Below are 129972 nucleotides of genomic sequence, written 5' to 3' on the forward strand. Positions count from 1 at the left end.
CAAGTAAATGGAAAGGTATTCTTCATTTTTATCTGCCTAATTTTGGCAAGGATGCTGAGAATGAGAGCCAAAGTGCTGTCAGTTTTAGCAGTGCTATTCTTGCACCAATGAGATTTTCTGGTGTGCTGCAAGAGATTCCACCAGGTGTGAATGTAATCATTCTTTGGTTCTTTGTCTGTTGTAAGTGAGCCCCTGCTCCTGCTCTTACCCCTGCTTAGGAACAATATTTACTTTGGAGAAGTAAGAACTGAGAACCCAAAATTTGTGTAAAAATTGGTACAGTTTTATTTTTAATGAACAGCCCTGCTACTGTGAAATGCAGTCCCGTATACAAATAACATGGAATTCATGGATAACAAGTTTCCTTTGAAATCTTTGATACAGAATTCCTCAAAGCCTGAAATGTTTGACATCAAAGTATATATTTTCTCCTATTTTTGAGATATTGTTCCAACCTTAGCTAAAAAGAGTGGAGAGCACAATTAAATTTTAAAGACTAAAATGTAAGAGTGTAGGAGTGAATTTGCAACATGTTTTTTTCTTTACCAAATGAAACTCTAAAATATTAATACATCCCATGCATTCCCTGTGTATTTTGAATTAGAGGGGGGAAATCTAGCTGTTTAAATTGTAATGTCAGCTCTTCCATGTTAGTTAGCACTATCTCCTGAAGCACTGCCCTCAAACCAGTTGGAGAACTGTTGTTGGAAGAAGTCAAACCAATCCATCAAGGCTGCAGAGACAGAGCCTTACAAGGAAAAATAATACTCAGACTTTTGCAGACCTCATTGAATTCCATCAGCAGATCATATATGTGATATGTGATTTTTTTTTTAATCTATATGCTACATAAATTCTTTCTATAATTTACCACCTCCCTTACAGTAGATGAAAAATATTGTTGTTCCATGTATGATCAGCAAACACTAATCAAAACCTACTTCCTAGAATAAAATAATCATACTTCTTTTAGCTAAATAAATTGGAGGGTTTTTCTAATTGTGAGTTGTGTTCTGTTTCTGTTGAACTCTTTCCTTCAGTATTGCCACAAATAAGGATGAAAGGAACCTCTAAACCATTCTTTAGGTTACCTGACTATTTTAAGTCAAATTTGTGAATCCAGAGAATTTCTCATAGGCCAAACTAACCCTGAGAAAATTAACCCTTTCTCATCAGGCAGAATAGTTCAGTTTTCATAGAGCTTTCCTGTTGATTCAAAACAGAAGAAAGCCACTGTTTCCCTTCCGGTTTTTAAGGAAATCCGAAGATATGACTTTCATGACAAAACTGTTCAAACACAGTCTTCTGGGTTAATTCTGCATAAATAGCAAGAATTTTATTCCTCTTGTCCCAGACTCATGTTTGTGCCTTAAAAAAGGGACTGCAACCTTGTGTGTTTCTCTTCAGTTGAGCCCTTTCCTGCAATAGGGGCAGCAGTTCCAGCAATTTGGAAAGTGCTGAGAAATATGAGAGTCTGGAAACAAAGCAATAGGAGTTCAGCTGGGCAACCCCAGTCAGAAACCATCTGGAATGTGGCAACATAGAGATGCAGGATAAGTTATGGATTTGGAAGAAGCTAAAGAAAATTAAATTAACTCAGAGCAAAGAAAAAGAGAACTCCTGTGCAAATTAAGATGCACATTCTCTGCTGCAGTTTTCTTTTTCTTTTGTTACCACTCAGACTCCTCTGATGATCAAGTACCTGTACAGTGAGGTTGGAGTTTGCACAAGATGGGCAAACAAATCTTGTCCTGAGCTGATGATGAAGGACATACATGAGGCTTGAATTTTGAACCGTGCACCTACCTACCTAAGTTAAATGCACTGATTTTTTTCAAGTATTAGAGTTCAGAATATTAGAATTGGCAAAGCTGGATAAACTGGTATGTCTGTATACACACATATCAAAGATTGCAAAGATGTCTTTGGAGTTTGGACACAGTTGATGCTGCAAATGCAGAGCAAGAGTTTGAACCCCAATGAGAGCACAAAGTGTCTCAGCATCTAAAATTAAGAGAGAAAACTACTAGAAGTTACGATAGAAAATAATAAACCAAGGCTCATTTAACCCTTTCACAGTCTGAGTTTGAATGCAAAGAACTTCAAGCAATAATTCCTAAAAGCATTTAAAGAGAGGTGGAGTTTATAGACCCATTTTGGAAGACACAAACTCAGTTAGACTGTAATGCCAGGAGTACACAGCAGCTTTCAGAAAAGCTGAAAGCTGCCTCATTTGAATGCCTTTCAATCTCATGACAGGAATACAGATGGAGGCACATTTCACTTGCAATAAAAAATTTTCACTACATTTCATGAAAATAGTGTTATTTGATGGCTGAGAGAGAGTTTGGCTCCAGGTGACTGCATAATCCACAATCTAAGTCTGCTAGGTCATATAATAACAATGGATACAGTTATGTGCTCTCATAGGTGAAGGATGATCTTCTCATTTACAGTGTAGCTAAATGAAACACAAACACTTGTGTTTGAGGGGAGTGTAGGAGGCATCACCCCCCATTTCTTGTCTATAGCAGCTTCATAACAAGGGGACACCAACCTCTGTGGTTTGAAACCTTCCAGAGAAGCCTTCCAAAAGCCAAAGACCATTTAAATAGTATTTGCTTAATTAGCCTGTCTGGATTTTTTAAAAGCACTTCAACCCTTTGTTAATTTGCTCATTTTCCATTCAATGAGACTTTTTCAGGACAAATAACTTAAGAAAATATTTTTGTTTTAAATTTGGATAATCTGTGTGGTGATGGTAGCCTGTAGTCCCAGTTCTGTGACCACTGGAGGGGAGGCTGAGCAGCTGCTGAATCAAACCTCCTGAGGCTACACAGGCTACTTAGGCTGCAGCCCTAAATTATCCTGAAAGGGCATTACACTCCTGACTCTCCACACAGCTCATGCCCTTGAGCTTCACAACACAGCATTCCCTTTTAATGTACACCAGCTGTGGTCGGCTCAGAGCAGAGCTCCCTCATGATGTACCCCACTCTGAACCACTACCTTTCATGCAGGGCAATTCCCTCATTCCCACTAAAGATGGTGCGAAATTCCCAGTGCTGCTCCTGAGACAAAACCTGTTGGCTTCCTGTGGTGAATCCACTGAGGCTGGATTCCACCACACTGTTTCAGTAGTGGGGCCTTCATGCACACAGAAATTTCACCAAGACATCCTAGTTCTTAATCACTTTTTCTGTAATTTCTGAAATGATAAAAAGTGGAATAACTTAAAATATAGTATTATTTGTAAGACAGCAAACATTTGTACATGCACTTTGCACATACTTGCACTGGGAGCTCTTCTGTCCAGATCTTATCCATACCCCCTACAGATCTTATACATACCCCCTACTGAGCATCTTGTCACAGATAAAAAGCAATTTACAAATTCAAATATTCTCAACCATATCTGTTTAGCATCATCAGACCAAGCACAGACAGTTTAACTATTCTCATGTACAGCCTGCTCAGTAATATAGATTCTGTAGACATGATCCTACCTTTCTCAGAGTCCCATGGATATACCTGTCCAGACTTTTCCATTCAATTTTTCAATAGCAGTCTAAGGCATAACCTATTTTTCCAAGAAAGATCCAGGAGAAAAAAATTAATCTGAAAACTGTATAGGAAACAAAATATTATTTTAAATACACAAGCTCAGTACCAATAATTTTTTTTAAATTAATGGATTATACTAACTTATCTGGTTTTATCCTGTGATTCTGTGATTCTTGGGGTTGTCCTGTGCAAGGCCAGGAGCTGGATTTTGATGATCCTTGTGGGGCACTTCCAGCTCAGGATATTCTATGATTCTTTGACTCCATGTTTAAAGAACTCAGCTTTCTTACAATATTGTGGGGTTTTTTTATTCATAAGTACTTTGGAACCTATCAGGTCAAAGTGTGTCTAATGCAGTGTCTTGTCTCTGATGGTGACCAATAAAAGACACCTAAAAACAATAAATATAAGAGGTGATATTTTATTAAAATAGTCCCTGCTTTTAGCTTTTTATGGTGCAGGAACTACCAGCCTCAACTCTCACTTGTGAATTTGCACTTTGTAGAGTTTCAAGGAGTCCACTGATTTATTGCCTAATATTTCAAATATCCTATTAAAGTTTGACATGTGAAAATACTATGCTGTGAAAAAAAGGTAGAGTACAGCATTACAACAAGGCTGCTTATCATCTCACAAGAGTATGGAGGAGTACACCAAGGCAAGGATGAGCAACCTCTTTCAAAGAGAGGAAAATATTGTAGAAGAGAGAATGGAGAGCTTCCACTCTTTGTCTATTAGTGTTACTTACTAACAAGAAAATTCAACACTAAGAAGGTATTTTGTGCTGAAGAATGCCAACAACATTCAACAAAATAGATTTATATCCGAAGCCAGCAGACTTCAGTAAGGAGACACTTGCATCCTCTCCAATTGCCTGCTCGCTGAATTCCCCCATAACCTTGTAGCCCACCTCAGCAGAAGCAATGGAAGTATCCACAGAGATATAAAGATTCTCCAATTTTCATGATACTGGTAGGTTAGCTAGAGGGAAAAGACTAAAATCAGCAACTCCAAGAAGAAAAGGCTTGAGTGTGAGTCCAAAATTCTCTGGTTTGGTTTACCAGCTGGCAAATCAGCCAGCTGGCCTGCTTGATGTCAGCACTGGCATGGGCTGCTTTTAGCCCAGCTGGTAGCTGCAGAATAGGAAGCTGATCCTATTGAGAGGAACAGGTATAGATGTGAGAGGGTAGTCTAGGAGAAGGAAGAATCTGAGGGTTTTAGGATGTTTGCCACATCTATTCTTCTGAAGGTGTGTGAGACAGTACCACACAGAATATTCCGAGCTGGAAGGGACCACAAGGACCACTGAGTCCAGCTCTTAAGTGAAGAACCCGTGACCTTGGCTTGGTTATGAGCACCATGCTCTGACCAATCTGTTGCAAGGTCTGTGGGTTCCACCCCTCATGCAATCACCCTGGGCTTTTTACAAACACACATGCTTTTACGATGAACAACGGCCCATTCAACTGTATTAAGTGCTTTTAAAAAAGCACAATCAGCTTTAAAAATGTTTCTAGGGAGAACCAACATTGTGCTGCATGCCAATCATTGATTCTACCTCTTAAAAATGGGAATGTTGTGGTGTACAATTTTGGGGAACAGCAACATGATATACTCAGCCAAGCCTTATATATGATCTCAGCTGCGGGGATTTCACCTTTGCCTCTGTGTGACAGAAAAATGTACCTTAAGTCCTTGTACTCAAATGCTATACCATTTTCCCCTAGTCTGCTGCAATAGATTTATTTATCTTTTCAGTGAATAGGAAACAGAAAGTTGTGAGAAGGACATCCAAAACTAATCAACACACAAGATTTCCTGTGCATTATCCTTGCAGAATGTGGGATTCTAACTCCACATGAAGCAGGATGACAATTGGTGAAAAGTTTTAGTCATGGAAAAGCCTGGACTGACCGGTCAATGTTGTTGCTAAATACAACTTAAATCTGTATGCTGCCTCATTTTTCAAAGTAGGATTTAAATGAACTTGAAAATTACCCCCACTGCCTGTAGGAATTCAGTTGCTTTGAAAGCTAATTTCAGTGATCAGCACTGTCTGAAACAAGCCTTTACTTGCACTGCTGCTTATTTCTGACTGTCAGTGTGCATACCAAGTGGTATCCATATAATGAAGGATCAGGTTAAAGGTTCTTCCTTTACTGAGACAGATTTCTTTCCATTAAATTATGGGTTATATGCTCTTTGTTGTAGTTGAAAATTACCACTTGATATAGAAAACTACCTTTTATTGTTCTGCTAATTGAAACTCAGGACATGAAGATAACAAAAAGACTGATTCTTTTCCCACCTGCTGTAAACTGTTACCGTTGAGAGTTCTTTTGATGGTTTTGGTTTGGTTTTTTTTAATTCTAGTTGTGCAGCAAACTTTATCAGTGGTTAATTTCAAGGCAAGGTACCAATAATTTGCCAGTTTCCTCTAATATTGCCTGTCTGATTTTGATTGCAATAATTAGAGCTTTATATGATACTGTCCACAACATTCAGTACAAAAACATCTTCACACAGACTGAATGCAACCCATGAACATGTTTGCTTGGTATCAATTACTCCACTGATCTCTACCTTCTACATTTTGAAGTACATTCTTGATTCATGCACTTCTGAGTTCTTATTGTTCCCAATCCGGTTGAGAATGCAAAGAAATAGATCTGTACTGATTCTCTACAAGTGATATTCATTGCATTTTGTTTTATCTCATACAGAAAATTCTGAAAGTTCCAAGGAGCCGAGGCTCTGTAGATGTCAGTTCCATAAAGATGCAATGCAGCCTTTTAATGCTGTGATTTGACCCCCATTTCAGCAATATTCTAAATAACAGCGGTACATGCTTGGTATACCAGTCCTCATGTCCACATCACAAACTTATTTACAGTCTGTCTCACACATCCATTAATGTGTGTCCAGACAGAGAAGTTATTCTCACCAGAGCTATGTTAATTTGCTTTACTAGTATTTGCTCAGATTGATGAGCATCTCAAAGGACCATCTGCCTTTATTTCATCTTGCCTCCTGTTTTAGTTGAGAATTTTGATTTCCTTGAGACAAATTGTAAGGCTGGGAAATAAAACAGGGGGAAAAACCAATTGGATGGTTAAAGCTAAAATAAATTTTTAAAAAAGTAAAAAATTTCTAGATGGTCTTTAGGGTCCCTTCCAACCCAAACCATTCTATGACTCTATGGTAAGTGCCCAGTGGTTGGCTGATAAGTTTTGAAATAGCATGCAGGGAAAGTGCTTCCCAGTGTACATATTAAAAAGTTAGCATTTTCATGATTTTTATCTGTATTCTAACGATTTTTCAAAATAATGAGAAATAAATCCGGGTTGACATCACCTGGAAACTCCTCTCTTTTAAAGCCTGCCCTAACAGCAAATCTTGGAGAGGGTATTTTTTTCTTATCGTGAGAGTTTCAATTTGAATTGTGCCATAGGCATTACTGGCTTTAGTGTGAAATAGTTCCTTTAAACAGGTATGATCCAAAGGGAAAAAGAATTCTTAGATGCTTACTTGTTGAATCTGGTTGATCAAATCAATTCTGGTATGCTAATGGCTCCAAAAGCTTTCATGTTACTTCTGTTACTTCAGAAATACTTGTACTAGTAATGATACTGCACACAAGCAACCATTTGCCATGATTGTATTTTATGGAAAAAGTGTTTCTGAATTCACGCAATATGATCAAAGTTTCTAGGCACTACCTGGTTAAAGAAATACTTTTTTGCTTTCCCCTAAGTTTCTAAGGGGAACTAAGTTTCTAAGATTATTTTTGCATGCTTAGGTAGAGGAGATAAGCACTGTAGTCTGTCATCACAACAGAAACTGGGACAGTGCCTGTATGACACAGATACCTTGCAGGAAGATCAGCTTAAGAGGCCGTTGTCACTTACCCTAAAATCACTTGGTGTGGCTTGTATAACTGCTGATGCAAGAGGGAGAAGAGATTCTTCTCTTTCCTTCATCTTTCCTTGAAATACAAAGACAATGGACGACTGAAAGTGAAAAAAAAAATGGCCAAGGACTCCATAGGTTCCAAAGGTCAGGTACGAATCTGAGACTGCTGTGGCAAAGCTGTCGGTCCTAGAGAACTTCAGCCATCTTTTCAGCCATCCACCGTGCTGAAAAATCCATAACGGTATGGATGTTTCAGCATGGTGGATGGCTGAAAAGAGACTGACATGGGAAAAGAGCCACATCAATGAATTGTTCTTCTGCATCTCTTTTTGTCCATCCATATACAGCAATCCTGAAATGGCTGGAGCATACCATCAATTCATCTCTTTGGAAGCCTGAGGAGTCTCATACAATCTCAACTGTTTTTTTGGGCTGCTGAGCTTCTGGCTCCATGTCTTTCCATCCACCTGCGTTATGGGAGACATGGTGTTTGAAAATCCACATCTTTGCAGGGTTTTCTGTTCTTTGGGTGGGAGCTTGTCCTTCCTGTGTGAAACTTCATTGGTAGGATGGGTGGGAATAGTGGCTTTGTTTGATTTGGTCAGGATACATGTGCCTGCATCCTTGCACCTTCCACATATTTCCTTAATCGAAAAAGGCTGTTATTTATTGGAAATGTGCATAAAATAGGTTTATACATATGCAATTAGAACAGGTTTGTCTCAGAAGTCTCTAATTACTATTATAATCAGTCAATAACTATTCTGCTGATGCATCGGAGTCAAAACTGGCTACAGAGTCAATGACTGATTTCAAGGAACAAGTTGAGAAAAAACCAGTTCACTGAAAGTGATATCAGGATATACTTGGACTTGAGCCACAGTGCTTTGGGTCTATAATAATATTGATTATGTATTTATTATTTTAACTTGTTTGAAGCACACAGAGCTGCTTTAGGTTTATGCTGATATAAACTTTCAAGTAGTTATCTTCACTGTCCAGGATACTTTAAAATCCTTCTTGGTCTAAATTGATACCATTCACATGAAAGATAACCTGAAAGAATACTCATGTACCTTTTACGCCATATACTTTTATTACAATGTTTCAATCACATCATTTGTTGTGCTACCATGTTGTGGTCAGACACACTTCGATGGATCACCTTTTCCTAATGCTGTGGGTTTTCCTATCCAAACTGCAGGCTTTCCCATTTCGTCGGCACTCTTGAGAGCGAGGAGCTGTCCTGTCGGCGGAGGCAGCTCCAGGCAGGCTGTCCAGCTGGGAACGGCCGGCTGGCCGGACACGCGTGGATGTGCGGCACAGGAATGCTGCTTTCGGTGCTGGCAGTGCCCCTGAGACACAGCGACTGTGGGGTCCCCGCTCAGGCGCACATCCATGACCCATCTTTCCCATCCTTTCTGTACACGCGCCCCCGACGGCAGCTGATAAATAGGGGCTGGATAAATAGGGGCTGGATAGGGCCGGCACCTCCCCCAAGACAGGCTGGGGGCGAGAGGACCCTCTTGGCTGCGGGGCGGTCGGGAGGCGGTGCCGAGCCGCCTCCGGGAGCCCCCCCGCGCCCTCCGCCGCGGCTCTCCCGGCGGCTGTCGCGGCTCGCCGCTGTGCCTGGGCAGGATCCGCCTGCTCCGCGGCCGGCGCTGGGGGAGGGAAGGGGGGCGAGGACGAGCGCCCGCCTCGCCTTTTCCGCCCCGGAGACGTCCCCCCATCCTGAGGCGGGGCTCCAATTTGCCTTCGCCGGTGCCTCTGCCCGGGACTCCCTTCGGCGAGCGGAGGGGGCCTGGGAGGGGGCGGCTGCTCGCCTTGGAGGAGCCCTGGGCGGGGAGGCGGGCTGGCCGCGGCTGCCGCTTGGCCTGGCCGGAGGCACCACGTCAGCTCCCCGCAGCCGCGGGGGCCGCGATGCGCGACCCCAAGTGACTGCAGCCCCGACCCCGGTGCCGGGGCAGAGGAACGATGGGGAGGCCGGCCCTCGGGGCGCAGCGCGGGCAACTCCTCTCACGCCCACCACGGCCCCCTCCCCCGCGAAGGGAGAAGCCGTCTGCTGAGCAGACGTGGCAAACAAGCCCGCCAGCTTTCCCTCAGCTGGGTGGGCGGGTGGCCGTCGGGAAGGGGAGCTGCCGGGAGTGCCCATCCTCCTTCCTGCGCCGGGAGAGTCCCGCTCAGCCGGCCGGGAGGCGGGCAGCGCTCGGAGCGCCGGCTGCGGGCGTCCCGGGCTCCCCTCGCACACACACGCACACACACACTGCCCGAGCGGCCGCGAAGCCGGGAGGGGAGACGGGCAGGGCTCTGCCCGCTCCCTGGACGGAGATGCTTCCCCGGGGAGAGCAAACAGCCGGGACGCGAACGGGCTGAGGGGCTGCCGGTGTCCCCGGCACTCGCTGTCCGCGGGGAAACGCCAGGGGCGCGGGACCCGAGTGATAGTGCTAGAGGGGTCGTGCTAGAGGGTCTGGGGATGGGGAGAACGTCGCCTTTTGCCTTTGGTTGCAGTGGGACTGCGGAAAGAGGCTGAGCTGCGATCCAGCCTCCTCCCGGCTGCCCCGGCCGCTTCCCCGCGGGCGGGAAGCGCCGCAGGCCCTGGACAGCTCCCGCTTTGAACGCCGTCGGGGCGCTGCCAGCCGGCTGCCCGGCCAGGCTCCCGGCCGCGCTCCCAGAAAAGCGGGGCGAGAGGGGCGTGGGACGGCTGAGGGGAATGAAAAAAAGAAAGAAAAGGAAAAAAAAAAAAGAGACGACGAGTCAGATTTTCCTTCCGAAAGCCTCAGTGTCCACGTCCTCAAAGCATGGAACCAATTTAGCGTCGCCGCCCCCCGGCCGCTGCCGCTGCCAAGGCTGCTGTGGAGGGCTGGGGACACGGGGCACGTGATGGCCTGGGCGGCGCCGGGACCCTCCTGCGGTATAAGTAGGGCGGACTGGGGCTGGGTTAATTTAGCGTCCCTGGCAGCAGGTTTCTGCTAAGGTTGGAGTTACTCCTCGAGACTGTATGCCTGCGTCCCACAGGCGATAGCTAACCAACCGACTCGGCACCACAAGGAGTCTGCATGTCTTGCAACTAGACATGCTCAGCTTTGTGGATACACGGATTTGGTTGCTGCTCGCAGTAACTTCATACCTAGCAACAGGCCAACGTAAGTGCTTTCCGCTTGTTTGTGGCAGGGGTGGTGGCAGGGGTGGCTGTCCGGCTCTGCGCTCTGTGCTTTGTCCCGACGCCCGCCCCACGCACGGCAGTCTGCGGGGAGTTGCTGCTTCCCAAACGATAGAGACCAGCTCAAAACTGCCACCTCCGTCCCAGATCAGACTCTAGATTCTTTCATTCCGCCAGAAAAAGATGGCAAATGGCCAAAGAGACCCCCTCTACGGGGAATAAAAAAAAAAAAAAGAAAGAAAAAAAAAAGAAAAAAAGAAAAAAAAATACAAGGGAGCACCTCCTCTCCAGACGAGCTCGTACCTAGATGAGGACACAAAGCCTCACCTCCGGCGAAGATGCTGCGAGGAGATACAGATGCGGGCTGGGAGGAGAGTGCTTGCGGCGAGCGGAAGCACCCAGAAGCTGCACTTTAGTGGGGCTTGAGGCGCTCTCCGCCGCGGCAGCGGCTCCGCGCGCGGGGCGCCCCCTGCGGGCCGCTCGGGGCCAGCGCGGCGGGCGGAGCTGCCGGGGGCTCCGGGGAGGGCCGCGCCCTCAGGGGCAGCAGGAGGGCGGCAGGGGAGGACGGAGCTTCGCTCCGCTCTGGTGCGAGAAGGGAGCGCGGCTCCCCGAGGGCGCAGTGCAGCTCTCAGCCTCTCTTTAGACGAGGATGTGTTGCCCCCTCACCGCAGTCAGCGAAGCGCGCACACACACACATACACACACGCACACCCCCCGCACGCTGAGATGGGAGGGAAACGCACCCCACCGCTGGCGCGGGGGCGAAGCGGAGCCTTCCTGCAGGGCAGCGCCCTGTGAAGGGCCCCCAGAGCCCCTGGCCACGTGGCTTTGACCCAGGGTTTGGCCGCGTTCCAGGGCGGAGGAGGGAGGGAGCTGCCGTGCGCAGCCCTCTCCTGGCGCTGGGAGCCCCGGGTGATGTCCCCCCGGGCTGATGTTTCCCCGGGGTGATGTCCCCCCGGGCTGATGTCCCCCGGGTCGCCCTCGCCGGGGCGGGGGACAGCGGCGGGGCCGTTCTGGACGGGTATTCTGAGGAGATTCCCCCAACCCCGGTGACGGGAGGCAGCTGCGCCTTCGCAAGGGAGAGAGAGGGAGCGGTTCTTGTGGGGGTCCCCGAACCGACCACCCCGCGCTTCCCGCAGGGAGTTTGGGTCGGCGCCGTTGTCACCATCACCTGCGGGCAGTAATGGCTTTAGTTCTGTGTTGAGTTAGCACAGGCTGTCTGTGTGTGCTGCCGCGGAATTCCAGGGATTTCAGCATTTCAGCACTGTTGCCTTTTTCTGGAGTGCACGAATCATCCGAATTTAGTGTGGTCGTGCACTGCCAAAGTGACACGTTGCGGAAAAGCATCCAACAACCTGTTAGTTAGTGGTAATGTTAAATTGCTGGCTCTCGAGTGTGATGTCAGACTAACTATGGTAAACTTAAGTCAAAATAGATTTTTAATTCCTTGAAATTATGAAAATCAGATTTATTTTTTTTTCTCCAACTAATGGGAAAAGCACATACTCACACTTAGCAGTGCATAACATTCAGAGATAGTTATTTGCAATTTGGTCTTTAATAGCTTCAAACAGTTACACAGTTTTACAGGAAAATGTGGAAATAGATGGAAATGGATGTTTGGCTAGAACCTTTCCCAGTAAAAAGTGGGATTGGGCCATTTATCTGAAAATTTCAGATTACTCCTACAATTTAGTATCTTCACATGTGTCAGTCTGCCTGGGTTTATTAATCTCTTGCATAAACACATATGTGGAAATACATAGGTGAGGGGGCTTTCAGTGGAGGTGTGTTGAAACATATTTAGAGCGGGTTTATAGTTGATATCTGCCTTTTTACTGTATCAGCCATATTACTTGTTTTGATTTAATTAGCAAGTTCATTTTGAATTTGAAATACATGGCAATTTCACCCTTGAGTCTTTCCAGTATAAGATAATCATCTTAACAGGAAGAAATTGCATTAGGAAAATGTTTATTGCATTAAGGAAATCAACTAAATTGCATTTCAAATTAAAAGCAGCAAATTTAATTTTGAATTGAAAGCAAGTTTAAAATTTAAAACTTGTAAAATATTTGAATCCCTGCTCTAATTATCTCTTGTTTTCTTTCCCTTCTCTTTGCAGATGTGAGTCAGGTCAGTATAAATTTTTTATCTAATATATAACACTCCAATTAACAGGCTAGGCTTCTCTTCTTGTGGCAGTATTTTTTCCTAACATTCATTCCCAAGATGGTAATGGAAAGTGGTGATTAAATCCTGAAGGCACTGCCTGGAAAGGTACCCACCCCAATTTCACAAGGGGGACGGCCTTTTCAAGAGACTGCCTTCATAGGTGTAGAGACCATGAGGAGAAAGTAACGGAGCAGTGCTCTTTGGACATTGCACCTGGCAGTTTGGATTGGAGGTGACTCTACTTTAAAGCCAGTTTTACAGTGTAAATTTCATTGCCCAGTAGGATTATGAAAGATCTCAGGTGTGACTCCTTTTTTTAATTCTAATATTTTAAAATAGCTATAATAGCTATAAGATTGTCAGTCTTCAACACAACATTTTAATATAGTTACATGCATCTTTGCTGTATATAGTATCCTAGCCTTCAAAGCAATTTTAAATCACAGGGCATAGTTAAATATATTGGACTGAGAATAACGTAAGAAAATGAGTCTAAGTTTATGCATTATTTTAGTTCAGAATACTGGCAGAAATTGTAACTTCTTTTTTTAATTCTCGTCCTTATTTTTTTCCAGGCACCTGCAGGGCGCAAGGTAAGCATTTTTATTTTTCTTGTGTGGAAATAAAAATGATATCAGGTAGTCTTTAGCAGATAAATATTTTGTTGAATATTGGATTATAGGAAAATTGGCTACTCTGCTTCTTTTCTGTGTTCTCTGAAAATAACAGTAGTGCTGCGATGAATAGGTAGGAAAAAAGGAGGAAATTATCAATGCAGCACTTTAACACCAGGGTAAATTCATGTATTGAATCAAAGGTGCTTCGCCTGCGAGCAGAACTAAGCCTACCAAGACCTAAATGGCATCAAAGTATCATTCTTATTTAAACAGAGTTCCTTTGTAAAGATTTACGTGGATTGAATAGTACAGCAATATCCATACAAGTCTAAAAGGCTAAATTGATTCCATCTTATTTCTAAAAGTCTTATTTAACTTATGTTAAATTAGAACTAATTATTCAGTAGAAACAAACCCCAATTTTGCAAGTACGTCTGTGCAGTGACACACACTTTTAATTCACATAACAAAGCAGTGGCTAATCTATTTCCAGTAGATTATTGTGGACAAAAATACACTGTCTGTGTAAAATAGCTGTTGGATCTGAATGTGCAGCCCTCTTTTCCTTTTTAATGTACACTAATTTTTCTTCATGTATCTCTTTCCCTGTATTGTCCTGGAAAATTTCCACAGTAACTCATTGAGTGTTATTTTCTTCTGGCAGGGCCCTAGAGGAGACAAAGGGCCACAGGGAGAAAGGGTAAGGAATTAGATTGACATTTACTTGTGATCTTTGAACGGTAGTTGTTGGAAGACTAGTAGGAAAAAAACTAAGTTTAAGCATTCTGTGAGATCAAATGATTGTACCGTTGAAGCTTGCACGTGCAATTTAATTAAAGAAAGAAACCAAGTTACATATGTACCAAATCCAGCCTAATTATGGTCATTGTGCCTGAGCAGATATGGTTGAGATCATAGGGCAGCATAGCTCTTCTAGTGAGGATTTGAAAAATGTTTTTCCAGCTGTTCACAGTGGAAATAACACATAGAAATGCAGAGGGAAAGGTTGACGTGTAATCTTTGAATAATACGGCATATGGGTAGGCTCTCTACATAAAACCTGAATAGACTAAACTGGTTTTGAAGATAATTATAATTCATTATCTGTGCCTCCAGTGATGTTTTGGAAAAGCTCTTTTCTTGGCAGCTGGGCATTTGTTATCTATTTTCTGCTAGTCAAAGAGGATGTTATACTGCTGAAGGCTCTACCGTAAAAGTAACCATTAATAAGGACACTTGAATAATTTAATTGTGATGTTCATTCATATTGCTCATATCTGCTTTTCTGGTTTGCTTCTGCATCATTGCTGCTTTTTCTAAAGTGGTATTCTGAACTTCACATACTTATCCGAGTTATGTGTAGTTATGTGTATTTTTTTCTATCATCTGAAAATGAAAATGCCATAGTACTGGTGAGGGAGCTCTTGAAGATTTCTGAGATCATAGTTTCCATTACATTTGTCAGCACACTATTAGGAAGACTATATCTGTGTGGTCAGCTGAATATTTGTTTTAGGCTGCCACTAACTAAATTTGTTTAATGGAATGATATGTTTTCTTTATCCTGAAGGCAATAAGCCTAATTCTGCTCCTTTAGAAATCCATTTATTATGGATTTCATTAATTACTGAACTGGGTCCAAAAAACTCAGCAAATTTAATATCTCACATCACTTGCCATGATGCCAAAACTTCACCAGCTTTATGTACAGAACATGAAAGAATGTAAGGACGAATGTTACTGGACTGAACTCAGGTAATTTCAACCTGTTGTAAAAGAAGCTGCGACAGTGGTAGCAGATGGATGGTATCAAAAATCTGTAGAAGAGCACTGCTGAACTTTAATTGGATTTGCAGTTATGCTAGTAAATTGTCTATACTGGTTAAAAAACTGGTGTTGGACTTACTCTGGATCCGTGTTTACTTATATCAGTAGAGCTGACCTTTTCTAATCCTCAGCGGGTCAAACTTTAGGCTCTCACTAACAGCATCTGCCAGGCTGTGTGGGTCCACATGGGTCACTTGGGGTTTGTAGGTCTAAAGTTTGTCGCCTAAGATGAAACTTTCCAATTTGGACATTATGCTTTGGTAGTGTAAATCCATTATTGCCCCTGTAAATCTTTTCAAATACAAAGCTCCAATACATATCTGATACCAGGTGTAGCAAGGTAACATAAAATCAGACTATATTTATTTTCTCAAGTTAAGCATGTTTTAAACTATTTATTGAAATGTATAGCACTGCTGTAGGGTGTGCTGTGGGTGCCTGGTTGTTAGTGAAGTTACCACATCAGAGATTTCTTCAGCCACTTCTAATTTTCACCATATAATTCTCCTTTTAACTATAGGGTCCACCAGGTCCACCAGGCAGAGATGGTGAAGATGGTCTACCAGGTCCTCCAGGGCCCCCTGGTCCTCCAGGTCTTGGCGGAGTAAGGCATCCAAACTTTCTATTACCAGAACTCCTAAGCTGTGCTTTGTAACCAAGATGAAATTTATATCTGCTGGAAAGCACTGTTGTTGAATTGAAGAGTGGAAGAAACATTTTCTTGCGAGCCATAAGAAATTGATGGCTCGGTTTCAATGAAACCTTCCTTGGGGTCTATATATTCCATGGAAAATTTGGATTCTGTATTCAACAGGGACTTAGGAAGAAGAGCAAATCAACCCTGTTATTTAGCATTAAACTTACACAGCAATAATGTGTATGGGTTAGGCATGGACTAAATGAAACTAGTACTGTTAAGTAGATGGGGAAAAGAAGCCTTTGTGGTTGGATTCAAGAGACAGCGACTGTATTGGAATAAGTAAAGAAGACAACTCCTTAAGCTCAAAATCAATTAAAAGTGCTATAGAATTTTAGAGTATTGCCCTTTAGAATTTTTTCTTTTTATCCGTATTCATCCTGCAGAACTGTAAATGGGCTGTGCATACACACTTTGTGCACTGGTGTCCATCGTGTACTCTCTGCAGAATGCTGAATTTAACTCTTTGCTTGACATTAGCTACATCGGGAGCATGAAGACATAGATAGTGTTGTACTGATCAAGTTTAGTAAGTCCTTTTGCATGGAAGAATACTCTTTTTTACTTCAATACTTTATTTTGCTAGTTGGAAATATCAAACTGCTTTCATTATTTGTTTGTTTGTTTTTACTTTGATATGCTAATGAAACAAGCAGGAAAAGGGGGTTTGATTGTGTTGTGGATAATCTTAGGGCTATACTTACTGAATTATATGCATGCTGCTTTAACAAACCTCATAGCAAGTATAACAAACCAGATGATATTTAGATACAGAAAGTTAATTTAAAATAGTTTTTAAAGTAAATTTTTTAGTGTTTTGATTTCAACCTTTTTATCTGCAGAACTTTGCTGCCCAATATGATCCATCTAAAGCAGCAGATTTTGGCCCAGGACCTATGGTAGGTATATGACATAGCACTTGATAACTCACATGAATAATGTGTTTAGGATTGTCCTTTAACTCTAATTCAGCTACATTAATGAAAAGCATAGTGTTAAAATTTGTGGTTTGATCATATATTGACTCAGACTGGAAACTGATCCTTTAATATAGGATGATATGTGTTTTCATATGTTTAAATATGATAAGTGTTTGATATGATGATAAGTGTTTTAAATAGTCTGAGGGCTTGAAATACGGTCTTGGATCTGTGTATTTATCTTGAATATAGCACTGCTGGGTCTTGTGCTTTAACCCTGTTTATTGACCACACTTACATGAGTCAATGAATCTCATGATCTGACGTTAGATAACACATGTACTTTGAGATAACATTACTTTACCCCTATTGAGACACAAGATTATGTTTTAGGGATGAGATTAACTGTAAAGCTGCTCTCTAAAGCAGACACAGGCCTAAAAAGTAACTCAGCATCTTGGCTCCAGTTGGTGATGATTTTTCCTCCATGGCTGTACACTTTTGATACCCTTGGATTGCACAGGTTTTTTTAGGAAATTGGCCTCTGCATTTGGTTCTCAACACCTGAATGTTAGTACTTGGTACTGTAAGGCTGTTCTGAGGAGGACTCTTTATAGCTCACTGTATACTATGTACAAATGGAATTTAAGGGGTCTATTGCCTCTTCATATGAATTTCTAACCCTTCCTTACATTAGCAAATATTTTCAGTATACATAGGTAGCAGAATATGGGTTAAATTCACCACACACTCTGATGTCACAGACAGTGCATCTGATGAGTGAGCAGCAGGATGAAGGATGACCAGGATTATTCTGGGTCAAGTGCTCAGCCTTCACTTCCAAAAACACTCTAATATTAAATGGACTTTTGGGAAAATACTTTGGCACCCATTTAGTTATGAAATATAGAAAATAGGAGTACCTGAGGATTTATCTGAGGTGTCACCATTTCTATATTCCAATTTTTGAGTTGGTTAGGTTCATTTGACAGAAACAGCAGTAGAATCTACCTATTGTGAGGAAGTTTTAAGTTTCACATACTTATTTCATAAATAATATGTGAAATTCAGGAAGGGGAAAGTAGTTCTAGAATATAATTTGAGAAGAAATTCACAGTGTTTATGCAGCACATATTATTCAGACTGTCTAGAAACCATTATTTTTTCTGCAATTACCGCATATTTTTTGTATCCACAACATAGCTTTATCTTCAATGAGTAAATGCCTGTAATTAATGAGCATTTATTCCTCTAAATAAAAGATTTTAGGTCTTATGGAAAAGCTACATAAACCACTGAAAATTGGCATATGATTTTAATGTTGTAATGAGAAAATCTAAAAGACTTTCTGAGAAAGCTTTAAAACAAATTTAAAACATAATTATATCTGTTGAAACTTCTCCTAAATCATTTGTTTGGACTATAGAAGTCCAAGTTAAAATTTCAGTTTGCAGTTGTTTGCTTGCTTGGTAAACCTTAAGATAACTGTTAAGAGAATGCACCAATCTATGGAAATTGCCATTTTAGAAGTGATTTTTCTCACCCTGTGTTTTCAAGATGTATGTAAATTGTAAATAATGCCAAGTCATATTAATGACTTATTTTGCAAGTGATATGAAAAGAATTTAATCAAAACCAATGAAATATTTAAATAGAAGTAGATAATTATTGGAAATAGATGCATACACAATATGTATAAGAGCCTTTCATGATGTGTTATGACCCTTATCTTTAAACATCCCTCACAGGAAGGGTAGAGGGAAGAATTCAAAAAGAATGAACCAGTTCACTTTCTAACAAGCCAGAATAGATTAAGAAGATGAATCATGGTGTTCACAGCCATAATGGTACATTTCTAATCATCCCACTGGCTTTTATGCTGGTTTGTTGCCATTAGATGTTTGCACTTGGACTGCCTGTGCAAATTCATGCCAACATCTTATCTTCCTCCCATTTCGTTTGAACATTGCACAATGGAAACTGTGATGCTAAACATATTTTAGGAATGCTGGGAATTGGTGTTATAGATGAGTTTATATAATTGTGATGTTTTTAAGAAGATCTTGCGATTTTTCTTCCCTAGGGTTTAATGGGACCCAGAGGCCCACCTGGAGCATCTGGACCCCCTGTGAGTACAGTCTTCTCTCTTCTACTGACATTGACATACCTGTAAAATTACAAATAACCTTGTTTGGAAACCAATAATATCTCCCTCATTTTCTAGGGTCCTCCTGGTTTCCAAGGTCTTCCTGGTGAGCCTGGTGAACCTGGTCAAACAGTAAGTACAGATCACACACAGACACTGCCAGCATTAGGAATAGCACACCAAAGTAGGCTTGTAATGCTTAGGCCCATTTCTCCTACCCGTATGCACTTCTCTGAATGGATACTCCTGCTTGATCCTGTTACAGAAACAGAGCTGAACTCAGATTCAGGCTCTCTCCACTTGGAGTCATAAAGTGCAAAGTCAATTAGGCTCCAACTGTACCCCAACTCGAGTCAGAAAACAGTGGGAAGACGTATATGAAGACTGATGCTTCTAGTAATTCTCAATTTATTTTTGACAGGGTCCCCAGGGTCCTCGTGGTCCCCCTGGTCCTCCAGGAAAGGCTGGTGAAGACGTAAGTGGTTATTAAAAGTTTCTCATCTCTTTTGTGGTGGTGATTCAACCCTAACAACCAGATAATTGTTAAGCTAAGCATTCTATTGGCCATATTTTTTACATTGTTACATAAATAACCCCCTGAAATAATTATTTTTTGGTACAAGAGATGCAGTATGCTGGAAATATACAGAAAATTGGATAACTTCCAAACCACTCCAAATACATTACTTAACTTCCTGAATGCAGGGAGAATAAAACTTAAAATTTAAGAATCTCCCTGTATTTATGAAAAAAGAGAAGCCTTGCCAGTGTATTTTCTTTTTTCTTAGTGGTTTGTGTTGCTGTTTTATAAAGTAAGTTTTCCTTCTTAGTGCATCTTTATTGCATTTTTTAGGGTCACCCTGGCAAACCTGGAAGACCTGGTGAGAGGGGTGTTGCTGGCCCTCAGGTATGTAGTGATCCGCTGGGTGCAGTACAAACCAGTTCACTAATCCATGCAACCTAACAACCTTTCTGAATTTCACCACATTAACAGTCTAGTAATATTGCTTATGTGGATTAATACAATTTCAGCCCTTGCCTGCAGGGATATCATATAGTTGTGTTTTTATTTTTTTCCCCTACCCCGTTCCCACTAAAGCTAGTAATGAGTAACAGAAGTGACGTAACGGTAACTGAAGTGTGAGGAGTTACACAGGAACAGGTAACCAGGCACCTTGGTATAGACAGTTAACAAAGCTGTGCTGTCACATGGTAATGCATGAAATTTCTGAGATTCAGAACTGGAAAAATCAGGTTGATTACTGTTAGTCTTGAAACAAGTCTGGTCCTGAGAGGCTAGGATCTGGATTCTTTACTTGAATGATAATGACCCAAATACACTTGTCAGTTTTCTTGGAAGACTTATTCATCATCTTTCCTTTTAACTGCAGTGTGTGATATGAGAGACAATCATTCATGCACTGTGTGTTTTTAGGGTGCTCGTGGTTTCCCTGGAACTCCTGGTCTGCCTGGCTTTAAGGGAATTAGAGTGAGTACATATATACTTTTCCCTCAATATTTAAGACTAACATTACTGCAGCATACTGAAAACCCCTGGAAATCCTTTGAAAGTGAAGAGTACATAAACCTCTTCAAAGTTTTTAATATTGCCTGATATAAAAAACTAATTATTTCTGAAAAATCAGAAATTTATATTAGGAAATAATTTTGTGTGGGAGGAAGATTTTATGTTATAAGACTAAGAATTTGCATAAAGCCATTTGAGAGAAAATATGTATCAATATTTCTTTTTCTACTCAATATAGGGACACAATGGTCTGGATGGTCAAAAGGGACAACCTGGTACTCCTGGCACCAAGGTAAAGACAAAATCTAAAAATGCAGGATGCATTTGTAGCTCTTCCTAGCAGAAGACGTGAAATCCCATCCAATCAGTCTTCCATGTTGCCATTAAACACTGCCCAGCTGCAGTAATCTAGAAGTGAGGGGATCCATGTAGAGTAAATATATGCACCTTGTCATGAGAAGACATTCCTGGGGCCTTAGTCTTGAGCCCTCAATCAAGCTGTAAGCAGGTTAGTGCTTTCAGTGAATAAAGGCTGGGCTCTTAAAGACTGGCTATTCAGCAGCACTTCATACTGATTTTGCTATCTCTGCTCTTCCTGGAATGTATTTTACCTTTGGGTAGGTTTTTTTTAAAGCATGCTATAATGAAAACATCTCATTTTTCTACAAAACTCTATTGTGTGAGACACATGATCAGTGTAAGGCTTCCTGCTAAAAATTTGTATACATGCAGTGCTTTTCTGAGTTAAGGCTATTTGATTCTCACTGTCTTTTTTCTTTTTTATCGTCTTCATATTACAGCACATTTGAACACTAGCCTTAAACAAACCCTTAATAAGATATTCTGAAATATAGTCTAGAAACATCTATGTTTCTAGTTTAGTCTAGAAACTAGTTTCTAGTCTAGTTATAGTCTAGAAACATCTATCTATCTAGTTTTTTTCTTCTCCCATTCTACCTCAGTGCCTAATATCAGTGTTCTTGAAAAATTCACTGTTGCATCATTGTGTTATAGGAAATCCTGACTCATTCACAGGGGATTTGTATTCACGGACTTTTAATTTAACTGTGAAAAATCATATAGTAATTCTCCATCTTGTTTGTTTCTAAGAGCTTAGCACCACTTGGTTATAGGGTTTTTAGTTGTAACATAACAATCTTCAATATCACTGCAAGTTATTAACCTTCAGAAAAAGTTTACATGACAAAGTCTGCCCAGTCATTGGAGATTTAAAGAAGATGAAGCACATAAGGACAGAGCAGTTACTAGAAAGAGTGCTAGAAAACACAGTATATTAAATCAAGGTTGTTCATTATATAACCATGCTGAAAGCAGGAATGAAGGCAAAAACTTGCTCTCCTTGTAGCAGTTAAGACTAGGTGCATTAAGGTATATTCAGGATACAAGCACTTGTATCCTGAATATACCTGAATGACAAATCTTGTCACTGTAGACCAGCCTAGACCTGTTGAGAATACAGTACTGAAGGGAGAGGAGCCAGGTATTAGTGGCTGTTACTCAAATAGTCAGTATTATTGGTCTTAATAATTATTGGTCTTAAGTTAAAAATACCTGAGGCAGATCCTTATTTTAAGCCATTTGAGAGGATTTTGTCAACTTACACTAAGGCAAAAGAAAACATCATTCTGCTTCTGCTCTAGCTAAAAAGCAGCTGCTGATTGATCTGGATTTGTAGTTGACTATCCAGATCCAATCTCTTAAATGTGTACTACAGAGTAAATGTCATCATAAAGAAAGGGGATGAAGAAAGCTGAGCAAGTGGCACAACTTTCTCTGGCCCTCCTCTTCTAAAAGAATTCCATCTGGCTGGATGGAATATGTTATATATGTGTTCCAGTACATGCAGGGACAATTGCAGTCTCTGCACCCTCAGGACTTGGTGTGCTATTGTGTGATGCAGAAACATGGACAGTGCTGTGTTATAAAATGCTACAGAAGATGCAGAAAGTGGGTTCCAGTAGCTGAAAGTCTCTCTGATAGTGTTGTACTATCTGTCCAAAACATCCTTTAAGTAACTCGAGCCTCCGAACTTTCTTCTTCATAGGGAGAGCCTGGTGCCCCTGGTGAAAATGGTACCCCAGGACAACCTGTAAGTATTCACTGCTGCTGTGGGAAAGTATAATCTGATAGATTTAGTTCAGCCAGCATTTTCTTCAATATTTGTCATTATTTACATTCCAGATACCCAGATACTCTAATGTAATAGTAATATGACTTAGCAGAGGGAAAGATCCCTATATATCTATGTTCAATGAAAAGATATAAATGAGTTAATTTAATTTTTCTTTCAAGGGTGCTCGTGGTCTCCCTGGTGAGAGAGGAAGAGTAGGTGCCCCTGGACCAGCTGTAAGTGGCTTCCCATCTGTCTGTCATCATGTACCAGCCACTTACTGTGGCTTCCTCTGATATTCAGTTCTCTTTTCAAGCTATTAATCGTGTTCTTTCCTCGCAGGGTGCTCGTGGAAGTGATGGCAGTGCTGGCCCCACTGGACCTGCTGTAAGTTTCAGTCTTGCTTTTTGGCAGCCTGGCTCCATTAGCCTTTGTGCTTCTTTTCCTGTTTTTAGAGGATTTCTTGGGCTTTTAAGAAGTTGATTGTGTTGATGTTTTTAGCATAGTTCTTTGTTGCTTATCAGAACATCACAAAGAGAATTAGTGAAACATAAATCCTTTGCAGATGGTATCATGAGAGCCGCAGGATTTATATTAAACACATCCATATCAAAGGAACCAAATATTCTCTTGTTTGCACTGGTGATTTCATGAGGTTTTTCAGCACATCTCACTGGGAAATACCCAGTGCACAGAATTCTCATTTCCAACAGTCCAACAGAATAATTCCTATCCAGAAGTTAAAGAGACTTTCTACTTTTTAACAGATGCATTCCATGCATGTGTTACAGGTGGCTGTATATACATCTGTAAATATATATACACAATATATTATTGTGTATATATAATATATAATATATATAATATATATATAATATTATATATATTATATATAATATATATAATATATAGACAATATATTATATTATTATATACATCTGTAAATTATATATGCACAACAGGACATGGCTTTGCACCTGCAGACACTAACCTTTTTCATTCACCACTAATACCTGAGTTGTGAGCTATTGTGAAAGGCCAGCAAGATCCAACTCTCCTGATCTGACTGTAACTGTTCTAATAAGAGCTAATCCCATGCAGATTTGTCTGTTTAAAGGAGTTAGTGTTTCCAGAATTTACCCCTCACGTCATTAAACCTCATTTATCTCAGACACATAAATATGAGTACAAGGATATAGTTTTGAAACTGTAAAACAAATCTGGAATACATCAGAACAATAGTAATAATAGTAAATGGGTTTTTTCTTCCTACCTTCAAAAATTGAGTCTGTGATGAAGCTGTACTTGGTTCTATTTTGCCAAAGTTGATTTTAATGCCCCTTGTCACTTCAAACACCTGTTGTGTTTTAACAGACTAGAATGTGAGCATGGCTGTGAATATCTCTTATGTTCTCCCATGAGGAGTATTTAAAAAATATGCTATTGGGTAGTTAAACTGCAGGCAAATAAAAATCTTACAGCTAAGATTTGATGTAGTAGAACCAAAACATTTTAGCTGAAGACATTTTGAATTAAATCAGTTGAGTTGCTATAGGAAAAATGTTCTGAAGCTGCCAATTGCATAGGTTGTTATTCACAATAGGCACAGTGTTGCATCATGTCCCAGGCTGAAGTTATTTTTCACATACTTAGGTTATGATACCTTAAATATTCTGCAAAGCAGTTATTAACACTCATTTTTTTAAACTGAAACAGAAAAAAATGTTTTATCCTTCTTTCCACTTGAAATTTAAAAGGTAAATAAGTTATTGCAATGAAAATTCTGGAAGTTTATACTTTCAAACATATCCTAAAGGGAATTTGGCCTTTTTTTTGCTTATACAAAACTAGTGACAATTCCAGGTACCCCCTTTATAACAGAGTAGGTTATAGAATGTCTGAAGCCAATTCCTCTTTGTCATAGCAGCTGACATGTTTTTATTACCTTGGATTTGTGAGGCAGTGTCATTATAAATATTTCTAATTGAAAGATATTAGCTTGCAAAAAAATATGTATCAATTCCCAATATGAGTTGGATTTTTTAATTAATAATTGAAGAGAAACTATCCCTTTTTATTTGTATGAATTAAAAAAATTAAGGCTATGAATCCATCAGTGTATCTTCTCTTGTAATGTCTGGTACGTTGAACTTGGTCCCAATGTAATTATAAATCTTACAGCAATAGGTAAACATGGTAGAATCAGTCATCTTGCCTTGCAGATGCTTGCCTCTGCTCATCCTCTGTTCTTTCTCAGGTGTTTGGCCTCAAGGCAAGGTTTTACCAATTCTTGCTTAATTTGCACTGCAAATGTTGTTTAAGCATTCACCTGGCTCTTAACTGTTTGTAGTGAACCAAATCTAACAGTTTGGAACTGCAAAAGGCAACTAGTGTGCTGAGGGGGTAATGTGTGAAATAAGTAAATGTGCATTTTTAAAATCTGGTTACTTCAACAAGCAAGATGTTTCTGTTGTCACTGAATACCTCTACACAACTGTTTCCCTTTCACTTCCCAGGGCCCTATTGGTGCTGCTGGTCCTCCAGGCTTCCCAGGTGCTCCTGGTGCTAAGGTATGAACATCTGCTTCTACTGGTACATTTGATAGTGAAGATGAAATGTGCTAACCAGAGTTTCTAGGCAGCAGAAAAACCCCATCCTCTATGAATTAAGAGTGCTTTCTTATTAGTTACTCCAGGGATTCATCCTCATCCTGATCTGTATTTGGAGAACATCAGATATGAATGCTCATTTAAAGTCAGCACTTCAGAGCTGTAGATTGTAGCTGGGCAGGTTCAGGAAAACAGAACCCTTTTACTGCATCTTAATTGGTGCACTTATATACTCTTTCCAAGGGTGACATGAATCGTAATAAATAAGTGAGGCAGCAGTTAAATCACTTTACAAAAATAGTGGAGGACAAAGAAGCTGCATTTGAGTATTGGGCTACTTCCGAGTCCTTGAAATTACAGTAGAGAACTTGCATTAAATTTTTTCAGATTTAGGGTGGTACCATTTTGCTCTTGCAGACTATAATTTAAATTATTCACTTTATTGCTCAAAACTTAGCATTTTTTACCTGGGTAAGAGCCTCAATGTTTTGAGTGACCAAGGAAGGACAGAGCATTTGAGGAAAGAGTATTGCATATATTTCATTTACAAATTGTGCTGACCATTTGTCACAAAATCCATGTCATTCTGTGTATCTGACAAAACTTAATCCACTTTTAGAAGAAGAAAAGTATTGTTTTCTAAACCCTTTAATTTTAACTGCAGGGAAGATGAGAAAAAACTGAGATCCCATTCTGGTTGTTCTTTTCAAAAGGCAACACTTGAAAACCATTAAGTCTTCTGTATGCAGATGTAAGGGAGGTTATAGCGTGTAGTTTCAAGAGAAGACTGCCTACATATCCAGGGTGAACTCTGACTGAGCTGCTGAGGAGAACTTGTTATTATATTCAGGTTCTTGTAGTAAACTTAGGGAATACAACCTTCTGGAAATAAAAGCATGAACCTTTTTTTTTTGTCATTTACTCCATTGTGAGCACTATCATATGCACTCTGATCAGGCATAATTTTTCATCTATGCAAATGGCATCTGGTAATGGCCAATAGATAATGGCCAATTAGGTCTTGTCTAGTGTGGCAGGCCAGCTCTGGAGGCACATGGATGCAAATGAGACTGGAATTCTAATTCTGATTTTTTTAGTCAACCTTCTGGGTAAGCATCTGCTTTTCCTGTCTTAGCCATTACCTTAGATGGAGCCTAAATAGACATCCCAACTTGAGTGCCTTTAAAATCCATTAAAAGCTCTCAGCTGCTTGGTTTCCTGGTCTCTGAAGTGGGAATACACAAATATGATTATTTTCGTGCCAGGCTGATACAGGATTGCTTCACTCTTGCCATAAGACTGTGTACCCTGATAGAGGGTTCTGTCCTTCTCTCCAACAGGGTGAAATTGGACCTGCTGGTAATGTTGGTCCTAGTGGTCCTGCTGGCCCAAGAGGAGAGATTGGTCTTCCTGGTTCTAGTGGTCCTGTTGGCCCTCCAGTGAGTAACTTGCCATTCTCTATCTATGAGATGTGTGCACTTTTGGTTCTGAATTAACCAGTATTGTTACCTTTCTTGACAGGGCAACCCCGGTGCTAATGGTCTTCCAGGGGCTAAAGGTGCAGCTGTAAGTACAACTACACTCACTCGTGCTTCCTGTGAAAAACCCCAACTCAGTTAATGCAGCAGAAAAGACAATGGGTTCACAATACCTTTTTCTCCCTCTGTTGGACAGGGTCTTCCTGGGGTTGCTGGTGCTCCTGGTCTGCCTGGTCCCCGTGGTATTCTTGGTCCTCCTGGCCCTGCTGGTCCTAGTGGTGCTAGAGGACTTGTTGTAAGTGACCTCCTGTATTGCATGTATTTGAAAACTGGACACAGTGTCCACAGTTGTGAAAGATCTCTGGATACATTTTTGTTATAGTGCACACACTTTTTCTTGATGCACTACAATTAACATTGTATTCAATTTCTGTGTCTCATTACTTGCTTTAGATGCTGAGACTGAAAAGGTTCACTTTGCACTCCCTATGAGTGCAAGGAGTAGTTGGACTCAGTGATCCTTGTGGGTCCCTTCCAATGCAGAGTATTGTGTGACTGTGAAGCTCTGTCCATGTTGATAGCACTGAGAGAGATGTGGCAGCAATCTCCCAACTAGGCCCTCGGTGGGTATCCTCAGTAGAGGAACCAGCCCTAAATGTGTCATTGTTCTGTAATGTCATTTCTAAGCACCATTAAGATGTTTGGTTTTGTGCCTTTTAAGTCAAAAATACAGTCATGCTCATTGGCCATTTTCACAATAGAGGGAGGCATGCCATTAGGTGATTAAAAATTTTTTTGATTCATGAGTAAGCTCTCAGGGTAGAGGAAGGATTTTTGGAATGACGCCCAATTCTGTAATCTCTTTTTGTTTCGGACTCTAGGGTGAACCAGGCCCCGCTGGTGCCAAGGGAGAAAGTGGTATGAAGGGTGAACCTGTAAGTATGGCAAAATGTGAAGGCTTTTTCAATCAAAAGCCTGATAATATCTGAAACACAGTGTCTGATATCTTCTTTTTCCCTGTTTGTTCGAAATAGGGTGCTGCTGGACCTGCTGGCCCTCCTGGCCCTAGTGGTGAGGAAGGCAAGAGAGGCAGCCCTGGTGAACCTGGCTCTGCTGGTCCCCCAGGCCCCGCTGGTCTGAGGGTAGGTTTTCTTTTCATGTTCCAGACTTAGAAGCAAAAAGGAAAGTGGAAATAAAGTGGAAATCAATCTAGAGTCCCACAGGCAAATTAAATAATTATGAGTAATTAAATTGACATTAATGCTGCTAAGCAGTGGTAATTTTCAGTTCTGAACCTTTTGATTAGTTGGGACCAAACCCATTTTTGCTTTACATTAATGCTTGTTTACTCTCTTATCCCTGAAGTATTTAGAGATGGCTTTGATGTATCCACTGTGTAATATTTAGTGAATTATCTTTTGAATATTCTTAAAAGTTTGTGATGGGATTTAACTGCTTAAAACCAGTAATGGGCTCACACATAATGGAGGGTAAAAGCTTTCAATTCAGTGTCTTCAAGGATGCCTAGTAAACTTTTCTTTGGGTGAGAAAGCCACTCCATGAACTTCAGGAAGCATGTAGCTTCATGAAGGAAGAGAATTCACAGGAAAGTAAGAAAAATGGCAGCGCTTCCCCCAGATTTTTTTTTTCAGAGATAAAGAATTCAGAGTCAGTAACTCTCTACAGGGAATGTGGAACTGTGTGGGGCAGGTTGTGGGATCCTAGCTGCTGGCAAGAGCCACTATTAGTTACAATGAACACTGAAAATTATACAGATTAGAATTTAAAGAAATCTACAGGAGGTGAGAGGGATTTCTTTCACAATACCTATTTACACTGAGGCGTGTGTGCTTAAAGCTGCACTTACCTCAAATTCAGCAGACCTGCTTGGAAGGCTGAAATCTAGTAGGCACTATACGCCTCACAGGAACAGATTTATTTCTTTCCCTTTCTTGATTGGTTGTAGGGTGTACCTGGATCTCGTGGGCTCCCTGGAGCTGATGGCAGAGCTGGTGTCATGGTAAGCCTTTGTCTGGGTCACTGTTTTTGAACCACCTTTTATATACAGATGTGCAATGCTTTTTGCTACCTCTGCATAATTTTATTTCTTTCTTTTCATAGGGACCTGCTGGTAACCGTGGTGCTAGTGGTCCTGTTGGTGCTAAGGGTCCTAATGGTGATGCTGGCCGTCCTGGTGAGCCTGGTCTTATGGGTCCAAGAGTAAGTTCGAACTCTGTGGATTAAGTTTGAACTACATAGGAAGAAAATTACTCACAATTAATGGACACAATTATTCAGAAATCCAACTGCAAAAATTCAGCATGTGTTAATCACAGTTAGGGCACTTCCACTACTCAACTGGAAAAAGCCCATTAGGAATGATTAAGAAGCATCAAAATGTTTATTGAAATTAGTTACTTTTGTTAGGGTAGTATTTGATGGCCTTGGGATGGAGCACTGTCCTCTTGTACTAGATACTGCATTGACTTCTGTAAGGGGTTTCCACTTGTGATTATTTCCAGAATGTGATCATTACGGTCACAATTAAGGTGTGAGTGTTCTCTTTAGTGAACTCAAAGGAAAGTAGATCCTACTAAAATAATGTGAAATGGCTGATCTCAATTATTTCTTTTTTATTTTGCAAACGACTTCACTGAAAACAGCCATTTACTTTTAGTGGTGTAGGCTGCAGCCAGATTATGATCATCTCATTACGTTTTTACTCCTTATTCTTTCTCTTCCTACCCTACCCCGAAGGGAAAGTTTGCAATGCACACACAAGTATTAGGTATCTGCAAACATTGAAACACACTATCCTCCAAAGCAGACCCTGAATTAGTTTCTCTGAGTAAAACAGGTACTTCCCTACACTGATTTTTAACTGGCATGGGAGCCCACACCACCAAATTAACAGTCAGTGCGCTTCAGGTGGAAATGTGATAGCACCTACTATTCTGTTTAGACAGTGTACATTGATATCTTGGCACCTCTGTGTGTGCATGCATGCATGTAGAAAAAATGGTGGTTCATGTGTTGGGTGAGTAGGTTTCCTTCTAAAATCATGAAACTTTTCCTTTCTCAGGGTCTCCCAGGTCAGCCTGGAAGCCCAGGCCCTGCTGGCAAGGAAGGTCCTGTTGTAAGTACCTTGCTTTTTATTCTGTTCCCCCGTTGGATGGGAAAGAATGAAGTACAATAGTATAAAGCAGATATCTCAGCATTGAGCTCTAACTCAACTGTGTAAATCCAGCAAGATTTTCTGTTGTATTACCCAGAAGATCAGTGTGAAGATTTCCATTCATTTCTGTGGGTCTCAGATTAGGCCTATGTCCTGGAAGGGGAAGAAGGAATACAGAGTTCTACAAAAAGGAGGAAAAGGGAGGGATGCATGCGCATGTGATGTATCAATGATGGTGAAAAGTTCAATGACATTTGCTCCTTGTCAGTACATACTTCTCCTAAAGCTGAACTCTAATTAAATTACCTCAGCCATTTAATAGTATGATTTCTTTTTCTAGGGTTTCCCTGGAGCAGATGGTAGAGTTGGGCCAATTGGTCCAGCTGGTAACAGAGGTGAGCCTGGCAACATTGGATTCCCTGGACCGAAAGGTCCCACTGTAAGTACAGTACAGAACCTTTCTATTACTATGAAAGTATTTCCAGACTAATCTGTAGGGTCCCAACTCTGTCATTAATCTAACACATCTCCCTGTATCCTGCTCATCACATGGCATCCGCTTACATTCAAGAGTTCCGTTTCAAATTATTTTCCAGTTATCTAAAATATTATTAAAGAAATGAAAAAGCAGTTTAATTAGCTTAGGGATATTTTGAAGTTGAAGTGATTAGAATAATATATGTCTATTTTATGATTTCAGCATGTCCATTTTATAATTTCTGTAAATTGACATCTGTAAAAGTTCTTTCAAGTTTGGCCATTCAACCAGTTCCAGAGTACTGTTATTTATGGACCACTATCTAAAGCTCACTCAATTTACAAGAAAAGCTACCAGTGACTTCACTGGAGTTCTTTACATGTCCCACAGAGGCCACAGATAACAATCATGTCCTGGACTTGGGGGTTGCTGTACATACACACAAATGTATTGCATAGGATACTACGTGGAGTGCCATGAATTACAATCTCAAAACACAAAGGCAGTGAGTTTTCAAAATATATTTTTGAGCCAAGTGATCCAAAAAGACAGATGGAGCTTGTGTGTGTTTTAATTGGGGTTAAAGAACTATTACAGTAAATCTTCTGGCAGTAAGAGTGTAAGTTTCTGCTTAGTAGTTTAAACTGAATCTAATATGAAGTGTTGGTTAACTTTTATATCTTTTTCTTTCAACTTCAGGGTGAACCTGGCAAACCTGGTGAAAAAGGCAATGTTGGTCTTGCTGGCCCACGGGTACGTGGATATATTTTCTTTATCACCTTACAGAGAGGAAAAAAAAAGATTTTCGAAACCTCTGTAATAAGATAGCATTGGCTTGTGCAAGTATGACTAGATGATGAAATTAGAAAAGCCCTTGGGAATGGATTGTTTTTCGCTTCTTGTCAGTGGGGGCTAATTCTTAACGGATAAATGAAAACTCCCCTTCTTGGGTATTAGCTGGGTAATTAATCATAGGCTATTATCCTATAAAGATGAAAAAATAGCACTCCTTGTCCTTAGTTCTTGGAGCACAGGGTATGGTTTATAATTCATCCTGTAAATTTACAACTTTTTACTCTTAGTTGAAACTTACTAATTCTTCCATTTAAGGGACCGAACAAACAGTCTTTTGTGGGAAAAATTTTATCAGCAAGGTTTATATATTCTGTAATTCCCAAAGAAGTTTTCTTAAGTATGAATGTGCTGCAATAACTAAAACAATTATGAGAATTTAAAATTTTCAAGCATCTCTGTTACCTCTGGCTGTGAAGTTTTTGCAAGTAAATGGTTAAGTTCAAAATACAGAATCAGAGGTGCTTTTTTTCGGCACATAATCATTTAGAGAATTTACTCATATCAAATTAAAACTTTGATAACAGCTTTCTACTTGAACATATACAGGGTGCTCCTGGTCCAGAGGGAAACAATGGTGCTCAAGGTCCTCCTGGAGTCACTGTAAGTAACAGCTTCCACCCAAATCCCATTTTTGATTTACTTTTCATTAATGGGACTTCCCATTTTAAAATCCACTTCCCTGTATTTCATCTTCCAAGTTAATAACTTGCTTTTCATTCCACCCAGGGCAACCAAGGTGGAAAGGGTGAAACAGGTCCTGCTGGCCCTCCTGGCTTCCAGGTAAGTAACTGTGTGCTCTGTTCAATCTTGTCCATGGTTCCCAAAGCGTGAAGAGCTTCTGCCTTAACTATATTTGTATTCTTGTTTCTTTGCACTCAGGGTCTGCCAGGTCCCTCGGGTCCTGCTGGAGAGGCTGGTAAACCAGGCGAGAGGGTGAGTGGCAGACGCAGCATTCTGTGGGGAGGGCAGGCATTGCATGAGGGCTGTGTTTGCAATGGCACACGTGGTGGAGCAAGAGCCTGTTGAATCTATTTGCCAAAACAAAGCAATCAGGGTAACACGCAAACTCTAATTTGCAAAAGTCCCTTTTGCCCTGGAACTTGCATCATACTTCCTTTTTAAAAGTCTTGGTATGAAACAGAGTGAAGATAGTCCTTTGCTCTTAAGGCCTTAAGTAGCAATAAACTATGCTTCTTCCCCTGAAAGAAACAGTATATGAAGATATTTTACTTCACATTTCTTTAAGAATCTTCAAGGTTCAGTCTAACCTGCACTACTCCATTAATGTTTTTGCACCTCAGCTGATTTCGGGGAATGTACAAGGGCATCCAACTGAGGTGGTTCAGTTGCAATTCATGCTCTAGCTGCTGCACAGTTAGTGTGGGATGGACTCTGCAAATTGTGCATCCTTTGTGTCATAATCACCTTTAACATTTATAGCTATATCTGTGTCCCTGTAAAAGAGTTTACATTGCATATACCTAAAAAAGAGTGTGTAATTTTATAACTAACTCTTCAGATGAAAAAATATTATCTAGTGTCTACCTTGAGATACTGTGCAGCTGGAGGAAAAGGGCTTATTTCCATGTATGTAATAGATTGTCTGAAAATTTGTCTGAAACTTTTCAATATGCTGCTGCAATTTGAGAATTTTCATTTGTTGCTAAAAAACAAAGCACAATTTAAGCAAGTAAAATAAACTTTACCTCTATATTTACTCCCTTCTAGGGTCTTCATGGTGAATTTGGTGTCCCTGGTCCTGCTGGCCCAAGAGTGAGTAACTCATTTGAAATCTGGTACTGACTGTCTTAATAATGTGTTCTGTAATAATAGTAACTATGTACATTTCCATGTTCCTCAAGGCAAAAAGCTCTTCTCTGTTACAGAATAGTGTATTGCAGCAGACTCCCAGGAATGAAGGATGATATTCTCTGTTCTTCGCCAGTGTCAGGGTATTTGAGTTAGGGTTAACACAGTTGCCAGTCCTAGTAAACTTCTGTATAAGAAGTATGAATATTACCCAAATAATGATATTCTGTATTAACCTTACAGTGAGACTGTGGATGATAAAGGACTGATCCTGCAGTGTTACACTGAGGCCTGATGAATATGACATTTTTCATCTTCAGTGCCTGTGCACAGACCTTCTTAGCCTGACCATTTCAGTTTTACTATCCATGCTAGGCAGCTCCTACCTCCCCAGTACTGTCTTTGAATAAATAGTAGACTCAATTCAGAAACCAGAATAGTCATTAGAAGGTATTGCCTCCCACTGCCCTTTAATTCTGAACTGTCAATAAACATCCTCAAAGAGCTTTGTGTGGATGCCTTTGCATGGCAGTAAGATCCCGTTTATGCAGAGCAAGATGTAGTTTATAAAGGGCTCAATTAAGTATTTACTTTCCAAATCCGCCTTCAAAGAGATTGATATTTAATCTACTTCTGTTGCTTCTTCTTTTCTTGTGACTTGCAGATTAAATGTATCCAGTGACAAATATTCCCAGTCACTCTTAAAAGTTACTCCAGTCAGTTTAAACAGCACTTTTGCCCCAATGGCTTAGTGCCCTGAGTCTGTATCAAAAACCACATGTGCTCTAAACTCTCATTTTGCCATTGCATCCAAGCCAAGTTCCCTTTGTCATAGCAGTAGCAGGTATTTTCCTCTGCTCTAGCTTGCCCTAAGCATCACAAATCGAGCCCTCAGTGTATTTCATCCAGTATTCCAAATTAGGTCTTACTGATGCTTTATACACAAAACTAACACTACCCCACTGCTTGTTCCAGATCACATTTTCCTTTTACATGTCCATGTCCTATTGTTGTCTATTACCTTTCCCTTTCAGTAATTTTCACCACTGAAACCTCCACTTACAGCAGAATTTACAGTTTTGGTGCCTAAATAAATGGCCTGGTACTTGCACTCTTGAATTTTATCTCTGCTGTGACAGCCATCTAGCAGATTGTTCACTTCTTCCTGTGTTGTCTGCCAATCCTTCTTTCCATTGACAAATGCTTCCACCTATGTGATATCTGCATATTTCTTCTTTTTCTGCTTCTCTGTACATAACAAAATATATGAAAAAAAATTAATTTAGGAACATCTCTACAATATAAATTTATCTGTTGCATCATTGGTGCTTTCTACTGGTGTGCTATCTCCCCTTAAGTCAGTTCTTTAACCATATTATAGTTTTTATACAAATTCCATATTCTCCAGTATAACTAAAAACTCCATTATACCTTATCAGATTATTCACTGATGTCCAGCTTGATCACACTGAGATAATTTGAGATATCTTTAGTAAAACCAGTGTTTCTATCTTTTATACATCTGTTGTGCATTTAAGTTGAGTTTCTGGCTACTCCCACATCTCCAGATCTATGATGCAGAATTTAACCTTACACTTGTTATAATGTACAGGTCACATTAGTAGGCTTTAGGTGTTGTTACCTTTACTCTTCTGTCACCAGGCATTTGCCACTGTTAAAATAATTGTTTGCCAATTACTATCCCTTTAATTTCACTAGATTCCATTATTTGTCCTAAAACAGAATCTCCATTTGACAGTAGAATGCCAGACACTGTTAACAGAAAAAGCACAGTAGCCAAAACCCATGTTCAAGAAGTATTAATACTTTAGTTGTCAGCTGTTGTCATGATGCAAGACTTCATTACTTCATTTTGATATTTTTGTGTCAAAAGCTAGAGCCAGTTCCTATGACTAATTTAGTTGATAGCTGCACAATTCTAATTAAAGGTTTGTTCAGATAAAAAATGTGCCATGCTGTCATTGCTCCCAGCCAGTGCTTTCAGCTAGAGAACAATTCACGGAAGCACTCAGATCAGACTGTCTCCTGTAGGGTGAGCGTGGTCCTCCTGGCGAGAGCGGTGCTGTTGGTCCTGCTGGTCCCATTGGAAGCCGTGGTCCCTCTGGCCCACCAGGCCCCGATGGTAACAAGGTATGCCTTTTCCAGCTGCCATTGCCTTACTGTCGAATTCCTGATCAACGCAGTCCAAAACCTCTCTCCAAGTGGTGAAGTTCCATCCCAGCTAGTCCACACTAACATTAAATGGGTTTATGTTTAGTAATATAGATTATGGGAGAGGAAGTCAGTTTAAATACAGGTTGTCAGCTGGGGATGCTGTTATTCTGTTTGGAGATAGCATGAATTTTGGTCAGAATCTCAGATCCTGACTTCTGTTTATACCCACACCTATGTGTACACAGGAAGCTCTTGTCTCTAGTTAGCAATATTTTCCCCCAAATATTAGGGCAATAATAAATTATTATCTAGCAAATGATGATGTTGGCTTGATGCTAAGTGAATCTGGGTGTTTTAGTTTTCTACATTTCCATGGCTAGTCTTTCTACATAAGTTTAGTTTGGAAAATGGACCTAAAACCTCAGGAGACCACAGAATCACATCTAGCATCTTCACTAGCTGGAAAAATAAAACATGTACAATAGCTCAAGACAAAAATGTTACTACTTACACTGTTTACAACCAAGTAGAATGGTGGACAGAATAGTAATGATGATTTTGTTCCAAATTGTGTGAGTGACTTGACCCTCACGTATATGTCATTGCTGCTAGGGTGAGCCTGGCAATGTTGGTGCTGCTGGTGCTCCTGGTCCTGCTGGCCCTGGGGGAATCCCAGGAGAGAGAGGTGTTGCTGGTGTTCCAGGAGGCAAGGGTGAAAAGGTAAGATGGACAACTGGCTTGCTATTGCATGCACAGGCTTGAGATGTCTAAATTTCATTAAGTTGGAAAAACCTGCAGGTTACCCCAATGTGACTTTTATTTACTGTGAAACTATATTACTCAATGGTCAGCAAGTAGAGGTTTTGTTGGTCTAACGGACTGACTGTCTTTTCCAAGGTGCTATTCTAAAAATATTTTAAAAATCTATGTATTGATATGTAGCTCAATAAAGAACACTAGGCTGTATTAGGAAAAAAAAAAAAAAAGATAGAATGGAGTGCTGATCTGGTTTCTTGATTCTAATGATGGTCTGAAAATAACTTTCTGTTATATGAAACATGTGGCATTTCATGTGTCCGCCCATATGACATCATTTTAATAGCTGTTTTCTTGCTTCATATAGAAGGTATAACATGAATACCTAGGAGAATGCCTGATGTCTAAGTAATGCACAGATACTCAGCCAACACCTCAAGACTTCTTTCATACAAACTGTTGTGTTCACTTCCAATACAATTTTTCCCACTGTGTGTTCCAGGGTGCCCCAGGTCTGAGAGGTGATATGGGCGCAACAGGAAGAGATGGTGCTCGTGTAAGTATCTTGTGATTCTACTTGACTTTACCTTGCTACACCTCAGAACTTAAATAACTGAGAAGAATGTTCAGAACTCACATTTCCCACTGTATCTGCTCATTTTTGATACAAATCAATGTAATTTTGTTGCCCCTTGTCCAAGGATGATTGAATTCAGGAGGAGAGAGAGAGAAAAGTGATCACCTCTCATGCATCCAAGCAGAGAAATTTTATGAGCAGAGTGTTTCACAGACATTGCACAGCTGTTCTGTGTGATAGTGAACTTTAATTTCATGGGCTCAACCCAGGCAGCTAATTTTAAAGGCAGCCGGCAAAGTTACACAAAATGATCCCTAAATTTTAGATTTCAGATGTCTTTCTTAGGATTCATACTTTGGGAAGAAAAATAACAGAATAGGTTTTGTTTTATAAAATCATGTATCCTTTATATTGAGAACATCTGAAAGAAAGTTAGTTACACACCTTTCTCCAGGGGGAAGGAGAAAGCTTATTTAAAAGGGTTCGTCCTACTTACATTTTGTTTGAAACAATGTCCTGTCTCTTGTCCTATAGGGTCTGCCTGGTGCTATTGGTGCTCCTGGCCCTGCTGGTGGTGCTGGTGAACGGGTAAGTCTACTTTTTGAATGAAAAAATGCCTGGTTGGTACAGTTTACTCACACATGAATATTAAAGATGAGTTCTATAAAAACCAATTCCATCTTTCTAGTTTGCACCAGTTCTTTAAGTTTTTCGGATTCAGGAAGCAAGGGCTTTTGGGACTATTCAGTGGAGCTTGCCATAGGACCCCAAACCTTTTTCTAAAAGGGCAGGGAAGGGGATGCACATCTCCATGGCAGTGAGTTATATCTGGAGAGGATTCTGATTCAGCTGTGGGCTGAATTTTTCCCAGCTGAGGTTAAACTCCACAATCCCACTCACACTGTGAGAGGAGATTTTGATGCAATGATGAATAACCGCACCTTACCTCAAAATGATACTTTATGGTGTCTGAGAATCATTAGATATTATTAATACAGGGTGGATCAAAAACCCAGAAACATTTTCAGTAACACCCTCTGTACTGGAGATCCAAAGAGACTCACTATATGTATCTGTACCACAGGAGCATTCCTGTTCTGGCTGCACTTAGGCCATTTCCCAGTGTCAAAGTGTTTTGCCTATCTTTTAGGGAGAAGGAGGTCCTGCTGGTCCTGCTGGCCCTGCTGGTGCCCGTGGTATCCCTGTAAGTTGTAATTTCTACAATTATTCCTGTGTCAAAGACATGATATTCAGAAAACTGCTCTTTTAAAGATCATTCTAACCAGTCGTCTCTTCTTTGTCCTCTCTCTAGGGTGAACGTGGAGAGCCCGGTCCTGTAGGTCCCAGTGGATTTGCTGGACCCCCTGTGAGTTTTGTTTGCACTTTCCTCATATTGATGCCATAACCTTCCTCTATTTCCTCTGCAAGGTTTTCAGTTCCTCATTTTGTCTGTTTTTCTGCCCCCAGGGTGCAGCTGGTCAGCCTGGTGCTAAAGGCGAGCGTGGGCCCAAAGGACCTAAGGGTGAAACTGGACCAACAGGTGCCATTGGCCCAATCGGTGCTTCTGGACCACCAGTAAGTGAACTGTGTCTTTGTGAAATGCATCGTTCTCAACTGTGCCATGCAAGCAATGCATTAGCCTGAAAGCCTTGAATTCTGAAAAGGTAATGAAAGAAAGAAGCAAAACTTCAAGCTAGGCTGTGAGAAAAGTTAGCCTGCTGATTTTCACATATTATGTAAATTTTATCAATCTATTTACGTGGGCTCAGATCGTGAGTCTGGAACTGAAATGAAGAGACAATAATAACTAATTTTCTACTTGCTCTGAAGATCAGCAAAATCACTGTATCTTGGACCATTCAGGGGGTGATTGTGGGTAAGTTTTGAGCTGAGGACATTGACACTTTTCTCTCAAAGATGGGATGAGCTGTCACAGTCTGATTTTCAGACTCAGTCATCCAGAAGCATGTGTGTAAATTTGTCTGTGCACCCATTTGCACATAGGATTTTCATGTGCTGACACCTTTGTAGCCCAAAGTTTTATACTGCCTCACATGCATATTACTGGGGAACTGGTTGAAATGATGCAGAAAGTCAGACCCATGTACTTCATATATCACAAAGTGTTGCAGGATAGCATGGCTTGGGTTACTTATTGTATGGTTTTAATACCAGTACCAGGCTCTTGCACTAAGTGGCTGTATCAGTCACACAGTGCAAGCAGAAAATTTGATGATTTTGCCCTGCTTTCACATTCTGACTTCCAGATTTGTTTAGATGCATGTAACATTTGCAAGGAAATTAATATGAGTCGTAAATGCCTTATGCAACTTTTCTCGGGCCTTATGATACTGATTTAAAATGGGTGTGAGAATTTATTATTGTCAGGATAGGCAGCATGGTTTTGGGCCCAGTCCTCCTGCTGGTGTAAAAATCACCCTTAGCTTTTGTAATAGCGAGACTGAGACCTTATTCTGAATAGGGAGCATTAATTGTCTTTGCTTGATCCATCTTTCTTTTTCAATCCTTCCTACTTAGGGTCCCGCTGGTGCTGCTGGTCCTGCTGGCCCTCGTGGTGATGCTGGTCCTCCTGTAAGTCTTCAGGCTTTTGGTACTGGCATTGTTGCTTTTCATAAAGTTATTGTTTCCTTTAAACCTAATCTTCATTTTCAAATTTATTTTTAGGGCATGACTGGTTTCCCTGGTGCTGCTGGAAGAGTTGGTCCTCCTGGCCCTGCTGTAAGTAACTAATGAAGGAATGTAATGGGAGATATGTCAGAAGCTGCTTTGCTTAGGGGTAATCTTAACTTTTGTGATATGAATGGTAGTTGCACTGGAATAACCTCAGATCCTTATAGAACTGGATGAGAAAAAAAATCTAATTGTTCAGACTCCCAGAGTACAACCTATGCATTTAATTTGTGAGTTTTTATAATACCTCAAGCATCCCTATGCCCTTTGAAGTACCCAGCCATTTCCAAAGATCAGTGTGTATTTGCTTTTGTTCAAATCAATGGCTATGCAATTACTCATGATGGAGTGGAATAAGAAGGTCGTGTCCAAACTGCACAAGAATGTTAAGGTTATTATATGTCTTCATTTTCTAAAGTACCTGCAGTTCTAGTCCCATTCTTGAGCAGGGCAAATTCACTCTGTTTTGGAATGTCAATCTTCTTTATTTTTCAGCAAGAAATTCTCATTCTAGATTGACATTTGTAGTCTTTTCTTTTCAAAGGTATTTTCAACCTTTACCAAAATGTATTTCTTCTCTTAGATGCTCTAGATTTAAAGAAATTTTAAATCCTGTTATCCAAAGCAAATAATCCTCTTGAATTGGAAGATACTGGGGTTTTTTTTTTCTCATGGATTTTATAGTTGCAATTAATGTCTCCAACAAGTGACAGGTCTATATTTTCCCACCAAATTTTGCCACTTTCACCTGCCCAGAGTTAAAAAAAAAAAAAAAAAGCAGTCAAATAATTGTACTGCTTCCAGCTCTCCACTGCTAACAAAGCAATAGAAGTTGCTGCTTTGGAGCAGCTGATGACCTGTTTAGTGCAAGGGAATATTTTTTCACATGGACTTAAAATGAAATTTTATCTCCAGGTCTGTATTGTAATGGTATCGTATTCATACTCAATCCTAGGGCATCACTGGTCCCCCTGGTCCTCCTGGCCCAGCTGGCAAAGATGGTCCTCGAGGTCTCCGTGGTGATGTTGGACCAGTTGGCCGCACTGGTGAACAAGGTATTGCTGGCCCACCTGGTTTTGCTGGTGAGAAAGGTCCATCTGGAGAGGCTGGTGCTGCTGTAAGTTACTGAGTATCACATCTCATTAAAAATGTTTCTCTTCATGTGAATGTTATGGCTTCTGAGATACTTTTGGTGTTTGTGAAGGGCTTTTCTACTTCATCCACAAATTTAGCAAACCCTTTAAGTAGAAGTTCCACTGAGACACAAGAAATTGTTCATAGGCATGCTTGACAAACATGCCATAAAAAGTGAACCTGATCCCTGGATTAGGGTTTTCTTTCTCTTTTTCTCTTGTGGTGAGTTGTATCTTTCTCTAACTACAGAAAAAAATTGATATTTAGTCTGAGAAAAGGAAGCACATCTTCTGCTCTGAAATTGATCCTCATGGGTAGAAAAAGAAGGAACCTGTGGATGTCCATTTAGAACAATCTCATTTCATAGCTGCACCAGAAACTTTGATTTGTGGGGATCTCAAGGTTAACGTTGTCTGCCCAGAGGTTGATGTAGAATTATGCAAATAAATTAATTACTTTTGAGTATCTTCAAGCTTTCATGTCCAGAATTACTGTCTTTTTTTAAAAGTCATACATGTTTCTGTCTTATTGAAGTAAGCACTTGCGTGAAATACCACAATTGTTACTCAAAAAAAATTATAGAAATTTCTTCTGGGATCTGCAAAAATTGTAACCGAGAATGCAATTTTCATTTATCAATTTATCATTTTCAGATGTGTATGTTACATTTATTTTTGTCTATTAATATAAATATTATTCTCTTCATGTCATAGGGTCCTCCTGGTGCCCCAGGTCCTCAGGGTATTCTTGGTGCTCCTGGTATCCTTGGTCTGCCTGGCTCTCGGGGAGAACGTGGTCTTCCAGGCATCTCTGGAGCAACAGTGAGTATATTATTAGTTAACTGCTTTAAACAGATAACATGTAATAAAAAAAGAGAACCCACACACACTTGAGGTCCTGTCTTATGGGAAGCCAGGGAGATGCAGATTATGCTGTTTCTGTGGCTGTTAGAGGATATGGACTTACCAGACATAGATCAATGGAAGAAATTATGGCTTATTGAGGACAAACCAAAATTATCTGCAAGTGAGCAAATTTTTCTGAATGTCAGAAATATTAAGAGGTTTCTAGTAGTAACATTTAGAATGAAGATAACATTTGATATAGATAGTTTTGTTTCTTGTGGCCTGATTCTTTTTTCCTTCCCAAACTCATTGCAGAGAAATGTTGCTCTTAGATAAAGAGTTCTGTAAGACTGGTTTGTGTTGTATTATAATGTCACATTTTGTTACAACTGTTCCTGTATTAGGGTGAACCTGGTCCCCTGGGTGTTTCTGGTCCTCCTGGTGCCCGTGGTCCCTCTGGTCCTGTGGGTTCTCCAGGTCCAAATGGTGCTCCTGGTGAAGCTGGACGTGATGTAAGCTGTCTTTTATCCTCTTCAGGTTGCTTTTTCTTTATTCTGATCCAAATACAAATACTTGGAAAAAGTGGATAGAACTGGAGACTGTTCTGTTAGCAAAATTGTGCAATGTCTTCAGAGAAAATTATATCAGGATTTTTATAGACATGGATTCCTGTGCCCAGCTTGGTGACAGAGTTTTTAAAGCACAAGTTGTGTGTGAAATACATCCTGAAGTCCCTCTCAGAATCTTTTCACTTTTTACTTAAATGCCAAGAAAGATGGAGTGGGGAACATTCATATCTTTCATGAAAGTATAAAAGCTTCAGTCTTATCAGGGAAGCTTATTTGATAACCTGAAGCATAGTTAATATGTTGTTTATTCAAATCTTGCAGAGACTTTGCAGAATTTCAAAGAGAACAGAGAATAGTAATTTAAAAAAAACTGAACTTTGTTTCATTGGAATTTTCTGAAGGAAAATGTTTTTTTTTGGACACAGCCTAAGTGCTGAAGTGAAATTAATATTCACAAAGGAAACCATTTAACCTTCTGAAGTATCACAGCAAAGTAATTTAGTTGTGGCTATTGTTTAGGTTCTTTTCCCTCCACTGGCATTTTTCATCTAAAAAGAAAGTCTCAGTTTTAAAGGAGTGAAAGCTAGTGAAGACTACTATTGTCTTAGCCTTTTCATTTTGAGAAATGTTGCAAAGCCCAGTAATTTTTTTCTTTACTGAACTTTTAAAACCTAAAATATTTGAAGACCATTTTAGTTTTCTGAGAACGTTAGTATATTTAGGGTGCTTGAGAATGGCATGTATGAGGAAGAGGTTTTTCTCTTTAGGATTTATACTGTCCTATCTCAGTATCTTCTTATACTCACTGTAAGCAATTAGGCTGAGACACAGTTCTGTGTGAGATGAAAGGTGATGGAATTTAGTAATTTTTTTCATGATATTTTAATAGGGCAATCCTGGAAATGATGGTCCTCCAGGCCGTGATGGTGCTCCTGGTTTCAAGGTAACTTGTTTCTTTTTCTTTTATTTCATTGTCATGAAAGAAATATTCCAATATGTGTAAGTCAGTAATAACACAATGTGTCTCCTGTTGCATTCCTTTGTTGCCAGGGTGAGCGTGGTGCTCCTGGTAATCCTGGTCCCAGTGGTGCTCTGGGTGCTCCTGGTCCTCATGGCCAAGTTGGTCCTTCTGGAAAGCCTGGAAACCGTGGTGAACCTGTAAGTCAATGAGATGATGATATACCTTAACTTTCTAGATTAATGTCTAAGAGGACTAAGACCTGTCTATCATATATACAAAGTATGTCCCACCTCTACAATGTATAGATAAATACTTAACTTTCTCCAGAGATGTGTTGACCATGGAACCCTCATTAGAACAACATACAGCAGTGATATTTATTCTCTATTCTTGTTTCAGGGCCCTGCTGGTGCTGTTGGTCCTGCTGGTGCTTTTGGTCCAAGAGGTCTTGCTGTAAGTCTGATTTTTAAATACATTACCACATTGATGCAAGAAGAGAAAATATGCTTTATCAATAAAGACTCATAATTGTGATCAAGGGGCCCAAACAATAATGCTTAAGGACATGAAAATATTTAGGAACTTAAAATCTCAGCATTCTCTTTTGTGGGATCAATCCTGAAGCTTTTAGGATTTGCACTCTTCCTGGGTGTGTTAAGGGGATGTTCATTATATACATTGGGATATGACTTAATGTAGAATATTTACACTTAATTGTTGCTTTGACAGGAGTATGTTGTTGAAGCCTTCTAATTAATTCCTTTAACACATATGTCCCTTCCTAGGGCCCACAAGGTCCACGTGGTGAGAAAGGTCTGCCTGGTGATAAGGGGCCTAGAGGTCTGCCTGGCTTAAAGGGACACAATGGATTGCAGGGTCTTCCTGGTCTTGCTGTAAGTAAATTATTTTCAGGGTTTTGAATATAATGAGAAAAAAAAAACAAAAAAAAACAACAAAAAAAAAAAAAAGTCACACTAGCAAGGAATTACTTATGCACAATACAGTATGTTAATACCACTTACTCCACTCTGCAGCAACTTTCACATGAAGAGTCATAAATAGTCTCTTTAGCATTCAATAGTTTTCGTACAAAATTGAAGATTGTGGTGTTGGCATTAAAAGTGTGACTACCATTAATTTCCTTGAAGCTCAATTGCATTTGGCTAACAAACTATTAAAAAAGCTTCTGCCTTTGTTTTAGTATTATTTCTTATTTTGGCCAGAAATGGTACAGCTTTTATCTCAGAAAAGTTGAAGTAATCTGTGAATTTTCTTCCCTTTAAATTTGGGTTTCAACTTTAGGAATTCTGACTTTTCTTTTAAAGCCTTCTCTGAAGATCAGAAGAAACAATATAAAGAATTTTACCCTCACTCCTCTCTTCCCAAAACAAGCGTTTTATACCCTAACTCCACTAATAAATGTCATTAGCCCTAGATTCCCATTCTCTGAACCCAAATACACATTACATACATTTCCTTCTTGAATCAAGCAAACACAATTATGTTCCACTGCTCTTTTTTTGATGACTGTGAATCTTTCCCAATAGGGCCAACATGGTGACCAAGGTCCTCCTGGTAACATTGGCCCTGCTGGCCCAAGGGTAGGTGAATTTCAGAATACATTCAAATAACTCCCCTTCTCTTTGTGCAATATGTATGTATGCTCCCATCCATATGAATCCCTATTTGTAGCAATTTTACTGTCATTTAAACTGTTCAAATTTCCTTTTAGGGTCCACCTGGTCCTTCTGGTCCTCCTGGTAAAGATGGTCGCAATGGTCTCCCTGGACCTATTGGCCCTGCTGGTGTTCGTGGCTCTCATGGTAGCCAAGGTCCTGCTGTGAGTATAACCTTTTTTTTTTGTTGATTTAACACATTTATGTTATACTGTAAACCTAGTAATTACATCACTTCAGAAGCCTAATAATGCACATGGTTTTGTTTCTTAAAAAAGATACGTAATATTAGGGAAATGTTTAATAGACCTGAACTAAAAGGTTGTCTTCACTTCTTATGGCCAGAGTGCAAATGCACAAAGGAGATGTGCTAGTCCTGCACTGTGCATCTTCCACTGCTTCAACCCATAGCAGTCACCACCGGGCAAGTCCATGTGTGCTGCCTCCAATTAGAGCTGAGGGTGCCAGGAATTAACTAGGAGTATGCATGTGTGGAAGCATTTCATTAAAAGCACCATATCTCTAACAGAATGCTTTTTTTCTTCTGCTTTTGAAAAACTTCAGGGTCCTCCTGGCCCTCCTGGTCCCCCTGGCCCCCCTGGTCCCAATGGTGGTGGATATGAAGTTGGCTTTGATGCAGAATACTACCGGGCTGATCAGCCTTCTCTCAGACCCAAGGATTATGAAGTTGATGCCACTCTGAAAACACTGAACAACCAAATTGAGACCCTGCTGACCCCAGAAGGCTCCAAAAAGAACCCAGCTCGCACCTGCCGTGACCTCAGACTCAGCCACCCAGAATGGAGCAGCGGTATGTTAGTGCCAGATGTTTGCCCTTTCTGGCTCAGGGAGCACTTCCAGGGCATTAGCTTTCTTCAGTGAAAAGTATCCTTGGCCAGGTGGCAAAAATACAAAATGACCAATGAAGAAGTTTTCTTCTGCCTTCACTGAAAATAGATACAGTCACATCCTGAAAAGCTCTTTGTAGATATTGTTGCACATTATTGCAATAATTTTCCAAAACAACACAAAAATATTTAACCCCTGCTTTTAAATACAGTTTCTTATACATTAACAATCCAAAATATCTGTATCCCACTTATCACCTTAATACTGCACCTAGCTATGATATTTATGGCCTTAGTTCCTATATCACACAAGTGAATATGAACTGCAGGCAAAGTTTATGCTGAGTGAACCATGATTTACATTTCTTCCCTCAATGGCAGGTTTCTACTGGATTGACCCTAACCAAGGCTGCACTGCAGATGCCATTAGAGCATACTGTGACTTTTCCACTGGTGAGACTTGCATCTATGCCAACCCTGACAACATTCCTGCTAAGAACTGGTATATCAGCAAGAATCCCAAGGACAAGAAGCAGCACATATGGTTTGGTGAAACTATCAATGGTGGCAGCCAGGTAAGTGATGTATGGCAAGGTGATTGTTTCCTACAGCACTGTCTGAAGAGTTCTCAATTCATTGACTCTCAGAAGCAAGCAGATAAATTAAGCTCTTAGGGGAGAAATATGAAAAAGCCAGCTACCTTTTATCTCAAGGGCATAGAGCTCTGATTCTGATTTAGATCAGTTTGTTAAAAGTACTTCTCAGTATTGTTCTAACTTTTCTTGATGTCTGCAAATGATCAATTCAGCCTGACTAATGGTTATTGCTAAGGGAAGCCTGGACTGGAATATGGTCCAGGCATATGAAGACAGTCCAGAAAATGTCTGAAAAATTAGGAAAAACATCAATCTTTTTAATTGATATTTTTATACAACACTATTCCTGGAAAGATATTTATATTACACATCACAGATACTGAGTGCATGCCACCATAACATTCAGAATTGTTGGTGTAAGTGAATACAAGAACTACTGTTCGCATGTTAGACACTGTCCCAGCAAATTGCAAGTACATTACTTTTATACAGCTAAGGAGATTTAATTACCTAATTCTTAAATGAAATGGAGTTGATATTGTGATGAAGTGTCTAAGATGATATGTAATCACATTGTGTCAGAACAGTCTAGGGTCCTGTCTCTTAGAGGGGCAAAAATAAGATGCTGTAAAAAGAATATAAGACTGAAGAAAACATTTGTACTATCCACAGACACTAGTGTATTAAAAAAAGTTTCAAAGCTCTATCAAAAAAGGTTTCACAGTTTCTTTGAGACAGGCATTGTTTGTGTGTAGCTGAGGGACCAGTAGATTGTCTTCCTTAAATTTACCTGATCTTGTCTCTGAATCCATATAAACTGCTTCCACCATACCTTGGAACAGAACTCTACAGTTCAACTACATCCCCTTGTTTCTGGTTGTCAGTCTACCTCCTACTACTTTTATTTTGTGCTCTTTAGCTCTGGAGTGGCAATAGAAAAGTGATCGCAGAGTTGTGATTCTTTTTTTTTTTTTTAAACTCCTAGCTGTCACAGTTTAAGCTCAGATAGAAATTAGGCATCATTGCCACTTGCTCAACTCCTTCTCTCTTCCCCCGATACACCCTAGTAGAAGGGGGAGGAGAATCAAAGTAAAACTGGCATGTTGAGATAAAAACAGTTTAATATTTGAAAATAAAATATAGTAAAAATGGTAAATAATAATGATAATAAAAAGGAAAACAATAGGTGGTGCAAAATGTCATTGCTAGCCACCTGCTGACTGGTGCCAGACACCCCTGCTTCCAGAACCCAGATTGGCTGCCCTTTTGGGTTACTTTGTCCCAGTTTATATATTGGGCATTATTTAAATGGTGTTGAATATCCCTTTGGTCAGCCCAGGTCACTGTCCAGCTATGCTCCCTGCCAGTTTCTTTTGCACACTTCCTCACTGGCAGAGCTTAAGGCACAAAAAAAAAAAAAACAAAAAACCAAAAAACAAACAAAAACCCAACAACAACAACAAAAAAAACCCAAAAAAAACCCCAAAAAAAGATCCTTAACTTAGCAAAAATCTGAAACATCAGTGTGTTTTCAACACCATTCTCATTCCAAATCCAAAACACAGCACTGTATCAGCAACTGAGAAGAAATTAAGTCTACCCTACCTGAAACCAGGACAGCAGAGCAGCTATCACTCATTTTCATTGCGAATATCCTCCTTTCCCCCACAATACAACTGACCGGGTTCCTCTCTGTTTTTCAGTTTGAATACAATAGTGAAGGAGTGACCTCAAAGGATATGGCCACCCAACTCGCCTTCATGCGTCTGCTGGCCAACCATGCCTCCCAGAACATCACCTACCACTGCAAGAACAGCATTGCTTACATGGATGCAGAAACTGGCAACCTTAAGAAGGCTGTTGTGCTGCAGGGATCCAACGACGTTGAGCTGCGAGCTGAAGGCAACAGCAGATTCACTTTCAGTGTTCTCGAGGATGGCTGCTCTGTAAGTAACACAGAAAACAAGGTCATGGTGACTGCCCAGGCCTAAGCATGTGATTAGGGACAGAGTTGTGCATTAATTCAGAATTAGATTATTGGTCAAACCAGCAAAATTTTGCCTGGTGTTGTAGTGTAAAGATACATACTACAAACCCAGCCATGGCAGATCCTTAACAAGTGGGAAGGAAGAGGTTGCACAAAAATCCTACCATGTAGGCCATGTGGCCAAAAAAAGAGTTTTCAGAGGGACCAGATCCAAATTCTGTGTAAACAGAAGATTGATAAGAAAACAGTGCACATGCTATAGAAGGGGCAGGATCTTTAAGTCCTGAAACAATCAGGCAGAGTTCTCTTAGAATCTAACATAATTTGGAATATTATGGTAGCTTGCATACAGCATCACATCAGACTACAGAAGATTCAAGTACATATTTTCCCTGTATTGGAGATCTAAATAGTTGGATGTGGGTATCTGACTTGCAAACAATAAAAGCAAAATTACTATGAAATTATTTCAGGAATTATCCATTCAGGTGAAACAATTCTTAATACTGTGAACAATGCAATAACAGTTGCAATGAATCTTCTCTTACAGAGAAAGAACAACGAATGGGGCAAAACAATCATTGAATACAGAACAAATAAGCCATCCCGCTTGCCCATCCTTGACATTGCACCTTTGGATATTGGCGGCGCTGACCAAGAATTCGGTTTGGACATTGGCCCAGTCTGTTTTAAATGAATGAACTAAAATTAACTTAAAGCCTCTCCCAAATTATTCTCTTGTCATTTCTTTTAATAATGAAAGCTGACTCCTTCCATTTCTTCTGTTCATCTACTTGCTTAAACTCTGGGCGAAAGAGAAGGAGAAGAATTGATTGGAGCATTGTGCAATGAAATTTAATACAGCCCCAAATGGACTTGGAAGTCTTTCAAGATTTAACACCTTGTTTTGGAAAATGTCAACCTTTGTAAAGAAAAAAAAAACAAAATAAAAAGTCATGAAAGTTTGCACCACTTGTGGCCTTTGAATATCTTCCACAGAGGAAGTTTAAATCCATGACTTCCAAAGGTTTAAACTACCTCATACACTAAATCAAGGGTGATCCACATCTTTTGTAGGAACTTCTCCATATGGTCTGAGGTACTTTCAGTTCCACTCAAAATACAGTGGTGCTAATTGCATAATTACAGAGTATCTTTCCAATACTTGAACTTTGATGGTGCTAGTAGCATTTAAAATATTGCTTCTCTGTTTCTTTGAAGTCTGTCTCAAAACTTTGGATGTCCTGTCTCACCCACAGCTTAAGCATGTGGATAATTTTTCTTCCTCTTTGTCTTCTTCCTCCAAAATCAGGTGTTCCCACTTTCAAATTTCATTTCAATCTTCTACTATGGGTAAAAAAAAGGTCATCATTTCTCAAAAAAAAAAGAAAGAAAATGTATTTTGTATATGTGAGATGTTTAAATAAATTGTGAAAAAAATGAAATAAAGCATGTCCAGTGTTCCAAAGGAAACTATTTAATGAATTACTTGCTTAGACACATTGGAGATTCTCAGAGCAAGATTTTGCACATTGCTATAAAACATTTTGTTAAAGCCTCAAAAGGTTGCCTACAACTCTCTTAAGGGTGTGATTGTCTATTTGACTCTTCATTTCAACACTAACTTTTGAGATGTTCTCAAGAAACTCACTCAGTAACTCTGTGCCTCATAGTATGAGAAGTTCAGAAGCAGAAATAATTCCATCCTTTTTTCCAACTACTAAGTAGGATTAATGGCTGCAAGAAGGACCATCATCTCACTTAAAGATGGAAGGAAAATGAAGCTTCCCTCTTTCACTTGAGGACAGAAAGCTCCTGGCTGTTGATAAAGCTGTGCTGGCTGATGCTGTGCTGTAATCAGCAGAACCATGCCTATGCACTTTAGAAAGGAGGTGCAGAAGTCTATGCCAAGAATCTCAAATTTAGTTGTTTTCTCAGGAAGGTTAGTGTTCAGTTGTGTATGGGACACTGAACCATATGCTTTTGCTAACCTTAATAATTTACTGTCACACAAACCACAACGAGAAGCAAAGATTTCTTCTTTGAGACCTTTTCGAAGACTGCTGAAAACCCTAAGTGAACTGCAATTCCAACAGCCATGTTTTTGTAGTTGGGAAAGTGCTTGAGAGAACCCACAGATGACCATGAAGACAACAGCAAAAGATGTAAGGCAAGAGGTGAGATGGCCAGACAGAACCCCCAAAGAGTTGCATGAAGAAAATACCTAGAATAAAGTCCCTGTAACCTGAAGAAAGCACCACTCCAAAGATTAGCAGCTGAGAGTCTGAAGGCAGACTGTAAATGGTGCAAGGGGGAATAAGCACTAAAATCTGTTTCTAAGATTCTTTTTTTTTTTTTTGTTCCTGCTTGCAATGAACTGATTAAGGAAAAAAGGGCAAATATCAAAACATGATCTTGGGTGCAGCTATGTGGCTGCAGTTGTGTGCTGAATTAGTAAAAATGGGAATTTCCATTATGAAATATAACCCATTTTTTTCTTCAATGAGTAAAACATACTGTAGGTAAATACCTGCATTTACTCATTGGACCATGATGATTCTTAAAATATTATTATTATTATTATTATTATAAGCTTTTTTTTTTACCATTTCAAAATAAGTTTGTTGTTGTAAAAACAGTAATTCAGTATTTGAAAACAGTAAAGACTTTCTTTCTTTGTATAGATTAACTATGAGGACAGAAAAGCTAAAATTTTCATCCCTCAGATTATGCAATTCCCTAGAAGGATTGCAAAGGTTATTGCCAGGATAGGGAGGTGGACCTTTGTTTCTTGGGCAGAAAAAAAACCCCAAAGCTAAAGGCGCGCTTGAGTTTAGAAAGGAAACTACACCTAGCAAACACTGTCTCTTTTTGTTGTCTTCTGATTCCTCCTTTGCTTTCTGTGGTGTATTCCATGGCATGTCCTTGAACACCTTCTTTCTATCAGCTCACTGATTACATCGAAATTATGTGTTTTCAGATCTTTGCTTGAAAAGCAGCCTCATTTGGCAAAAAAAAAAAAAAAAAAGCGTTTACCTCACAAATTCCAGCCTCATTAGCACTGGAAAAATATTCCGTCTGCCTTGCAGGTTTTCAGCTTATCAGAACTTATTGCGTGATCAAGTATTTTGCTTATGCTACATACAGTATTGAAGAAACTGTCTTTTCAAGATCATAGCTGCAAATAAGAGATAAAGGACAGACAGGGCAGAGATCCTTTATATTGTCTAGTTTCGGGAATATGAGATGTTGAATAAATTTCTGGTAAAGTGATCTTAATTATTTTTCAGAATACTCTGCCTCTCTATAAACATTATCTTTGGAGAATTTCATTGTGAGCAGCAATACTTCTAGAGCATTAGCATAAATTAGCTAAAACTATAGATTAATGTTTACATTTGTAACAAGAAAGAATCTTGGAAGGAAAGGAAAACAGCTGGAGTAACTAAGTGAAAGGCAAAGTTTGCAGCAAGCCCTGGCTGAGCCAGAACAGAATTGCTGGGGAAGCTCTGTAGAGCTGGGTAGGGAGAGAATTGACGTGTAGCGCTCGGTTGTGACACAACTGTGCAAACCAAAGTACTGCAGCATTCAGACCATTTTCCTCCCTGGAATCCGTGGGACTGATGATCCTCACCTGTGCGATCAATAAATATGTTCTATCAGCTTCTCTTACACCATGCCCTCAGGAGATGGACAGAGATTAAAAGGCTCTTGTCAGTATGTGCTTCAAATTGTATCTAAGCTGTCTTCTGATGTCTCCAGTGCAAATACTCCTTTTTGCATCCATGCAGTTTCCTGTTACAGCAGGCTCAGCTGGCAGCACATTGGGCTCTCTGTAGCATGTGCTTTTGCATTAATATGGCCTAAGTAAGTAAAAACTAGAGGCAAGGAGAACACCATCAACGGGACCAACATTGAGCAAAAAGAAACTCAAACCATGCAGCACAATTCTAGAAGGGGCAGTTGTAACTGCACAGCCCTGTAGGGAGTAACACTAGCCACTGCCAATTATCTTCAGTATCTGAGTTTATCAGTCTAAAATATGAATACTGTGCTACAGACAAATATCCTTTAATACAGGTGAGTGACAAAACAACATTAACAGACAACATATCTACACTTCCACCAGTCAGGTTTAAGTTGAAGCTTTTGATGTGACTTTTGATTTGTTTTCTTGTAGAGGTTTCAGACAGGATTTCCTAGAATCTGCCTTCCTACCACCCTCATGATGCAGAGTTTTACAGTATTAGAGTCATGTATCCAATTCCAGTGAAATATTAGCAAGCTTAAATAAAGCTATTAGACATGTAAAGAGAAGTAACCCCTAATTAATTTAGCTTTAATCATGCTTCATTCTGAGCTCATTAGAAATCCACTATTTTTCTATAGGGCTCCCCCATGAATCTCAGATGCATAGTGAATGCAATCTACAGTGCATAAACAGAGAAATTACTGCATGTCTATATTCTAAGGCTGGAATACATTTGTCCTTTCCTGGAAAACATGTGGTTGGATATTACATGTGCTAAATTTCCTGCACATGAATCCATGCTTATATATACACTCCAACAATTCAGGAAATGTCTCATTAAGGCAAATATAGCTATCAAAACAAACAAATAGATAATTTGAATATTATTTTGAACACAAGCATTTGAAATACATAAAATAAATTACAATAATTATTATCAATATCTTAATATGTTCAAGCTACAGAAATTGGACCTTCAGGTGAAATGAAACTTTTCCCAAATGCCAATTCTGAAGACACAGTCTAACAGCAGAGCAGTTCTCCAGCATTTTCATAGGCGTTGTGCACCACCTACTGCCTCACATACTTATTACCAGCCCCTGGAGACTGATTTTTTAGGGCTTTTATTCCCAAATTCGCTGTCATTCACACAATCTCAAAATATCCTGAGTTTGAAGAGATCTACAAGGACCACCCTAGTCCAACTTTTACATAAGTGGTCCATAGAGGTATCAAACCCACAACCATGGAGTTATCGGCACCGTGCTCTAAGCAACTGAACTAACCTCAGAGTTGTTGCTGTCGAAATCTTCTATGCCAAGACTATCCTACAGGCTATTTCTTCAAAACACCAGCATCAGAACGCACCCTAAATATGCACTAACATACGAGAAGAACACTCATCCAAGCAGGAAAGCTCTTGGAGCAAACTGCAGGCTTACTCAGGGCACACAAAAGAAAAGGACAATAATTAAATTTACTCTTTTAGTTGTTAGGTTCTGTCAATCTGAAATTATCTTCTCTATACAGCAGTATAAAGGACAGAGTTTTTTCTTCATGAAAACCTGAAACTCTGACATTTAGGACAGCATGGCTCCTAAGAATATAAATTTTAAATTCATTATTTGATATGATCTGGATCTAGTGAGTTGAAAACCAACTGGAATTTGTATTCCATTTCCAAGGTGCTTTGCATGTACCAGGAAAACAGGTCTGTGGAAAGAGAGCTCTGTGAGAGAAGGGTAAGCTCATAGAAATAATAAAATAGAATTATATAATCATTGACTTTTATAGGATGAGAGTTGACCTGAAAGTTCATCTAGTCTTGACCACTCCTGGCAGGGCTTCCTCCCACTACCAGATTGCTCAAGTCTTTATCCAACTTGGCTTTGAACATGGCCAGAGTTGGGTTCCTAAGCATCATGTTCTAGTGTCAACTACCCTCAGAGTAAAAAATGTCTTCCTAATATCTAACCTAAATTCTCCCTCTTTCAATTTATACCTATTACTCCTTGTCCTATCACTACAGCTCCTGAAAAAGAGTCCACGAGAAAGCTGCTGAAGGATAATTTGGCTCCAGTGGCTTCACTGCATATGGATTTGTTCTGCTTTTGGGCTCTAGAGAAAGTCATACACTGTTAGTTAAACCTTTCAGTTTAAGACTTTTTAAAGCATGAGAAAAAACAATACATTAAAGAATTAGATCTACTTGCCAGTCCTATGAGCAATTATTAAAATGTGCTATGCACAGGAGATTTAAAGCTAGGGGCAAAATACAACAGCTCTCCTGTAGATTCCAACTCACCAGTTACACAAAATTGCTGGAAATGGCACAACTATTCAGTTACCTATTAATTCCTAAATGACAAATCTTTGCTAAGCCTGAGGTGCACAGTAGCCCATGTTGATATTTTGTATATATGTGTTTACATTTCAACATCATAAAATAGCACAGATCCTTTACAGCTCACAAACAACACAACACAGCGCCATGCAGACAAACAAATATGACAGAATTGAGAACATTGCAATATTTGGCTAAAATGAAACTATTTCTATGCAATTTCATTTTTAAATAATGATGCATGGAAATATTTTAGTCTGTTAATCCATTGCTTCATACTTCAGCAAACAATGGTTTCAGTGAACCTGAGGCTATACAGAGAATTCCAAATTTCTAAAATTTCACTGAATGGCTAGGTTTGGAAGGGACCTTAACATCATCTGGTTCCAACCCCCTGCCACGGCAGAGGAAAAGCAAAAATGCGTCCCTGGGTGGGCTCGAACCACCAACCTTTCGGTTAACAGCCGAACGCGCTCACCGATTGCGCCACAGAGACTCCCTTGGCTCTGGAATCTTCATTAGAAAAAATAATTTCCCAACCCAAAATAAATTTATGTTCCTAAAACCATTGATTTCAAGTAGCAGGGATTTAGTTCAGAGATGCTAAAAGAGAGCATGGTCATCACGTGGCATCTGTATTGCTGGCAGCCAGAAGGAAAGGCTTACAACGCTGCACAAACACAGCAAAGCTTGCACTGTGGCTGTGCAGGCTTCCAAAGGCTGCCCTATAAATAGAAAGTATTCTGATGTTTGAGAAGGCACAACTGGGAGCACAAGGGAGAACCCTGAAAAAGGAAACAATATGAAACAGTGTTAATGAAAAGAGAATAACTCAATTTGAAAGCAACTAACAGTGACTGCCATTTTTCCTCAACCAGGAGTCAAGAAAAGAGGAGGGGGGAAATAGAAAAAATTTACAACTGCACACCAAAAAAGTCATCCAAACCAAACATTCTCAACCCATTACTTTGATGAATACAAAGCTTTGAGGAAAAAATTGCAAACAGCTGAAAGAAAAATAATTTGTATTAGTGAGCTGAGCTGTGTCCCAGCACCTTTCTCAGGACTGTGTAGCTGCACAGCAATGACACACCCCATGATGCAGAAAGGTGTGGCCCCTTGGCTGTTCTTAATTAAAGGGGACAGATTACTTAAATATTTGTTATCTGCCCATTTCCCTTCCCTGTCTTCATCTGATCCATCTTTGTTTCAGACCCACAGAAGCCTGAAATGAAAACAGTATTAAGCCTCATGTTATAGAACAGCAGATGCATTTATCTCTTAGTGATAAAGCTAAATATGGCCTTTGTACATGTGATTTCATAATTACTTCACTTAATATCAGTCTGATTTTAGTACAGACTATTGAGAAATCATTTTTATAACTGTTATAAAATTAGAAATCTATAAAAGCAGTAATTGCTGATAGAATTTCCAGGACCTTAAAAGTTTGAGAGCATACTTGTTTCAGCATTTGGCTACAAATTCAGTACTGAGGCTACACTGGTTGATTGAACAAGTTCACTGAGAAAAAGACTTCTTATAATTTGTACTCCCTCTTCATTAACACAATCAACTATTTGCAATAGGTGGCTACTATGCATACACATGCCGCATGGAAACTTGATTCTTAGGGAAAAATTAATTATCATTATGAGGCTGAAAACCCAGCAATTAAAATGTCTGATGCCATAATTTGGCAAGTACCCAAAAGCTGCCCCAGCAAAAGCTGTATAACTGAAAATACCACACTGCCCAGGAATCCATTGGAAACATAGCTTTGTTTCTGGAATAACAATTTGACCAGAGCAATCTGGCAATGCTGCACCATTTAAATTAAGAAGTGATATGGTTTGGGGTATGGCAGATCCTACTAATTTATTAGTCAACACTTAACCTGTTAGTTAATGTAGGGAATATTCTATTTACTATATAACAAACAGAATGTTCCTTATGAACATGTCATCATTTCCCTTACAAAACTTCAAGATTAGAGATAAGTGATAATGTTTTTTCTAGCTCTGGTGCTTATATTCCTTGCTATATAGACTTGCAAAAAATTAATTATACTCTTATACACAAACTCAGAGGGGAAAATATCACATCAGAATGCCCTACTATTTCTCTGAGAATACTTAAATGTCAGTTCTCTGTTATATCTGACTTTATACTACAGTAGCCACTTCATCTTCTTACATGCTCCCAGTCCTTGTGATTACACTGTGCCTTTGCCTGAGGACAGTAGCTCCTACTCAAGAAGCTACACATGGCTGTAATACTGAAAACAGGAAAAAAGGACATCTCCTGCCAACTCAGTTTATCAGCAAACTCGTATGTGCATGCCAGGTTTCACCCATGGCACAAAGTTCTCCTTCCATTTATGCTGAGCCTGCCAAGAAAGGTCAGGAAGCATTAAAAGAAGAATTACCTCATCTAAATTATATCTGTCTAAATGACATCTGTCCAATTTACATTTATTTTCTAAATTGAACAGAAAGTCACCATTCTTCATGGTAAGTCATTCACCTAATTCTCACTTACAAGTAAATTACCACCTTACTTGCTCTCTCAATTCTGCAGAGGGAGGGTAACTAGTTTAAAATAAATTGGTTCTCTATGAGTGAGTGGAATTAGGTGGGATGAACCCCTTCATTCCTGACTTATTAGATTGATTCATAGAGGAAATAGAGCAGCCAAAAACCACATGACAGTGGTTTAACTACACTAATGACAGTGTCAGTCATTACTGACCATAGAAAACACCACAGTCTCTTATGAAAATAATTAAACCAGTTAACTCAAGGCTATTCCTGTAGAAAAAAAACATATTTGAAATTCTTCCAGAGGCATTCTACTTTTAATATTCATGCACATTATCCCACGTGCACATCAGTGTCATATCTCCTCTGCCTCTCAAAGGAAACACTTTTCTCTTCTCTGGGTCTTCTCTCTGCTGCTCTAAGTGTTCCTCTCCCACTGATGGCCCTTGATGCTTCCAGCAGAGCAAGCAGAAAGCCAAGAAGAAGCTGCAGCATTTGCAAACCAAAAGCCGGGGTTTGACTGATCAGAAGGACTAGCAGCCTTCTGGTTTGCTTTCAGCACACTAAATTGATCAGCAGACAGGAAAATAAAGAAGGTACACAATTTACAAAGCTGCTTCTAGATATTAATAGTTCATGTCTGGAGTTGGTTTTATCGGGTACTTTGCAATCCTTAATTAGCCTTTTCTATCAAGCCTTTTATATATAGTGGTTTTGGTGTGAATTACTTAGGTACATGCCATGATGCCAAATTCAATTAGCTTGTGAAAAACAAGGAGGAACATGTTAGAAGAGAGATCATATGCATGCAAACCACTTCCTAAGTCACAGCACGTCAGCTGAAAGCTTCTGACTGAATGAAGGGGATCTCAGCTATCAAACTCGAAACAATGCCTCCAAAGAAGCATGGAAGCAAAAGCAGATGTCTTGCTCACACCCATATAAATATTTAATATACATAGAGGGATTATCTTAATCTTAATTAAGATACTCAACCTGCAACAGTATCAGCATCAGCATCGGTCCTAAAATAACACAGTTGAAATCTACGCATGGAGTTTTCAGGAGTTATTAAAGATCAGTGTTAGGTCTTCATGGCAAGTGAGGAATGCCCAGGGACTTGCAGCAGCAGGCAGCAGATCTGAAAGAGCCCTCCAAAGGCTGCAGGACAGATTTACTCTTTCTAAGGGTTGTAATTTTCTGAGATATATGTAAACAGAAGTATGGTTGTTTTGATAGCATTTTAATTCCTGCTGTGTTTTAGAGAAAGAAGATGATTTAGTTGAAAATCCCTGAAATTCTCCGGAGACAGCCTTGTTGTGGAGACTTGAATTTATTTTTTGATTTTGAGAATAAAATAATAAATTAAATTTCCCTACTTAAGAATTGTACCCACTCTAACTGAGAAGCTATGTCAACATCCCAGGAGCTCTGGGAGAACCCCATGCTTTCTGCATCTACACTGCTTATAGTAACAGCAGCAATCTGGGTAAGTTTTGAGGAGCTGCACTCATGGTCATAAATGGACCTTGCAGACTTGTCCCATAGCCCTCAAACTTAACATATTAACATTGCAGAATGAGACAGGCTGAAGTAAATATGTTTTGGTTGGATGAAAAGTCTCACCTGTTCATAAGCAAATGTTATATAAACAGATGAAGAAGAGTACCTGTCGTCCTCAACGACTGCAGGAAAGATGTATTTCATAAGACCATAAAGAATCATTAATGAGCAACAATGCAAAAAGCTACAAAATATTCTAGCTAGAGAATACATTTGAAAGTGTTTAAGTTGCTTCTTAAAGTGTAAAATGAATATGAAATTAAGACAAAGAAACTGAAGCACTTGCAGGAATATTTTAACAATTTAAACAAACTTTAACAATAAAGTTTGTTCACAGTAAGAAAGCTTTGAAAATTCCCGGCTTTTTGAATGAGGCATGAGAAAAAAATAATTCATCAATAAGAATTTTTCATTCATGGAGTAAAAGAATCCCTACTACAACCAGAAATGGGGGGTTGCTTTGTCCGGATTTTTGTTGTTGTCATTGCTTTAGTTTGGTTTTGATGGGGTTTTTCTGGAAAAGCATAACCAAGTAACTATCCATGTGTATACTTGGTACCATTTTCCTCTCTCTTTTGCTGAGAGAATAAACCCGAGCACTTTAAAATAGTGAAGTGTTTTTATTATTTAAAAAGAATACTGAAAAAGTGAATGAATCAACAGACAGACTCGAATAGAAAAGAAGTACAGTCCATACATGTTGGCAGACAGTTAAGACATTGGTTGGATAGAAATGATATATACATTGAATATATAGTAACAGCACACATCAGATTAATACTTAGAACTTAACATCAGAATAATACTTAGAACTCAAATTTTGTACGTACATTACATTATGTGACTATATACTGCACACATTTCCTAAGATTTATATTTGTTTATACAGTTTATATATGATTACTTTATTTTGTGGAAATATCTTTCCTGTGACAGCCTGCCCTGCTCTGGGCCTGCAGGGTTTGGTGGCAGCTTCCCAGCCCCACCACTGATGAGGGACTGGATTCGGAGCCCAGATTTCCTGCCCAACTCAGGTAGCTGCTTGTGGAGGAGCAGAATTTCCCTTTCGTAAATCTTAGCAAGGTTTGATTTCAGCAGTCATTTCATGCATCCCCCAAACCCAGGTAAATCTGTAGGGGTTGGCCTCTTCTCCCAGGCAAATAGCCATAGGATGAGAGGACACAGTCTTAAGATGCACCCAAGTAGATTTAGGTTCAATATTGGGAAGAATTTCTTCAGAGAAAAGGTGATTATGGGCTGTCCGGGAGGTGGTGGAGTCACCATCCCTGGAGTGTCTGTGTGTCTTTCCTTAAACTCAGTGTCATGGTCCAGTTGACATGGTGGTGCTCGGTCACAGGTTGGACTCGATGATCCCAGAGGTCTTTTCCAACCTAACTGATTCTATGAGTCTGTGAGTCAGCTTGCTTGTACAGTTACCCGCGTTCAGGGGGAGTGAGGGTCTCCCAGCCTGAAATGGCCATTTCGCTGTCAACAGAAGAGTGACAAGTGTTTAAAAATCGCATTATTTGGAACGAAGCCCTCCCTGTCCAGTGCCCGATACGTGCCCCGATACCGTGTGCGGCACAGACCCTCGCCCAGCTCCTCATTCACGGAGCACAGTGCCCAGGAGGTCTCCGCCTCGCCGCCGCCCCCTCAGCTGCGGGGCTCGGGCCGAGCGCGGTGCGATCCCGTGGAATCCACCGGGAGTCACCGCATCCTCACGGCGCTGCGGGGCGGGGAGGCGAACGCTGGGGCCACCCGCTGGCGGCCGAGGGGAAGCGGCGGCACCTCGAGAGGGGCGCCGGCCCCGCCCCGTAGGCCGGGGGGCGTGGGGCTGCTCTCGGCCGCGGCGGCGGGGACGGCGGCAGCGGCAGCGGCGGGGTCCGCGTTGGCCGCCGGCGGGGACCCAGTGCTGCCCCGCCGCGCCCGCCCGCCCCATCGCACGCTGTTGTCATGGAGGAGCCAAGATGGCGGCGCTGGCCTACACCGGGGGCAAGCGGGAGATCAACTACTACTTCAGCGTGAGGAGCGCCAAGGCGCTGGCGCTGGGCGCCGTCCTGCTCCTCACCGCCTGCCACGCCGCCTCCCGCCGCTACCGAGGTGAGGGGGCGGCCGCGGGCGCTCCGCGGGGGGCCGCGGCAGCCGGGCAGGGGAGGCGGAGCCCCGGCGGAGCTCGGGAACCGCGGCCGTGCGGGGAGGGCGGAGGGTCCCTCCGCCCGCGGCAGCCGCGGCGGGCCGGGGCGGTCTGGAACGTGGCGCGGCGGGTCGCTGGCTGCCGAGGGACGCGACCCTGGGGGACAGCGGGGACCCGGCCCTTGGGGCCCTGCGGGCCCGGCCTGGGGGTCGCCGCAGGCCCCGCCGGCCGGGCGAGGCCCCGCGGAGTGAGGGGGGCGAGCGAGGCTGGCGGGGCTGTGGCTATGCGGTGTTTGCACTGAGAGCTCGCCGCAGCTCCGGGGGCCCGGCCTGCGGCAGGTGAAGCTGCAGGGGTAGAGGGTGACTTCTTCCCTGTCACTTGTTTCCGTACGGCATGATTAATGGCCAATTACCTGGCAATTAGTGGTTAAAGTCTTAATTGGTACGAGATCTGGTATATATCGTTTCACTCTTTGAACCGTCGCCTCAAACATAACGAAACCGGCCGCTTTGGTGGATGAAGCGCAGTACCGAGCTGCTCGGCTTCACGTGTTGTCGGTGGCCGTGGACCAGCTCAGGGCACCGAGCGAGCTTGTGTCACTGTGGCCGTGACCGGCTGCGCACGGGCGCGCCTCGCTTACGGGGCGCCGGGAGCTCGGCTCCTTCCTCCTCCCTGGGCTTGTTTTGGCCCTGAAGCAGAGAAATTTGCATGATCCGTAAATGCAAATGCAGCCGCTGAGGGATATATTTACTTGTTTCTGTGTCACGCTGAAAAATGTGGTATGTTTTTGTGGGTAAATGAAAAAGTTGATCTGTAGGGAGATGACCGCGGCTCCGTTTGTTGTAGCACAACTGGTGTCGTGTTCTAACACTTGGCTGCCAGCATTCATGGGAGACAAGGCTGAGCGAGGCAGCTCATTGTGGAAATGGAAAAAAAAGTAGGGATCTTTATGTTTACAATTCCCTAGATTCACCCTCTAGCTGGCATGCCGGTAAGTCTGATAAACTGACTGGTATTAAATTGGGAGACTTGGAAGCATTTACTGAATTCTAGAGTAGATCAAGCATGAGGTAATTGAACTTGCCTGTTGTGGAGTGTTCCTTTAGGCACAAAAGAGTCACAAAACTAGACAGAAGGATGGTGGCAAATTTTTAAAGAAGGATTGCAAGACTAAGCAAATGGGGACTGACATATCAAGCAGGTTACAAGGAAAATAAAATGTGCATAATTGCAGTATATTCTGTGAGAGTTAACAAAGGGGTTTGGTCTTAGATTGCAAAATGGTGATAATCTGCTGGCCTTTGTGTAAATTTATATAGTCAGTATGAATTGTTACAAAACTTTCAAGTTTTTTCACCTAAGGCTTTTAGTTTCTTGAAGCAATTAAAGGGTAAGGGAAAGGTTTTCCCATAAGTTGTTTAAAGGTAGGAGGACATGGAGTCATAGTGAAAACAGACTTACCAATTTAGGCTTCTATGAACATAAAATGTAGAAAAGAGAAGTTTAGAAAAGGAAGGTGTAAAAATTACAGCAGATGAATTTTTAGGATAGATAGAAGCAGAGGTGCTTTAATCGAAGAGCAAACCTGCAGTGATATCAAACAGTTGAAGTTCAGCAAATGCCACAATGCTTTTGACTTGTAATGAAAAAATCAGAGGTTTTCACTGATAGTGCACAGCTAAAGCTCACTGGCACCTCACTTATTCTTAGTGGTGTAGATCACCCACTCTTAGGAGGTATGATAGAACTTGGAAAGTGTGTACAGAAGAGCAACATAAATGGCAGAAGAATAAAACAGCTTCTCTATGACAAATAATAAACTAAAATTCTGTAGCCTGGACAGAAACCTAGTAACTTCCTAATGTTCTCCAATATCAGGAATTATTGGGGGAAGGTAAATTGATTTTTACTTGATTGCACCAAAAGTATCAGCATTTGATTTTTACTTGCCATGACACCAAAAGTATCAGCTGCCAAATGATATTAGGTAATATATTTTAAATGATTGCAAGAAAGCACTTTCTTATACATGTAAGACATTTTACATCAAGATTTTTATATCAAAATATCCCAAAAAGGGTTATTATGATTTCCAGAGGGTGTTTGAGGTAGGGCTGCAAACAGGTTCAAAGTAGCCAGGCTGTGAAAGCTGTGTAAGTGATTGCTGTGTTTGTTGTGCTTTTATACTTCCCCTTTTGTCTGATTGTCATGACATGGAAAGGTTTTAGCTAATTTTGGCCACAGCCATGCAAGTACGTGTTATAGATAGGGGCAGCCCAGTGTACTTCCAGTCAAACTTGCCTGTATAAAATTTACTTGTATGGAAAAATGCTGAACTGGGATTGTGGAAGGTCAGATTTATGTTCAGGAAGACTGTTGTATTTAGGGGTCATGTACATTTTTTACAAAAGAATGTGAATAAAGACAAGGTGCAGGCTGTCTTTAATTTGTGATGAGTTAAGTGGGTTGGATGTTTACATATTATCCAGTGAAGTTAATGCTTTGTGGTTTTCAGTTGTTATATTTCAAAGATACAGTCCTAAACCTTTTTGGAAATAAGAATTTATTTAAAATTTTGCATTCTTAAAATCAACAGTAGTAGACTCTGTTTAAAACTACATTTTTTACTTTGAATAATAGAGAACAGTTGAATTTCCAGCTCTTTGAGAGTGTGTATTTTAGAGAAAGCTTTGTTAAACTTAGTCTGCTCTGGTGCTGAATGAAGACTTTGAGATTTCACAATTTCAATTGAATAACAATAATTTTGAGGAGTGATAAATTAGAATAATGAACATTTAAAAATTCATACAAATTATACACTTTGTATAACTGTGATGTTGTGTATCTAAGTGAGCATAAAATGTGTTGGAAGGATAATTTACACAAAGAGAGTTTAAAAAGAATGGTCTGTGTTTTGTGTATACAATGGCACTTGGAATTCTTTTTCTTGGGTTTTGGGTTGGTTTTTTTGGTTGGGTTTTTTGTTGTTTGTTTGATTTTTTTCTTTAAAGATCTCATTGATGGTTAAGAAGAAGTTGTGGTGTATTAAAATGAGCATAGTTCTTTGGCTGCTATTTCACCTGCTAAATCCAGAGCTGATCATTTCTGGAGGCATTGTCTGGTTTGTAACCTCCTCTTTACTTTCTTGACTGCTGTTTCAGTTTTGTTTTATTCCCCTGCTTCATCCTCTCCCCATATTTTCTACAGTTATGTTTGGAGGAAGGAAGGAAGATACCAAACTTCAGTAATAGCCTGAATGAGTTCCAGGAGCTTTCTAATACTGCTCAGGGCAGCAGTAAGATAGTCAGTACCTGGAGTTGAGAAAGGAGGCATAACCCTTTGACATGCAATATTTTGAGGAGTGATAAATACACTTGTTTGAAGTGTATGTTTGAAGTGTATACAGTGTGTGATGTTTGGAATGTTCCTTCAGTAAATGTACTGTAGGATGAAGGATTGATCTATTTATTTGATTAATTATTGTGGTGGGAGAGCGATGGAGTACAGAGGTACTGAGCTTGGGTCATGACTTATATAAGGACATCCTCCAGTCTTGAAAACTTGATTGAGAAACAAGTGATAGAGGTCTACAAATCATGACAGACAAAAATCCAAACCGCCTTGTCCCATTGAAGAACCAGGGAGTGCCCCACGTAAATCTAGTAGAACCCATATTTCAAATAAAGGCAGATGATTCTTCAAGCATCAGCTCTGGATATAGAAAACTCTGGAAGGATTCTGTGGCTGCTAAGAAATTGAAGACTGCATGTCCATTTCAGTAAACCCTTGGAATCAACGTAGTTGGGAGAATATTAGGCAATAATATAATGTTTATTCGCCCTCTCCTTATTTATCTCTGAGCATCTGCATTTTGCCCCTGTTGAAGATGGAATACTAGGCTAGACTGACTACTGGTCTGAAAATGAATAACTGTCCTGGTTTCTTACACACCTTTCTCAGCAAGTTAATGTATGTCAGAGCGAGTCTGATTAGTGGTGGGTATTCTTTTACAAAGCTCACTCCTACATCACTTTGATACATCTCCTAGTTGTTGTCATCTGCAAAGTGGAGGACTTCATATCAGTAATAATGCTAAACCACCTCATTATCAAACTCATGTTGCTTTTGATTAGATAGGTTTTTTTTAATTATTCCTGACAGTTTCATTTTTTATGCAACTTACTTGGAATTATAGTTTGCATGAGTTGGCAAGTTTGAGAATCAGGTAAATTGTGTTGCTTGAAAACCAAAGTGTGAGTTGAGGTTAATGAAGTGAAGGTTTCAGAGATAGTGTTAGGGATGGGCAGTGGTACATTGTTTCTGCCCAAGCTAGAACAAGTCCCTGCCACTTCATTCACAACCATTTCCCTGTTTGTCAGTGCTCGGAAATGCCAAGTATGACAAAAATGTTGGAGAGCAGCTTCCCTTGCAGTGAATGGGTTCCGTTGTGTTCAGTTATAAAGCAGCAGAATCTGACATGGAGTTGGGAAGATAACAGTCACTGATTTCCTAACTTAGATATTTGAAATTTAACATGACCTGAAACATCAGCACCTGTAAAGTGATTAATCTTAATTAGCATAAAGCTTATTGACTGGAAGAGATAAGTGCAGTTCAGAATCATCAGGAAATTGATGTGTAAATGTTTGGTTGGGTTTTTTTTTTGTGTGTGTGTATTAACCCATATCACCTGTTCTAAGGTGACCACATGACCATATGTCTTGCAAACCTTGTGATGAGTTTTGTGTTCTATACATGATGCTGTACATGGTGATTCTGTGTAGAAGTTTACTTTATTCAACAGTTGTATTTTTAATTTCATATTAGTGTATTTGGGATAGTAGAGTGGATTGGCATATCTTAAAGGAAATGCCATTCTAAGTCACAACATCTTTTTGACAGCAGAAGTGGGATCACTAACATTTTGTGGCTGGGGGTGGGATTTACAGAACAAGTATTGTATAATGAGTGAGAAGGCAAGTTGCAGAAGCTTGTGCATGATGTATTTACAATCAGTTATATTTGTTTACTGCTGTTGATTATTTCAATTTCTGTTTTTCAGATGTTGTCAAATTATTTTTTGTAATGGCAACAGGGCTATGTTTTATATTTCATGTGTCTGAATTCTAATCTTAATATAACATTTCAAAGGTGGTGATACATGTGAGTATCTTCTGTCCAGTGGGAGATTTCTTGGAGAAAAAGTATGGCAGCCTCACAGTTGTATGATGCATAAGTATAAAAATAGGTAAGGAAACTCATGTCTTCTGTTCATCTGTAAATAAGTGTCATTGTTTGACTGCAGCTGTAGTAATTGCTGTAATTGTAGTAATAGTGTAATCTATTGTTCACTTTATATCTGATTCTCTAGGCTTTCAAAAATGTACATTTATGAGAAAGAAGTCTTTTCCAAGGACTTTACCTGTGTCTACAGTGTTTACCATAGTTGTATTTCTGTATAAAAATACAAATAAATGTTGGTGATGGAGGTACTGGCACAAATTATGGAGAGCCCAATGAGGCTGCATATGTCACTCTCAGATTGCTGACCTTACGTGTCAAATTGCAAGTAAAAATATCCCAAATAAAATTATCTGTGACTTTTTTCACTTCCTAGTAACTCTTTTTTTTTTTTTTTTGGAATTAGGCTGTATATTACCCTTTTGAAACAACTGTATTTGTAGCACACATAATAGGAAAACCTGCTTAGTTTTTGCCTAATCACATTAGCAGGAGAGTTCATTTTCAATTCAATGCAAATTGCAATAAATTGTATATTAATTCAGCTTGTTAAAAAAAATTATCATGTCTTAGAGCTGGATATAATGTTTAGAATTATCTATATATTTTGAGAATACCTCTTTCTAAGGTATGTATTTTCTGTAATGTTGCTGTTTTGTTTTACAGTGAAGCAAAAAATTGCCTCATAGACAAACATGTTGTGTTTATAGGAGATTCTAGAATTCGACAGCTGTTCTATTCATTCATAAAACTGATAAATCCTCAAGTCAAAGAAGAGGGAATTAAGGTGAGATAGCTTGTTTTGGTGATTGATTTTTTTTGTTTCTTTCTTCCCAATTTACCTCATAACTCTTGTCTGAACTTCAAAAAAATCAAATTATACTGTTTGCTGGCCTCGCCATATGAAAGGAGAAACACAGAAAGGTCTTTTGGAGAAGAACAAGATTAGACCAAAATAATTGTTTGGGTACACATGAGATAATTGCAAATCTGAGAAGAGAGCTGGAAGCTCAAGAGAGCTTGCAGCAGCCTGGGAATAAATTAATGAAGCTGACCTGTCCCATAGCAATTTATGCTTCATATTTGGTTTCTTGATGAGAAAATGATTGCTCCTTTGTGTGTTTTTAAATAGTAGTAATTCATGCCTTCTAATTTGTCATTTAAAATGTCAGTTAAATTGCTGATCTAATCTGTTCATAAAAATCCTTGGGGCAATGACAGATTTCCAGGTCTAACTTGAAGCTGAAACTAAAAATATCTTCAGATCTTACCTTCTTTTTGATCACTGATGAAAAGCTGTCTGAATTTTATAACATTAAGTATGTTAACTGCAACGAAGTGGAAGGAGGAAGAAAGGATTTAGGTGTATCGTTTGTTTAACAAAATGCTGATTTCTTTTGCTCTGTGATACTTCTTGGGCACAATGTCTTCATAAAAGTATGTACATATGTGATGGAAAAGACACCTTTCAACAATTCATCAGATTTGTCAATTATTTAGTAATTCTGTCACTTCCACCTGTCAGAACAAAATGTTTGATTGATCCAAGAACTCTGGTTTTCCTAGTCAATTGGTTAGGTCACTCCTGCTGCCCAAAAGTAATGGTGAGATGATAGAGTGCTGTAATGGATTTTGAGTTGAGAGTATTTTTTGTCAAGTATTATTGAAATTAAGATCTCAGTTTGAAGAAGAGAAGTACACTTGTTCTGGTGGACCAGGACCAAAATTAGTACTGTATTTTGTAATTTTAAATGAGTATTGTGTACACATATCTGACGCTTTCCTTTCTGGTTTCTTACAGTTTTCACTAAGAAAATTTAATAATGCATTCTAAATTTTATTTCTGCCTGAGATTATTTTCTTTTATTCTTTAATTAAAACTGTGTTGGTTGTTTCGTGTAAAGGAGATGGGCAGATAAAAAGGAAGGCTGGAAAAAGGCAGTGTAGGAAAAGAAAGGAGAAGTCATAAGTTTTACTTATGTTGGGAAGCTAAATTTAGGAAAACATTTGATACCTTTGTAACAGAGTGAGCAGAAAGCATTTCAGACTTTGTTGGCTAGATTGCTTCCAGGAAAAATAACTGTTTATTTTAGTAGCTTGTTTTATCAAGAAAGCAACGTAAATATTTTGCATGAGAACACTGACAAGTTTATACAAGAAAGATCCTTTCCACTGAAGATAAATATTGGGTGAGAGCAAGTTAGTATGGGTATGTAAATATTTTGTTTTCATTCTGAAAGTTTCTCTTACTTTGTCTTTATTGTTTTGGGGGTTTTTGACAGCATGGAAATATCCCATTTGAAGATAAATCTGCTTCAATTAAAGTGGTAAGTTTTTATCTAGTCTTAAATTGCAAACCATAATCGTGTTATTATTTCATAAAATGTAATTTAAAATGCCATCAGAGCTGAAAAGTTAAAAGACATTCTTTATAAATATTCCTCAGATGTTTTACAGTGCATCTTAACATACTGTATTTTAAGAGAATTTGGCATGGAGTACTTGTATTGTGGCTTAGTTTTGGGCATAAGCTCTGGAACTGTGTGTAATTTTTGTCAGGTCTTACAATTTGGCCTTTCCAAGCGTAACTTTTGCCAGGAAATTTACTCTTTTCATGCTGTAAAAATATATATCTGGATCTCCTTGGAATGGTAATTGTAATTGCCATTGAGTTTTCTATGCTGTCCCAACAAGTATTCCTTCCACTGTTTTTGCATGGAGAAATAAGCACAATTTTGATTATAATGTGGATATTAAAAAAAAAAGAAAACAAAGTTCTTGCAGCTAGTTTTTCTGAAGGACTCTGTTCTCCTCTGCCCTGGCAATGGAGATGCTGTCATCAATAGCTTTCTTTGCTTCTCATGACAGCTGTCAGCAGTGCTGGCATTGTGCTAGTCATGTATTTATTTATGCCCTGAAGAAAACTCATTCTGTATTCACCAAAACCAAAGAAGCAGTGTGTTTCCTGAGTTGTCTGAATATGGGTTTTCAGTACTTGTTTGTGTACATGGTTAAGATTTAGGGTACAGAATAACATTTTAGGGTGGTAAGCCCATGGCAATTTAAGCATGTGTTGACCTTCTCTGTTGGCCTTCACAGAATGTTCCTGTGTTTGTGCTGTAGCTAGCACTGGTAAGCTGTGGAGTGGGTTGTTTCAGGAGTCAATTCGGCCAAAAAGTTACTTTTTAGGATTCCTTTTCAGTCAGGTCTGATGGGGTTCATCATGTGGTTATCTGAGTGCTGGAAAAGATGGGACAGAACACAGGGCAGGAGGAAAGCATGATTTGCATTGGGCTAGCCTGAAAAGGTCACATCTTCAAAACTCTTTAACCACAAAGATTTGAGATGGCAGGTCTGGGCTTTTCAGAGATGTCTGATAGTTAATATATTCCCAGTCTGCTGCTTCCTTGTTTTGATGCAGTGTTGCTCTTCGACATTATTGGCATGGTAGCTGAATTTCCATGTTCAGACTGGCTGTGACCCAATAATCCAAATGTGGAAAATACTTGGCCATCAAAAGAGAAAATTACTGGGAACAAGCGGCGAGTTTAATTTTGCCCTTTCTAGTCATCACAGTAACTCTTCTGTCCTTCAGCCACTGTAGAGGCCTGCATGATTGTTCACAGGTTCCAATAATAATGAATATAGCCAAATAATGAATTGACAGTCCTCAAGTGAACTACCAAAATGTAACAGTCCAGAGGAGTGGAAGATAGAGATTTCCTCTGCTGATAGTGTTTCAGCACTCTGTTACAAAGTTTCCTCACAATAGTTTCTGCATGTGTAGTCCCTGCCATTTCCCTTCAATGTGTATTTTTAGACTATTCAATAGTGCTGTCCTGAGGAGTGACTGAATGCTGGTAAGTCGTGGCTTTCCCTGAGAGACATAAAAGCACTAGCCTAGACTGTCTTTTCAGATGAAAGCTGAGCACTGCTCCTGGCATCTAAAAGAATTGTTAGGTTTTCATTTTGTTTGAAAATTATGATTTCATGCTATCAGTTATTTTAAACTTTGAAACAAAACAAAACAAAAATCCACTGGTAAGACTGTGGAAAACTGAGCAAAAAGCAAGTTCTAATAAGTTATAGATGTGACCTTATGTGGATTTATCCCTGATGGCAGTAGAAACCCAAGGACATCTCATTTGGAAAACATTAAAAAAATACCTTCTTGGTGAAATTCTGACTCCTGAACTACAAGTAAAAATTTATTTTTTTATGAAGGAAAAGTTTTGTAGATTTGTTGGCTTCGTCTCCTCTTTTTTTTCTTTGCTTTCTGTTTTCCATGCTGGAGTAAGATATCAGGCTTTTCATGCTAATTAAAAGGAAGTTACACTCTGAGCCAAACGTTTTTTCTTTAGAATTGAATTGATGGCAATTAATTTGGTTTTTTGCATTTTTTTGGTTTTAGTCTACTGATTGTCTCTTTTAAGCTTGCAGAGTAACTCTGCCTTTTTTTTACAGGATTTTCTGTGGTATCCAGAAGTTAATGGGTCTATGAAGCAACGTATCAAATCTTGGACTGAGGTTTGTTTTATGAGATCTATAATTTGACTTCAGAGTGGTGAAAGGGGAACATTTACTGCTTTATGTGTATCTGGGTATCTCCTGGTCTTCCAAGGATGATATCACTTGGACCTTAAAAACTCCTAAGCAAACTAGAAAACCCTACTTCATAGGAGCAAGTTAATTAATTTTATTAAGAGCTAAAAGAATTTCAGTCTGGTTTGGCATTTTACTTCGTCTGTGGCTGCAATGATTCCACTTTAATGTGACCAAATATTCTGATCCTTATGGGTCCATTTCAACTTGAGATATTCTATGATTTTGTATATATGTTAATTTGAGCATTTCAGAGTGAAGGGCAAAGGTAATTTGCAAAGTCAAGTATTCTTTGATTTTATTTGTTTTCAATATCTCCCTCAATTACCACGCTAATTATTTTATGTGTTTCAGTTGTGTTGCAGGCTGTCATGTTATTCTGTATGTAACTCTGATGACAAGTAATACATTTACAGATTGGCAGCTAATTTTTTCTTGTTTCTTCCTTTGTTGAACTTTCAATAGCCTGGAGTTATTTAATAGTAGCTCACAGTGATTATTTTGCTATCCTGTTGATCATTCTTGCACAACACTTTCTATCAGGATAGCTGAAGTTATTATTTGGTTTTCTTTCTCTGTGGTTTCTACGAAAATTGAGAGCTGCTGGTTTTCCTTGCGGTGCTGGGATAAAACTGGTACTGAGGTGCTTAGGATTGTTTGTTTCCTTGTGCTCTTTTGTTCGAGTACACTGGCCCTTGTCTTTGTCCTACACAGAAATGTCACACGCCTCTGGGGTGACAATGGTCAATGCAACAGCTTTAACAGATGTTTGGCAATGCTGAGACTGAGATAAAAAGTTCAATAGTGTGATCTAAGGTTTACTTGACCTCAGGAGAAGACGTTTAAATAGCTTTTAAAGAGAGCTTATGCTGCTCAGTTGATCAGGATTATAGGTGTTTATTGATACTTCATGCTTTTGTAGATTCTATTATATGAATTCTATTATGTATCTTGCATATATCAGGTGTATGTTCTCTGCAATATATCTGCAATCTACTCTTTTGTAGCCATTAGCTGATGGGCAAGTGAGTTACAGTTAATGAAGATACGAGTCTTAATATAATTAAGGAATATTTTAAAACTAATTCCTTTTTTTTGTTTGTTTCTTAGGGTTCTGTGGCAAAACCTCATATAATTGTAGTAGGAGCTGCCACGGTAAGTTATATATATATAGGGGATTTTATTGAAGGAGGAAGCTCTTGTAGGATAACTTTTAATGTTCTCAAGTTGGTTACATGATCAAGTTGTTAAACACAGTTTAGAGTAAAATATCTATTCTCAGTGAATTTGCTGGTAAAAAAAGTAGTTTTAAAATACCAGGTATGCTTTATAATACCTGTGTGATGTACAGTACTTGCTTTTTGTCAGCAATACTGGTTAATAACCATTAATTTGCTTTAACCTAGCTAATAAAATGGATTTAGTTAAAAGCAGATTATTCATTTTAAAAGTTAAAGTATTTGCATACTAACTGATTTTTAGTAACACCTTTTTCAGTCACAAAATTCTGCCTTTGAACATGGTCCAATTTGGGATGGTCTCTTTCATCACATATATTTTTTTAATATATGTATATATATACACATAGGTAAAAATCATAATTTTACATGGATAATTCAACAACTAAAGAGGTTTGAGTTCTTGAATCTTGTTGCACTGGAAGATTCCACCACTGATATGCATTGCAGCATTACAGAAAACAGGACTGACAAGTACCAGAAGAGGCGTCCTGACCCATCAGTTTGCCACCAGGCAGGATATTTCTACCTATGTTGCACTTGGCAAGAGTCAACCAATTCTTTAAAACTTCCAGGGATGGAATTCAGCAGGCCCCCTTAATTAGTCTGTTCTAGTAACAAAGTTGAATCAAACAAACGCTCATCTCATTATTTCCACATTTAATGTCCCTTACTTCCAAATATTTGGGAATTGGAATTTGGAAAGAATTAGCTAATTTATTTTCATAGGAGCTCAAATGTAAAGGTGGGAAAATGTGTTGCATTTAAAACAAAATCCTTCAAAAACAGTTTGTTTTAGAGACAGTTGAGGCACTCTACCAATCTGGAAACTTGTGGGCATGTCCATCTAAGGACAAACTCCCTCACTTTTAAGAGGAGGTCATGTGTGTATGTAGCCCTCCACACATTTCCTGAGGCATCAAAAATTCTCCTTTTCCTTAAGGTGAACCCCTAAGTTCCCTTCCTCTGTAGGATCCACATAAATATTTGAGCTTTAGGAATTGTAGTAAGCCTAGAATATAATTTCTCAGTCTGAGACTGTGGCATTTATTACTAGTATGAGTCATAGTATTACATATAGAAAATGCCATTATATATGGATAATGTTCTGGCATGCAGAAGGTAAGGTTGCAAAACTGCAGGACACTTAGCTAAATAATTCCCTTCACTTGTATGTATACATTAGCCCTAGCTTGTTGCCTTTTGTGGACAGCAGGAGATAGAAACTAACAATATGCAGGGGAGACTCTGCTCTTTTTAACACTAGTATATTTATACAAAACATTTACTGTGATACCTAGAGTTGAACAAAGATAAACATCTTCTATTTTAAGGGGCTTCCAAAAAAGTAAAAGCTTCAAATATCAGACATATCAGCAACCTCTCCATAGCTGACACTGGTGTGGTAACCTGCCACTAGATTAAACTGGTGTGTGCTCTTGGACTTTACCTTATAGGTAAATTTTGAAATTTACCTATATCTTTACCTTAGCTCTTGGGTTGGTCATGCTACTTCAGCCTGGACATGTCTGTCTTAAGATGGCAACTGCATAACAGTTTATAAATAGAAGTCCTATAAGCTGGAGGAGCTCCAGCTCATACAAAAGTCAGTTGCTTTCTTATTTTGGGAAAAGGAGCTTCTCTGAGAATGTCACTACCATGCTCTGCTTCTTAATTCCTCACTTCCTGTTGTATGGAACATGCATTTAACTCTCCGTTAAATACTGTTGGTGTTTCAAATTAAGTATTTAGCTGCTGGGAGAAACTGCTTCTTTTTTCCAGTGTGAGTTCTCAGAGCAGCTGTATGTTATTTGGCTTCACAAAGTATTCATTTATATTGAATAATATTTTCAGAAAGTGCATTAATCAGAGTACTTGTCTTACGATGAAATTTTTATGGGGCTATTTAGAGATAAACAGGGTTTGCTACATTTAGGCTAATTGTTATGGTTTTGTTTTTTTTAGTTTTTACGAGGTCAGTAGAGATACAGTAACACTTTAAAAAAAAGCTGCCTCCATTTTACATACAGTGTGGGAAATAATTTTCAAAAGTTAGGAGGAATTAGTGAGTGGCTGTAGCATTCTCCCAGGGATTTCCTATAGAAGATTAAGCCAGGAATTAAAATGCCTCTTGTTTGGTTTTTGGGGTTTTTCCCCTTTGTGGATATCTGCAAAACAGAAGGAAATAATGGAACTTGATACCACCATCAAGTTTTGTTTACATGCATCTCCTGCTGTAGTCAGTCTAGAGGGGAATTGATTGAACTGGCCAAGATTTTTCGATAACAAGAGTGGCTTTGCTGCTTCATTGTTCAATAAAGCCAGGAGACTTTGAATTAAAACATCTTGTGTCATTTAATTTATGAAAAGTCAAATATACACATAAGTTGAATGTTATTTGGATGATGTGATTGAATGTAGTTATCTGTCTGGACAGCTGCTTGGTCCAAAAGAGTTTTTTTTAGGACTTTTGAATAGAAAACTGAAGAAATCTAGCTGTATTGACATAATGAGAAATAGCTACAAATGGAGCAAGGGAATCAATTAATTAAGAGTCCTCAGACACGCATGTTCTGAATTTATTTCTTTTTTTCTCCAGTGGTCTATCAAGATTCACAATGGCAGCAACGAAGCTCTTGCACAATATAAAATCAATATCACTTCAATTGCACCTCTTTTGGAAAAATTAGCAATAAGTAGTGATGTTTACTGGGTCTTACAAGGTAAAGTAACGAACAGTAGGTAACAATTTTAAACCTCACTCTCTGTTGAATCATTATGTTGTAGGATATGGAAAACTTAATCCGTACTGCTTACTTGCAGATTGAAAAAGGTGTTGGTTGAGCTTCAGTTTCTCCTTTCTTGCAATTGTAACTAAGCTGATACCTAAATAGCTGCTACTACTGATAGAGATTCAAGGCTCTAGCAGGAAAAGCTTTTTCCTTATGAACTCTTAATTCTTTGTTAGCTTACTCTCAGACTCAACATTGCCAGGTCTATCCTCCCTGTGCTATGCTCCATACAGAGGTACTGGGACTCAAGAGCACAGGTGCATGTAACAGCAGTATTCCTGTGGTTTTTGTTCAACTGAATTTTCAGTTTATATTAAAAATAGAAGAAGTTGAACAAGTGCATCCTCTGTGTGTGTCCAGAATGAATAGACACGCTCTTGAGAATATAGAAAATTTAAGTCCCTAGAATGAAACTTGTTTCTCTACACTGTGATGAGAAATCATGGCTCACAATGAGTTAGTGAGATTTTTATTATGGCACCAAGCTTTCATTGTTTTGCTTTTCTTCAGTAAAATGAAAATATTTCCCTGAAACCGAGCAATGAGCTCATAGGTAGAATGTTCTTCTGGTTTCTCTGCCACAGGACACACCATTTTAGATTGTCATCTCCTTAGTTACAAACATAGGCAGATTCTGAGCCTGTTAGCAATATACCCAGCTGTACAAGGGTCACATCCAAGTTCCTATCAAAGATGGTTCTAGAGGTAAATCTGAATCAAGAAATCCATCTCCCAGACCTTTCAAAACCATGTTTATTTAAACCAGAAGTAAATCAATCTGCATCTCACAGAGTGTATCACAGCAGGAGCTTTTCACAGGAGCTTAAAGACATCTGGATGACCTTTTGGTCTAGAACCCCATATCACTTTCTTTTAAGCTTTACATAATTTCGGAATCTTGTAGGCAATTATGTGGACCTTTTTTCTGTAAAACTGAGATTCTGCCATAAGTTAAACTGAAATCAACAGGAGCAAATGGAATGTGTTTATGACCTATGAGAGGTGAGGAACTGTTTTTTTTCCACACAACAAAAGAGAGTTTGAGAAAGTTTGGTTGTTTTTTTTTCATATGTCTATTCTGCTGCCTGTCTTCTGCCATTTTTTCTTTGGAGTCTTTTCTTGGGTGATTCCATTGCTGAGAAAAAGCATAAGCAGCTCTGCACTTTGACATTATCTGCTTTTCCTGGGTTCAGAGAAATTAAACAAGAATTCATGTTTGGCCAGAGCTTTCTAACCTACAAACTACACATGCATTAATAGGGAATGGTGATAAGAACATTCAGCAATAAACAGCTCTGGTAACTGTAACAGTCATTTATTCCTTGTTGTACATTTTTTCTGTACAATTAAACAATTGTGACCTCCTAAATGAAAGTAGCCTGTGCGACTTGAGCTAAGGAAACTTGTTGATAAGTATAAGATTGATGTGTTCATCCTTTGTCCTTTGAAATTCAGATCCTGTTTATGAAGATATGCTGAGTGAAAGTCGGAAAATGATCACTAATGAGAAAATAGATGCTTATAATGAAGCAGCTCTTCGTATTCTGAACAGCAGCTCCCGAAATTCCAAAGCCAAAGTTAAAGTGTTCAGTGTATCAAAATTGATAGCACAAGAAACTATCATGAAGTCTGCAGATGGCCTGCATCTCCCTGAATCAAGCAGAGATACAGTAAGTGTTTTTAACACTGGTCAACATTAAAAGTATTAATAGTAAAACAAGATCTGAAGTGAATGTTCTGAAACTGCAAACAGTATGCATGTAATGAGGACTGCATTCATCGGGGAATTTTGTTCAGAAAATTCCAGTGGGTGGGAGTGCAGTCAGTTTTATGGCATTTAAATAACATAATTGCAAACACATTAGTGCATAACTATTTTTAAATAGCTGTTAATCCACTAGATCTTTTAGATCCTGAGTGCAAACTTCATGCTTTCATGTGTATGAATGAGTTAAGGTGGTGATGACCTGTAAAGCAGTGCTGAGAAGTAAGTCTTAAATTTCCCCCTATGTGCCCAGAAAATTTGGTTTGGTAAGGAGCATGAAGCTAACAAACACACAGTATAGAGCTCCCTGGTTGTATGGAGTACCTCTGACTTTATTTCTTCTCTTTTACTAACCAGTATGTATATGACTGCAGTGAGCCCCTGTGAGTCTGCCCTTTTTGTGAAAGAGCTCTTCCATTATGTCACTTTTGGTTCCATTCCTTTGCAGGTTTAAGTTGCTTTAAAGTATTGGATGAACTAAATGTCATCTTACCACATGTTTCAGTCTCACTGTCATGTTTTAGAGACTTGCATTACTGTGCCTCTTTAGAACCCAAGTTTGTGAGCTGTTTCTCATTTACAGAAATAATGCAGCCAGTAGAGAGAACCCTCCTGTTCTAAGATTAGCCATTTTTGCTTACCTCTAGAAGTTCAAGTATTTTTTGTTTGGAAGAAGTGTTTTGACTGGACTGTTAGATGCAACTGGGTATATGGTGGGACTGGAAGATTTTATTTTTGTAATGATAAGGGAGAATTGCATGTCTGATGTCAGCGCATGATGCAGAAGAAAATTTCTTTTGATGGAAATGTTAACTTTCTTATTAGAAATTAATTACCAAAACTGCTTATTTTTTTTACAGAATGCAATGATTCTTATGAATGTCTACTGCAATAAAATAATGAAGCCCATTGATGGCTCTTGCTGCCAGCCTCAGCCTCCTCTCACTCTGATACAGAAGATAGCTTTCTGTTTCTTTACTTTGTCCATTTTTGGATATTTAATTATCAGCTTAATTCATCGGAATAATTATCGGAAGAACAAATCGTGCACTGATTTGGAAAGTGGAGAGGAGAAGAAACCTGCCATCAGCACACCTAATGTTTCTACTTTAGAGATGCTCTTACACTGCTTTTGCAAACTTGGTCTAATCATGACCTATTTTTATCTGTGTGACAGAGCAAATCTTTTCATGAAGGAAAATAAATTTTACACACATTCATCTTTCTTCATACCAATCGTCTATATCTTGGTTTTGGGGGTATTTTATACTGAAAATACCAAAGAGGTAATAATCACCTTGACATCCCGCTTAAAATATTGTTTCCCAATTTGTGTGTAAAATAACCAATTTCTAAGTATTCAAGGTTAATTTTTCAAAGTCAGTATAACTCACCTGCAAAAAATGCTGTCTCAAGCAGTATAATGTTTGCATAGAATTAGATGCAAAGGCTTTTTGAAGCCATATGGATGTCACCACTTCAGTCATTCTCGCTCTTTCAAACTGGCATTGATCAGAGCTCAGAAAAGAGAATTTAAATCATGTTAAATCTCTGCCCACTAGACAAGACTTTTACAGTTTTTAAATTGAGAGAGACCCATTTACCCATAAAGTGGTTTATTGTTTGAACTTTTTCTCCTCATTTTGTAGATGTTCCTTGTTCTTTTTGGAATAGCAACACTCTTGTTTTGTTTTGCATTAGACTAAAGTCTTAAATAGAGAACAGACTGATGAATGGAAGGGCTGGATGCAACTTGTTATTTTGATTTATCATATCTCTGGAGCAAGCACTGTAAGTGATTTGAATTTCTTTTGCTTTTAGGGGGAATGCCATTTGGGTATGGTATTTCAAAAAAATTAGTGTAAATGGGCATTAGAACTAAATGGAATAAATAAATAATGCCATTGTTTCTGTAGTTTTAAACATGGCATTAGCACAGTTAGTTTTTCTCTCTCTTAGTGCAGATTTGACTGATAAAAACATTATATACGTTATTTGACCAGTAAAAAAAGTGTTTCCTCTGTGTAGAATATTACATTAATGTATTTTGAATTGCTAGCAACTTGAAACTGTTGAAGGTGAGCTTTCAAAGAGCTCTTCTTAAGCCTCTCATAGCTAGTAATAGAATATGGCAAGTGTAGAGCAATAAATAGAAACAATTGATTTTAACATCAGATGTTAGGACACCAAAAAAGCTTAGTAAGAAACAGGGCAATGTATCAAAGTGTTTCTTTCCTTAGTTAAATCTGATTTACTGCCATGCAGAAATAGCTTAAAAGAGAGGGAACAAAAGGAAAGCCAAAAATATTTACATGGACATTTATAAAACATAATTTATTTTTCTCAACAGTTTTTGCCTGTGTACATGCACATTCGAGTTCTGGTTGCTGCGTATCTGTTTCAAACAGGTTATGGGCACTTCTCATATTTTTGGATAAAAGGTGACTTTGGTGTACACAGAGTGTGTCAGGTAAGAATATTGGCCTACTATTTTTATAAATAAATTTGTCAGATAATATATCCATACTCTCTAAATAGTGTGATATCAAATCACTTAACCCAGGTTTAAAGAATAAAAATGGCTGTTGTGTCTATGTAATCTGTTTAATTGGTAGTGTTTATCTAATACAAACTCAAACCATATAAATAATACTTACAATGTAAAAAATGCAAGTATGTACACTCTGAAATTACAAGACAAGTATTTTCTAATAAATAGCAATGGAGATTCCATTTGCAGCAATTTACTGTATATAGCAATATGTCAGTAATGAGCTGGGTGGGCTTCCAAAGACAGTGTATTGGAGCCTACATTTATTAATAAAGAAAAATAATTTTCACACCATAACAACAGTGGACAACATACCTGGTTTTGTGGCTTTCCTCCTAGGTTTTGCAGCATATGCTGTAGTACTTTGATTTTTTTCTAATGCATATCTTTTATTGCTATTGGGTTGTACATTGTCCTGTAACTCAGGTCATTGTGCTTATTAAATGTACTTTTACAGCCTGGTGATGGCATTACTCTGGCTTTAAATGAGCTAGCCTAGGTAGCTTTTGGGGGTGAAAAAAGAGAGACATTGACAGCATCCAGCAACTACAGCACTTGGTCCCCAGCCTGGGAAATAGTCAGGTAGGGTCAACCTTATTTTCATCACAATCTCTACCCAAGCAGGTCAGGGTAGGACAGGTCCAGAACCTCATAATCAGCCTGCAGTTCTACATTGCCCTGCTGATGTTCCCTGTGCTACTTTATCCGTGTTTCGATGTAAAGCAGATAGATATTTTTGTACAGTGCTAAAGGAGCATGTCCTCATCTTTCTCACCTTTGCCTCCTGGTTTACGTATCCTCTGTCTTCTCTCCTCTGACACCCCCCAGGTTTTATTTCGTCTCAATTTCTTGGTTGTGGTACTGTGCATAGTGATGGACCGACCTTACCAATTCTACTATTTTGTGCCATTAGTCACTGTCTGGTTTATGATCATTTATGCCACCTTAGCTGTATGGCCTCAGATTGTCCAGAAGAAAGCAAATGGTAAGATTTCTTTTTTTCTTTCTGCTATAAAACATGTATGTTATTACAATGGTAATCATACAGAAATGGCATCATTAGTAGATCTCAGTCTCTTTGTTAGTCAAAATATGCTAAACAGCTGCTCACAGAAATACAGTTTGTCATAGGTGTATTAGGTCAGTTGAAAAATATAACACCTGATGACTAAACTCTGCCTCTGCCTCTGGTTACAGGTTTTTAATAGGTTTTGATCATCAGGAATGTGTTTTACAAGAATTGTAATTTTACTGAATGGAAATGAAAACCACAGGTTGCACTGTCTGTGCTTGCTGGGGCTGGGGCAGTGTCCATCGTGCGCTCAGGGTGCAGTGTGAACAGGAAGTCTTTAGACTTTCTCATTCTGTGTTGCCAAGGTGTCTGTCTAGCTTGAGCACCAATTCTGCTTTAGCTGGCCAAATAAGAACATGGGGCTTGTATCCTAGTGTCTTAGATTAAGTGAGCTATCAGGAGTATGTCTTATGGTACAAATATTTTAAATAAAAATTGAAGTGAAATCCCAGTTTATGTGTTGCAGTTCATTAAAAAGTTGTAAAGCATGTGGTAAATGCTTATTATTTAATTTGCCTAAATTAGAACTAAAACCTTAAGAGCCTTAAATCCTCATTGCCTATTGATGGAGGAATATCCTCATTTTATAGCCTGAAGATATGACCATGAAATATACCAAATATATACCACGAACAGATGCTGCAAAAATACACTTAAAGAATAGTTTTACAAGCTATCTCAAAGGCAAATATCTTCCTTTTTTTTTTCTCTCCATACAAAGGCACTTCTCTTCTGGAAACAGAGAATTGTAGTGTGAAAATAGAAAATCATTCAATGATAACTTTCAGTTGTTTATGATCCTGTTTACAGCTGCCAATTTATATGGTAGGAGGGGGGAGATGATCTCCATTGCAATGCTGAGGTTTGGGTAGAGCTTAGTATCAGTTGACAGCTTTGAGGAGTAGTTTCTCAGGCTTGTTTCAACAGGATAGTTGTCCTTAATGACCTGCAGTTGAACTTTGGAGTAAAACTGGTATCTCAAAGTTTAATAATATTTACTCATTTCACATGACAAAAGGCAGGCATTTTTATGTATATATTTATTTGCATTCACCTAGAATGAGGACTGCTTGTGCAGAGTTTGGGAAAGTAGAGGTTTTAAAACAGTGTTTCTGTTTGAACACCTAAATTCTTTTCTTTATGTATGTTGTCCCTGTCTTAGAAATGAGGCTTAGTTTAGGCTTAATAGCTTTTTAGTTGCTGTGAATGTTTATTTTAATGGCTTAAAGGAAAATTTAAATGTAGATAGTGACAAAATATTGCTGGCAATATTTAAACATTTATTTATGAAGGGATCTATTACAAAGCATAGCTACACTAAATAATTGGCAGTTATTACTTAATATGTCCTGGGGTTTGCTGTTGAAAAATTAATGACAGTATAATGATTAATTTATTTCTTCCTCAGGGAACTGCCTGTGGCACTTTGGTTTACTGCTGAAACTGATTTGCTTACTGACATGTATATATTTTCTGTCATATTCTCAGGTTTGTAAATCCTCCCTATATTTATCCACATGACCTCAGAGTATATTATTATCTGTCTCTACTTTTTGATGTGCCCATAACTTGTATATTTGCTCCAGTATCATAAATACAGAAGAAAAAAAACCTGAACCTTTTTATTTCTTCTCATATTTGAATTGGTTTGGGTGCTGGAAAAACTCACAACTGTGTGTCTTACTCATTGGTTTGTTATGTTTGACATATTTTCAAAGTACTACTGTGAATGTAGTAAATACAAGGGCCTATGCTTTGGGTTTGGGGTGGGGTTTTTTTAGTGTGCTTAGAGTTACTGGGTTTTGCCAGCGAATTGGGATGCATGTGGTGATGACGAAGTTCTGTGTCCCTTAGAGACCTAGTGTTGGCTTTGATGCCACATCTAAAGATTGGTTCTCAGGCTAAATTAGTGACTCCCTGCATGCTGTTAGTACAGCTGACAGAAGTCAGGGCAGAGTTTGTCTTTCCAGGATCCTGCAGGGGGGTTGTGTGGTTTTAATCCCTCACTGGTTTTCAGCCTGTTGAACTGTAGTCTTGGAGTGCATATTCCTTATCACAACCTCTGAGTGGATCTCTCCCTGTGAGGAGCAGTACAAAATGGAAGGTGTGCAAATACCTTAAAGAGAGGCAAAACTCAAACTCTCTCTCATGTGAAGAAGTTTTTTTCTTAAATAAAGGTAGAATAATATTAAACATGTTATTGATTTAAATTTAGTAAATACAGTTGACATCAGTGTTAATGCTTTTTCCATGTTTGTCTTTTACAGGGTGCATTTGAGAAGATATTTTCATTTTGGCCATTGTCCAAGTGTTTTGAACTAAATGGGAATGTCTATGAATGGTGGTTTAGGTGGAAGCTGGATCGCTACGTATGTAACATTTGCATAAATTTTTACTTGTCTTTTAAATGTATGTTTTAATTTGTGGGAAGAGGGAGGATTGTTTTCCTTCCCTCCAGAAAAAACAGGAGTTTGCCCCAGTGTTTAATAAAAGTCTAAGCTGCACCCACTTTAGTTCTGCAAATGTCTATCAAAGCCTTGCTTAAAATATGGAGGTTGATTTATTTGCTTCTGGATTTAAAAAAATGAAATATCAAGTATCCTAGATCTGTCTTTTCATAAAAATTTGACTGAAAATTTAACACCTGTAGCACTTCAGGCTGTTGGAAGTCAAGGAAAATTACTCTGGTAGCTTTCTTAATAATACTTTTTGGAAGTTGTATCAGTTAAGGATATATTTCTTTTAAGGTAACATTTAAAACATTAAAACCAGGATCTTGGTGCCCAAACCAGACTACTCTTGTACATATTTTTAAATTGTTTCCCACTGGAAAAGTGCTTTCCTTGCACTTATTGACCCTGCAATGTGGGGTAATAGAACAGGGAGACATTGGTCTTTTTTCCTTTCCTTCTTGGCAAAGGTGAGTGGAGTTTCTAAGATGGAAGCTTTTAAGTGCCGAACTTATCCTTAACGGGCTCGGGATCAGTCCCACCTGTGTGCCCCTGGGGCCTCAGGGAGGCGCAGTCTGGGTGGCAGAGCGTTTTCACTCTGGGGCTGCCAGCAGCAGCACACCCTGCCTGGCAGCTCGCTGCTCAGTTCTGTGAGCACTGTGGCTTGGGTGGTGCTGCTGAAGAGCAGAGCTCAAAATAAGTACAGAGGACAAGCACAGTGTGGGCCTGAAATGGCCTCATGTTGCCAGCTGATGAGAACTTGGCATAAGATTGTAAAACATTCTGTTCAAGAATTATGTCTGTGAGAGAGGGAAGCACTTGTCCTGCTTCTTGAATGTTTTCACCTGCCAGTTTGGGAGAAAGCCAGAGACTTGTGGTTTTTCCCCAGAGAAAGTCTTTTCAGTGGTGGCCTAGATTGCAGAGGGGATAGTAGGTACTTGAAAGCTTCTTGAAATTTAATTGTCTTGTCTTTAATGCTCTCTGAAGCATTAGTTCTTTATTAGTAGGTTTTGAGTTGAGTTAAAAATGCAGTGTATCTCGTGTCATAAAACCAGAAAGTCTGGTTTCATTTTCTTCGGTAAATCTGGGAAAGGACCTTTTGAAACATAGCTTTAAAACTACTTTATCTGGTAGCATTTCTATTAAGAGTTTATACCTGAAGTACTTGTAGAAGCCATGAAATATTAATTGCATTCTGTTTGTCTTTTGCAGGTGGTTTTTCATGGGATGCTGTTTGCTTTCATTTATCTGGCATTGCAGAAACATCAGATGATATCAGAAGGGAAAGGAGATCCTCTTTTCTCCAACAGGGTTTCAAATGTTTTATTATTTATTTCAATTGTGTCCTTTTTGGTAAGTGTTTGTTTTAACACCTAGTATAATCACGTTTGTAAATATCTGAAAATAAGTTTTCTGAAGTTGTTGTTTAGTCAGTATTGTCTAACAAACCTTGAAAAATTAAATGTTTATCTGGAGATATTTCAGCTGGGTTTTTCTGTACAGCCCTACCTATCTACTCACTGAAGTATTTTCTGTTCAGTGAGATGTAGATGAAGACATCATTACTCTTTCAGTTTATTTCATAGCTTAAAAGAAAATTGGATCATAAAAATAACATGGTAGATAACACAGCTCTTACCTCCACACTTGATTGCTTGTCTATTTGTGATAAAAAAGTTGTGTTAAGAATTACTCATCAGCTAAGTATTCGTTAGTTACAAAGAAGAATTTGGGAGAAACACAAAGGTTAAGTTATGCAGTTTTTTTCTGTTAGTGTCCCACATGTTAGTGAACCTACTAATACTAAAACAATTCAAAATATCATACTCTTATTTCATTGTTATATGTACGTATAATTGCTACACAGACTAATTTTTTAATATCTTTTAGACCTACTCTATTTGGGCTAGTAGCTGTAAAAACAAGACAGAGTGCAATGAGCTACATCCTTCTGTTTCTGTGGTGCAGGTAATTATTAGTCCTTTTGAGTACAGTGATGGAATCTAGTCTGTTCTTATTTGGGCTTTTTAAAAAATTGTTTGAAAATATATTTGTGGTTTTGCATGGAATATCAGATATTGAGCTTCATTCCCATGTCTGAAAGTGAAAAAGAGTTTAACAACATTAGTCAGTTTTTCATTGCCTTTAAGCCCTGAAATTGCACACTGTGGTTGTGGTTTTGATTTATCTGGATGTCCTTAGTGTAGGTTTCATATGCATCATTTAAGTCCAAACTGAACTTTTGACTATTTGCACAGCAGTGGAAAAGAGGAAAGCTATGGAAGAGAAGAAGGGTGTAGAAAAGCAGGAGTGTTTGGGAGGTATTAGTGTAGGAAGCAACCTATGGTACCCTGTGGTCACTTCCAGGCAGAGAAGAGGTGGGCCTCAGAGCCATGCGTGTGGTTTTCTTAAATTTAGTTGTTCCTCTTGCTGTGTGCTCTGCCCCACTATACCCCAGCTGTCTCATTCTGTGCCCTGTTTCTTTTCTCATTATTTTGTCCTTCTCTCTTGAGGGGCAGCAAGAGTGACGTAATTTTTAATAATATTTTGTCCATCTTGACACCCTCTCTTTAAAAATTGAGGGTTAACTCAGATTTGTGGCCACCTTTATTTTAGGCCGGCATGGTGTGAAATGTTTTGTGACCATGCCTAGAAAGCATGATTCTGCAGGAGATGTAAATGTCACCTGCTATGCTGTAGGCATTTGTGTACAATATTTTTAGTTTCAACACCTACTTTGTTAAGTATAAACTGTGTGGATTTTTGTTTGGTTTATATTTTTATTAGCTTTTAAAGAAATTTTAATTCATGATGCACTTCACTTAGTGCAGTGAAAATGGATACATCTTGTATGTGTTTGTTTGGCTTGTCATCCACAGTCACTTTCTTTGTTTTACCTTTTTTTGAAAACCCAAAGATTTTAGCTTTCATCCTCATCAGGAACATTCCCGGATATGTCCGATCTGTGTATAGCTCATTCTTCGCCTGGTTCGGCAAAATCTCTTTAGAGGTAAGTGGACTGACCAGAAGTACAGTGAATTAAAACTGAGAAATGTAAGGTGGTGGTATTGTCTAGATTGGACTATAACATAAAGAATTTTTAGCTTACTACATTTATTGGCTTACTAAATACCATGCTATCATGTTTGACCCCTTTTAGCATTGTAGCTTTTGTTGCACTTAAAAATCATGGCTGAAATAGCAGTCTCACAGTAGCAAGCTTAATTCTTGTGCTGTTTTAGGGGATGGGGTGATCTTAGGGGGTGGGTATGTTTTAGGGGATGGGCTGATCTTAGGGGGTGGGTATGTTTTAGGGGATGGGCTGATTTTAGGGAGTGGGGATTAAATGCTGGAGTATGCTGTGAGGTTTATGCGGTTGGAAGATAAAAAATTAGGCCAGTTGAAGAATTTGCATGAATTTTACTTACTAGTGTAAGAACACTTATAAATGTGTTTGTCCTAGAAAGCTTTTTGTGACTAATAAAGAAATGTACCATTACAAATAAGCCCCTTCTTAATGCAAGTGTTACCTTGTTCCATTGAGTGTATATTTTGAAACAGTAGGAATTCTCTTCTTTCCCATTTTATTTGCTGTTTGGTGATATTAAATGTGACATTTTATTGTATTACTAAAATATATTTCTAGGAGAAACTCATCACAATACAATGTATATGGAGTGCAGGATTTTGCGGGTTTTTTAAAGGATCACATTTCACTCTTTCAATTCCTGGTGGCTTTAGGTGCTGGTCAGCTCAGGGAGCTGTGCATTCATCAGCAGGTGAAGCATTCTCTGTTACTTGCAGGTGTGTCAGTTCAGACACTCACCAGAGAGACAGTAACTGGGAGAGGCAGATTCTTCCCTGCTCTGATGGAATGCATCCAATGCTACCCCTGAGCTGAATTTGGTTAAGGGCCAAGCAAAGCCCGTGTGATTTAACAAGCTCATGGTTTTGTTCTGTAGCAAAGACATGTGGAAAACAGCTTCTAACTTAAGCAGAAGTATGTCAGTTGATGCCATAGTAAAAATTCTGTGGTGTTTGCTAAGTAAAAATATTTACATTTATAAGTACTGCTAAACACTTTTTTTTTTCTTTTAGCTCTTCATTTGCCAATACCATATTTGGCTGGCAGCAGACACAAAGGGGATCTTGGTGCTCATTCCTGGATATCCAATGTTTAACGTTCTTGTCAGCACTTTCATATTTGTGTGCGTGGCACATGAGATTTCTCAGATCACTAATGATCTAGCGCAGATTGTGGTTCCTAAAGATAACTCAACCCTGCTGAAAAGGTTGCTATGCATAGCTGGATTTTTTTCTGGACTACACTTCTTCTCAGCAATGCAAGATCAGTCAAGGCATTAACTTGGAAACTTTCTTTGGGTTTACTTTGTGTCTGCCTGAACAAAAATGCTCAACTGGAGGTACAAGAAGACATTTAAATTAAACGTGTGGAAAATGTATATAGTGGAAATGTACATATTTTGTGTGGAAATAGCCTTCTCAAATAATCTGAGAAACGAGAGTGCGCTGTACAGAATTGCATGTGAAAACGAGTCTTTTCTACTGGATGTCTGTTTCTGTTTACATATCTGTTGAAACGAGACACGAAGCAGTGCAGTGGTTGAGCAGTATCATGGGCACGTCACAGGATTCAGCCGGCGCCGGGCGAGCCCAGGGCGAGGGGCTGCGCTGTTCCTGCTGTTCCACGCTGTTCCTGCTGTTCCAGCGCCCGCCCCGCGGAGCACGCGCTGCTTCCACGGCGAGGAGCGCGCCCAGAACAGCCGGGAGCGCCGGCACCGCCGCTGAGGCAGCCGGACCAGGGCAGTGCTCTGAGCCAAGTGGTAATTGCTGGTTAGAAATAAGTGTTTGGGGTGGAAATAGTAATACATGTTATATGAAACCCTTGGTATGTGGAAGTAAAAAATAATCATCAATTCAGTGGTTGAAGATTATATGCAAGTTTACATAATACTTTATGAGGGTTTTTTTTAGAAATTTAAGATGTGTTCAGCAAATAGGGTGAATTCTGAGACGAAATTTTTTTGTGACGAGAATTTGGGTTTTCTTCCTAAAATTGGTTGCTTTTTCATCATTTTTTCACTCATTTGTTTCATTGTGTGTAGTTCTGTGTACAATCCCAGTGAACAAACAAATGAAAATTCAGAGACTCGGTTCAAGATGGGAAATTTGTGGAAGACCCTCCAACCTTTTTCAGTCATATGGAATCCCATCATATCCATTCCATCAGATCTTGGGGGAACAGCGATCTTTGACCCTCTCCGTGTGTTTTGTAGGTGACCTTGAATTAGGTCTCACTAGGGAACCACTGCCATATTCTATGCTGTAATAACATTTTCCTTTAAGAGGATGCAAGTCAGTCTGTTGGTATCATGAGGAGCAGATATTGAGGGGTCAGCTTTGTTGCACGAAGATGGCTGAGTCTCAGAATTACAATTGAAATGAGATTGGGCTGTTTGGAGAAAACTTTTTTTCCCATCCTTTTCAGGAGTGCCCAGTTTTTCTTACTAATTTTTTCCTTTAGCAAAAACCTTAAAATTGAAAGAAACAGTCCTTCAGTGTGGCAGTGGCAAGCTGTTGTTTACATTCTACTAATCAGTGAAGTTATGGACATTTCTTGGTTGGCTGTGGGTTTTGTTCAAGTAATAGTTTGACCTCTAGTTGCTTTTTAATTTTATTGTTCTTCTGACTATTTGTTAGCAGTCAAAAACATGAGAGCAATATTATTTTCCAAGCATATGTGCAATTATGTATGATTACGAACAACATGAATCCTAATTTGTACCATATATACTGTCACATGCATGTTTTTGTTCTTATCCCAGGTAAAACATTGAATTCAATCTTGCAGCCATGATCGAATGAAAAACAAATTTATGAAAATAATTACTTCAATTTTTATTTTTTGTGTGTGGTGAAGAACAGTTTCTTTTAAAGAATGAGTCATTCATCATAAAAAACAAAAAAGAAATCATTCACTTCCCCCAAATCCAGCAGTTTTACTAAGACTGCCAGTGGTTTTCAAGTTCTGTGTGCATATTATTTCCAATGCTTGGGAATTTAACCTCATTGATCAACACATTTGAGTGACTGAAGGAAAGAGTGTAGGTGGACACCATAGGGGGGGATAGCAAGCATAACCTTCGTCTATGCCAGTATTATGAGCAACAGGGAACTGTGAGCTTGAGGGATAATTTTTGTTTTGTTCTTCACAACATAACTATTGTAGATATAACTCTATTTATCTGTTGTACAGACTTGGTTAAAAGATTTATTTTTAATGTTTGAAATAATGCACTTGTTTACTATTACTGTATGTGGGATAAATATATTTTCTTTTCAGGTTATGTAAAATTATGAAGTAATTTAAACATTAAATAAAAGTGCTGTGGATGCTTATTTTTGTAATGGGATCAGCATCATTTAAGTAAAAACTCTCTTTTGCTTGTCTCTAGCTGCGCTGCAGTTCACTGTATCACAAACTAAGGCAGATGCAATGCAGGAATTGCTCTGCACTAAATGGCACTGTCCCTGCTCTGATGAAATTCCAGCTCCAGTAGCCAAAGCCAGCCCAGAGCTCAGGGGCCCTCAGCAGAACTCCACAGCGGAGGCATCAGATACTTCTCCCTGCCAGGAACTCTGCAGCAGAGCTCTGCAGGAAAGCAAAGGAAGTGACTCGGCTTTTCTTTGGTCTGGCAACATCAAGAAACCAAGCCCATCTCGAAGACTTGCTTGAGTAACGGAATTTAGATTCTACTTGAGCTACTTAAATCCACTCTCAGTAGAAGGGGCTCCTTAAGCAAAGGAAGTACCAATCTCTAATCTTGTGACAAATGACAAGACACAAGGCAATGGCCTAAAGTTGTGTCAGGAGGTTCAGGCTGGATATCAGAAAAGGTTCTTCACCCAGAGGGTGGCTGAACAGGCTTCCCAGGGAAGCAGTCACAGCACCAAAGCTGCCAGAGTCTAAGAAGTGTTTGGACAATGCTCTCAGGTGCTTGGTGTGACCCTTGGGGGTGGTCCTGTGCAGGGCTGGGAGCTGGACTCAATGATCTTGATGAGTCTCTTTCCCAACTCAGCATCTTCTGTGATTCTGTGATCCCAAAAGCCCCTGACTTTTTATAATCAGGGAGATACACAGTTTAGGTGCCCACTTTAGATTTTAAGTGTAGCAAATCCTCTCCCTCCTCTCCAGTTAGGACATCTGTTCAGGCATTGTCCCCAGTTAAACAAACCCTGCACCATTAGCTCCACCCCAGGCCTCAGACCGTACAGTATTGTGGCTGGAACATTAAAAGCTGTAACAATGTTGTTCAGGCACCCTTTTGTAAAATAATCAGGCAACAACTTCACTACTTTGTGTTTTCTGTTTTATTAGATCATACATTTCATGTATGTACAAAGAGATGTGTAGGGCTTTCTGCTTAATTTGGTTGCAACTTAATACAGTATCCATTCATATTGCCATCATATCATGTTAAAAGAGGCTGTGAATTTACTGTCTTAATTATTACTAATTCTTTAGCCATTAAGTGTCTTTGACCAGCTTTATAAATCTATGCTTTCAGAGTAATTGTTTTAATTGTTAAAAATAAATAATTTGTTATTAAACTTACCTCAGACAAATGAAGATTTTGATCATAAAATAGTTCAGGTATTCTTAACACCTGAGTGACCTACATCATTAGATTCTTTCCAAAATAGGCGGAGCCTGCACTGCTACAAACAAATTCTTTCTGTATGTATGTAACAGTTTATTTCTTTAAATATATTGACACTGTTACATTAATACAAATAAGGTGGGAGCAGCCCAACTGGTAGATCCATTGATTGTCATGTCATCCTGGAATTATCAGAAACTACTTTAATCCACGCCCAGAACTATTTACAAAGTTTAATCTTACGTTGCATTAAAAATCATTATTTAAAATCCATTCCATTCATTTTGGTTTCAAAACACTGACAGCTGATACATCTGAAAACAGTAGTATAAACTAATAGAAGCCAAATGCTGATTGTATCTGAATTTTTTTTACAGCTTGGGTAAGAGATGAAAATGTTTAGTTTACTATAAAACCTCAGTATGCAGTTTAGTGATTTGCTTTTCACTGATAACCATCCCAGCTGCCAGAAAGAACGGGGGGATGGGTCTCTGAGGAGGCTGATTTACTGGTGAAGTCTCTTTCCTGGTACCTTTTGGATGAGGTAGGAAGGCATGATGGATGCCACTCGAAAAGTGAGTAGAAATGGCTCTTTTTTCCACCTGTTTCAGGAACTGCCTTTAATTTCTTAACTTGAATTCCTGTAGCCTGAGCTACCTCTCCTGGTCTAACAGTCACCACCAGGATTTGCTGCCACGTCCTGTGGGCTGTGCTGAGCATGCAGAACAGCTTTGTAAACTGATACTGAAGGTTTGACAATATACAGGTAGGTACCACGTACTGAGCACTGCTTATCTACTTTGCTGCCACAGTGATCATAGCTGGTGCTCAAAATTAGTCTAAAAAGCAGCCCAGGATCTGTTCTGTCTGCTGGAATCCTGCATTCACATCCATGCCTACAAACACATCATTGATGCTTAAAAATAATGTAAATTAAGGTTCTGTGTTTTGACAGAACTGGGTCATAACTGTAAAAAGAGAAAATCAAAGACAAACAAACCAAAAACCACAAAACCAAGAGCAACTACTTATGTCTTTTTACAAAATGACCTCATTTTACAGATTTCTTTTATCCTCTGTCTTAAATTCCAAAATTACTCAAATTTCTCTTAGCAGAGACTTCAGGAACCTCAGCTAAGGAAATGTAGCCAGCACTTGGCAATTTTAAAGCAGACGCAGTTTTCTGCTTACAATGCAATGTCCTGATGAACATACAGCTTCTGAAAGAGAAAATATTACAGAAAAAAAGACAAAGCGTAAGTGTCAGCTTGAAACAATGCCACGCTTTGAGGTAAAACCCCATGAACTCTTGGTATCAGCTGTTATAGCTGCAGACCCTGAAGTCATGTGTGATGTCCTTAAATTGAAGATTTAAAGAAGCATCATAAATTCACTTAAAAGCTGGTGAAAAGTGTCAGTGGATGAATTTAATTGTCTATTGAAAAACATGAAACCCCAGTTCAAATCCTTTTAGCAAAGTCCATATATTATTAAGCTTTCAGCTGCATGGACAAATGCCTCTCAAAGAAACCACTTCCCAGCAAATTATGCCTTTAATTAAGTCCTTTTTAAGATGTGAAAATATAATCCCTGGTTTACTGGATATGCAATTCTCCCACAACAGTTTGTGCTCCAAAAAGAAAAAAATGTGGAGGATATAAAAAATAAACAGCACTGGGGCTCTTTATTGTGAATACCACAAAAAAATATAAAGAGTGTTTTTAAAGAGTTAGTCCGGGTGTACTGTACCAAATTAAACCCTTGCTTATTTGCAGACAGTTTGCAGTTTTGCCTACAATAGTTTGAAACAGTTTCTTCTAACATAACCAGGTGAATGAATGGACAGATTTTAAATGCTTTATTGCTTACAAGTTCTGAAATAGCATAAATATCTGTTAAAAGAACAGAAACCCGATTTTTATCATGAGAAGTTTTAGTTATTTTCTCTGGGGGCTTATTTCTTTATTTATTTTCCAAAAATAACTTTGCTCATTATATTTGGTTATCTCTAAAATATTAAAACCTAATATATGTGCAATACTATTTCTGAGCCTCATCATGTTGCACAAGTTTTCATGCTTGTACACTACTGCTTTTCCTGTGCAAATTTTAGGCAATTATATCATCCCATTAACAGTCTGAAATCTTTTTAAGTTTTGATTTCCCTGTTAAAACTTTCAGGAGAGATCACAAGACAGAATAAAGCTTGATATTTATTAATACATACATATATATATATATATATATATATACACATACATACATATATATATGTATATATATATATACATTAAAGATTACTTCCTGAATGTAACAAATATAAAAAGTTATCAGTGTTTACAAATTGTCAAAAAATGTCCAAAGTACAAAAGGATACAGTACATCAGTTATATGGAAGTGATTGTACTCCTGGCACTGAAAGCGTCATAATACGGTGGGCATGCACAATATACACCAGAAAAACTCATGCATCAACCAGAACAAATAAGGAAGTGAGACAATTTGCTGCCTTCTCTGATTACAAATTCATTGCTTCTGTTAGTTTTCTTTCCTCAGGAATACCATTTACCTGCAAAGAGATGAGAATTTATATAATCCACTAGTGGCACATGATGCTTCTTCAACAGCACTGAACTGTCAACTATGAGCACAGCACATAAATAGTATTTGTTATTCCTTTAGCAACAACCACATTGGAGAAACACTACAAGTACAACCTGGATCAAAAGACAACATATACATGACAAAGCATTCTTCTAGGAAGGGAGAGGGCTGGGAAAATACTGTTTAACTGGGAATCTTTCTATTTGGGATCTAACAGACTTCATAGGCAGGCTGAGGCACAAAACAGAAAAGGTGGTACATGGTGTACATGCAATATTTAGTCTTTTATATTATAGGAATACCCTATAAGTTTTTTCATCCAAGCACCTTAAACAGTCCTACTGAATTCTGCCTATTGACAGAGAGACAATTATAAAACCTAATGGATCTGTTCATACTGGAGACCAGTAGCAATTTTCATCACTGTAATAAACATTAGATGTGAGTGGTCACCTCTCATACAATTCTTCCCCAATTAACTTTTAACTTTGTGAAACAGTCAAGTAATATGTCAGCTATTAAGTCTGCCTTTTTATATAAGGTTAAAATAAAACTATTCCTTACTGGGGATTCAGATAGTTCCTGAAGTGGACAACAGTTATTATCCATGGTCTGCTCTTCAAATTACTAAATATGGTCTACCGAAGATTTAAAATAGAAATTTCTTATTCACAGCTGTGACTGATAGTATGTTAAATTCCCTGAGTATATTACTGTGAGTTTTCTATAGAAAAGGAAGAAAATTTAACTATTAATGTCTCATTCTATAGGTTTTTTGGTCTTAGGTGTTCTATTTCTTTAAATTTCTTACTTGAGCAGATCAATAAAATCAATTGCCAAGTTTGTACTCATGCTACTAAAAACCTCTTAGTAGTGGCTGAATTTTGTAAGTTTGTACTCATGCTACTAAAAACCTCTTAGTAGTGGCTGAATTTTGTTTTAAATCATAACTTCCTAAAATTCTAACATTCTGGCAACAGGAGCTATGGATATCCTTTCCAAAAAGCTGCAAAAGGCACATGCCATCATGTTATGGAAGTGCTTGCAGGATCACCTGCACATCTGTGCTACAAAGCAAGGTGTCATTATAAACCAAGGGAAGAGGAGGAAACGCCCTCTGTCCCAAATTCATTCCACCATCTGCCCCACCCCATATTTCTGAGAGCTTGTCACAGGCAGCATCTCTGATGAAATGAAAGAACAGTTGTATTCTACAGAAATAATGTACTGCAGAAAATACAGACACAGGAGAATTTTTAAGATCTAATTTTAGGGCAGTTTTTCAGTGCTACTCAGAAGTGACAGACCTGTGCTAGCTTGTATTTCAAACCTTTGCAAAAATGCCTGACTGCTGTCATTGTACAGTATTACCAGGTGATTTTGCATCTTATTTGCTGCAAGACAGACTGGAATTCTTGGAATGAAACAGTCATAGCAGAAGAGAAGCACTGTGTGACACTTTTATTCTGCCTTCTAAACAGTGTGAGTGAGAAGAGCTGTACTAATGTCAACCCAAACTGGGGCTGGAGGCTCTGGATCAAGGCTTTGACTGCCAGGGTCATCCATCATTTCCAGCATATGTACAATGAAGAACACAAACAGCAAAGCTATCAGAACTGCTATCAGACTTTTTATACCTGTGTTTTTAATTTCCACATAACAAAGTCCACATGGAGAGAAACATCTATTATATACTTGCCTCAAATCTTTGAAATGTTGTCATACGAAATTCTCCTTTAATCCCCGAAAGCAGTAATGAAGAAGAAGGATTTTCAATGAAAAGAAAGAGTTGCTTATGTAACCCCTAAGTTAAAACAAATCTTCTGCTTGGAGCTGTAGTTCCCATATTATGTTCAAAACATATGTATCTCTCTAGAGTTTTGATTTTGATACCTCCTTGAATATTTAAAAATTACACTTGGCCTTTACTTTTTCCCTGTGTGGTCCTTACCCCCTCTCACATGGCTATGGCTGTAGGTTTTTCTCAAACCTGAGGTGCTAAGTAGAGGGGACAGTCAGGTTTAGTTTAATGGGTCATTCCTGACCTCAGTCAGTACACCAGCATTTCTGAGAGTGATGCAAAAGTGATGACTATGACACAGGAAACCTGAAGCATGGATGTGCCTCACCACAGATTCCCCAGTATCAACACTTTGTCTAGTAACTGCAATAAAGAGCTTCTTCAAAGCTTAGCTAATATTGGTGGGAATTAGAAATTTACATTTACTATCAAATGTCAAAATCCAAACCATGTAACTGCATTTGGGAATCTGGCTGTAGCTCCATGTAACAGAAATTATTTATATGAGGTTTCTAAGTTAGCTGAACCCTCTCATGCAGAATCCTAACTTAGCATTTCTTCCTTATTTAATCAATCCCATGCCAAAATTTTCACTGATGTGTCAAAAAAAATCTAGAATGACAATTCTGTAATACTGTACTCTATTCAAAAATTATTTCCACTGTCCACAGACTGTATACATTTTGACTAGTGTTTTCTCCACTCTGGTCACTTAATAATTACAGTATTTTCTGAGTACTGACCTGCACTCTGCTGCTGTGGAATCTGAGTCTGATGTGGCAGGTTCCTATAAAAAACCATTTAATATCTTTAATGCTTCCATACAAAGTCTGAAGTGTATTATGAACGCTCAGTATTTACACTTCCTTTTTTTTTTTGCTTATGAAGCAATAATCTATTTTCACTATGCAAATGCAGATGTCCAAAGGTTAGCCATGACCATGAAATAAAGACAATTAGTGCTAAAGTAGTTTTTATTATTTCACTTGTCAGCTACATTCAAAGGCTCAGACTTGGTGAAATGCCAGAGGCAACAAGTCACCACGGGTTTCTGAAGTTCAGCAAAGTTTGGTTTCTGTAAGTGAATATTCCATATTCCATGAATACAGCAAAGGTGACAGCATTTGCAATGTAGTTATTGGCTGTGGAATGAATGGTCAGCCACTCCTACGTGTCAGACCAGTTCACTTACCAAGGCAAAGTTGCATTTCTGTGCCCTGCTAAAGTGTCCCTTTTAACAGCTACCAGACAGAGGTGTTTTTACAGAAAGGAATAAAGGGTTACAATGTAAATGAAGCAGATAAATACCCTATGCACAACTCAAGAAAGCTTTTGGTACAGGACTTGGCACCCCAGTCATAAAAACTGCCATTCTGAATAGAGAAGAAGCTATAAAGGATGTGACAAAGCACTTTGCCACTTGTACAAGGAATAATTCATACAGCTGTCCTTTCTGGAGAATTTAGCTTCTGGGACAGGGAGAAGAAAACACTCCTGAAGCATGGATCTACACTGTGAAGGGAATTTAGAATAAGCATGTGTAAATTAGGGCTGAGTTAGAGCTGGCACAGGACCAGTGCCACTGGGGCCATGTAGGCCTGCCAGCAGAGGAGGCACCAGCTGGAGCTGGTGTTACAGCACAGCACTGAAAAATGCCAGCCACTCCTGAGACCACTGCCTCAGATCTGCTCAGCCCCAGGCACCTCAACCAAATTTTTCCAGAAATGCCTCTTTGCTTCACTTCTATGGACTTTTCTGAATCCGAGCATGTGCAAAGCATTGGGCCTGCCTCACAAGTTTCACCAAGTTACTGATAAATAAACTCCAAGGAACAGGAGGTAGTTCTTTTTCTGCTTTCTGTCTTGGAAAGAGAATGGCAACATTGGAAATGGGAGAGAGCTATGAGCATTTTTCTTGGCAAACCTGAATTTATTTTCTGTGTAATGGAGTATGTTCTTCTGTTCAATGTCAACGTTTCAAACACAAACCACGTGTGACAGGTACATGACTAACCACTTACAAAGTCTGGATTTTCTGGTATAAAACTACCACAAATTTGGTGGTTAGTTTTACACCAGAACCCTGAAGATACGGGTCAAGAGACAGGGTGCCTAAAAAAGAACAGTTTTAACTGAATCCTCTGTCAAAAGTAGTTTTTATCCACGACATGCAGAAATCTAAGTGTTCCATGCCAAGCCTCTTGCAGACTGAAAGCCAGCCATTTAATCTTATAACAGAAAGCCTTTCTTCCTGCTGGAAATGCAAACATCAGAGCAATCTTGAACTGGAGAGTCATTACTGAATCCTCCCACAACGAGCACAATTCGGAGGACAAGCGCTGGAATCTAGAGTGAGGTCATGCAGCACAGTGGGCACTAGGAGCCAGGACTGAGTGTGAACACTTACTGCTGTGTCTGCATCAGAGGCATGCTGGTGTTGTCGTAGCTGTCCGTGTGCAGGGGCGGGACGATCTCGCCCGTCACGGGGTGGAACACGGGCAGAGTGGAGAGCGGCCACGCGATCTCTCTGTTCTTGGACATGTCACGAAGCTCTTTGGTTGATTTCTGTATAGCACTGTGGTGCACCAGCTGGATGCTGCGTCAGAAGGAAATAAAATAGTGAACACATACTTGTGAACACATACTTTCAGAGCTTTATCAAAACAGAGATGTTTGCAATTATTATTATTAAAGTACAAGGACTTTGATGCATGCTACGGACTACAGTGCAACAATTACAACCTTCACATATTTAAATTAATAAATATTTGATTTATTTAATTATTTAAGGCAGTAATTATTCCATTAGATTTTTGACTGAATAGATATTTTTTCACAGGATTCAAGCTTGTGCAGTTTGTGGCTGATGTTCCATTTATTTGCTGCAATTTGGTTTAATTTTAATTTTGGTTAACTCCTGATTCTTGTGGTAGATTCATAAAAGCTTGTAAATTAATTTTAAAACACTCCATATTATAGGCGCTGGATACCTTCCAGGATATTTCTTCTCCTGTTCACTGCCTTTAAGAGACAGGTTGGGAAAACCAATAACCAGGAGTTGCACTAATTGCATATTAACATATTTATTCTAATAGCACTATTTTATTTTGAATTACAGTCTTTATTTTCAAACCCTTTTTATTCTGATCTTCTATCCTTGCCAAGACTCTGATTTAAAAGCAGCTTTCACATTTATGAATTAAACCATGAATTAGAGAGAATGAGAGAAGATTATGACACATATGTATGAAGCATGACCAACTACTGATAATGAAAATTAAATGGTAAAAGAAAAATAACAGGAAAGAAGACACTTACTCTGGTGTTTGCATGTTTCTCTTTTCCCTAAAAACAAAACAAAATTTATGAATTAAATAATAGCATTGATAGTTGGAACATTAATCTATCTGATGATGAAAACAGTACATGATGTAGAAATGCTGACAAGATTATTGCTAAACGCAACTTGGCAGCATTTGCAACAGGGTTTATGGTGAGGCCTTGATGAACGCACGTAGAGAGATGTGATAGTGGTGACAGACACGCACAGACACGCACAGGGAAATGAAAAATGCAGGTTAAAGAGCAAGCTTCTGGCTAAAAGAAATTCTGTGACAAAATGAAATTGTAGTTTGTGTAAGAAATGGCAGAAATAACGCTACTTGCTGCTTTCCTTTTATGTGTTTTTCTTTGATAACATGTCTAAATTCAGTTAATCTCCTCAATCGGGTTTATGTTATGAAAGCTAGAATTTTAAAAATTACTTAATATTCTCCTGAACCAATGATCATTTATTAGTATTTTATTTGCTGGGGGCATCTTGGAGACCTGTGCACATGTGGAGATTTTGCAGAGTTTTGTGCATATGTTTAGTATTTTAACCCTTTCTAGAACAAGTAAAGGCCCTACATCCACTTGCTTGGAAATTAGTGCATGTGCTTAAGTGTAAAATAGTTCAGTATTACAAGCAGATACCTTTTGGCCTGTTTTAAATGTTTATAATGAACTGAATGGAGATTTTCTAACAAATAACCTTCTATGCATTATAATATTAGAAAAGTCAAGAGTTACTTATTAGCATGTTCAAGTACTCACACTCCCTCCCGTCGGCAGCACATGATATAGGCAAGTATTAGAAAAAGCACCAGTGCTATTGCCGAGGGCACTGCCAGCGTAATTAGGAAATCCGAGTAATAGTCTCTGCTTTTCAGGGTATCAGAAGGTGGCTTGTATTCTCCACCATCAGGTAATATTCCCTCTCCTCGAATCACTTCCTGAAAGGTGGAAACTTGCTTTGTATTGTCAACCTAATACCCAGGAAAAAAAAAAAAAGAAGAAAAAAGACTATTAAATAACAAAGTAACATAATCTAAAAACAGGCAGGTATTTAATTAATCACAACCTAAAATGATCCATATTACTTATTTTACAAATTCTAGACAATTTAATCCAACCACTTTTTTTTAAATAACAGAAGCTTATATTTTATGAAGCTTCTGATGAGTGTGATAAGTAATGTTATAAATATTACTACTCTCTTTTGTGCCTAGCAGAGATACCATGTCTTTTACAGATTAATTTTAGGCATATCTCACACAAACAGTATTTGAGTACAGCTTTGATAAACATCTTTAGTGCAAACTAATAAACTGATTCCGATTTCTTTTTGATTAATTAATCCATTTCTTACTAGTCTTCCTAAATGCCAATACTGTCCTCTCTTGTATAAAGGTGGCAAAAATGAAGAGTCACATACCTACAGTGTTCTTCCTCCTCCTTCTCCTTCATATCACACTTTACATCCAGTGGTCAAAAAATCAAGAGCCATCAACTGAGCTGCCAAGGACAGCTCATTGTCTCCCTCACATAAATTCAATTAGCCTCCAAAAGCTGCATTCCTGGTCACAATTTTTGTGTGTGTTTGTCTGTACCCAATGATCCTAGAAATACAAACCTTACAAACCTGTTTTGCTGCTAAATTTCCTATTGCTTTTGACTGCCATTCCCAGATTACTTAATTTTCTACATCCATTTTTTTGTTATCTTCAGTTGCACGTTACTGTCAAATTTTATCAGTGCTAGCTTTAAGATCATTAATCTCCAGATCATTAATACAAACAAAATATATTTGCTTACATGCTTGACCTTTTGTCTGACTTTTGAGAAATCTTGCAAATGATAGTCACTTCTTTATCATTTACACTTCAAGTCATAAAATGTTGTATTACAGCTTAGGCAATGGGTGAAGAGATTTTTATCAAATTCCAGAAATCCTGCTGAGCCTCAAATATGTGCGTGCAAACACACACACACACATATATGTCAGTGTTTGTTTAACAAAAATTGATGCATTCTTAATGCAATTGATGCTCATGAATTCCAGAGTATCTTCTATGTCAGGTACACTGAGTTCCACCTGGCTGCTCAGCTGAACCTCAAACCCTAACAATGCACAAAAAAGATGTACTCATTGATGTGACTGACAGACGTCTGTACACAGTGTGAGAACAAGCTGTCAGAGAGCAGCTTCAAGAGGAGCATTTATTACATTGCCCATCCTTGCAGAATGTGGGACCCCAAACTTACATCCACTCTTTAACTGGGTGCTAACTGCCAACACCATCTCATAAACAATGTGAGGATGAGGATATGATGGCTCTATTTTCTATTACTTGTTTACATTCTGGATATGGGAAACAGAGCTCAACTCCCTCCCAGCCCATAGATCTGGGGAGAATTCCTGTCTCTCAGCCTGCCTTGTGCAAAGCAGACTGTTATTAGATAGAGGAAAGCTTGGCTCCCTTTTCCCTTTGATGCAGCAGGTTACAGCAGAAATGCTGCTGGCAACAGTAAACACCCCTAAGACAGTTTAAATTCAGTTATTGTGGCACACGGCCAAAACAAGTGCTGAATTCCAGAAGGCTGTGTTATAGCTGCTGCAGAAAATAACACTTCTCCGAAAGCCTGTTCCTGTTACACATCCCAGGGTGATATCTGCTTTTCTCAAACCAGCATGACAATGCTGCTTCATGATTAGTTTATGAGCCACTGCCACTATCAGGCATTTTTTTTCTGAAGAAGTACTCCTAACCAGCTTCTTTTCCTTCTGCATGGGCACGGCTGACTGTTCTTGCGTTAGTGCACAATCCCTCTGCTGCTTATTTTAAAATTCATCCTTTCTTCCAAGACTCTTTCTCCAATTTCTCAAGACCTTTCTGTCCTTCAATGCACCTGCAGATCCTTTCACTTTCATGGGGAACTACAAATTTAATTTAAAAAGCACATTCCATCATCCAGCTTTTAGTAAGGAATAGCCAGGAATTATTATTAATTCTGCTATGATTATGGCTCTTCCTAGCTTCACCTTGGCCATCTTCCTGAGCTTGCTTGTGAGACAGTATGAAAAAACCTTACCAAGAAGGAATGACATTTGCTGCTCTGCCTTGGTTCTACTTCTTCCTTGTAGAAGGAAAAGGAAGACTTAACATAGTTTGTTCCTGCCAAAGACCAGCTGTCTTCTGCTATTTTTCAGGTGCTGGTAAGTATTATTGTATACACTTGGGCCTTTTAAAATTTCTCAGTAGAAAGCCAATAAAAAGCAAATAATCTGGGTATTCTTTTGAAACAAGTATTTTCCAACCTTCTAGAACCTTTTCTAATTTATAGTGCATAGATAGAAAAGACTGGAAGTTATCCAATCAGATTTGTATGAATACCTTTCCTTATACTCAATAAGTTTTTTCCATCCAGTTTTTAATATCTCCCTTTCAGCTTCCTCCTGGGTAATGTCTGAAGCAGCTCAACAACCATCTAAGTTTATTTTATATACCTTCATCATCATTGTTCAGATTTATCTGCAACATTCTCTTCCAATACTGTATTATTTCTTGATTTTCCTTACAGGAACTAAAAAAAAAACCCAACCTTAAAAAGCCTCTCTGGGAATTATTCTCCTTTCATGGTAAATAGTCTAGTGTTTGGTTATCTTTTTTCTTGCATTTGACTGAGAACAATGTTCCTATTTATTATTTAAGTACTCAACATTACTTTCATTCCTTTTTCTATTCAATTTTTAACATAAAATATGTTTTAGGCAATTTTTAGAAACAGTTTTTTAACAGCATAGTATTCATTGCTCAGTGTAGAATCAGTATCTGAGAACACATTTATGTAGGCACACACTTTTTAGAGAGGTGTAAACAGCAGCATCAGCATTCTGAATTAATGAACTACACCTCTCATTACTTTTACTTTTTTAAGCCCTGGAGTTCTCTGGCCATTTACAGAATTCACTGCTAGTGAAAACAAATCCAGTGGTTTCACTGGGGCTCAACTTCAACAGAATTTAGCTAAATGATTTCCATATCAACATTTTTTCAGAGTTTTTCAATCTTTAGAGTGTCTGCTAGGTGGAAAAAAATATCAGTCACAATAAAGTGGAATTAGCAACGCTGTTTGATCAGACTGGCAAAACTGTTACCTGTACTTCTACAAACATCACTTTTATGCAATAATAAAATAACTCACCAGAGAGATTTTACACCAGTCAATATGGAATTGAGTACGAAATTTTTTATCACAGGTTATTACAGGCTCCATTTCTTGACTGCACCTCAGCTGATTTTGTGGGTTTTCCACTTCTCGTAAACACGAAGAGAAAGGAACGTCTGCCCCAACCATCACATACACACTGCAGAAAGAGAAGAGTGACAGACCAGCAGGATGTCTCACAAATCCCCAAAGGACAATGATGTACTCTTCCAAATATTATTGCTGTACATAGTAACATTCAGCTGTTATTTAACAATTGAAATTACTTTTTAAAATCATTTCCCTTCATAGTATACTTTTATCTCTTTAAGGATACAAGGATACTGAAATCAAAACAACTTTCCCAGCTGCTGATTACAACGTATTGTGATTTGCTTGTTAATGTAAATGTTTCAATACCATCAGTTGTGCCAATTTCTATGAAGTCGAAGAGCTCCAAGTGTGGCTTCCTCATGTAAGTAAATTAGTACTATTTTTGAAAATTGTATTAAAATAGCATCATTTTGTTTTAAGGAAATCTTTTATCTTACTCATCATAGATTTTTTTAGAGAGTTTCTTCCCATGCTTTTGAAACAAACTCACAATTACTTGTTATTGCTAAACCTTATACAGATATGAACATGCTAACCCCCAGCTGCTTCTGAAAGAGTCCATACTGTAGCTATGCACGGCCAACAAAATTTGCTTCAGAATACTGAAAGCTGAAGGTAAACCTAATATTTGATTTAGCATTACCATAGATAAAATAAGAGCAATGCACTGATTGTATTATTCATGGTCATATTTAGGTATATGGAAGGCTGCTGTAAAATACAGGCTGCTGCAGCAGGTTATAATGTACCAATGGATTCTGAAACAGAAATTAGGTCCCAGTTGCCACTTGTTACAGTAGACATTATCTAACTAAATATTTGAAGTGTAGTCACTTTTTATTAAGTGACTCTGCTATTACTCTGGCTAGTACAGAAGTCACTTCTTTAAATATGCTCAAAAACTTCAGACACAAAAGTGTTCTGAAAAAGCCAGTATTTTCTGCACTCATCTCGTATTTTGAACCTTCATCCCTTTCTTAGATACTATTTGACTCCAAAATATCTAAAATTATCTAAAAATAACTAGGCATCTTCACTTTCACCAGGGAAAAGCACTGTCAGAACCATATTTGAAAAAACTGAATTCTTACTAGTTTCCCATTAAATACTGTTCAGAATATTATTTATGGTTACAAATCACAACTGGAACCAGTCCATTCCAGCAGTTTGCACTCAGTAACCTGAGCTCCCGACTTTCAGAAGAAAGTAAACAGTGCTCTTGAACCACTAACTAACTTAGTGACAACAGCTAAAAATTACACTGTTACATGCAAACTGCTCTGAGAAATTGAAGTGTCTCTGCTCTATCATAACTTTTTTCAAAATTTTGAGTTTAATGAATTGGGAATGGTTAAAAACTTGAAAAGAATGCCAAGTGACTGCTCAGAAGTAAAACTGGAATTACAAAAAAACCATATTTATTACCATCTCATCTATGATTAATGGAATTTATTACTATTCCTTGGATTATAACATCCATGTATAGGAACTGTGTCCTGTTGTAGTGGTATCTAACACAATAACTTCATAACTGGGGCTCAGAACATGAGTAAACTTTTCATATCCAATTCCAAAACATAAAACAGCAATTGCAAAGTATCTAAAAAACTTGAAAAAATATTAGGCTTCTGAGTAACAAAAAAATAAAGTAAAGCAAAAACATCATACTGATGCATGCTTACCCCTCTTTCATGTCATTAATGGGAAGTGGAACTCTCCCTCCCCTGTCAAGGGCTGAAGTAATGTTTATAGCATTCAGGCGTTCTGGCTGCCATACATTTTTCACTGCTCCCAGAAAGTCACCCAGAACTTCACTTGCCAACATTTCTTCTACATTCATATTCCTTATGAAGAATTCCGCTTGATATGGCAAAGGAAAATCTACTTGTGATGAAAAAGAGTGTTGCATTAAACAAAGGCTCCATAAATCCAAAAATAAATCTTCAAAATAAATGGAGTAATGTTTAATATAACAGTACTTTAGGACTGATACATCTTTGCAAAAATCTTGTGTTTGAATTAGCTAATTTTGAACCTACTGTGATTATGTTAAATTCAACAGAGAGTACCATTAGCTGCTACTTGAGCTGAAAACCTTCAGTTATTTATCAAACAACAGGGAAGAAGCAGACTAGAGGAAAAGAGGTTCAGTTGCTAAAACTTAATTAAACAGATATAATTACATTCATGCTAATTTGGGGGTCAAAACCAATCTGCAGCAACAATGGATTCCAACTTGTGACACTCCAGAATGTAAATGTGATAAAGAGAACTAATGTTAAGGTCCAAATGTCCATATATGCCATAACCTGTTGTTTTCTGACTCTGCCTACACAATTGTTCATTGCATAAGGTACACACAGAACTAAGAAAACTAAACAACATGCAGAAGGAGAGTGAAATCCTTCATGTAAGGTCTCTTTGAAAAGATAAGGGAAATTCCAAATTAGAAGTTTAATGAAAAACAGAGATGCAAACATTTTACTGTGAGTGAAGACAAACAGTCCTAAATGACAGAATTAATCTGGATTAAAAAATCAAAATTAATTAAAGCAGGAAAAATTCTCTTACTGCTCTCCTGTGCCTCTGTGTTTAGTTTGAACACCAGACAAGTATTTTACAGTGTTTATCTTCAAAAGCAGGAGCCCATAAAAGGGTTTTGCTGATTCAGTTAAAATACAACCAGCTACATTCTGTACATACCTTCTGCTGACATTATATTAATGATCAAATTGTGTCTCGCTGTTTCAAAGGTACGCCTGTTATACGCAGTGATCTAGAGTGAAAATATTACAAAACAATGCAAAAATGGAAATTATAGAAATGAAACATCAGTGAAAGTTAAATTGAAAACTTCGAAATACTTATCAGTTTTTTAAGTACTTTGCCTCCTTATTTTCAAACCTTTACATTTATTCACTTATATAAAATTTGAAAGGTAAGATTAATTTATTTAATGCGGTACTACCTTCAAGTCAGGATATTGGAATTTTCTTGACAAGTCTAGAGCCAAATAAAATTAATGAGTATGTGAAAATAATATATTTTGGTCCTGACAGAAGTGTTCTGCCATACATGTGCATTCCTTCTCTTCTGTTATCTTTAAGAAACACCGTAAGGACAGAATGATTTCTCCATTTCTCCACGCAGCCTCCAACCCCCCTCCAGCAATACTGTAAGATATAAATTCAACAATAGCTCCTAGGAAATAAACTACATGGAGAGGTTTTTGAAGGAAAAAGTGGTGTGATGCCAGGAATTCTCATCTTTGGGACTGCTATTTAGTTTTAGCTCTGGCCCCAGTGAAGTTTCACTCCATGAATGAATTCAAAATAATGCTCCAACACAAGCAGTTTTTTAAAAAATGCTGGAATCTGTAAATGTAGAGGAAGTGAAAACTAGAAAGTAGATGCAACATTTGTGACTCTAATCTTTTGAAACATAAACCTTCATGAATAAAATATGCAAGGATACTAATCTAAAAGTTAAAATATCTAGGATACCTAAAATGCATGCAAGTGGTTACTTCTCAGTGGTGACTGTACTCCAAAGCTGTACTACGATTAAGTGATTATTCATAAGAAATGGAACAGAACTGGATTATCAGTATAATGATTACGGGCTGGATTATCAGTATAATTATGTATTATCTTCTCTACCTTTTTTATCCCTGCAAGATGATAAATCTTTCATGAAATAAACTGAAAAAAACTAATTTTCTTTCTAATTTTAGACTTCAGTTCGCTCATTTCAAGAGCAAAGGAGAGGAAGAGGAGTGACAATAGTGACACAACTATGTTGTTTCTCGGTAAACAGAGCCACAAACCACTGTGACACTGGCTAATAAATAAAAAAAAAAAGTAACAGATGTTGCACTTTTTAAAAGGGATTTGAATGAAAAGGAAAAATGCTGTGGAGTATGTACTGCAGGTTTGTTTAAGTGGAGAGGGAAAAGCTTACCCAACACAAATCTTATTTAATATTACAATTTCATTATAAAATTAACAGAAAATAAATTTGCTATTTCTCTAATTCTGCTAATCTTTAAAAGGGTTTCTTCAACAGCAGTTGAACCACTAGTACCCAGAAAATCAAACCCCTAGTCATACAAGCTCTGTGCAGGAGCTGGGCAGTACCCACTGTGAGCCTGCACTCCAGCAGTGGGAGCTGCCAGCATAGCCCATGCACCACAGGCAGGCATGGCAGAGATTGCCTCTGTCCTGAATATTCATTCAGACACAAACTGTCCTTGCACAGCTTTCAAAGGAGCTTGAGCTCAAGAATGTTACCTGCTCTACTGCAGTGCTACGCATAATGCTAGGCTCTCCTAATCATGAGGTCTCCTCCAGATAAGTGAGCTCCCCATGACATCCCCTCAGGAATTATAACATGATGGAAGTTATATTCAGGCCAGGAATATGCAATCACTCCTCTCAGAGGGCACTAGGAAGAGGATCAAATGCCATCTGCCCTCCTCACACACCACAGAATTAATTCAAAAGCCACATCTAAGACTGGAACTGCAAGGAATTAATTTGTATGCTAGGCAAGATTTTCTTCAAATATGGCTTGGGGTCATGCTTAGAATGGAGGTCTTGATAAGATCCTAGAATCTAAAAGCACATGCCATTTAAAAACTGGCAATTTCAAATAATGGTTTCCTCTAAACAAAACTAAGCAAAGCCTGCAAGAACTTCTGCACATGGTCAATTCTCAGATAGTATTAGTCCTACTGAAATCAAAACACAATCATAATACAAAATTAAACATGGGTGAAACTATCTGCAGTATAACTTAACATTCAGAACGATCATTCTTGAGGAAGAAACATGACATCAAATGCAATTTAAAAAAAACTCATCAAGGGTTTAAGACCAATATACTGCTCAAGCAGCACAATGTCTGGAGCACGTTATTGTGCAGATTTCTTAACACTGTGAACCACACAGTGTCTGATTCAGTCTGATGTCTATGAAATACATGGTAGAAAATATTGCCCCTTTTCCCTTTTGAATTGCTGCTCAATGAATAATTAGTGCTTTAAAACATTTGAATAGCTAACTCTCAAAGATACAGTTTTGTCATTGTTACACTCATGTGAATTAAATTCATAAAAGTGCTAACTAAAATAAAACCTATCAATAAACATGAATAATGAACAGGGGGATATTTGATGAAAAATATTTGAAAAAACCCCAAACCAATCAAACCAAAAACCCCAAACAAACAAACCAAAAACAAACAAGCAAAAAACCCCCACAATTGCTTATTGATGGAACACTTTCATCTAGTGGGGAAAAGTCTGACCCATATTTAGGTCAAATGTTATAAAGTTCTGATTAAGTTATTCTTTAAGTACAGTTGCTTACAAGTTTTTTTTTGCTCTGTATTTTGAATAAAACTTTAATATGAGATAGTAATTAACTATTCAAAAACAAGGGGGAACTTGTTGACAGTTCTGCACCTTACACTCTAAACCAAAATACATATTTTTTAACTTTTGAAAGCAAATACCTCAATGATGGTTGGCTTGCCCACATTTTCTACAGTTGGTGAGCCATACAGCACTCCATCACTGTACGGTGTCCTTTGTATATAGCGCAGCCATCCAGGTCTGTCAGGGTAACCCATTAAATTGGTATTAAACGTTATAGGATCATTACTTATTTCACCTAGATAAGAGAAATTATATTAGAATATTTACCAGAAAATGTTAAATGCTTTGATTTTAATTTTTCAACTAGGAAGTCATATTCTGTTTTCACTTGTTTTCTGAATCTTTCTAAGAAGAAAAAAAAAAACCAATAAAAATTTGGTAATCTTTACCATATCAGAAATAAGTGAACTATTACTTAGCACTTCTAGGTATTAAGAAATTCATACCTGGAAAGTGTAACCAACTGCACACATAAATGTGCAGGTACTTCCTAGAGTTTTGGATAAGTGAATGCTTATGTTCAGTAACTAGTGGGTCTGGTTTATAGAGCTCAGTTCCACCCCAAATTGAAGTATCTAACCTCCTTACAGATAAAAGCACAAAGGTTTCAGTCCTTTAATTTCCCTTCCCAACTTACTTTTATTGATGGTTTTTAATGATGGATCCAGGTACTCAAGGTACTGTAAAGAGTGTTCTGTAACCAATAATGCCTGAAAGCTTCTGTTAGCATTAGGATACACACATAGGTCTTTGGCACCAACAGTCTGGCAATCATTTTAATTTAGAGAACAAATTAATTCAAAAAAGGATCAGACATTCCCGTGAACTGGAGCCACTGATGGCTAATAAATACAGTGGTCCAGCTGTAAAAGCCCCTCAAGTCAAACCAGTACATTGGTTCTTGTGGTTCTTACCGATACTCTTATAAATGTCTGGATTTTACTCCACTTTATTTTAGCTTTTGTAAATGAAATCAGGCCTGAACACTACCAAATCCTCACCACCAAGGCAATGTCCAGCTGAGGCAGAGAACTCAAGTCACATCCCTTCTGAGCCTGCACAGACACCTCTGCCCTGCACTCCAACTCAGCTTTGAGGGCAACTGCTTTATAGGAGAGGTGATGAAAGGAGATACCAGCCAGGCTGGCCCAGAAAGCAGAAACCGAGCCCAGTGAAGAATGAACAGCTCCCATCTCCTCCAGAGAGGGACAAAGAGACTGAGATGTGTTGCCCAAGGGTAACTAGTCTTCAGGTACATATTTCCACATCTGGTTGAGTAAACTGAACCAGAACCAGACTAAACCAGTACTTAGGTGTAACACAACTTCCCTCACAATTCTTTCAGGACATCCCAGTAATCTGTTACAGTCAGAATCACAGAATTCAGAATTACAGAATATTCTGAGTTGGAAGGGACCCACAAGGATCATGGAGTCCAACTCTTCAGTGAAAGGCACGTACAGAGCTTGAACCCATAACCTGGCATTACTAGCACCCTGCTATAAACAAATTCCCAGCACCACAAATGATTTGGGGAAAATTCTGAAAGCCACCTGTGAGACATTCTGGTTTGCCCTTCCTCTGTCACGGTAGGCCACGGTAATGATCCAGCTCAGCAGACAAAAATAAGAGTACCATGATAACACCTGACCTCACAGTGACTTTCTGACATAATCACAACTGTCTGTGAGAATAGCAATTACAACAGGATCTGAAACCAGATTCCTATTGCCTTGGAATCACATGAATGTCAAGAGGCTGCAGCTGTAAGACAAACCATCGTTAGTAAAATTTCCAAGCTCCTTCCACCTATGCGCCAAAACTGAGAGAAAACTGGAACTGAAGCAAACTTCACTCTGCCAGTCATCATGGCATAAATGAAGACTCAGGTATCAGTGTCAGGAAAAACACCCATTTTACAAAGAGAAGAAATTTTTAAAACCTTTGCGTTTACTCATGTTTACTCAAAATTTAACCAATGCTAACAGAAGCTTATTTTTTCTTTAAAGTGAGTCTTAGTAATAGCACTCCCAAATCAATTCAAAAGTTTATTAACAAAACAGCCTTTGATTATGTGTGCACTGTACACAGGTTTTTCCTATTTTCCTACTATAGGAAAATAGTCATATTTATATAAACTGATTACATTTATTCCTTTTCACATGTTGATAATCATGTGTGGCTGAATGCTCTCTCTCTTCCCACCCCTACCAGACTGCTTACACATATTCTAACTTCTGGTGACCAGTCTTTTAGCTTTAGTGTATGGCAAAACTATACTTAGGAAATCACAGCTCCTTCTCTAAAACCAATCTGCTTACTAACATTAACTGTTCCTAAATATAGGAAGAAGGCTGAAGCCAAAGGACTATTTTCTAAAATTAAAGAAAACAGTATTATGAAGTCTCCTATTTTATTTCATCTTCTATTTTGTCTTATATTTACTATACTCTTTCAAATTGCTCCTTCATATAGCCTGATACATACTATGTCTGAAACAGTGACCAGATAAATAGCATTTTTAACAGACATAAATTTCCACAATTTCATATTTAATGCAAAAGCGACAAAGCACTTCTTAATATCACATATATATATATAATGGGTTACTACACCTTCCCAAATTAAGTACATTTTTTCACAATATACAATTATATTAACTTTTTCCCAAACAATCACAAACTAGAATACTTTAGAAGTGTAGGACTACACATTTTATTTCATTTGAAGGTATTCCAATAGAAACTAAAACCTCTCTTGTTTATCTTATATGTTGAACCACAAGCTATGTTAAATAGACTTCAACTTTTTATAACAATATTTTTTCTGTATCAGCATATAATGTGGAAGATCTTAGCATCTCATACCAGGCTTTGGGTAAGGAGGAAACTCCCCCTTAAAGTACTCTCTCTCCAAAACATGAACAAACAGAACTCCAGCAGAAGGGTATACATTCCGATCAGAGTGCACCTTAGACAGAATTGTGTACACTGAAAAGCAGAAGGAGAGAGAAGAGACAGAAAAAAGGCAAAAATGAGACATGCTCTAGGTAACTTCATGCATTTCAACAGCAATGCGGGCATCTGGGAGAAGGAAAGCAACAAATATTAGACACCTGTTAATAAGATTTTTAAAAGGTTACATAGATTTAAGAACAGAACACAGAGCAAACCCTCTCTTTGCCCAACAGGATCCTTTCCAAGACTGCAATAAACAAAACTGCTTATGTCAAGATTTCAAAATTTGTATAAGCTCTTTGCTTTACAGTAATTTTTAAAAATGAGGAAGGCTATTGTAATTTTATAGATGGTTTATTTTTAATATTACATTAATAAAAGTACATTAAATGAATTATACAAGCATGTCTTCCTGGTATTGTACATAGAGAAAGCAACAGAGGAATACAGAGGAACCTGACCAATCGACAGCTCTCATTCCCCACTGAACAGAAATGGCAGATTTTTTCAGTTCTTGTGCAGAAAAGGACATAGCAATTCACTTCAGCTGATTTCTATGAGTTCTTACAGCTAGACCACATGGGTAAAATACAACTCAAACTTTGGTTAGAGAGCTCTTTACTGAAGATGTTGGGCTTGTATTGAAGGATAGAACAAAAGGACGAGGGTATAGGTCAGTCAGGTGAAACTGATTCCAAACAAAAAAAAAAAAGTGAAGCCATGTCTTACAGGACTGAGAATCAAAAACTTAAAGAAAATTGAGAACAATCAACATATGTAAAAGTAATAAGGTGGTTTTTTATTTAGTACTAAATTTGCTGACAAGGGCATAGCTTTTTTAGGTATAACACATTTGATGCAGAAGTATATACACATTTTAATGAATTAGAAGAATGAAGAAATCATTATAATAAATTAGATGGACAAGAAGCCACTTTATCAACGAGTTTCCAAATGTAAGTATAAACAGAGAATACTGATTTAATAGGTGTTTCTCAAGGTGTCTCAATAAGATGATTGTAGCTTGTATTACTAATTTTATTACTACTGAATTTTAATTTAATGCCCTGAAAGAATCGATCATTACTAATAGATTTTGTCAATGAGATGAAAATTACAAAAGTAGTAGATAAAGATGGTAAGCCACAGACAAGCACACACAGCTACCAGCCCTGCTTGTCACACTGGAAGAAACTCTATGAAGAATCACATCTCCAAAAGCAAATTATAGCCATACAGCATGGAGGTGCTGTTGCTGGAAAGACAGACTCCAAAAGACACTTCAGAGACATTGTAACAAACTGATAGGAACAAACTTGTAGGTCCCAGAGGTGTTTTCAGGCTTGCATCAATAAGCAAGACACATCTGAAGTGCAATTATTCAACGTTGGTGTAATTTTTTAATCCTGGTGTAATTTCTCCAGCCTTATAATCATACCAACTTTCTTACTTGAGATCTGCTTAAAAAGGCACCATTAATTAGGCATTAATCACAGGCATTCCAGCCCTCGCACCACGTACGCTGAGTGGAATCTCTCTCACTTAATTTTAGATGTCTACAGAAACAACATCCACCACTAAGTTAGTCAGGCTCCTTTTATAGTCAGTGGAGAAGAAACAGATGCTTCTAGGGGTTGATTTATTTGATTTCTCCTGTAAAGTGAGATGAATCATGTCCTAGATTCCAGGCTACACTGACTGGATCTCCATGGACTGCAGAGGCATCTGAGAGGAGATGCAGACACCTGTAATGTAGACCTCCACATTTACATACTCCCCACTCTTCAAGCTTAATGTTGCAGAATGTATAACTCTGGATATACTACTGATCACATTTCCACAGCATTTGCTTTTCTGAAAACCACTTTTAACACAATACTGAACAGAGCACCTTTCTAATAATTTTATCTTAGTGACAAAATTAAAATGATCCTGGAATTTGAATTGTTACAATTCTGTGTGGTTAATAAAACAGCTACTGTAATTTTCATTATGTAGACTTACGTACAGTAAGATCATTGATTTACTTACTTAAAATTAGTCAATTATCCAAGAAACCTCTGCACTCAATTCTGTGAATGAGCGGTAAACAGCACAAGGAAGTTAACAAGTTAACTAATTTCCTTTAAAATATTTTCAAGAAAAGCTGAAAAAGTAACAATAATACAACAGAAGAGCTGACAAAAATATGGCGGCTGGCTGAAAGTGCATCAAATACCTAGAAAAGTTCATTTTCCCATTTCTGATGCTTTTCCTCTACAACGAAAATCTATTTCAAACAGGAAGAACAGTGAAAAAGAAATGTGCATTTCTTCTCAGTAAGCAATTCTTTCAGGAAGAAACAAGCATAATAGAATCAGCAGTTACTGAAAAAAAAAACCTATATAACACTTATTTTGTCTGCTATAGGAAACCTATTACCACCACTAAATGCCTGCCTATTCCTAGCAATGAGACATTCCCTGATGCTAAAACAAGTATACCAGTAAGGATTTGATCCAGATATAAAACACTGATCTTCATGGAAGTCTGAAACATCTCCTAGAGGGAAAAATCCCAGAAACCTGTTCTACCTTGTAATGACAAACACATCATAATGACACAAGTATGGTGACTAAAAACTCAGAAGTTCTTGCCCTCTTTGTCAGAGATGTGTTCCTTGTTTCCTCCCCAAGAAGTTTCTTCAAAACCAGAAGGAAAATGATGAGTCTTCAGTCTACTACAGCTACCACTAGCTTTTCAATAATGAAACAAGTGAATTGCTACTTTCTTCATAAGCTTTTAAAACCCATGATTATTTTCATGAGACAGACTGGAGATGAACGTGTAATCATCATCCTGGGTGATCTTGGGATGAAACTGAAGATGCTTAATAAATAGACACTAATCTAATACAGCAGACTGCCAGCTCTGAATTGTCTGGGCAGATTCCCTGTGGTACATAAAAGTCTCAGGGACTGTGAAAACCTTCTGTAAAACTAATCATGGGAAATTAAAAATCTTCATTAGGATCACATCAGATCCCTGCTAGAATTGGCTACCTTGACAGCACTGTTTTCCTCTTTGTTTCCAGATCGTGTGGAGGACTTCCTGTAGATCTCAAGATCTCCTTATAGGTCTTGAATACAGGCACAGCCAGGAATTCAGACAGGATTCCATCAGCCTGCAGCCCAGGGCCCGTTACCAGAAACAGAAAACCTCCATCTCCAGAAATTTCAGAAGTTTCACCATGTTGGTTGCAGCCTGTACATTGATGATCCTCAGGAAAGAAGTCACCTGGAAGTTTTTTGGTTCTTTTTCCCTAGAAATTTCAATTGGTTTTCTCCCCACTGACATTTAGCAGATGAAGAACAATTCCAGAAATAACTTGATCTGGAGGCCTGGCAATCCAGATTGCCTGCCTAGATGAGCAATCAGTGCAAAGCTTCTCCTCAGCCAGTGTGCACTAGCTACAGTATTTGATGTGTACTTGCATAAATGACAGTATAATAGTCTTTTTACATTCATGTGTGAGAAGACTTTTTTAAATTGTTACAAAGAAGTTATTGTATTAAGCAATCTGCAGAGGTATCTTCAAGCAACTAGCCATGATAAGAAAATGTGCAGTATTAGGTATAAACACAGCCATTATTTCAAGCAAAGCTACAGGAAAAGTCAGGAAGGACTAACAAGAACACGCAGGTCTGTGAATATTTCAATATTGAAGAAATGTAAAGTTTTCCAAGTTACTTACCTTAAAATAGCACCCTACTCCTAAAACAAGGACATGACTGGAAAAGCAAGAGTAATATTAAAAGCAGGTTTGCTTGAACCAACAGGGTATTTAAATTTACAACCTAAACTCACCATTCTTCTGAACAGCCTTTATTCTGCTGATAACATAACTGTGGGCTCGCTTAGTCGTCCAGTTAACAGTTCCATTATTGCCATCAGCAGAGCTTAGCAAAAAAGCTTTTCACAATAAAACAAATGCAAAAAAAATTAGTCAGATCAACAGACTGCCACAAACAATCTGATCAGATGGGATCAGACACCTTCTACATCATGTTTCGATTTAAGTCAAAATTTAGGAACCACAGGTCAAAAAACAGAGGCGTTTGGTTTGAGTATATAAATATATAATAACCTTTCTGACAATCATCTTTTTGACACCAATTTTCCCAAATAAGCTAAGTCTACACTACATACTTAAACCTCTGCAGACACTTCTGCTGACATAATTGTACTGATAACAAAGATGAAGAAGAGCATTCTCTAATAAATGTATTTGCACAGACAAAACCTCACATACAGGCAAAAATATATAAAGTAGCTTTTATATACCCCTGGAGTGGTATATTTTGGTCAAAGTAGGAAAATTAAAGTAAGCAAGCTTTGCTTTTATAATGCTGCTTATATAAAGACACATGGGGCTGACTGCCTTGCAGGCATAACCAATAATCAATTTTGAAAAAAGAACCCATTAAAAATGGCTGCCTACATCGCACACAACTAGAACACAGCCTGAAGTCAGCTGGATACATGCAGCTGAAGGTGGAAGTTTTAAATGCAGGGAGGAACAAATGATGACTGGAGACAGAAAGCAGCTGTGGAGCTGACAGAAAGATTCCATCTCACCAGCAGCAGAGGTGCCTGAGAAAGCTCCCTCCTCACTTCCCACTTTTTGTTCCTACTCTTCTGTGATGAATAATAGGTATACCAGCTGTACAGTTACATGCCAGCTAAAAGTGCAGAGGGAAGGAACTGCAGTCAAATGCTAGGAAAGGGGCAGTGGCCATAATGAGTAGGTATTTTTCTTTTGAAATAGTTTGGGAGTAAGAATTCGTCAAACCCTGGATCAAAGATGGTTTTGGACTAGCATCTTAATATCCTTGTAAAAACAGCAATACCAGAAACATCAAGGAGCAGTACTTGTGTACAGATACACAGTAATTTGTTATATGAGCTTTCTAGTGGGTCTCACAAAGTTCTGGCATTAGCCTTATGTAACTGGGGTGGAGGGAAGAGAGGCAGGATAGAGATGGAGATGGGGAGGGAGACAAAGAATGACTTGTATGTATCAAATATACTGATAGAATTTGCAGGTAAAAACAAAGGCTAGGAGACTGACAAATAATAGAGATAACAGTCTGCATTGCCTGTGAAAAGGTGATCAGTGATGTGCAGTTCAATAGAATAAAATGTAACTGCACAGCAGGAACATAGGCATCAGCATGCCAAACACATACTGTGAGCACACAACTCAGGGATGCTCGGCTTGGGTAACAACCTAGAGATGTAAGACAGGCTGAACAGAGCTTTCACCAGAACACTGGCTAGAACAGCTGGCATGTAAACAGCAACAACAAGGAGGAACAGGCAGACTTTATTTTTGTACTTGACACAGATATGATCACTGTTCAAATGTTCTGTCTAGCAGAGCCTTCAAGAAGCAACTGACAACACAAGGAAGGCTCTGGGAAGACCTGAATATGATTAAAAGATGACAAAAGAGACCTTATACTACAGAATGCAGGGATTCAAACTATGCATTTTATCAAAGAGACAGTTTAGAATTAATTTAATCAGCCTTGTACTCAGGATGAAAAGAATGTTAATCATGTCAGGCACTTCACTCTGTTATGCATGTTGCCACAGTTGCTGGAGAAGCCACCACTGCCTTCAATAGCTGGAGCAATTCATAGCTCTGTGCCTGGGACTTGAACATGCCCAGGTGAAGTATATCACAGTTTTTTCTTCTTTCTCCAATTATGTTTTCTTTAAATTATTATTTAATTGTAATTGTGTTGGTTATAAATAAAAATCACATTTATATTAAATTATACTCTTTTTTTTCTTTTTAAAGTATATTTGCATGATATTTAGCAACTGAATACTTAATGGAGTGGATACCCACAACAATTTCTGACTACAAAACATTCAGAAAAAGACACAAGTATCATGGACCAAATTCACCTTCCCCATTCCTTTACTACACTCTGACTTCTGAACAGTATCCTGCACCTCTACCTATCCTCTTATTCCTTCTTTGAAGTAGGATCTCAAGCCCAGCTCTCCTACTATTAAAGCCGCACACAGCTCAAGCTATCAAACCCAGCCACTTTCCCTCTCTCCTACACGTCCACTTTCCCCTGGGACCTGATATAAACAGATGCTTGCTACTTTGATGCCACAGACCAGGGCCTCTGGCCATGCTTACACTACCCCTTACTCTCTTAGGCACAGCCCTGCTGCTAAAAGCTCCCCTTGCACTCTTCTACTGCATATCCCATCTGGCTCAGGCCTCCTTCCTCTGAATTTTGAGCTGGAAGTGCAGATTCATAAACAGCACATTTTTCTGAAGGACTGCTGAGAACCACACAGCAGAACAGTTAGAAACTGACACCATAGGTTGAAGTTAAACATCTGTGAAGAGAGAACCACCTGCAAGGTGTATAACCCACAGCTGAAATCAGAGCTTGTAGCCAGGCAGTTACTGAGGATCCACTCATGTCCGCACTAGATGCTTGCCCATTTGGTCACATCATCCATTAAAGGAGGCAGAATTTGCAGCACCCACCTACTCTCCCTTCTCTTCCAACTTCCACACACTGTCCTCTTGACTACTAGCTAGTACGTGGCAGAAATTTACTATTAATTAGAAGGGATTCTTTCAGTGGAAATTTATATTGAAATTGGATAAGTTCTAACCCTCTTCAACAACAGCTACTATGAAGAAACAGGAAGTAATTTGTATTAGTTCTCCATTGCAGATTGCTCAGGTCAAAAATCAACCCCAGAAATGTTTCTCGGCTCTATTCTTATTAATCTTTGTTCAGTAGGCAATTGTTGTCCATCTGTTCCTGTGCTATCCACTGATTACTGTAACATCTGAACATTTCTCCTAAATCATTCAAGTAAAGTAACCGAATAAAGCATTTATCGCTCTCACTGTACACTTCAGCATTTGCATTCATGGGAATGGTACAAATTACTACTTGGAGAACAAAACCCTCATGATTTATTAACAGTACCATTTACCCACTACCATTCTCCCTCCTACTGCAGGCCTGACAAGAAAACCAAATTATGTTAGTATTTCCACGAAGGTGAGGAAAACATTGTCAGTTCCTGTGGTTCCAGCCTGAGTGTAACCAAGTGGGTATGACAGGCCACCCTGGTGGCTTGCTATTCCAGGATGTCTCTTACATTTCTATCATCTTTTGATATGAACTATCAGGGTATCCCTGCAATTGCATTCCAAATTTCAGAGGTGGCAATTGTTCTAAAAGACTAAGGAATTCAGAAAAGTCATTGATTTCAATATGCTAAGATTTCTGTTTGCTCAGTAGGTTGTTCTAACTTCTCATTTTCATAGCTTGGACTGTCACTAAAATAACCTAAATTTAAGAGATTTTGGCTGTTGTGTTGCAATTGTAACAGCATTTAGACACAGATTCAAATTCCTATGGAAGTAATCAAAACTAGCAACTCTCTTCTTTCGTCTAAAAGTCTGCCAAAGAAGATACTCTACACTCACAGTGACTGCTGTTAATTTATCATTCTCTATTCAGGAAGAATTCAAAAGCTCTTCAGATACTGAAAAAAACAGATACTCTTGTCTAGGTTTTAAATAATTTTTTCTTTGATTGGAAATAATCTTTCTTCTAAAGAAAGGGTTTTACATCTGTGACTGCAATTCCTGAAGTACTTTAATGAACTTCCAACCAAATCTAAAAACATTAAGGAGCAAAAATAAGCCTCTCTACACTCTGAACAGCTACATCTTATGCCATAAAGCTGACTTCTTATTGTCTGGCTTTAGGACCTCTAAGATGTCTCCATGTACTGCCTATAAATAATGTGTTTCTGTAATGAAAAGCATATTAATGGAACAGCTACTTTTCCCCCTCCTGTAATTACTTATTCAAGTAAGTACCTATTGACAGTAGATTGTATTGACCTGGCTCAGATTAGTAGTACAGGCAGCATCTTCACAGGCAGGCATACATCCAGAGGCTCTCTGAAGGAAACCTGCTTCTCTGCCCTTATGCTTGCAGCCACAACAGGCAAAAGGGCAGGTGTGCTGTGGTGTTAGCTTGAAAACACCAGACCATCCGTGAAATGTTCTGCCTCCTTGCACAGGGCGCGGCTTAGCACAGGAGTGCTGCCAACAGCACTTCTGCTGTCAACAGCAGGACAAGTGCAGGGATCTGGTTCAGCCTCCCGGATCCCCACCCCAGCCAGTGATTTCACAGCTGTTTTAAATGGGCATGTCCGCAGCCCTGTTCAAAAGGGGCATTCCCAGCATATTTTTCATCACCTAGCACGCAGCGGTGGAAACAATCCCATTCCAGTCCTGGGCAGTACAATCACTTCAGTGAACTGTTTCTGTGGGTCAGCTAGTTTTGAGCCAGGTGACCCAATCTACGGTATCACTGTACTAGTTATTTGTCACCAGGGAAAGCAGCAAATAATCCCTAGTTGTGCAAAGGCTGGAGAATGCTTTCTGGCAGCAGTGCAGCCTTATGACAAATTAATGTGACCACATAACCACAACTGGCAAAGTGAGAACTAATGAGCTTCTTCCTCATTTTGACCCCTTTATAGGGAAAGGAGAATACAACTCCCTTGCTCTACAACTCCCTATTCCTGGGATAAAGCAGGGGTTCCAGGGACAATGTGGGCACTGACAACTAACCCTAAGTGCAGAAATACAGGGTAAAATCACTGGCCACAGTGACTCAAAAAAAGTTTTGATAACCACTCTCTCTGCAGATACACAATATGGGGACAACTCATTGCTCTGCCAAACTAACATGACAGACAGCTCTACTAGTGTCATTGAGCAAACTGCTAGGAAGTCTGTTACTACAAAGCTAGTCAAAGAACTAGTTTCTAGTAGAAATGCTTAATCCTATATATCACTTCTCACAATTAAGTCCTGTGTTTTCCTAGCACTGGAGCATCATCACCTTGCATTTGGGAGTCAATACCTTCAATTTGAGTACTATACTAGACCCCTAGGAGCAACTGAAATCACTCTTACAACCTTTAAATTCTTAATTCTCATGAAATTTCTGGATAATGAAATAATGTTTTGCCTCAAGGAGGATAGGGAGAAGTGAGAGGCAGACAACCCTTCTGACTTCTGACAGCAGTTCTCCTCCTCCAGAAAGCCTTTTTTCAAACATTTTTAACAGATGCAAAAAGTGTAAGTCAACTTTCTTCTGCAGATCAAGTGCTACAACACAAATGGGAAAAATGAATCCATATTAGTTGAGGGGAACTAAAAGAAATCTATTTACAAGTCCTGTGCTACTCCTCACATGCCATTTTGTCTGTAAGATGTCTCTTGCCTTGTTAAGTAATGCTGAGGATCAGGATTCAAAAGAATGGATTTTCATGCTGGGCAATGCATCTTGGAGCCAGCAGACATGGTTGGAACTTCTTTACTTAAGGAGAATGGAGGGGAGCTCAGGTGAGCTCCTGGGACAGCTTCATTCAGATCAGGAACATACTACAAATCTCCACCTTGCTGAAGAATAAATTTTATATAGACATCACTTAAAAGAATGTAACTGAACTAAAGTTCATGCCTCCTTTTTTACATCAGTTTCAGACCACGTATTTTTCTGTTTTAACTCAAGAAATCTCACTGAACCAACCTCAGAAAGGTCTAAGTGGAAAAGATCATGAAAAAACTTTAAGATCACTTCCCTTACCATGTAGCCTGAAAAGGACTTGTGGATTAAACGTACAACTCAGTTTCTAGAAGGTCATTTAGTTGACCTTTGTAAAATACATTATATCAGTTGATACTGAAAGTTAATTCTCAATTGTCCTAGTCCTTCCTTGGTTGCTATCCCAGAATCAGTCATGGAGGGGAAGGCAGAAGAGGCAGGAAAAATTTCCACGTAAGGGAAAAGCAGTCTTGTCTTCCGTCTAACAAATGAAGTTTTATCCTCACGTTGAACAACCTCACACTTAAGTTCGTACCACATCTTTAATATATCCAGTGCCTCATGTCAATTCTGCTGCTAATAACATATGACAAGTATGGTCATAAGTAAAAAAAGTACTAGGAGGGTACCTAGATGCTATTCAAGAGATACAGAGCAGACTGCTTGCAGATAACACACCACAGACGTCTCAGAACTCAAAATAACCCAAACAGATTTCTTGCTGTTAACTTACTCTTGGTGTGTAACAAGTCTCACAAAGGCAGTCCTGTGGCTGGGTGTTTTAAGTGTTAGCTGTTTGATGTATTTCACTGCGAAGAACCTTGTAGGTGAAAACCCTGCCTACTGCATGAAAGATATTATTTAGCTTTTAGGGAGGGACCAGGATCAAGACTTTTTCTGAATTCCCAATTCTGGCTCGGTTGGACTAAGTGGTCAAGATGGGAAATAACGGAGAAGAAGGGCAACACAAAAGACACTGCCGTTCTCACAACAGCCCGTCTCTCGCGTCAGGCACCAGGTCCAGGGACCGGAGGAGCGCAGCGGGCCGGGCCCAGTCCCCGGGAGCGGAGGCTCCCGCGCCATCCAGCGGCTCTGAGCCAGGCCTGGCTCCCGCGCCCCGCCGGCAGTCCCGCTCCGGCCTCACCCAGCGCCCCCGGGCTCCCTCAGCCCGGGCCCCGCCGCGCTCGGGCGCGCCTGCCGTGCCGGGAGGGGCCGCGGCGGTCCCGGGGCGGGGGCGCGCAGACCGCCATCCCCGCGCCGCCTGTGGAGCGTCCTCCGGGAGCCGCCGGAGCCGCGGCACGGGGAGATGCTGGGACAGCTCGGCCCCCGCAGTGACAGGGAGCAGGGAGAAGCGGGAATGGGGCGCGCAGCGAGCCGCAGCGGAGGGCGAAGCGGGGGCGCGGTTCCGCCGGGAGGGGACGCGAAGCCCGAGCAGAGGCAGCACCGCGGCGCAGGCCGGCCGCTGCCAGCGGGGCCCGCCACCGCTCGCCGCGGGGAGACGCGCCGTGACCGACCTGTCAGCAGGAGCGTGGTGAGGGCGCTGTGCGGCCACAGCCCCGCCGCGCAGCACCGCATCGCTCCCCGCTCCTCCGCCTGCTGCTGCCGGCACCACCGCCGCCGCATCCTCTGTGCCGCCAAGTACCGCTACTCCTGCCGCCGCCGCCGCTGCCGCCGCCTGGCCCCGCGGCGGCCGCAGCATCCTCCCCTTCCCGCCCCGCTCCTCCCCGCCCCGCCCCGGCCGCCGTCTCCAGGCAGCGCGGCCGGGAAATGCCGGGCATGCCGGGATGAGTCTCTCGCCGCCATGGCGGGGTGGGCACGGGCGGTGGAGTTGTCGGTGCGGGCTCCGCGGGGAGCGGGCTCCGCGGGACAAGGTTCCCCTCAGGGCGGGGGCAGAGCGGCTGTGGCCCCTGGCGGAGACAGGGGCTGCCCCGCCCCGGCCCGCGGTGCAGATGTGGCGAGACGAAGCCGTGGTGCCCCGGGTGGAGGGGCAAGGCGTAGGCTGAGGCGCCTTGTCCAGCCCAACCTTGTCCCGCGCCCTCCCTTGGAGACCCGGCAGGGTAGGGCGGCATCCCACACCCCGCAGGCTTGCCTGGTGCACAAGAGTGTGCTGTGCTCTTGGAAAACATCGTGGCGAAACCTCCCGCCAGCAGAATTTTGAACACCTTACCCTATCATACTGGTGGAGGTCCACCAGAGGGTCAAAAAGATGATTATGTGTCTGGAGCATTTCTTATAAGAAGAGACTGCAGGAACTGTGCCTCTTCAATCTGGAGAGACTGAGGGTAATCGCATCAATGCATATAAATATCTCAAAGGCGGGTGCCAAGAGGATGGTGCCAGGCTGTTTGCAATGGTGCCCAACAACAGGATGAGGAGCAATAGCCATAAATTAAAACACAAGAAGTTCTACCTCAAGATGAGGAAGAACTTCACAGTGAGGGCAGCAAAGCACTGGAACAGGCTGTACAAGGAAGTTAGGGACTCTCTCTCTGGAGACATTCAGACCCCACCTAGACACATTCCTGTGTGATCTGACCTAGATGACTTTGCCTTGGCAGGGGGTTGGACTGGATGATCTCCAGAGGTCTCTTCCTGTGATTCTGTGACACTAGCATTTGGGCATCTGGCAGGCTTGCCTAGTGCACACAGATATGGCGTGCTCTTGGAGAACATCATGGCAAAACCCTTGTAACTGCAGTTTTCTGACAACTTACCCTGTTTTAAGCCTGTATCCTTACTCCACACGAAGCTGTTTGGTTTTTGGTTTGTTTTTTTTTTTTTTTTTGTTTGTTTTCCCCCAGTGTTCAGTGTTTCTGCAGCTGGTGGAGTTGTGAGTGGAGTGTCTGGAGAGGTTGGTCGGGGTCCCAGCTCCAGGCTGACCTGTGTGTGGAGGCTTGCATCCAATTTCCTGTGTCAGGTCTGACCATTCCGTGATGTCTCACTTCCACTGTCTGCATTATGCTTTCTGGACTCATTACTGATTTTTGACTGTCATTTAATGTCTGTGATAATGACTGTCATAGCTCAAAAGCTATGGCAGTCTTTGCTGAGCTGTGAAAGCAAATCTCCTGGTGGAGGGTGGAAGAATATTGTCAAATGTAGTTCTTGGCAATGGTGATGTATTTTGAGAGTAGGTGTATGTATATGTCATATATAACTTCTTAAGACACAGTGCTATGTAAATACTGCATTTTCTTTCGGGGAGCTACTCTCAGCTTTCTGAATGATTCATATAAGAGTAGTCCCTGTACTAGAACTACATACTCCACAATGAAAATAAGTCTTCCATTATCCATTAAAATAACCTTCCTTCGTTTTGCATAGAGAATTTTGATTTCTCATGAAGTTTCATAAGCATTTCCACTCTAGCTAGCTAAAAGTATTTGCAAAAAAGTAATAATAATTGTATGCTTTTGAGATTTGGAAGAAAGAACCTTATTTGCCTTACATTGGCCAAGAATCCTACCGTTACATTGAACTCTTTATAAGCCGGGGAAAAGAGACAACTGTAGAAGACTTTACCCTATCCATCTTTAGTCTTGTTACAGCTCTAAATTTCCATTAATCCATCTCATGAAGGGGAACTTTACATAGCAAGAGGCTCTTTAGTATAAATATTCTGCCTGACATTAAGATGCAAAATAGTCTGGTGTTTTAGTCAGCCAGCTCATTATCCTAGATAAAGGACTTTTTTTCTTCTCATTCCACAGAGACTTTCAGAATATATTTAAATTTTAATTTGACTACAAAGATATTTAAGAGCAGAAATCACATCCTTCCCTTACCTGTGCCCAGAAGTACTGTTCTGTTTCGTGACACTTTTTGATTTTGAGTAGGCCTATTTCCTCTCTGAAATTAATGTGATTTTTTTGCTCATTCCCTTATGTAAGTATAGAAAGCCATACAGATGCAGCTGTTCTGTAAGAATCTTGGATAGCCAGCTTATGCTATGAAGGTAATGTTTAGACTAACAAGTCTGTATAATATACTGGTAGCTTTCCAACAATAATTTTTGTGCTAGTGAAGTGTCTGATTTTTGTAAACATCTGTACTGCCATCAGCTTATTAATTACCATTTTCTTTCCAAGTATTGCATGTTGAAACGTTCCACACTATAAAACAGTCAACATCATTTTAATGTCGTAGCAGCACTGTCATAGTGTTCAGTGCTTTTCCACCTTTGCTTAGAAAGAAGTGTCCATTTATCTAAAACATGTTTTGAGATGTCCTGCCTGACAAGAAAAGGTCATGGACATGGAAAGAAGTGCCACAAAATCCTGCCTTGTCCCACTGCTTCCTTTCTGGCGGCACTTGTGTGTGGGTAGGTATCTCTGTCTTTTTTTAAAGTGTATCTTGAGGCTGACATTCCCAAGCACACATCACTGACCCAGCCCTGCAAGACAGACTGACTCACCTGGGAACCTTCAGCTAATGCAGTGCACTTAAGAATCCTACCCTTACATTCCTAAAACGAAGTGATATGAATACAGCAGCTTGTTTAAATCAGCCACCAGTGATTTGGTATTGATTAGAAATACTCCCTCTGTAAGTATTTCTTTCTCCTGTAATTTAACAGACTGCCTATATTGAAACTAATTGAAAGGGAACAGTGATAAGACATTTTTACAGAAATTGTTCTGTATTCTATATTTACTGCATTTACTTTGGCAAGGAGAGGAGCTGGCTTCTAGCACTACAATAGTTTTAGGTAAAGCTTTTTAATTCCAGAGTATATACCCCTCATTTTTCAGGGATGCAAAAGTAACAATTACTGTTTCTCCATGCATTTTGCAGACTTCAAAGGTTTATTTTGTTGTTCAGAAGCATTAGGAGGCTGATTTCATGCAGAAGGAATACAACCTAATCCATTTGCCTCTTTCTTTTAGAGCACAGGTTCTTGGAGCTTGATCTTTATAGGTACTGAATGCCTTGCAAGTGTTTGGTGTTCCTGGAGATCAGCCCACCTAAACAAAAGGAGAAAGGGCAGTCTTTTTTTTTTCTTCCTGTTTTTCACGCATTCTTGTGAGAAAAATATTTTTATATTGTTTGTATTTTTGTATTGAAAAATATTGGTGTATAGCTTTCAGTAAGGCTAGCAACTAGTATACCAAGTCATTGTGTAAGACATAAACAGAACAACTGCAATTCTTGTTGCAGTTTGCAAGTCTTGAGGAGTTTATAATACCACCTTTTGTTACATTCCAAGGATTCTTATTTCTGTTTGTACTTCTGTCTTTCTAATGTTTACTGGAAGCCTTTTGGCATGTTAATGTAGTTATTTGTGACTAGAGTACACTATTTGTCTTCATGTAGTGTTTAACTAAATATTTTGCATGCAGCACTGCTAGAGGATACTATATACAACAAAAAAATTCTTTAAAAATTAGGGGGTTAAGAATTTTGGTATTATGTCAACTGCACCAACAGATGCTTATTGAAAGCACATTATTCAAAACTTCCAGAGTTGAACAGAAATAGATTTATGAGCCGTGTTTTTAGCTGATTTAGCCCATGTATTTTGTCTTTTACTAGAATTTTAAAGTGTAAAGAGGAGCTCAAAAGATCAAATTATATACTGTAGTAGTTATCTCCAGAATCTGGCATATATTTTGGAAAATACCATGTGTTCAGAGAAAGAAGGTAATATATATATATCCAAATATAGGAGTGATAAACAGGAACAAATTTTAAAAAAATAAGAACTTGGAAGAAACAAGAAATTCACTGTAAGTTAAAACAGCCCACAAGTGTCTTCAGTTTGCTGAAGCAGCACTTGTATAGCCAGCAGCCCTATGTGACAGTAACTTTGGCCTTATTTTAGAGGTTATAGTTCCACATGTCTACGTAGTTCTTCTGGCTTTTAAAACATGCTCTACTGCATCTAAAATACTGGTTCTTGTCAACATTATAGCAAGCATTACACTTTTATACGTACAAATAGTCCTTATTTGCCCCTCTCTCCCTTTTCAGGGCACTGTCAGGTAGCAATGACTAAAATAATATTGAGGTGTTTTTTCTGTTTGGAAAAGCTTCCATTTCAAACATAACTTTCTGCTGGGTGCTCACTGATGGCTCATACTATAGATTAAAAAGAAAAGTACAGACTGTGGTTTTCATCACAATTTTTCCTGTGGTCAAAGCTTTTAGGGAACAGTGGTTTAAAGCATTAATATTGCTATCTGGGATTCAAACTGCTATTCTAGAAAAGGAAAAAAAAAATAGTTAGACAGTGGTAAGTTTGATTTTTCTTTTCTTGCTCTGTATTGGGAAAAGCTGCATTCTGTAAAATGGCCCAGAGAATAAATACTGTACATATAATGCTTTATCATAGGGAGAAATATAGTACCAGAATCATCATCTGAATCTCTTAAATGTCTGTCTGTAGTACTCAGATTACTAGGCTTCTTAGTCCAGTATAAGTGGGATGAAATTAATATTTTCCTCATCTTTTTTGTGAGCTCTGTCATTCCTTAACTGCTAGGTTTGGCTTAATTTCTTGTAAATTCTCCATAGAGAAGTTAGTTTGATGACTAAATTAGCTAAAAATTCTATTACTGTGTCTTCATTGTTCAGCAATTCTTACAAAAATTCCTTGTTTCAGCCTTTTTTTGTAATCCTCAGCAAGATGAATCTCCCCCACCTGGGAAGGTAAATGTGAGTGTCTGTTCAAAAGCATTTGTGAAATACAATTATCAGAGTTAATGGCTGAAAAATGAGAGCTCCTAAATTCTGCTAACATGTGTCTTACCAAAGCTATGCACCTTTTGTGGATAATGTAACTAAGATCCTCTGTACTTCAGAGGTCCTCTGTGTGGAAACAGGAGAATATTTATAGCTTGAATTAACTTTTTGTTGTTGTTGTTTTCTTTTTAACAGAGCATAGGCTCTGGAGTGCAGCTGCATGATGATGCACTCCCTGGCTACTCCCTGGCTACACAGAAATAGCTCAAAAAGAATTATTATAGAAAACACTGGACTAGATGAGCATATTGGCGAATGCAGAGTGAGTAAATCCTAATCTCTGGCAAAAATGTCCATATTTTCTCCCTTGACCAAATAATTTTATGACAAAATTTACTGGGAAGGGCTGGCATTATGCTAGAACCAGTATTTGTAGTGAAAGCAATTTACTGTCTGTGCAATGTAACTAGACTGAAGGTTGCACGTTCTTGTGAGGGGTTTCTTGTGCATCATCATAGGTGAGACTGTGCATGTCTGTGAGCTTAAGCCTTCTGTTATGTTTGCTGCAATAAATCAAAATGGTGTTTGGGAGAAACAGTTGCCCTGTCAAGATTGGTATCTATGAATAATTTGGGGAATGGAACACATCTAGCAGGAGCTACTGCAAATGCCAAACCTTGGATGTCAGTATCGTGTTGGCCCGGTTACATAACACATAGATCCAGCTTCATTAGGGATTCTCAGCCCAAAGAAGTGGAAATATGGGCCAACACTGAGCAAGGTGTAGTTCCTTTTATGGGAATAGTCCACACCCAGAGCTTAAGGCAACATCTTTAAAAAAACAAGTTAATCATACATCCCAGATGATTAATCAAGGAGGGTGTTGGATTTTTACCTAGAGTAAGCTCTTGCCAAGAGTGTGGGAGTTGCAGAAACCTCTCAAAGGAGCAGAGCAAAAGTTTGCATCAGGTGTGTTTTGTGCAGATTTAAGAAAACAGTTTGATGAAAAATAGGATATTTTCAGCCTGAAGGCATGAAATTTGAAATTGATGTTAGGAGGAAGGGCCAAGGTTCACAGTACAAAGAACAAGTTTTCTCTCCGTTCCAGAACAAGCTTTGCTTGGAGGAAAAGTCAAATACTTGTATGTTTTCTTTTAAATAATTATCATGTGCTCTCCAGTGTGTTTATATGAGGTATTACCTTATATGGAGAAATCCAGGCTGAAAGCGGCTCTTTGAGGGTAGCAGTTAAGAAAGACTAAAAAAATAAAGAGCATGCCACAGAGTACAATAATCAGATTTACATCCAGAAGAACGTGGAGACTTGAGGAGTGGAATGCAGCTGTAGTTTCAGGATTGTTGTACGTGGTTCTGTCTAAACTGGGATCTAAAGGTGTGCCTTATCCAAACATATCAGACCTAGTCTTTAATAGTGTGGAGTCCATACAGACAATCTTAGCCTAGTTTTTTGTGTTGTATTTTTTGAGATGTGCATTGAATGAGAGAAGCAAACATTATCACTTTTTCCCAGATAATAGGTACCAAAGGAGACAGATGTTTTCAGTTTTCTGAAAAAATGCCACATATAAACAAGGTTGTGCTCAGGTGGCTGTTGTTTAACTGCCATGTCTTCACACATGGAGTGCTTACGTCTTTTGGCAAGTAAGATGTGTTTTGTTTAGGAGAAGCTAATCCTGTATCACTGTGTTTTGGCTTTCAAATCAACTATCTAGCAGCTGTCAGATGTCTCAGTTTATGAAATATTACAGGTCCTGAGGGGGAAAATGTAACAGAGAGTTACTGAATTGCAGTGTTTCATCTGGAGAGGTGGAAGACCAGCCAGTTAAAAGCAGGTGATCAGAGAAACTAGAAATTAATCTGGGAAGGAACAGCCTAGAGAGGGTCTTGCACATTGTGACTCGCATTAACTTCAGAAGGAATTGAGAATTTGGCACCCTGGAAAATCAGATCATTTTAAATGTGGGCACCCAAAGAGTTAATGCATTACTCTTTTTCTGATCATTCACATTTCAAGATTTTCACTTACCAGTCTTGGACAGATTTTTAGTTTTCTCTCAGTAAGGTTTCTCTAACTGATGATAGTAAATCCTGTGAATGTTAAAATGCAGTAGACTGTAAATAGTGCTTTTATCTCATGAATGAAGGTGGGCAGTACCACTGTGAACTGGGAATGCTGTTAAATGTATCCCTGTAATCATAGGGAGGTGGTGAAGGAAGGGGAAATGTGTAAGTCAGAAGTCCAGTGAGCCTCACCTTTAGAAGGGGTTTGTGCAGGACTAAAAATTTGGCAAAGCTTTCCCTAATTGTCAGATTTCTGGGTCTAGTCCCATCCATACATGCTGCTGGCATGTTTTGCATCAAATCAGTAGGATTCAAAATTCTTCTTTTCAGCTTCTTCTGCAGTAGGAGAAGGAATGAGATTTCTGACTCTTCTAGGTTTGCTCCTCTGTTTGTCATGTGGAAATAAACTACATCTTTCTGGTAGCCCACTGTTTTTGCCTTCATGCAAAGCATTTGGATTATGTGAAGCTATATTACTATGCACCATTTTTTTAATGCAAAAAGCTGAGTATTGTAAATTCTTACAAACACATCAGTTTAATAAATCTGACCACAAAACATCATTAGTACTTGACAGTTCTGGTTTCACAAGTCTTGCAAAAAATAAGCTCCATAATGTTTCCTCAGTTTTTTATAAGAATTTTCTAAGCATTCACATATTATCTTTCAATAAATCCTAGCTGTCTTGATTTGTAGTAGGAAGGAGATGGGAATTAAGTGCAGCATTATTACAGATTTTTAAGTCAAATTGTGGTTGTGATCTGTCATTTCCATAGTTTTTGCATTGTTGGCAAGTCTGCATTTTAAATATAATTGAGTTTCATTGCTCTGATGTGTTTTTCTGCAAAATTAAAATCTTCATTTCTGCCATTTTCTCCCGCAAAGCAAATTCTATGCCAAATACAGACCATAGATTTAAAACTCCTTGATCTAATATTATAGATTGTATCTGCTGACATTCTGAATGTTTTCATGTTTTAACCAGTCAGACCTCCATTTCTTCCAGCAACTCTGAATTATTTTGAAGATTTGTTTTAAGTCTTTGTTTACCATGTGTGTATATCTTCCATCTAATTAGAACTTTTATCTTTAAACCTCTCTGTTGCTTTTCTTCAACTGTTTAAAATACAACCTTAATCTATGCATACAATTTTACTACAGACAATTGTACAGATTTAAAACAATTTTCCAATTTTTAATTGGTCCTTTGCCAATCTCTTCCTTCTTTAACTTGTGTATGATTGTATTTTCTTACATGTATTAATTGTACCCTGCTCTCTCCAAAATGTTCCTGCAGAAATGGAAATGTTCCTTGCTCCTTTAAGTATAGATTTGTGGAAGTTGCAGAGCAGTATTTAGACCTTTCTGCTTGTCTGTGTGCAGTCTCATGCTCTCTCTTTCCACATGATGTAGTTTGGCTGCTGGGAGGAGTGAGTTGTATGCCCAGAACGATGGCAGGAGGGATTAGTGCCCAGGTTTGGGGGGTTCGCCTGACTTGTTTGTAATTTTCATCCTTTCTATGATATATTCCCTTTCTGTATCTTCTTGTGAATACATGTTGTCACTCTGGTTAGTTAGGCCTAAAGGGGGGAACTCAGTGAAGAAAAGTCTCAGGCACCTTGTGTATGCCAAGACAAAAGTTTTTATTTACCTTACTGAAGGTGACAGTTGTGTTTATCTTTAGGAGAAAAGATTTTAACCAG

The 129972-nt window shown here is 39.1% G+C and overlaps 3 protein-coding genes and 1 non-coding gene across 15 annotated transcripts; 2 read left to right on the forward strand and 2 right to left on the reverse strand.

The window, feature by feature from the left end:
- Nucleotides 1-10375: 10375 nt before the first annotated feature.
- COL1A2 (collagen type I alpha 2 chain) lies at nt 10376-49364 on the forward strand. The gene is made up of 52 exons (XM_038128293.1): nt 10376-10619; nt 12762-12772; nt 13387-13404; nt 14093-14128; nt 15776-15859; nt 16795-16851; nt 18956-19000; nt 19097-19150; nt 19440-19493; nt 19872-19925; nt 20454-20507; nt 20785-20838; nt 22612-22656; nt 22860-22913; nt 23020-23064; nt 25194-25247; nt 26627-26725; nt 26808-26852; nt 26961-27059; nt 27646-27699; nt 27799-27906; nt 28731-28784; nt 28886-28984; nt 29847-29900; nt 30280-30378; nt 31117-31170; nt 31819-31872; nt 31999-32052; nt 32152-32205; nt 33001-33045; nt 35134-35232; nt 35869-35976; nt 36515-36568; nt 37124-37177; nt 37740-37793; nt 37902-37955; nt 38057-38164; nt 39128-39181; nt 39275-39328; nt 40236-40397; nt 41128-41235; nt 41664-41771; nt 42718-42771; nt 42879-42986; nt 43189-43242; nt 43575-43682; nt 44337-44390; nt 44522-44629; nt 45030-45276; nt 45695-45888; nt 47613-47855; nt 48447-49364. The coding sequence occupies exons 1-52, from the start codon at nt 10550-10552 to the stop codon at nt 48591-48593; spliced, it is 4095 nt and encodes a 1364-aa protein (XP_037984221.1). The 5' UTR covers nt 10376-10549; the 3' UTR covers nt 48594-49364.
- A 5049-nt stretch (nt 49365-54413) lies between these two features.
- On the reverse strand, nt 54414-54487 carry TRNAN-GUU. The gene has a single exon. It is a non-coding gene; the product is annotated as a tRNA-Asn (tRNA).
- Nucleotides 54488-59849: 5362 nt separating this feature from the next.
- Nucleotides 59850-88359, forward strand: CASD1 (CAS1 domain containing 1). Its single transcript, XM_038126753.1, has 18 exons — nt 59850-60194; nt 65380-65476; nt 66136-66256; nt 67752-67796; nt 69934-69996; nt 71182-71226; nt 73909-74032; nt 75557-75771; nt 76727-77152; nt 77568-77657; nt 78217-78336; nt 79246-79402; nt 80898-80977; nt 81757-81858; nt 83152-83292; nt 83830-83907; nt 84857-84949; nt 86038-88359. The coding sequence occupies exons 1-18, from the start codon at nt 60062-60064 to the stop codon at nt 86302-86304; spliced, it is 2397 nt and encodes a 798-aa protein (XP_037982681.1). The 5' UTR covers nt 59850-60061; the 3' UTR covers nt 86305-88359.
- A 954-nt stretch (nt 88360-89313) lies between these two features.
- Nucleotides 89314-121647, reverse strand: SGCE (sarcoglycan epsilon). 12 transcript variants are annotated; one of them, XM_038126766.1, is made up of 14 exons: nt 121172-121647; nt 121021-121133; nt 113910-114014; nt 109974-110096; nt 107184-107341; nt 104373-104445; nt 103352-103550; nt 101553-101715; nt 98121-98332; nt 97344-97370; nt 96433-96621; nt 94770-94813; nt 93925-93959; nt 89314-92190 (listed from the first exon to the last, which is right to left on the reverse strand). In XM_038126766.1, exons 1-14 carry the CDS (start codon nt 121630-121632, stop codon nt 92140-92142), a joined length of 1953 nt encoding a protein of 650 aa, XP_037982694.1. In that variant the 5' UTR covers nt 121633-121647; the 3' UTR covers nt 89314-92139. The 12 variants fall into 12 exon arrangements, with proteins under 12 accessions (XP_037982694.1, XP_037982683.1, XP_037982682.1 ...); XM_038126755.1 differs by having other exon boundaries at nt 89314-90841; nt 103352-103553; nt 121021-121212; XM_038126754.1 differs by having other exon boundaries at nt 103352-103553; nt 121021-121212.
- Between the last annotated feature and the right edge of the window lie 8325 nt (nt 121648-129972).

The sequence above is a fragment of the Motacilla alba genome, chromosome 2 (assembly GCF_015832195.1).
Source record: "Motacilla alba alba isolate MOTALB_02 chromosome 2, Motacilla_alba_V1.0_pri, whole genome shotgun sequence".
NCBI classification, from domain to species: Eukaryota; Metazoa; Chordata; class Aves; order Passeriformes; family Motacillidae; genus Motacilla; species Motacilla alba.

Excerpts from the sequence above, each read along its gene's own strand:
- CASD1 (XM_038126753.1), top strand. The coding sequence starts at position 60,062 with ATGGCGGCGCTGGCCTACACCGGGGGCAAGCGGGAGATCAACTACTAC. Across the intron at positions 67,797-69,933 it reads AATCTGCTTCAATTAAAGTG|GATTTTCTGTGGTATCCAGA; the intron begins GTAAGTTTTTAT and ends TTTTTTTTACAG. Across the intron at positions 83,908-84,856 it reads CTTCTGTTTCTGTGGTGCAG|ATTTTAGCTTTCATCCTCAT; the intron begins GTAATTATTAGT and ends GAAAACCCAAAG.
- COL1A2 (XM_038128293.1), top strand. The coding sequence starts at position 10,550 with ATGCTCAGCTTTGTGGATACACGGATTTGGTTGCTGCTCGCAGTAACT. Across the intron at positions 31,873-31,998 it reads AAGGTCCTCCTGGAGTCACT|GGCAACCAAGGTGGAAAGGG; the intron begins GTAAGTAACAGC and ends CATTCCACCCAG. Across the intron at positions 43,243-43,574 it reads TTGGTCCAAGAGGTCTTGCT|GGCCCACAAGGTCCACGTGG; the intron begins GTAAGTCTGATT and ends GTCCCTTCCTAG.
- SGCE (XM_038126766.1), bottom strand. The coding sequence starts at position 121,632 with ATGTTTTCCAAGAGCACAGCACACTCTTGTGCACCAGGCAAGCCTGCG. Across the intron at positions 104,446-107,183 it reads GCAAGCCAACCATCATTGAG|ATCACTGCGTATAACAGGCG; the intron begins GTATTTGCTTTC and ends TTTTCACTCTAG. Across the intron at positions 101,716-103,351 it reads ATTAATGACATGAAAGAGGG|TGTGTATGTGATGGTTGGGG; the intron begins GTAAGCATGCAT and ends CTCTTTCTGCAG.